The 144,179-nt window shown below is 36.8% G+C and overlaps 4 protein-coding genes and 1 long non-coding RNA gene across 8 annotated transcripts in view; 2 read left to right on the top strand and 3 right to left on the bottom strand.

Annotated features, from left to right (window-relative positions):
• Positions 1–1,103, bottom strand: part of LOC128199467 (uncharacterized) — a 1,458-nt gene extending 355 nt beyond the window's left edge. Inside the window, exon 1 of the long non-coding RNA XR_008252099.1 lies at positions 732–1,103. This is a non-coding gene — a long non-coding RNA (uncharacterized LOC128199467). The remainder of the gene's footprint in view (positions 1–731) is intronic.
• A 6,310-nt stretch (positions 1,104–7,413) lies between these two features.
• LOC112049459 (protein TRC8 homolog) lies at positions 7,414–17,938 on the top strand. Its single transcript, XM_024087335.2, has 2 exons — positions 7,414–7,867; positions 14,614–17,938. Exons 1-2 carry the CDS (start codon positions 7,621–7,623, stop codon positions 16,371–16,373), a joined length of 2,007 nt encoding a protein of 668 aa, XP_023943103.1. The 5' UTR covers positions 7,414–7,620; the 3' UTR covers positions 16,374–17,938.
• An 84-nt stretch (positions 17,939–18,022) lies between these two features.
• On the bottom strand, positions 18,023–37,585 carry LOC112049458 (F-box/LRR-repeat protein 2). 3 transcript variants are annotated; one of them, XM_024087332.2, is made up of 12 exons: positions 37,316–37,585; positions 30,656–31,189; positions 28,241–28,409; positions 27,162–27,317; positions 26,403–26,552; positions 25,379–25,539; positions 24,512–24,617; positions 23,900–24,101; positions 23,356–23,523; positions 22,890–22,944; positions 22,211–22,359; positions 18,023–20,925 (listed from the first exon to the last, which is right to left on the bottom strand). In XM_024087332.2, the coding sequence occupies exons 2-12, from the start codon at positions 31,100–31,102 to the stop codon at positions 20,790–20,792; spliced, it is 1,899 nt and encodes a 632-aa protein (XP_023943100.1). In that variant the 5' UTR covers positions 31,103–31,189; positions 37,316–37,585; the 3' UTR covers positions 18,023–20,789. The 3 variants fall into 3 exon arrangements, with proteins under 3 accessions (XP_023943100.1, XP_023943102.1, XP_023943101.1); XM_024087334.2 differs by lacking the exon at positions 30,656–31,189; XM_024087333.2 differs by lacking the exons at positions 30,656–31,189; positions 37,316–37,585 and adding an exon at positions 30,004–30,581.
• A 3,551-nt stretch (positions 37,586–41,136) lies between these two features.
• Positions 41,137–74,474, top strand: LOC112049461 (zinc transporter ZIP13 homolog). The gene is made up of 8 exons (XM_024087339.2): positions 41,137–41,771; positions 53,481–53,594; positions 63,295–63,570; positions 65,508–65,650; positions 66,767–66,887; positions 68,027–68,112; positions 69,003–69,072; positions 69,852–74,474. The coding sequence occupies exons 1-8, from the start codon at positions 41,588–41,590 to the stop codon at positions 70,025–70,027; spliced, it is 1,170 nt and encodes a 389-aa protein (XP_023943107.1). The 5' UTR covers positions 41,137–41,587; the 3' UTR covers positions 70,028–74,474.
• Positions 74,475–74,866: 392 nt separating this feature from the next.
• Positions 74,867–136,914, bottom strand: LOC112049460 (mycosubtilin synthase subunit C). Of its 2 annotated transcripts, XM_052888905.1 has the most exons (17): positions 136,725–136,914; positions 90,164–90,291; positions 89,090–89,237; positions 87,745–87,878; positions 86,881–87,057; positions 85,627–85,853; positions 84,210–84,486; positions 83,366–83,533; positions 82,658–82,816; positions 81,988–82,127; positions 81,633–81,723; positions 81,189–81,401; positions 80,311–80,452; positions 80,043–80,185; positions 79,265–79,411; positions 78,722–78,879; positions 74,867–78,233 (listed from the first exon to the last, which is right to left on the bottom strand). In XM_052888905.1, exons 2-17 carry the CDS (start codon positions 90,282–90,284, stop codon positions 78,093–78,095), a joined length of 2,586 nt encoding a protein of 861 aa, XP_052744865.1. In that variant the 5' UTR covers positions 90,285–90,291; positions 136,725–136,914; the 3' UTR covers positions 74,867–78,092. The 2 variants fall into 2 exon arrangements, with proteins under 2 accessions (XP_052744865.1, XP_052744866.1); XM_052888906.1 differs by lacking the exons at positions 89,090–89,237; positions 90,164–90,291; positions 136,725–136,914 and adding an exon at positions 88,794–88,918.
• Between the last annotated feature and the right edge of the window lie 7,265 nt (positions 136,915–144,179).

Genomic DNA, 144,179 nt, shown 5'->3' with positions numbered 1-144,179 from the left:
CGTTTAGTTATCTTGGCTGAACGTGACAAGGCTGAACTATAAGACGTGTGACAACACAAACTTGCTATGAATGTTGAGAAAGAGAATATTCATAAGTTTATTTCATATTGACACTGCTTGCTACACGCGACAACAGCTAATGATTCATATGTACACTGCTCGCTCCACGCGACAACAGGTAATTATAATTTATATTGACACTGCTCGCTCCACGCGACAACAGATAAATATTATAATTATAAAATAAGTAAGTATGTTGTGTTTTAAGTGTACACGTAGACACTGCTCATAATTTTCACATGAATACAGTTATAACGTGGTGTGTAGTATAGGTAGGGAATCAGGTGAGATAGATCCACGTCGAAGGCTCTAGGGGAGTTTGGGAAGGTCGATGCTGTGGTGCTAAGCGGTTATCTAGCGCCGTGGTCCACAGGGGATAGACAAGGTTGGTCGTTATACAAGGCACCTCAGGCCAACGACATCTTTTGGTGGTCGCTGGTCGGCTCCATACGCCAACGACATATTTTTAGTGCCACATGGCATCTTTTGGTGGTCGCTGGTCGGCTCCATACGCCAACGACATCTTTTGAGTGCCACATGGCATCTTTTATTAGTTATAAACGACTCCACGCCGCCAATAAGTAAAATTATAAGTATTCTCATTACTCTTTCTTTTAAAGTGTTTGTGATGATGTTTGTGTAAATGTTAAAATAATTGAAACTGTATTCACCGGGAATAAATAGTCGACGCAGTGGTCGATGTAGTAGACGACACAGGCAGCACGCCAGCTCCAGCGGTCGCAATAGCCGCAGGCTGCAACGACTGCAGAAGTAGTAGCGGGCTGCGCGGCTGTAGTGGCGTTAGACGTTTGACACCGTTGATACCAGAGGCGGTACGGCCGCCAGAAGATCACCAGGGCGAACAGGTCGCGTCAATTGGTTATCTGTGACCCTGCAAGGCCTCCAATGACGACCAGATACCGCTCTTGAGCACTCTGAGTACTTCACTATAAGGATTGCTAAACAAAGGTTAAGCGACGTTTGGTTGTTTTTAATTAAAACCAAGTAGTCTACTTACTAATAGTGGTTTTTTTTTTACCACCGCCTCGGCCATTCTAATTTGGATGTAAACATGCAGGGCTTCTATATCGATGACCCTACTGTCAAAAGTCAACTAGATTAAGAAGTTTAGGTACTACACAATTTTGACTACTTACAAGAAGTGTTAACGAAGCTATACCAAATATTGTATGTGCTTTACAGTAAAAAGAGCATTGCAAATAACCAAAGATAGTATTTCGTTACCTGGAGTCACTATGTGTAGTTCGTTGCAATGCCTGTCACAATAAGCCTTGGAAGCTTCTGAGGAATTGTCTTCCATCATCAATAATTTATTTTGGGGATGTAAAGAGTCGGACAAGTTCTTAAAGTAAACCCTTGGTACAATCTGAATTAAATGAAAAGTAAGAGACGCAATCTAACTTAGAAAAATGCCGTACGCCACGTAAACGCAATATCTGTTTTGAAATTATCGGTAAAAGATTCGCACACTCGGCTCAAACCGTCGCGGTTTTTAACTAAAAGTACTCGACTCGCAAACGCTATCGTTTGCAAACGATAAATCTTAAAAGTAATACAGATTGCAACGTAATGAACATTTCTCAAAATTTTTTTTTTTTTTCTCTCTTTTTCTTTTTCTTTTTCTTTTTTATTTTTCTCTTTGTCTTTTACGTTATTACATTATTTACTTGGATGCGATATGGCGACACGGGCATCACGGCAACCATTGCCGATTCAACTCAATGACGCATCAATATTAAATTGTCAAAACTATTTTACGGTTTTAAGTCCAACTTAGTTACCACAAGAAAACCCGTTAAGCGGTAACTGAGGGTAGTTATCAAATAAAATTAATTTCATCAGGGATTTCACAAATTTCAAATTAAGTTGCACTTTCATTGTCAATGTCAGGATTTGGTACAGATTGACCGGCAGAAAGGGATCGCTGGAGCGATACCACTTCTGATGTCGTAAAAAGCGTAGAGTCATTAATAAAAATATGGACAGAACCGCTGACCTAACCTTGGTCATCGGCTCTGCCAATTACAATAGGTATGCTATGCTTAACCTCACTAATCGCTTACACAATAATCTACTCTTAATTTTACTATTTTACCCTGGTAGTTGTGGTAGAGGAAGTACATCGAGCAAGTCCCAGGACTTGTGACCATTGGGTGTGGTTTAAAGGCGCCTTTTAATACTAGTAAACACTCACCAACCCTGCCCGACATGCTCTCCATGCCCACAGTAAACAATTTAAGATCAATAATTACTTCATCACGAAACATTATCGAACAAAATCACTAACGCGACAAGCAGCATGACGCCTCAAGCTGCTCAACAAAGAATTGAACCAATTAATAGCCCAAGTCACTAATCACTTTCCTTTTCTTAATAACACTACTTAACACTTCACTATTTCACTATACTTAACAAGTAGAAGACGATTATTCCATCTTAAAAACGCGATTAGAACTGAATTACTAAATCAGCAAACTACGGAGACAGACGGAGGCAGGATTCCTCACTGAGAGTGAATACACAGTGACGGTACACGCGTACGCGCCATTTGGGACACGATGCCATTGGATGAGAGTTACGTGATAATTTCCTATTGGTCGATCGCCGCCACGTTCGTTATGGTGGTAACGTTTTACAATCTTAATTAATTCAAGAGTAAATAATCAAAACCTAATTACATGAAAACTTGATTCTAAATTTATTAAATTAATTAACGTAGATTTTGCTGACCATTACGACAGCAAAATCTCAACACAGAACCTAAAGAGTTTCTTTTCTACTGCTGTCAACTGTCATCATTACTTGAGAGACCAATTATTAATCAAATCAAAACGGAACAGTATTTTGACTGCAAAATGATCAGACCACTAGATAACAAGTCGATTCGAAATAACCACAGAGCAAACATGACAACTATTAGGTCTGAGGCCATAGAGCCTTCAGTGAGCCAAGCTTCCCCGGCGACATATATAATGGAATTAAAGACAAAATCGTGCATGTGCGCTCAGTGGTGTAGTTAAATTCGGATCACTTTTGCGGTGATTTTGTAGGGACGTAACCTATCTATAGTATAAAATTATCGTAGTCAACTGAGACGCATAATTAGATGTGGTATAAGCCTCAATAGCTCAGTAGCAAAACCGGTCTCACACCGTGAATTCATGGGTTCGATCCATAATCCATATTCGGCTCACTGCTGAGCTCGAGTCTCCGTTCTGAATGAGAGGGGTTAGGCCAACAGTCCACCACGCTGGCCCAATGCGGATTGGCAGACTTCACACACGCAGAGTATTAAGAAAATTCTCTGGTATGCAGGTTTCACGATGTTTTTCCTTCACCGTTTGAGACACGTGATATTTAATTTCTTAAAATGCACACAACCGAAAAGTTGGAGGTGCATGCCCCGGATTCTAACCAATTAATAAGGGTCCGAAATATATTAATATCAATTAATATAAGTTAAGGATTTCTTTTGAAACTTAATTGAAATATCACGTACTTTTTCAAAATTTTCTAACATCAAAAACGTTGTCGTCCATTTTGTGACGTCACTAACATTCTTTAATGTACTAAACGACGAACTAATTGTTATCTAATATTTTAGTCAAACGCTCCATTTATATTGTAGTGACGTCATGAAACAGTTGAAATATAGAATGTCATGGCCGACAGGCGTTTTGGCTCGTATTGTCAAAAACATATTTAAATATTTTCTTGTTATCACGTTTTAAAAAAAATATGAAAAAAAAAATAGTCTAGTAGAACGATAAAGAACTATTTAAGACCATTTAAAAAAGTGTCAACTAACCTATCTAAGGTAGCTCGGTTTTCTCATGATAGATTAATATACTGTATTCTGAGTTCTCATGTGATTATAGTTATTTAGGCGATACTAAAACACCTACAAATCTTTCTTGTTTCTTTTTTTTTTATTTTATTTATTTATTAAAAAAATACATAACATAAAAAGGTAAATTAAACGGAAAACCACAAAAATCACAAAGATTTGACCTTGGTGTCCATCTGCAACTAAGCTTAAAAATAACTTTAACTATAATAAATATATAATATAAAAATAACTTTTATTTTTACACTACATTAAATTAGGCAAGTAGGTACTTAATATTTTATGTGAAATTCATAGGTATATAACCTATAAATTTGACATGAAAGACTGTTTTAAATTTTTTTATATATTCTCGTCTCTTTTGTCTGACTGTCTGGTTATTCTGTTCTGTTAAACTTTAACTGCAAGATAAAGGAGGTTATCGAGCAACATAATGGCTGCCTTTTGAAATATCATGTGATAGGAAGGTACTTAGTTTAGCTGTTGATGTTAGATATCTTGTAAATTATTATATTACTAGCGGACGCCCGCGACTTCGTCCGCGTGAAAGTCGATGTAAAATTTCAACTATAGCTATAGCTATATTTGGCTGGTGGGAGGCTTCGGCCGTGGCTAGTTACCACCCTACCGACAAAGACGTACCACCAAGCGATTTAGCGTTCCGGTACGATGTCGTGTAGAAACCGAAATGGGGTGTGGATTCTCATCCTCCTCCTAACAAGTTAGTCCGCTTCCATCTTAGACTGCATCATCACTTACCATCAGGTGAGATTGTAGTCAAGTTCAAAAAAAAAATAGCTTAGTCACTCTCTCTCATTCCAAATATGGTTTATATAAAATTGGAAAAACAATTCCAAATATAAAGGTAGGAAAACAGGGGGTGTTGTAAACCATTAATTTTAATGTAATTTCCAAGCATTACTTTTTACTATTTTTAACCGACTTCCAAAAAGGAGGAGGTTCTACGTTCGGCTGTATGTATGTTTTTTTTTACTATAATTTACCACTAGAAGGCCACGTTATTTAAGAGTGTTTTATGCTTTATTGTATTTCTGTATTTTCACGAGAATAAGAGCTGTACGCGAGTGAAAGAAATATAAATTAAGGAAAACTTAAAAAAAAAATTAAAAAAAATTTAAAAAAAAATGTGAGCGCACAATTATACAAGAGGCTAAAAAACCCATTTAATACGAGGTATTTTTAGGCCACTAAATAGAAACCGAGTGTATATTGGGTTAATCTGTGAGTGTAACACGCGAGGCTACCGCGTGAGAGATTAATCAAAAATAGGCAGATGGATCACACGCAACACGACGGTGTCGTAGCTCCGCCAAATACAAAATTCAAAAACGAATACATTCTCGAGTCAGTACGACATGAAGCGTCGCATTAGTAACTTTCAATACTTATTCAAGAAAAATGACGTCTTATGTTTTTAAATATTTTAAAAACTGTTTACGAGAACTAAAGAAATAAGATGGAGTATTTTTTATTGGTAGGTAGGGTAGGATTATTATATTAATTTACGTAACTGTTGAGTTAACTTTATATAATACAAATTAAGAAAAAAAATTGTTTAAGCGGATGTCAAGTGACGTTTGTTTTTTTTATGGATTTCAGCGGCTTTACCACACTGCTTGTAAAGACTCACTTTGTAAGATAGTTACACTAAACTTTTTACTACGATTGCGAGAAAATAAAATAATTCTGTACAGTATTCAATGTTAAAATTCTTTTTGCAGACGCAGCTCGCAACGCAACGTAATACTAATTTGATCGTTATTAGAGTAATTCAAAAATCGATAGCAATTAAATTACGTAAAGACATTGCTATTAAATAATAATAATTAATATTGATTATCAGAGTCGAGACGCATTTGCATAAATAACTACCTAATATGTTCCTTGACCTACCTATGAAAAATTTAATAAGTGGAGAGAAGAGTATCGAATGGATTCACGTACGGAAGGAGTTTTTTAAACTATTATCACCCACGTTAACCCCACATATGTACTCATTATTAATCTTCTCAGCAGTCGGAAATAATTTTACCAGGTCTCTAATTTTAAAAGCATCTCATCTCACTAATGCGAAATTGTAGCATTTTGTACATTCCATTTTTAATTAAAATAAAACACTGAATACTGTACTGAATTATTTTATTTTTTCGCAATCATAAATTGTTAACTCCTCCGAGGCTACAGACTGTGGTACAGTCATACAGCGGCATAGAGGAATTAGATATGGAGATGCATCGCACCCTTCGACCATTAATAAGAGGATCTGCCTCGCTAAACATTCTGGAAAAGATCAAAAATCAATGATCTAACACGTCTATAAAAACTATTGCTATAGAATCGATGTTTCATTGTTGTACGAGTAATTGTTTTAGTCGTGTAATGAGCTCCCTAAAAATGCTGGTTTGTGTTGTTGAATAGCATAAAAAACAGCCAAAAACTTGTAACGTTTCATTTGGAAGTATTTCTACCTTAATTTTATCTTTGTAATAATACCAATTTTTAAAAAGAATCGATTCCTTTGACGGAACAGCAAAAAATCTATCAAGTAATATATGTATATATTCTGTGGATAGTCTAAGCGATGTGTTTGTTATTCTGTGTAAAAAAAATATCAATAACAAGCATTTTGTAAAACAACAAATATTTTGTTAAATTTTAATTTCTTTATGCGCCATTAAAAAGAAAAACAAAAGAAGTTGTTACCAACAAAATAAAACTAGAAAAAAGTGTGCAGTGCGACATTTAAGAGTAGAAATGAGGGCGCAGTAGTCACCTATTGTCGTTCATAGGGTAACCCTGTGTTCTGTCATCCACTTGGGATTGCAACTACCTTGATACTTATTAATATTTGATATTTTGTTATAAACGTAGGTAATATTGTGTTCTTATTTTAAATAATATTTAATCATCATATTATGATGATCTGTTAAACAAAAATTAGTATTTAATCGAAATAAATTAATAAAAATATTTCGAAAATACTTACTACTTAGCCCCGAAGCAAGCATCGTGTGTTATGGGTACCTACTAAGATAGCTGATTTCATGATTTACATTTATTAAATTTTAATAAAGTCAAGTCAATCTTATCTAAATAAATTATATTCGTGTGGTAATTATCCAAATTTCCACTATTATTTTAATAATCTAATAAAACTATCAATAATTATTGGTAGCACTATAATGACAGATCGTTGTGATAACGATAACGACAGTAAATGCGGTGTTGCGACATAACAACTTTATTCGTTCCATTTTTATTAACTTCTATTCTTTATTAAATGTTATTAATATATTTTATTCAATTTTATTACGACACCTCAAAGCTCAAATCAAACCATAAAAAACGATTTACCAATACTTTTACATCTTTTTTACTTGTAGCAAGTTTATTGGCACCAAAGAGGATTTATAATTTTATAAACACTCGTTGGCAACCACGTCCGCTGTTATTAATAGTAACATTTGCACCCTAATATTTGTTTTGGCATCCCTAAATTTTCATCTGTCAAATTTTATTGTCGCAAAAATTTCAGTCATATTTTTGTAAAATATTACGTGATCTAAAACAATTAAAAAAAGTAATAAATCCATTTGTATCCTCCGCGGTGGTCGCCGTTCGATTCGGCGGTGGTTGCCACTCTGCCGGTGCCCATAGGCTTGCATAAATGAATGATGTCGCTGAGGTCGAAAGCCCTGGCACTGGTGGAGGTTTTGCTCAGGGTGCCACCGTTGTTTGTGGTGGATGAGTTCTTGAAGATCAGCCTGGGCCTGCCGGTGTCGACGGGCGAAGAGGTCCCCATCCTGTCCCCAGTGACCACAGACATAGATATCAACGAAAACGAGGCAAACTATTACGATGCCAATTTTTACAACGCGTTTGTCTTTACGCTGCTAAAATTCTTCGTATGCTGTCTAGGTACGTACTAATGACATATTAAAGTCCCCAATATTATGTGTATATTGATTTTCATAATACTTAGTCAGAAAATTATTTCCTAATGTTATGTCGAAATTCGCGCAGCTTGTGTTCCAATATTGAATTATCGGTAAAGAAATAGTAGCTTACATTTTAATGTTCTAGTTACCAATATGAATGATTTAAAAACAGTGATGTTTAACTTTGTTTATATCTTAATTTGAGTTGGTTTTCATTCTCCATTTATTATTACTAAAAAAAATTGCTAAGTCATTTATCATTAACAATTTAGTTCCATTTCAAGTAAAACATACTGCAGTAACTGGGTTCGGGTAGCCGGAAGGAAAAACAGTGAGGAAACCTGCATACCAGAGAATATTTTTTATTCTCTGCGTGTGTGAAGTCTGCCAATCCGCATTGGGCCAGCGTGGTGAACTATTGGCCTAAACCACTTTCATTCTGAGAATAGACTCAAGCTTCAGTGAATATTGGTTGATACTCATTAAACTCTAAACCGGCTAACCTGCATTAGACCTACCCTGAGACCTAATTCCATGGTAAGAAATGTCACCCCAGAGTGTCACTCAAGCAAACTGAGGAACCAAAAGAGTAACCAAATAGGTTAAATCACTTGATCAATGAAGGAAATCTTTTAATAAGTATACCATGTTAAAACTAGCTTATAGTTTTATAACTAACTAGCGACTTACCCCATCTTTGCACAGGTGCAATGTAGATACTAATATTGCCATGCGACGGACCCGCCACCCGCACAGTGAATTCATGGATTGCTAAGACATTCATATGATTAATGTATACTACAGGATATCATAATGATGCAACCTACACCTGCCGAGCGTACCAACCGGACCAAATTATATGTCCCAGTAGCTGCTGTGCCTCCACTCTTTAAATCCCTGATATATTTTGTGTACTATTATATATATGTACTTTTTATACATATATACCTTTATCTTGAATCACTATCTTTTGTTGAAAACTGCATTAAAATCTTTTGATTAGTTAAAAAGATCTAAGCGAGCATCTATAATTTGATGTGAATGTTTGATAGGTTTGAGAAGAGGTAGTAAAACATATAAAACAAATGTAATCCCAAATCATCAGTTTTTGAATGGGGATATTATTTTTTTATGAGTGATTTTCACTCAGCTGGTAATGGAGCGAGTTATGGTTTCTCTGCGTGATCAACTCAGAAATGAGGAGATCCGTAAAAGTACCAAATCCACTGACATAGCTCATGGAGTTGCAAAGCTAAAGTGGCATATAATTTTGAAGATCCGATGGACTTTGGGCACCCAAGGTGCTGGATAGGGCAGTTTTAGTCAACCCCCCCACTAGGTGGATCAAAGCTGGTTGCAGATGGCGGCAGTTTTTTGCAAGAAAGAAATTTATATGATACCATTTCATCAATCTCCATTAAAAAATGGATACACAATCAGCGACCAAAAAACATCCCCACTCAATGAGTGCCAAACACAACTTCTTGGCACTCAATTCAAGTAGTTGCATTTGCAAATTCAACCTTAAACTCAATACTTAAGTTTGAATCTGAAATTTTATTGAATACTAGCGGACGCCCGCGACTTCGTCCGCGTAAAAATTGATGTAAACTTCTCTACCTCTACCTTACCCTACTCGTAAACCTACCCAACCCTACCCTACCCTACCCTACCCCTACCTTACTCCTACCCTACCGCTGACGCTAACCCTTCCCTCCCCCTACCTTACCCTACCCTAACCCTACCCGGAACCTATCCATACCCTATCCTACCCTACCCCTAATCTACACCTACCCTACCCCTACCTTACTCCTACCCTACCGCTAACCCTAACCCTTCCCTACCCCTACCTTATCCCTACCCTAACCCTACCCTACCCGTACCCTACCCCTACCCTACCCTACCCCTATCCTACTCCTCCCCTACCCTAGACGTTCCATATCCTTCCCCTACCTCTACCTTGCCCCTACCCTACACTACCCCTACCTTATCCGTACCCTACCCTACCCTACCCTACACTTTCCCTAAATTACCCCTACCCTACCTCTATCCTACCCCTTCCCTACCTCTATCCTATCCCTACCCTCAGCAAAATTGGTCCAGCCTTTTGTGCGTGGTGCAATGACCAAAAGACTATAATTTCCCAAGCGACTTCTATGCTAATACTATAAAGAGGTAAAGTTTGTGTGGTTGTCGGGGGTAATCTCTGGATCTACTGGACCGATTTGGAAAATTCTTTTATCAATAGAAAGCTACATTAATTGCGAGTGTCATAGGCTATGTTTGGTCCTCATATTCATACGGGAACGGGAACCACGTAATTAAAACCGCGGGGCGTCATATAGCGGCATTTCTGCGACTTTCAGAAATTTTGTATTATATCCGAAACTATATAACTAATTAACATACTGTAAAGGGCAAATCTTATCTCTATAATATCCTTGTGATTATTAAATCATTTATTTTGATAAGGATTTAAGTTTAGTTGTGTAAATAATGACGTAAACCTTAGTTTAAAATTTAAATAATTTATTAAAGTACTAAAGGTACTATATCTGCTAAAATATAAAAGATAGATATATGGTGTCGCGGACTTTTTTGTAGAACTTTTAAAGGTTCAAAAAGCCTCCATACAATTATTTCAGTTATACGCAATGGTTGAGGGAGCGCATGCGAAAAAGTAAGTTTTTCGGTCTGACCTGTAAGAGAAAACCCGCGATATCTCAGTAGTTATATATGATAGAAATATAAAATATAGCCTATAGCACTCCCCGATGACGTAGCATTCTACTGGTGAAAGAATTTTTAAAATCGGTCCAGTAGTTCCGAAGATTACCCCATTTCAAAAAATTGTTACAAACTTACAAACTTACAAACTTACAAACTTTACCTCTTTATAATATTAGTATAGATTGGACTATATGTAAAGGCCTTAGGTATAGTTTTCTTTACCAATAATTCTAAAACTGGCAAAATTGCCCAATTTTTAAGTGAAAATGATTGTGCGTCCTTTTTAACCGACTTCAAAAAGGAGGAGGTTCTCAATTCGGTCGGTATATTTTTTTTTTTTTTTTTTTTTTATGTATGTACACCGATTACTCAAAGACGCCTGGACCGATTTCAAAAATTCTTTTTTTGTTTGAAACGGTATAGTCCCCATTTGGTCCCATTGCCATCATGTCAAGATCTGATGATGGAATCCTGGAGAAATTGAGAGGAACTTTCAAAAATTATATAGGTGTCTAGTGCGTTCGTATACTTTTTCATTTAGTACTTTTAAGCACTACAATTTCATGAAGGTTTAAAGTCGATCTGATGATGGAGCCATAAAACAGACGAGGGAACTCCTCGGCGATTCACAGCAGTTACCTTGTGTTTGGGCTTGATTAATTTGTATTAATGAGAACTTTCCACATAGATAGGTTGTGACTGTCATTTAGGGGTTTGGTGATGAAGACCAAGGACAATTAAGGGAACTCCTTAACAGCTTACAGTAACTACCTTGTGTTTGGCCTTGATTAATTCGTATTGCTGAGAACTTTCTACCTATATGAGTTGTGTCTGTTATTAGGGGTCTGATGATGAAGACCAAGGTCAATTAAGGGAACTCCTTAACGGTTTACAGTAGCTACCATGTGCTTGGGCTTGATTAATTTGTATTGCTGAGAATTTTGTACCAAGATGGGTTGTGACTGTCATTAGGGGTCTGATGTATTCGTCTGAGATGAAATTTTACACTAAAAATGGAAAAATAATAAAAATTTTAATAAAAAAAATACAACCGACTTCAAAACCTAAAAACGTACCCGCTAAACTAAAAAGTGAAAAATAACATCATAATATGTTCTACCTGCTGATCAGTATGAAGGCGGTGCTTAGCCTGTGTTGTCTTAATTAAAGCCATTTCTGACAGGACCACATGAAACAACACTGTCTGCAAAATCTAAATCTATAAGATATTCTCACATGGCTTGAATTAATACATCACCGGCTTAGCACCGCCTTCATACTGATCAGCAGGTAGAACATATTATGATGTTATTTTTCACTTTTTAGTTTAGCGGGTACGTTTTTAGGTTTTGAAGTCGGTTGTATTTTTTTTATTAAAATTTTTTATTATAAGAAGTCAATGTACCATTGTTTGCCAGGTAAATTAATACATATGCACCTATAGTATTCTTATCACCTACGGTTATTATATAACAAAACTGAGTCATTCTGAAAATTGTAAACAAGTAACTGTTTGTGATATTTTATCATTCATTGTGCATAAAATCAAAAAAATACGTGTTCTAAATTTAAATATATTATATCTAAATCTTGTGGAGTTTATCTATAAATAACTGATTGTGCAAATTGTTGTTTTAAAATAAAATTTTGAGATTAAAGACTTAGCTAAATCCAGGATGATAAGATATTTTGGGTTTTATCGTTAGGCAAAATAGACACACACAATATTTTTGTAAATAAAGCAGGGTAACGTCATTATATGTATTATATATAATGACATTATTATATTATATATAATGACGTTACCATATTTCAGCCTGGAAAAATTATAGTATTTTTGTATATTTCTTTTAAAAAAAAAGTATATTTGCCATATATTTTTATAATATGACCAATATTTCCATTCCCCTCCAACTAGTCAGGAAAGACTGCTAGGAGTGGGTACGACTATAGACCAATGGCGCGGGGATCATGTTATTTGCATGGGACACTGTGTTCCCAACAAGTTTATATCATCATCATTAAGCCCATTGACGTCCACTGCTGGACATAGGCCCCTTCCAAACAAAATGGTCTGAAGGCACAAGCATCCAGCGGCTCCCTGCAACCCACTTGATGTCTTCTGTCCACATAGTGGGTGGTCGACCAACACTATCCTTTCCGGGGTCACCATTCCAGCTCCTTGGGACCCCAACATCCATCGGCTCTTCAAATAATGTGGCCTGCCCATTGCTACTTCAGCTTCACAACTCGCTGAGCTATGTCAGTGACTTTGGTTCTTCTGCGGATCTATAAAAAAATATTTCAGCTTCCAATGTTACTTCTTCACTTTGACTACACTGGCAAACATTTTGCCCTGGAAAAGTGATGAAAAAATATATTTTTCTTCAAGAAACATATTTTTACTAAGCCAATTATTTAACTAGATCCTTATTTATACATCATATTATACTTTTATATGGGGGTATATGGGTTCTCTGGACCGACGTTATATGGGTCGGTGGGGTCTGTTTGCCAAGTCAGCTAAAATGTTTATAAAAAATAATTTTTTGGTTAGCAAATATCAAAAACGGCCAATGTCAAGACTTGTGTGTGCATTGTAGCAGCAAGGTTGAAAATCATGAAATGAAAGATATTTTGAAGTCATTATTTTATTAATAATATTGAGATAACGTGAATCCTATGATGAAACTAAACAATTTACATAATTTAAAATAATTTTTTTTGATTCATATTCTGATATTACATGCAACTGCTGTGAAAGAGCATTGTTTTAAGTGACCTTCATTGTTGATTGTTTATTGATTAATTAATTTATTTATTGATTATTTTATTGGTTAACTTGGTCAATTAAAAACAAGACATGTCCTATATGTACATATATATGTATATGACATGTCTTGTTTATATACATATAAAAAAAATTGGTATTACTTAGCTAAATCCGGGATGATAAGATATTTTGGGTCTTATTATTAGGCAAAATATACAACAATATTTTTGTAAATAAAGCAGGGTAAGGTCATATATTTGGCCTGGAAAAATTATAGTATTTTTGTATATTACTCAGGGGTATTGATTTCAAGCATCCTTATCCTACATGAATGACATTAATTTTTAAATCTCTCATTCCTTCGTTTATACTTCTTTGTTTAACAATTTTAATAAAATACGAAACTCTTAAAAATAAAAAAAATCCTGTCCCCTTAAGGGAATACATTCCCATCCATCCATACCATTCCATCATGGTAGGCAGAGACCACATCCTTCCATTTGTTATGACCCTTGCATATCTCCTATGCTTCCATTCTCATCAACCCTTTCATAGAAGTTTGTCGATTTAGGCTATACCTCTATTGAGAATGGCCTGGATTAGGTCCAGCAAAGTTTGCCTTGGATATCCCCTTAATTCCATTTACTCTCACTTTATAGATCCCTTTTCTTAGTCTGCTATCAAAATCAATTAATTTATTTCAAGTAAGCTTAGTTTACAAGCACTTTTGACTCGTCAAGTGAATATTTGTAAAGACTATCACGGGTTTCGAAGGCAGGATCTGCTGTGACGAGAACCTTCTTTCATTCATTCTCCTTATGTGCTGAAACTATTAGCAAACCTAGCCCTATTTTGCTCACTACATCGTCTTTTATAACAACAGTCTGCAGACTTCATTAAAAACAAAAAAATAAGCGTAAAAAATTGCGGCTCAATCGCACGTGACAAACACACCATAAATTATTCATAAGGATTCATTGTTTGCATACCCGCTAACGCAAAAACCATGTTTTAATTTATATTTTATGTAAGGACAAAGGGAATCTTTATTATACCTACGTAATACGTAGCGGATTTAATTTCGTGTCGGTCCAAAAGTTCCGTTATGTACCTAAATTTTAAGTACGTAACTACAGCAGCCACGGCCTTTAATAAAGTAATAAACATTAACAACTTTCTCAGGGTTAAATTGTACTAAACGATATTTTTCTCTTTCTTTTCAGGATGCATGTCAGCGCTCTGCATATTCGTGCTATACACGAAACACCTGATCATCGTGTATCTGTATCTTATGTCAATCGGCCTAGTCTTCATCTCTTACTGGACAAACGTATCGGCCATCAAGCAAATACAGTCCCTCACAGTTGCCGCCACTTCGGCACACCATTCGACGAGCATATTAGAAGATATACTTAATTTAAACATTAAAAATTTACTCGATCTCGAAGGCCCAGGGATATTGGTCATCCAGAACTTCGCAATACAATTCCTGCTGGCTGTTCTCTTCAGAAACGTCCATCTCGGACCTAGAAACTCGACAATACAGAAGCTGTTACCGATGAGCTTTATGGCACCATCTTTTTTGGCAATGCTACCCGTGCCACCGAATCTTTTGCACCATTCTCCTGTATTTTCAACGCTGTTGCCGTTGTTTCTCGCGAAATACGTACTCTGGTCGTCAGGTTATGAAGTAGCTCAAGTGATTTACGCGGGATATCAGCATGGGAGACTATTTATAAGCCACAACGGCTTATCGGCGTTAGTGGAGACCGAATGGATGCGTTTAAACGTGCCCTGCGTCCTAAGGGTGTTTTGGGTGATGCGGGTAGCGGAACACGCGATATTATTGCTAATGGATAACTATGACGACGACGCCGACGAAGGGTTGAAGGTGACTGCGCTGTTAGCGGTGCAATCGCTCGCGTCATTAGCCAAAACATTGCTAGTGACTGGATGCGAGACAATAACCGCAGTACTCGGCATGACATCGGTCATCTCCTTCTTCTGCCACTACATTGGGAACTTCTTCCAGTGGATATTGTTAACGGAAGAGGAGGAGGACAAAAGCATTGGCACGGTATCAGCCATACTGTTCTACATTCTGGCGCTCCAAACGGGACTGACGTCTCTGAACCCAGAGAAAAGATTCATCCGACTGTGCAGGAATTTCTGTTTGCTGTTCACTGCACTCTTGCACTTTTTGCACAACATCGTGAATCCAATGCTGATGTCCCTCAGCGCATCGCGGAACCCTAGCACGCACAGACACGTCAGAGCTCTCGGTGTTTGCGCCTTCCTCATAATGTTCCCAATATCGTTGCTGGCATATCTATGGTCGCAGCACACCATCTCAACATGGCTTTTGGCGGTCAGCGCGTTCAGCGTCGAAGTGATCGTCAAAGTGGTGGTCAGTCTTATGATCTATTCGTTGTTCCTCATTGACGCCAACAGGACGACATTCTGGGAACAGTTGGACGACTACGTATACTACATACGAGCATTTGGGAACACGATAGAGTTTTGCTTCGGGATCTTCTTGTTCTTCAACGGCGCTTGGATATTGTTGTTTGAGTCGGGCGGCGCGATTCGCGCGGTGATGATGTGCATCCACGCGTATTTCAACATCTGGTGCGAGGCGCGGGCCGGTTGGTCGGTATTTATGAAGCGACGCACGGCTGTCAACAAGATCAACTCGCTGAGGGAAGCTTCCGCGGACCAGTTGTTGAGGCTGGACGACGTCTGCGCTATATGTTACCAAGAGATGCATTCTGCCAAGATAACTCGGTGCAACCATTTCTTCCACGGGATGTGTTTGCGCAAGTGGCTGTACGTGCAGGATCGTTGTCCGCTCTGCCACGACATATTGTATAAGATAGACAATAAGGACAACAACTCAGAGGCTGGCAACGAGGAGAACAGCAACAACCAAAACCTCCTGCTAGAGGAGGAACCCGACCTCCTCCTCAACGAGGGTGTCAGATGACTGAACCGCGAAGACTACTTCAATATAGTTTAAATCAAGTTCGAAACTCGATTTAATGTCAGTGGTATTTTTTTTTGTATAGTAAGTTATTGTCCCTTTAATATTAATATTTTTTTTTTGAATCAGTTTGATACTGTGATTTTAAGGTTTAAAATTCTGTCTTGTGATGAATGGGTGTGTATGGTCTAAGAGCCGGCATTAAAAATATATACCCTAATCTGTTATTTATTAGTGATAAGAAATAAATGATAGATAATACGTACAGTGTACACATTGCAAATAAGTTGCCTAGTTAATTTGCATCTGCACAGATTTTTCATACAAAATCTAGGAAACCATGAACTTGATCAAAGGCAAAACTTAATATACTGTATTAAGTTTTGCCTTTGCCAATTTAAGCTTAAAATAAGCTTTCATTTAACATACTATACTACAGCCTTTCTTGATGAGTACTGCTTACCAACAAAGATATTAGAAATGAAGGTAGAAAACACATGCCATTTCATAACTTATTTATTTTAAATTATGTATGGTTTGTTTATAAAATGTTACATAAAATATATTACACATATCTAACCTTATTTTCATTAATTTAAGAACAAGATAATTATAATTATTATAAGGTGTGAAATTACTATTCATTTATACCCTCGTTTTTAATTTGTTTGTTGGTAAACAGTACTCATCAAGAAGGCCTGTAGTATAGGTGATGAGGGTATTTGTACAATATTGATTGTTTGTATCTGGCAACCCCACAGTTGTAGTGTGAAAGCAACCTCTTCATTTTAAATTCTACTATGAATTAAGCAAAAAGGGGGACGAAGATTAAATTTAAAAAAAAACATTTAACAGGGCGCAATTTCACTATACTACAGCGTTTCTTGGTTAGTACTGTTTACTAACAAAAAAATTAGAAATGAAGGTAGAAAACACATCATTTCATAACTTATTTATTTTAAATTAGGTATATATTCATATATAAAATATATTAACCATATTTAATTGTTCTAAATTTATTAATCAAATTTATTTTCATTAATTTTAGAACAAATTAATAATAATAATTATTAGGTGTGAAATGACTAGTGATTTATACCCTTTTTAATTTATTTGATAATAAACAGTACTCATCAGAAGAGGTTGTATTATAGGCAACCTGTTTGCTATGTGTTAATGTGAATATTATTTATCATTTAATTGTTATACCAAATAAATAACAGATGAGTGTATATATTCCTTACGCCGGCTCTCGTACTGGTAGTATATATACAGTGTGACGTTTTAGTGTTGTAAGTTTTTTTGTAGGTGTCCTATACGCTTGGATCGATGGAGCGCTATTGCAGTTTCCTATTATTATTATTATTACAAATTTTTTGAGACGAAAATCGCTAGTGTAACCTATAGAACATCATGTGAAGTCAATGAGCTATTTGTAAATAAATTAAGTCGTTTAGAAATAGCTTTTAATATATCAAAAATCAGGTGATGAAAAAAAAAAACATAATAAAAATAGCAATTTTTTTCTTATAAAACTGTAAATAAACTATTATTTTTTGTGTAATAGACACTTGTCTTTTATTTTGGTGTCAATACTGAAAACCAAATATAGTTGGGATATTTGAATGGTTTATAAAATAAAAGATGCCATGCATTTTTGTATATTTTTTTTTTATTTTTATAACACAATATATTAAATGGCAGTAAACTGCGTAAGTAATATCAAATTCCATAAACATAAATGGTGATAGTATAATAAGATATAGGTGCGGTAAGTTGAAAATAACAGCCGAGGCGATATTGCAGCTCGAGCTGAAGGAAAGAGCTATAGTAAGGAAGCAGAGGCTGTAATTATCAAAGCGCACGTATGTCATACGACGTTTTAAAACACATTTGCGAGGAAACACTCTGAACACACTTTCTGAAAATGAATTTGCATCTTTGCCTGTTTTCCGTATGATAACATATATTATACGTATGATACGCACACCAGCGTTTTTTTAGGCAAATGCACCTAAAACAGCCAGTATTACTCATAGAGTCAATTAATATTTTTGTGTTTCTGTTAATTATAAATGGTTGTCATTTATTGTCAAAATGACTAAAATGAAAGAATTAAATGTCTATTTATTATATTATTTTATCTCACAAAGTTAATTTTATTCATAAAATGTTGAGCACTTATCTGACATAAAAATTCTTTGCTAAGATTTAAAAAAGTACCGTTCGTTTTTAGACGGATTATGAAGGTTTTATATTACATTACGGCACATGTGCATTTTTTAGTAATGTACTAAAAAATGCAGTGCCGATATTATATGAGATACATTACTATATTGAAATTGGTGAAATAAGAAATACTTTACGAGCAAATGTGTTATAAAAATATAAACATAAGCTGTCTTGAAGAGTTCATAAATAAAAAAAACGTGTTTATATCTTTGAATGAAATATAAAAAATCCTGTTAATGTATAAACCTACCGTGTAATTAAGAGCATAAGCTGACAAACATTTAGCATTTCTAAAATGAGAAAGATTTTCCTTTGATTTGTTTGTCATTGTACAATTCAAAACGTGACCTACTGTTTACGAGCAAGAAATATATTAGAAACTAGCGGACGCCCGCGACTTCGTCCGCGTGAAACCCTATTACTACCCTACCTTATTCCCACTCTAAAGCTACCCTACCATACAGTTGATGAGTAGGGACTCAACTCTACCCCTATCAGAGCAGTGAAAGGAAATGTTGGGAAAACGGGAGAAGAACCACGCGATGGAAGCTTAAAAACTGGAGTAACTTCTCCCGTTTTCCCAACATTTCCTTTCACTGCTCTGCTCCTATTGATCGTAGCGTGATGAAAAGTATACTTTAACCTGCCCAGTAGTATGAAGAATAATTGTACCAAGTTTCATTAAAATCAGTCAAGTAGTTTTTGTTTCTATAACGAATATACAGACAGACACGAAAATTTTACTGATTGCATTTTTGGCATCAGTATCGATCACTAATCACCCGCTGATAGTTATTTTGCAAATACATAATACATTTCATGTAGAGAATTGACCTCTCTACAGATTTATTGTAAGTATAGATTGCATCATCGCTTACCATCAGGTGAGATTGTAGTCAAAGGCTAACTTGTAAAAAAAACGAAATCCTTAATTTAACATTATTAACAAAACATAGCTAGTTAGGTAGATATAATCTATTATCTTCTACCTACCATCTGTTTCTTAATTTACCAGCATACGTTGCTGAGTCCGGTAGTAATCAAATTAAACTATTTAATAACTACAACGTTCATGCCATTTATTTTAGCTGATTTGGCCAATGAAAGAAAGAAAGAAAATAAATTTATTCAAATTTAAAAGTTACAAACAGTATCCTTAACTAAAAACAGCATGTCTGTCTGTAACCCTTAAAAAGAAAGGGTGTACAGCTCAGCATATGCCGTGTACTATATACAAGCATAACACACGGCGCTGATTTTCAAATCAGAATGTAGAATCTTATGAAAATTGGCTTGGTGAAGTCTCCTTAAATTCTAATTCTAATTTATGGCCAATTTTCAGCTGTGTGTATGAATAATAATTATTGGGACCAAATTTGTATGATGACTGAGTGACTGACTGATTTTTTGTCGGCCTCCGTGGCGCAGTGGTATGCGCGGTGGATTTACTCGTCTACAGTGGATTTATTCGTCTACAATCTCGAGCGCAGAGTCCTCAACAATAACTGGGTGGAGCGTTACTCGCGTTTACAAAACGCAGGTCCTGGGTTCGATCCCCGGCTGGGCAGATTGAGATTTTCTTAATTAGTCCAGGTCTGGCTGCTGGGAGGCTTCGGCCGTGGCTAGTTACCACCCTACCGGCAAAGACGTACCGCCAAGCGATTTAGCGTTCCGGTACGATGCCGTGTAAAAACCAAAAGGGTTGTGGATTTTCATCCTCCTTCTAACAAGTTAGCCCGCTTCCATCTTAGACTGCATCATCACTTACCATCAGGTGAGATTGTAGTCAAGGGCTAACTTGTAAAGAAAAACAAAAAAAAACCGAGTTTCTCGTTTAAAATTATAATAAGAGTTTTTTTCGGCTCTTCTCAACAGAACCTTGCTGTGGTAGACTCTCTCTTTTTCCTTAGCTTTTTCGCATAATGTATGGTATAATTAATTTGAGCCTTGATATCCCTGTGACCCTCTGACTTCGGAGGGTGTAGTTTCGAATCCGATCTGGGGCATGCACATCCAACTTTTCAGTTGTGTGCATTTAATGAAATTCAATATTGGGCCAGCGAGGTGGACTAAATGGCCTAACCCCTCTCATTCTGTTAAGAGTCTCAAGCTCAGCAGTGAGCCGATTATGGGTTGATTATGATGATGATTAATTTGCTTTATTTTACAATTTTATCTTGAATAGTTTCAGTTGAAAATAAGATCTTTATAATTGGACAGTAGATAGTAGTTGGATACTCGGCAGTTGGTGGAGGTCCTCACGACTGTGGTGCGGTCTGCGCGCTCGAAGTTCGCTTTCACGATCTCATAGTAGCGGCCATCGCTGGAAACAAAGTGTTTTATTAAATTTTGGAACGAAGGTCCTTATCGCGAAAGGGGGCTAAACGGAAAAAATTATGACCAAAAAGTTGTTAGGACACTTTTTGCCCGACTGCGTAAGAAAGGGGGTAATGTTTTTGCTATAGTTGTAAGCCGTGACCTGAAGACAGCTGGTGAGCTCCAGGGTCCTCAAAAGGCCCATCGATCCCAAAAGGCCCCCCGACCCCAAAATGGATGCGGGCTTACTTAGAAGATGTACTTTATTCTACCCATACCTTTGACAGTTTCTACGCAACATCGTATCGGAACGCTAAATCGCTTAGCGGTCTTTGCCGGTATGGTGGTAACTAGCCACGGCCTATGTCTACCCCCAGACCAGACTTGAGCCATTTTTGAAAATATAAAATCCTAAACTGGCCGTGCTGGGAATCGAACCTAAGACCTCTCTGTTAAGAACAGTACTACCAACTGCGCCAGAGAGGTAAAAAAATATTTCATGTCTAAGCGAGGAATGACGTCATTATAAATAATTTTCGCCATCTTTGTGCATACGCCATATTGGATTTAGAATTGCGTCACTTTAACCTTGCATTGTAATCTAAACTGTGTTGGTAAGTAATTGTATTCTTTACCGCTCCATCATTTCATTATTTTAAAATACAGTTTAAATATTAGACATATCATTTATCTGCATCTCTTTGACCCAGTAGGTGTTTATTTTTATTGACCCACACATTGTTAGTTTAATAACGAATTCTATTGTGCTTTGGAGACCCCTGCAAGTGTGCGATTTGATACACTTTATGCAGGGGTCAAAGACGACTGAGTATTTAGTCTGTTTGGATTCGGACCCCCTGCAGCTACATTAAAAACCCATTTCCCAAAACTCGACAAAAATTGTGAAGATTAGATCTGACTATGGAACATCATTGGATATGTCTATACTGCGGCTAAGTTTCAACCACGGATTAATAATTTTCGAAAAGACTTGACTCATTAATTAATTGATTGTAATTTGTAGTGGATTAAAAAAAAATAAAAGCGTTTCAATCAAAAAAGTGATTTCATTCAACACAGAAAAAGAACCAATCAATTTTTACTTATTTTTTTTAATCCCGTACGATACCACTATGAAGCCAGATGAATTTTCGCAGAACCCCGCTTACGAACTGTGAACCCTCATTTTTCTGTCACGCCGACGTAGAACCCGTGGAGTCTCCCGTAGGCCCCTGGGGGGCCATCTAAACTACTTGGGAATCAATGCTTTAGAACAATAATTCGGTAGATACCTTAACACTAAGCATTTCAGCTTCAAACACTTGACTCGCAGAATGTCGATGGCTTTCTGACTCTTGTCGCTGAAACGCAAGTTTTCCGGGTCCCAGCGCAGTTCCAGTCGCTCCAGGTTGGGACAGCTGTTGGCTATGCCGTCCATTAGCTGGAAGAAAAAGTCATGTATCAAACGATGCAATTAATTTCAAATTTTGCCATTGTATAGCGGGCGATGGAGCTGGATATGCTTGGAGTTTCTCTGAAGAAATGATGAGATCCGCAAAAGAACCAAAGTCACCGACATAGCTCAGCGAGTCGCGAAGTTGAAGTGGCAATAGACGGGGCATATAGTTTGAAGAGTCCAGAATCTACTTTGGTTTGAAGAGCCTATGAATTCCCGTATATTCATAGGTTCTTCAAACATCTTTCTCTTTTTATGAAGTCTTGACCCTTCATATTGGGCCCCTCAACTAATTTTGCATACAGAAAATACTCCTCCAAGTCATGTAGTAGACGTCCGCCAAAAAAGGATTTTGCGAGAGGGCCGGATTAAAGAGGTCCAAATTACATTAAAAAGAGGAAATCGGGTATCCTCTAGTAGATTAAGAGATAGAATTCTCCTCTTAAAGGAGAGGAAGTTTGAGCATAGCTATGACTTAAAATATAAATAGATTGATCATTGATGTAAATTCTCACCTGATCAACGTGAATATTGACGCCGAGTCTTTCTTGCGTTCCCATGATGAGGATTCTGCGAACAAAAGCACGCCAACTTAAATTTTGGTTTAGGTATAGTTACCTACACACAGCGGGCGATGGAAGTATCTCTGCGTGATGGAAGTATCTCTCGGAGTATCTCTGTGTATCGAATCAAAAGTGAGGAGATCCGCAGAAGAACCTTTTTACCAACTTCGAAACTCGCGAAACTGAAGTGGCAATGGGCGGGGCTCATAGTTCGAAGGGCCGATGGACGTTGGGCTCAAAAACTGGCGACCCCGCACTCGAAAACGCAGTGACCCCCCACCAGGTGGACTGGCGACATCAAGCGAACCACGGGGATTCGCTGGATGCAACGGCTCAGGATCGTGATGTTTGAAAGTCCCTACAAAAGGCCTATTGTCCTGGACGTCCATCGGCTGATATGATGATGATGATGACTCACTTTGCGTTAGTCAACAGTTGCAGCACACTCTGCCACAGCTGGTCGGTGATGTGTGGCATCCCGCTCATCACCAGTCCCCACAGCTGGCTGCCGTGCCGCGACAGGAACCGGTGCAGCGCCTCATCCGTCAGGTTGTCTGATGCGTCCACGTCTAATGCTACTAGATTCCTGGAAGCAAATAATTATTCAGGTAGTAGCATTTCTCGCCAATGATTATTTTATAGATGGTCCACAGCAGGGGTTCGGCAGCGAAAAACACTTAACAATTTATTACCAGTTTTTAGGGGCAAGTGTTTTTTATCGTAGGCTTAAAAGTAATTAAATAAATAGAATCTCATCGAAACTCCAAAAACATGTATTTTCTTTCCTTAGAAACTCGACCCATATGGATGCGTTGTTTATAAAAATGTCCCAAGGGGGTTATAATACTCGTAGCTAGCTGTGCAGTTTGGTTGTTGCAATGACAGCCTCCTTGGACTAGAACTTTGCACTTACCTACTATAAATGTCTTTGTTAAAGTTCATTCTGAAAGAGTAATTCTAACCTTGCCGTTCCGGCTTCAATCCAAGCTTTGAGAACGGAGTCATTAAACCCGTTGATCTGGCCCGCGCTCAGGAACCTCAGGTTCGGGATCCTGGTAAGCATGTCGATCAGACACTCCGAAGACAGATCCGTGGCAGTCACATCCAACTCCTGGATCGAGGATTTCTCCCATTCTACTTGCATCACGTATTCTGATTGTAGACCTTCAAAAGAGACAAACAAGGTTGTATATTTATGAAAATACATAATGTATTTTATGAACTATGCGTTTAAAATCTAATTAAGAAGCTCTGTGGAGCCTTATTAATAGATATCTAGTTGTTGAATAAAAAAGCTCCGACAAGTGTGAGTTGGACTCGCTTATCGAGGGTTCCGTACAATAGCAGCCCTTAGTATTTGTTTTTACGTTAACAGAGAAGGTTGATTTTTTCACAGCTTTAAGGGTTAAGACCTGAGTTTTAATTCCAACTGTATACCTCCATCCGTTCCAGAGATAAAGAGTCTTGACAGACATACCTACAATAAAATGATCCTTTATGGTTTCCGTTTTTTTCTTGTGAAGTACGGAAATGGAAATCTAATAATAGGGAATACAAGCGTAACTTTTACTTACTACACCCATTCATCAGTAAGCAGGTCAGCCTCCTGGACCGTTGGAACAGCGTCTTCATGGTGGAACCCGTCACCTTGTTGCAATAGTTCACTGCGAGGCATTCCAACTTTAACAAAGATTATTTGTTTTAAAAGAATAGATGTGCTTTAGGATAGGTGGAAATTATACCTAAATGTTGTAGAGTAACTAAATGGTGCAAAGTTTAAAAATATTAACTTTTTGTTAACTAGTGACAGTAGGATTAAAAGTTTTAACTATTTGCATTAGAAAATTGAAAATCTTCAGTTTTAGAACGTGCTTTGCATAATTATCTGTTAGAATTGTGAACAATTAGATACTAACACTTGAACCTGAAAGTAAACTTAATATGAAACTGTAGAACCCATGAGGACTTCATCTGATCGAAGACTGTCTTGTTGGTTCAAATGCCTATGTGGTTTAGAGTCATGAGGTCAGGGTTCGAGTCCTGGGTCGGATTATGAGATACTGAGCTTTTATTTCTTCTTTGTGTTAAAATTCTCAATAAAATAATTAGGCTTCCTCAATAAATAGGCTAACTAAAACTGAAAGAATTTTTCAAATCGGACCAGTCGTTTCCGAGATTAGCGCGTTCAATCAAACAAACAAACGAACTCTTCAGCTTTACAAAATTAGTAGGTATAATATTAGTAGGTCTAGATTACCGCCATGTGGAATGTTGAGTCAATTATTATTGTTCCGATAATTGTTTCAGTCAATGGTCTTATAGCGAAAAGCTTCTACCTACATCTTAAGAAGCTTTCACTTAACTGTTGGATCAAGAGTCTGATACAGAAAGCAGTGATTCTTGAGAGGAGGAGATGACAGAGAATAACACTTATATAGTACCTGTATACAGTTGGAGCTGAAGGCGTCAATGTGCGAGTCGTCAACAAAGTTGATGCCATACAAGTTGATGACGCGGAGGTTGGGAGTGGCCGACTTCAGTTTGTGGACGTTGATTACTTCGTAGATCTCTTCCTCTTCTTCTTCCACCTTTTCGTATGTGCCTTTTGTTTGGAGATATAGTAAATTAAAACAATATACTTAGGTCATTGACCTCTTATGATAAAAGGACGCACAATCATGTAGAAAATTTCACTTAAAAACTGGCCAATTTTGCTGACAGTTTTAGAATTATTGGTAAATAAAATTATACCTAAAGGCCTTTCAAGTATTTTTTTATATTATAGTCCAATATTCACTTAAATCCCAAATTCAGCGAAAATTCAACCTTAAGGATTGAGTTTAAGGTTGAATTTGCAAATGCTACTACTTGAATTGAGTGCTAAGAAGTTGTGTTTGGCACTGTGGGGACGTTTTTTAATCGCTGATTGTGCATCCACTTTTTAAAAGGAGATCGATGACTTTGGTATGGACACCGGCAAGTAAGTTGAACCGAAATATCAGTTGTGGTGGTAAATTATATTAAAAGTGTTAGAAGCGTGCTCCATGGTTTATAATGGTGTCAAAGTGTTGCTATTAGGTGGTACCTAGTAGTGACACATCTTACCATACGTCACTAACATCCAAAAATGAGTTACAGCTCATGGTTCAACTTACAGGTCGCTAGCTATACTTATGTTCATGATTACATACGATACGTTTTACCACCATGCAAGCAGATCTTCAAAATATTAAAAAATCAATCAACCGTAAGTTGAATCAACAGGAAAGTCAGGAAAAATCTACCTAACCGTCTAAAAATAGAATTAATGTTTAAAATTTGTTAAAAATCAATGTACTCCCTACTGTGTACCATAGACATACCTAAGTATTTCGATGTTTAAGAGATATTTATGTTGTTGATTTTTTTTTAATTGAGAGAATACATAAGCTAACTTATCCTAACAGTTGATTGAATTGAACTCACCAATAAGATGTAATATTTCTAATCCATTGATAAAGTTGTATATCTTCCTCATAAAACCCTCCATGAAGATGACCTCAGACAGACATATGCACAGATAGCGTAACTTCGTAGGAAACGCCTGCATTTCCGAGAAGTCGTGGAGCTGCATAGCTGAAAAATATCATAACCATAAGCCACGGATACCTTCCCCTCCTCCCTTGATATGCGGGCGACGGGGGGAAAGACTGCGTGGGTGTGAAATAGTGCGTGCGGGGAAGTGAGGTGCATCAGTCGTGGGTTTTCCATTCATCGCTACACGCCCCCCGGCCCGCGCGAACCATCGGGAGTGTTACGAACGAAGTTGTCAAGCTATAATCCGTGCCATAAGATCTCTACCTACCCCAGTTTTATGTATACTCTATACTAATATTATAAAGAGGAAAGAAGAAAGCTACTCTATTCCCGGGTCCTACAGAATATATTTTATCCCGTTATTCCTACAGAAACGGATACTACGCAAATGAAACCGCGTGGCGTCTGCTAGCCAATTATATTTATATACCTATTAGGCAGTAATACCTACTCGTATCTGCAGAAGGTCGAGTGTGCGTGATATTGGAGATAGACCAATATCCGTGAATATGAAAATAGGTAACTAATTCTGTTCGAACTGAATTGTACTTTATTGTGTCGTAGTAAGAGTCGCTATTCATTGAAATGACTGTAGAGTAAACCTTCTGAACTTGTACTTTAATGTATTCTGTGGTACGTAGTACGTACCTGTACTAAAATCAAGCAGCATGTGGGTCAAGTTAGGGCATTTGGACGCCAGCTCGTGGAGCACTGTATGCGTGATGAGTTCTATTGGCAGCTCGATGTACCGCAGCGAGGGGCCGAACCTTATCGATATCAGCGCCAGGAGAGATTCCAGAGAACCTGCCAAATTAAGAGGACTTCAAAGCAACAATTTAACTAAGATAGGTAGGTACATTGTCATCATCATCATCATTATCAACCCATGTACCGCTCACTGCTGAGCCCGAGTCTCGTCTCAGAATGAGAGAGAGGTTTGCGCTTGCTGGACTATTGTCGTACCTAACACAGTCTTTTCCAAGTTGAGTAGTAAAGTTGAAAGGGAATATTGTTTTTAGGAGGAGGAAAATCCACACTCCTTTCGGTTTCTACACGGCATCGTACCGGAACACTAAATCGCTTGGCGGTACGTCTTTGCCGGAAAGGTGGTAACTAGCCACGGCCGAAGTCTCCTACCAGCTAAATTACTAGCGGACGCCCGCGACTTCGTCCACGTGAAAGTTGATGAAAACTTTCAACTACCCTTACCCTACCCCTATCCTACCCCTACCCCTACCCAATAAGGCTGCACATGCGACGGAAGCTTAAAAAATGGAGAACTTTTCCCGTTTTCCCAACATCTTCATTGCTCTGCTCCTATTGGTTGTAGCGTGATGAAAAGTATACTATAACCTGCCCAGGAGTATAAAGAACAATTATACCAAGTTTCGTTAAAATCCGTCGAGTAGTTTTTGTTTCTATAACGAACATACAGACAGAGAGACCGATTGCATTTTTCGCACCAATATCGATCGAACTATACAATATAAATCGACTTTTTTATATTGTATAGTTATTTTGGTAATATATTTCATGTAAAGAATTGACCTTTCTACAGGTTTATTATAAGTATATTTATCATGGTTTTTTTTTGTTTTCCATTGTTCAAAATCAAAAATCATTTATTTCAAGTAGGCTCAGTTTACAAGCACTTTTGACACGTCAGTTGTTTTCACGACGATAACGCAGATACGCAGTCTAGGTACTCACGCAGTTCAGGTACTCACCTACATGGAGTCCAGATATCTCAGGTCGCAAGCTGACGTGGGTCCAGAGCTTGGTGTCGTAGGCCACCATCCGCCAGCGTTTGCACACCGTGGCCATGCGACATATCGCGCGGTGAGACAAATACGAGAATATATTCAGCAGAACCTTGTCGGGCAGTTTCTCTATGGTCTGAAACAAATTATATGAATTTGTTAACTTTTTTGTTCTTTGGGTCTTTCGTAAGGACGTCTGCAGACCCGAGATGCTTAAGGCTTGTTTGGACTTGGTGCTTTAGTATTTTAGTCAAGTACGAACAATTTATCGATTTACCGCCTAAAAATCGTTCGTACTCAATTAAAATACTAAAGTAGTCCAAACTAGGCTTTAACCTCTTGACTCCTAAATGGACGACCGGTCGCCATCGTATCCGTTACGTGACGTAAAAAAATATAAAGTAAACTTAGGGCAATAGGCGAGCACAGTATCATGCTCCGCGCGATAGAAGAATATAAAGATTTTTTTAATGGCTCACTACGGTAGATTAAAACCGCATTCCCTGACTGTCGGCTTCTTCAACGCAGACGGGCTTTTCGATAAAATACTCGCGGGCAGCGAATGGTTAAGGCTTGTGCGGACTACTTTAGTAGTTTATTCTAGTAGCGTAAAATTTAGCTGAACGTGTCTGAACACCAAAAATTTAGTCGATAGTTGAATGATGAGTTCGTAAGTTGCTCCTAAAATCATAAAATGACGTTTCGCTGGAGTGAAGAAACAATTCGTCGTCCATTTTCGTACCCATAGCTTCTTTTTATTAATCACACAAAGTTTCCTCATCCCCTTCTTCCATTATAGCCATTGTGGTAAGCTTATATATATTCCATATTAATTTCTTTTTATTTTACTCTTAAGAAAGAGTTGAACATTTAATTATATTATGGAAATTTAAATTCGCGTATTATTACAAACTAGCTGACGCCACGTAGTTTCACCCGCGTGGTTTGCGTCCCTTAGGAATACGGGGATATTATATAGCCTATAGCCTTCCTCGATAAAAGGGCTAACTAACACTGAAAGAATTTTTCAAATCGGACCAGTAGTTCCTGAGATTAGCGCGTTCAATCAAACAAACAAACAAACTCTTCAGCTTTATAATATTAGTATAAATTTACCATTTGAGTTCAATATACTCAATTTATATATATATTTATATCCAAGCAATGCATCACACAACAGCAGTAATGCATCTTCAGTACGTTGTGTACGCTTGGCCAACAGAACGCTGTAACAGACATTGTTTATTTATGTTTTAAAAAGGTCAAGCTATTTATATTTAGTACCTACACAGTTCAGATTAGGTCATCACGTACTGTTTTTTTGTGAGAAGGTATGATACCTATTAATAAGAAGATGGTGATTATACTTTAAAGAAGTAATGATTATCCAACAGAGTATTTATTTTCCAACGCACTAGATATACCTGATTGTTATAATACACGTAAACCAATATTACAATTTTAATTTATTTTTGCTTTATTATCAGAACTAGTCAATGTATTTAATTGAGCTTATTAAGCCTTAACGTGGGTAAGTACGTCATTATATAACTAATATAAGCTTTATGTTTGTTTTCATAAACACGATCATATTTATAGATACCTACCTACTATGTATAGGTAATATATAGAAGATTTCCGCAGTGAAATATTGAAATATTATAACGTAGTGCTCATTAAATACCTACTATTGTATTTTCTATATTATTAAAAAACTAAATTTACATTACCGTGTTTGCAAATGGACTCCTGACTTGACCGCCTTCAGTCAAATAAACCTGACTGGCCTCTAAAGCCAGCTGGCCCCAAACGTCGGTGGGTATATCCATGATGAACTGGTATTTCAATCAACAAAACAAACACTTAAAAATGCATATGATATGCTTGGAAACTACGAAATGCACAGAACTGACTTTACTTCATGCGCGAAAAGTTCACGCGAGCTAAGAATGTGAGACGCTGAAGTTAATTTTGGAATCGTCTGGGAGGCGATGGTTACACAGAAAATATTCTAGGAATCTAACGATTATCTCCTTTTTATTGACAAATGGTTTATTTCATGAGAAACAATGCTGGAAATTGAATATGTAGATGTATTTTCTCATAGAAACATGACGAATATTGCATTTTTCGATATGATATTTGAATCTTCAATACATGCTCGGCATTACACTGGCGGGAATTTTGAATGTACGTGCGTTTTTCATTGCAAGAAAAGTTAACAATTACAACCAACTCATAGCCAGCAGCTTGAAGGAGTAGGTAATGCAGCTTTAATAAATCTTATACTTTCATTGTTAACTCTTCAAGCCAGTTAATTGGATGCTGAAATGAAACAAAAACTCAATTCTTTTCAAACGCATTCCATAGAAACTGACTGACACGATCTTTCTTTTTGCTTCTTTGTGGAGGTATTGGAAACTCGTCTGAAAAATCGCTACATTCAGATGGAGTGAATTCGCTTCTCTTTATTTTTTTTGGCATCGAAGGATGTTCTCCCTTAACTTCAACGTTTGTTCCTGGATTTCCTATCGTTGTCAGTGCATTAACGGCTAAACTTTCAAACATCGACATTATATTAATTTCTGGTGATTCTTGCGTCGTTTGTTTTATTTCCGGACTTTCACTTTTTGGTTCATTCATTTCTGGACTTTGGCGTATATTATCCTCTTGAGTTTCAGTCAAGTCATCAATTTGTGGGCTTTGACGCGTCGTTGTTGCAAGTATTTCCGTACTTTGGCGCAACACTGATTCATTTATGTCTGATATCTCCTCTTCCGCAGGGGTATCCATTTCTGGAGAATCCGACATTCTTGATCTTTCAAGCATCTTCACAACTAGTCTATCTATGTTTATGGCTGTGTAATCAACAGATCAACAGATTTTTCCAAGTGTTGCCAATTCTATGTCAACGACCTGAATAAAATAAAACTTTTCATTAAAATCATACCTATCATAACTGGCGAAGATGATTTTTTAGAATTATTTACCCGTTTTTTGCTTGCTCTAATAATAAAACCAAGGAAAACTCAACGAATAGTCGACATATAAAAAAAAAATCCTGCAGGCTTATTCAGTAATTTTGACTTATACTAGTTGACTTAAACAAAATTGAGATTCTATGTAACATATGTCATCCGGTGCCAGGTTGATATCATATAGTATATAGAGGACATTTTGTCAATTTTAATCGGTTTGTTGTTTATTTTAATCGGTTGTTAATAAAGACCAAAATAATGAATAGGCTAGCTGAGGATGGGACAATTTTAAATAGCAAATTATATCTACATGAACATTGCAGAGTTGAGTTTTTAGGAGGTACGAAATCGCTGACTTTGTCATTACGTCAAGCATAATATGTTACAAATAGTTGCATTTCAGTTTTTTTTTTTTTAAAACCATGATTTTTACACAGACACCGAAAGTAAAGTTATTAGCATCTTCGTATTTTAGAAGATTACAGGAAAACAAAGCATTTCGATCTACTGATCTAAATGCTCACTTATCGGTTAAACTTAACCACAGAATAGTGGTCTTAAACCAAAAAATCGGACAACCTTTCGTTTGACGTGTATAGTATTAGACTATCGTCACGAAATGGCCAGCAGGCTAATTCACTATCTTTGACGTATGCTAGTTGACATATACGAAATTGAGATAAGGTATATGCATTGTAATAAATCTCATGCGGTGCTTACTGGTGGGTATCGTGCAGTATGTAGATGTTTTTTTTTTCAAATGATTTGATATTTGTTCTAATAGGTTGATAATAAAGACCAAAGTAGTGATTATCAGCGTTTTTAGCGTTTGAAAAAATAGATAAAATACGCAATCTTTTACTATTTTTTATTAATTTTGGTATATTTCGGACCCTTATTCGAAGGACTATACGAAATCAATATTGTTTATTAAAATTTGACATGAGTCACCAACCCTATTGAGGAATGGTAAATAGTGAATAACTGAATAGGCCATAGGTACTCCGATGTCGGTATAAAAAATTTGTTAACGAAATGTTATCGAATTTATGGCGTTGGTTTTACTTTATTACGGAAACTGCTTTTTTTCATTGAATAACGTATGTATTACCACAAAGTTCTTTTGCTGCTGCTTCTATTGAAGAAGTAAACTGGTACTCTAACTAATAGAAGTACATAATTTGATGTACTTAAAATAAATCATCATCATCATCATCATCATCATCATCTTCATCATCATCATCATCATATCAGCCGATGGACGTCCACTGCAGGACATACCCCTTTTGTAGGGACTTCCAAACATCACGATACCGAGCCTGCATCCAGCAAATCCCTGCGACTCGCTTGATGTCGTCTGTCCACCTGATGGAGGGTGACTCTGGAAGACCTTAAAATGAATAACATGTCGCAAATGAAGTTTTATATGAGTGATGGTCAACATTATTCATGTAAGAAATATTAAAACAACTTGATGGTTGCAAATCAAATTGATTATATGTTAGATGTTTACTAAAAGCATTTAATAGCTACTGATAAAATAAATTGACTGCAATTTATCAAACAGACCGAAACAGTGAATTATTACAGACATCACAAAACATGTATTATTGGATGCGTGTTCTCATTCAATTATTGCAACCAGGAAGAATACAATTGGCATAGAGATTTGCTCAAGATATAGTTATTACTAGCGGACGACTGCGACTTCGCCCGCCCTTAGACCTCTTTAATCCAGCCCTTACAGTAGTATATAGAAATGGAGTAACTTCTCCCGTTTTCCCAACATTTCGCTTCACTGCTCTGCTCTTATTGATCGTAGCGTGATGTATACTATATCCTGCCCAAGAGTATGAGGAATAACTGAACCAAATTTCGTTAAAATCCGTTGAGTACTTTTTGTTTCTACAACGAACATACAGACAGACAGATAGAGGGAAAAAAATCTAACTATCTAACTAACTAAAACTATCGTAAAACTCAGGCTGTATGGTCAACAATCTTTTCCTGTCCCTGTTGGACAAATTAAAGATGAATTTAAAATGTCATACATCGTTGTAGCAAACTTTAGTTGATAAAGTGATGTTTTCATTATTAAAGTAGAAATATTAAGTTTTTCTTAGATATAAACTAGCGGACGCCCGCGATTTCGTCCGCGTGGATTTTAGTTTTTCACAAATCTCTCGGGAACCATGAATGTTTCCGCGATAAAAAGTAGCCTATGTGTCAATCCATGCTATAATATATCTTAATACCAAATTTCAGCTAATTCGGTTCAGTAGTCGAAGAGTAACAAACATTCATATCATCAAAATCATCAGTTTTCGCAAATCTCGAGAAACCATGGATTTTTCGGGATAAAAAGTAGCTTATATGTTAATCTAGAGTTAAATTAATTTCCGTTCTGAACTTCAGCCAAATCGCTTCAATAGTAGCGGCGTTAAAGAGTATAAAACATCCAAACATCCATACAAACTTTCACGTTTATAATATTAGTAGGATAAGTAAAGTTACTAGGTTAGCCCAAGGGCGGAGATTGGCCTTTTCAACAATGAAATCTACTTTTGTATTTAAGTTTCTTCCGACTGTTGATATGTAAGACAGTCAATGATAAATCTCCCTATAAATAGGCTTAGGCATACACATCAATAGCTTTGAGCCATCAATAGTATGCAGTCAGCCAAATTTAACCAATCAGTTTATAGACTATTATGAACCGATGCCCGGCGTCATTACAAGCCAATAAAGCGTGTCTTTAGTTGTCACTGATTGGCTTCGCCTGTGATCTCAGGGAGCAGTTATTGGCAAGAGGCGAGGTATTTCCTGGACTAATGACTCACCTAACACCTATTAACATTTTTCTTAGCAGAAATCTCATTACAGCCCGAAGACAGACACATTAACCGGCGTGATGTGTTGTGGACAATGTTAATTGGTTGAGTGATAGGCTTAAGTACATAAAAATAGGAATCTGGTAGTGAGACGTTTATTTTGGGTTTAAACCGAGATTAAGGAGAAAAAATATTTTGCAATCATTTTTTAGTTCTTTTTAATCTGTTATTTAAAAAAAAACTGAACAAAAGATGCATAAATATATCTTTCTGTATAAGTTTGTTTTAATACATTTATTTATTTATTATGCGCTTTATTTTATTTCAAAAAATCAGAAACAAAAAATACTACGCTCGCAACTTTATTTGCGTGAAAATTAAAAAAGCTCTACGCCCGATCTTCTTATAATAGCTTAGTGCAATATTTTTTATAATAGGACTTCTTATGCGTACGTTTAATCCGTTTAAGTATTAAAAAAGTATTAAAAAAGTTAACCGAAGGTTGCCTGGAAGAAATCGCTACTTAGCGATAAGGCCGCCTTTTGTATGCTGATCTCTTCCTAATTTGTTTTTTATTTCACTTGTTTTTGTCTTTGTGGTGTGCAAACAAAGTATATTTATCTTATTTATCTTATCTAAAAAAGTATCCATTATTTAGATGACGTACCTACAATGTAACGATTTTCATTATTTAAATATGCACGTAGGTTTATTTTATTTCAAAAAATCAAAAACAAAAAAATACTACACTCGCAACTTTGTTTGCGTGGAAAACAAAAAAGTCCGATCCGAGTCCGTCCGATCTTCTTAAAATAGCTTAGTGCAATATTTTTTATAATAGGACCTCTTATGCTTACTACGTTTAATCCGTTTATTAAAAAAGTATCCAATAATTAGATGACGTACCTACAATTTAACGATTTTCATTATTTATATATGCACGTAGGTACTACGTAGTCTATGTCAATAAGATATTTTTATAATTCATAATGATTGAAGTTTATTATTTGGAATAAGCCACAGATTAAAATAATAATAAGTACCTAGTCAACAAAGTGCAGGTAAACTATTTGCATCACTGTGAATATCTATCTCATATCCCATATAAATAACAGATGATAACAGGGTATGTGATTGTCACTTACAGTGTTATTTTTTTCGAGTCAGTTCTATACCAAATAAGTGGGAAAGGCTGAAGGCACACGATGCGTTGTCCGTCTAAACCTAAAGGAAGACGTCCACATATCAACATTGATTGTACGTATCGGACGCATCGCATCAAACGGATTTTTAATTTTACGATAGATTCGTGCGATCCGTACGATGCGGATCAGTGGACGCACTTGTATGTTTTTCTATGTAAAGAATACGATCCGTTTGATCCGATGCGTCCGATAGGGACCAGGTTCTGTGGACGCTTACCATTAAACTGACTCGAACCTACATAAGTATAGATAGCCTACACATATAGGTACATCTTCTAATTATAAAATTGTATTATTGTATTATGATTTAATATTTACACGTGCTCTCGTACTGTCATTCGGTTGCAATTAATTTATTGGACGTTAGATACAATTACTTCTGACGTTGTGTTGATAACTAATTTATAATTTAAATTATTACCTACGAGTACCTATAGCCACAGATTACCTATGTGCCTATACTAAGTATAGTACTATATATATACTAGCTGACTGTTATCGATATTTTTGTGCTTAATGCATTAAGGGTTTAAAGAGTAAAATGCCTTCCCCACTAGTAAGAGCGACGACCTACGGAAGGTGGCTGGCATCTTTGATGGTATTGACTAGTGGTAACTATCTAACACTGAAAGAATTTTTCAAATCGGACCAGTAGTTCCTGAGATTAGCGCGTTCAATCAAACAAACAAACTCTTCAGCTTTATAGTATATTAGTAAGTATAGATTAAAGCTTACGAAAACAAATAAGTTTGTTTGTTTGTACTACTTTCTTGCATTTTAGCGCAAATACCAGAAATACCAGCAATTTGGCGCAAAATTTCTATTGGCCGTTAAATGTTCATATGCGCATATAATAAGCAGTTTAGAAGATTAATTAACCTGAATATATTGTACAAGAAACTACCTACAGCTACGTTGTTGGTTACTTTTTTCTTTGTTGCAGGCGATGGCGTGCACTACGTTTAAAAGTAGGGTACGTTTTAAACGTAGTGCACGTATTTACGTACGTTTTTCATCGTATTTTCGTTTTCGCAATCATCTTACTTTGTGTTTTCAACGAAATGACACAATAAACGTCATTTTACGTAAAGAAACGTTAGTCTAGTAGTGGCATTAGCAGGTAGTAACGTTATTTTAACGAATTTACGTAATTTTGTTGAAATATTCATGTTAGACGATAGTTAAAACAAAAGATCATTGCCACTTGATGTAAATCTCGTGAATCTAAGGATTTTTTCTTGATAAAAAGTAGCCTATTGTGTTAATCCAGAGTAAAATCTATTTCCATTCCAAATTACAGCCAAATCGGTTCAATATTAGCGGCGTTAAAGAGTAACAAACATCCAAACATTAGAATATAACTTCTTTTTTTGTATTAGTAAAAGAATTAAATAAAATTCGGTTTAATAGATCCAGAGATTACAACCTTACAAACTCACGATCTTCACCTTCACGTCATATTAGTAGGTAGGAATTTTTTTCGGAAATGTAAGTACGTACAACAATCCTCGATAGCTCAACGGCAGTAGCGTGCATAAGGTTTTTAACTAGGGTATGCACTATAAGTAAAAATTTGAAAAATCCTTATCTAACTGTGTATTCAGTAACACAACAAAAGTTTTGTTTTATTGAGCCCTTAGGGTAGGCAGTGCATTTTTGGATCTATGGAGTGCACGCCGCTGCTCAACGGTAAGAGCGGTCGGACTCATCATCGAAGGGTGTTGGTTCGATCCTCGCCCCGTTGGTCTATTGTCGTATCCACTCCTAGCGCAGTCTTTCCCGACTAGTTGGAGGGGAATGGGAATATTAGACATATTTAAAAGATACGGCAATCATTAAAATCAAAAGTCATTAAAATGAAAAAAAAAATATGTTTGTAAGAATAAATAATATAAGAATAAATCTATAGAGTGTAATAAAAATACATACTAACATTCTCGCGTAAGTAGGTACAACAATCGCAAACCATACGTCAATATGACGAAAAAAAAATTAACAATGAATAAAAAATTAAAAAGAAAATCATACCAAAACCTTCCGTCTGAAACTGGTGGACGTATCGTCTCTCGATATGGCGGCCGCGGCGGTGTCAACATTCAGAATGCCCCACGAATCCATCGTCCAATACCAACCACGCCAAACACCAAAACAAGGCAAGCACTAAGCACTAACTTTTGGCTCGAAACCCGAATGTTTAGCGCGTCTGCAATTCCTGTGACGTCACGTCAACGTGTCCACGACCCTGCGACGCAGTGCATTGCTTCTTAATTTGTGGGATACTGAAACACGCGAGTTCCCGCGGGTACAATGTACCTACTGTCGGACGTTTAAATTGGCAGGCCAAAATAAGTTCGGCATTTCGCTCCAACTGGGCTGAGCGCCGCTGCCAAGAAGATTCGTATTGCATTTCGTGTCACGGCAACGTAACGGCTAAGGGTGACTGCATACACGTCCGAGTTGTCAGACAATATTGTCATCATAAACTTCCCAAAAATTAACCAACGAGGCAGGTACTAATTTATACTTATAATAATTCTGTAATAGGTCTATTCTGTACATGAAATATATTTCCAAAATAACTATCAAGGGACAACGTAACCCAGGTCCGACAAAATACTCTCTACGTACGTTTCACCCCGAAACCGTAGCATCCTCAGGAGATGTTGACTCAACAACGTGCGATTGCAAAAAACAAAATTTTGTTGGACCTGGGTGACGTTGTCGCATGGGTTTGACGGCTTTTCGCGGATTATAGCAAAATAAATAAATTATTATATATTCATGATGAACTTCCGCAAAGTAACGCCTGCTTCTATACAATAATGTCAAAAATACAATCAGTAAAATTTTTGTCTGTATTTTCGTTATAGAAACAAAAACTACTCGATAGATATTAACGAAACTTGGCACAATTATTATTCTTCATATTCCTGGGCAGGTTATAGTATATTTTTCATCATGCTACGATCAATAGGAAATGAAGTGAAGTGAAGGGAAATGTTGGGAAAACAGGAGAAATTACTCCATTTTTACAGCGATACTACTGTAAGAGATGGACTAAAGGTCGAATGGCTAACGAAGTCGCGGGCGTCCGCTAGTGTATTATAAAATGATAATTCTTGCACATAAGTCACTTCTAATTTGCCGATCAGTAAACCATATTCTTACAAGTGCATGTAACATTAATCTATATTATTGCATTTTCGCAAACGTTCATCATTATCATCATCATGTCAGCCGATAGACGTCCAGGACATAGGCCTTTTGTAGAGACTTCCAAACATCACGATCCTGAACCACTTGCATCCAAATCGCTTGATGTCGTCAGTCCACCTAGTTATGGGATCGACCAAGACTGCACTTTCTAGTAGGGGTTGCCATTCCAGCACCTTGACCCAACGTCCATTGGCTCTTCGTTGAGCTATGTCTGTGACTTTGGTTCTTCTACGAATCTCGTAATTTCTGATTCGATCACACAGAGACACTCCGAGCACACATCGTTCCATCGCCCGCTGTGTAACTTTGGGCCTTCTTATCAGGCTCATAGTTAGCGACCAAGAAGAAGCAGAAGTCGCGGAAGTTATGCAAATCTAAATCCAGTCTAATGTCAGGAATTGGTTCATATTTCACTTCCAAGATTTGATGTAAATAAGTACATAGTCTCAAACGATGAAGGAAAACATCTTGAGGAAACCTGCATACCAATTTTCTTAGTGAAGTCTGCCAATCCGCATTGGGCCAGCGTGGTGGACTGTTGGCCTAACCCCTCTTATTCATAGAGAAGACTTGAGCTCTGCAGTGAGCCGAATATGGGTTAACGAACGAAGTACATAATAACCAAAGCATTGGCTTTGAGATGGATGCCTCCACTATAATAAAGAGGACGGACTCAACACTGAGTGATCGTGGATCCTGAATTTTTGAAAGCAACGAAAGCCCTTCTGTGAGCCAGTGATCTGTCATTTTAAGGCTGAGCCGATTGAGGTGTTCGGTCGTGGCTAGTTACCACCCTGCCGGCAAAGACGTACCGCCAAGCAATTTAGCGTTTCCGATACGATGTCGTGTAGAAACCGAAAGGGGTTTCCATTCCTTGACAATTTAGCCCGCTTCCATCTTAAATTGCATCATCACCATGGATAGAGTCAAGGGCTAACTTTTAAAGAATAAAAAAAATATTAATATTTAAATAGAAATTATAGTTTTCAGACAACTCAGTGCTGTGAATTACGTATTATCTCTTTTATGTTCGCGGCGTTTGCGCGACTGATTGACAACATGACGTTGACAAGACTGATGTGTGTGCATGCACCTTAAAGCGAAGGGCATACCAATGCGTCCGATCTGCGTCCGCTATGATGTACCTATACACTATACTGGATGCAAGTTTACACCTCAACGTGGGTCGTGGACGCCGATGGGCTTATGTATTTAAGTATATTTTATAGTAATCGTACCGTCTATTTTATAGTAGACAGTGGCGTGCACAAGGTATTTAACTAGGGTGGGTACGAAGAAATTATACAAAATGGAAATTAATAACAATTTTTAATAACCTCGATATTATTGATGCAAGTTGGGAGGAGGGTAATTTACCAAAAGTTTGTATGGAAAGTCCTTCATTTTTAGAGTTACAGTTTTAAAAATTTGTTCATAAATCATGAAAAAGAAATACGAAATATAATGTAATTCAAAATTTTTTTAAATTCAATCCCTAAAGTGGTGAAATAGGGCTTGAAAGTTTACATTGATTTCCACGCGGACGAAGTCGCGGGCGTCCGCTAGTAAATCATAAAACTATCGAACTGCCGGTAATTACAGAAGCCAGAAACAAATGAATAAGTCACTTCTAAAAATCTACCTACATTTAATTTACTTTGTACAAGTCTGCCACCTATTTAGGGCAGCTCAAAAAATTACGAGGGTAGGATACCACGACACTAGAAGATTTATTAGATAAGTCTCTCGGTCTTACTCTCTTTTAAAAAAAAAACGTTTTTATTTGAACTTGGCTATTAGTATTTATAGTTATAGAGTCTGTGGTAGATATTTTATCTCTAATCTTTGGTAAAGTCAGACCAATTACCTTTGGACTTGTATCGCACTCAGATTCTCCAACAAAAATTGTCTGTAGTTTTTTGAGGGGGACGAGGCAAACTCACCAATTGAAAATATTTAACACCAATAAATTTATTCTGTGTCCCTACACTACACACAACGATTTTAATCGTATTACACACAGGTGTAATTTTGACACAATGAAACAACGATTCTATAGATGCAGTTTGTATAAACACGTTAACTATCATTACATGATAAATAACATTACTTTTGACAGAGGAGTAAGGTCTAACGCGGCAGGTGCTATTGTAATTGGTCTTAGTTGATAATTATCGAACATTTTTAATTCATTTTAATTTTTAATCTGTTCGATGTGAAACTGTCAAGTTCAAAAGTACCATAGAGAAAAACTGACACCTTTCATTCGTTCATGGTTCGTTCCGATTGAGTTGTCATCTCTGTCGTCACAAAATAAATAAAACTACCAAGTCTATTAGAATATTTTGAACGCACCTCCTCCTTACACCATGTTTTTGCTGTAATTTAACTAAAGATGTACCAAGTCTCGTCAGAATTTCTTTATTTACATTCTAGTTTTATTATTTAGTTCGCTACATTGAGAAAATCTTGGGTAGATAGCTATATCATTTAACTATTTTATTTGTAGTATGTTAGGTTATGTGAATCGGATTGCAACCCTTTTTCAACTTCTCATTCTATAGTCTACGGTCTATGGCATGTGTATTTTTATCTGTAATCAACTGTCATTGTCAATGTCATTCATTGAAAACTTTGATAAAAAAATAAACAAAGAAAAAGAAAATAAATTTAAAATTGGAATTTGCAAGTGCACCGCCACCGCGTTCGGTTCGGTAATAGTCGTGGTGTCTGATTTCATTATTTCGTTTCGACTTTCGATAATCAAATATTGGTCACGGCGAAGGATTATTGTATTTTGATTTTTTGTGTTAGTGTTCAAAATGCAACGTTAACATTGAACGTCTCAAATTAAATTTAAATTAATCTGCGGTGTTATTACGACTGTTTATGAGATAAAATCTGTGGATGTCTCATGTCTTGCTCAATCTCAGTGTAGATTAGTACGTCTAGAGAGCAGTGTGTGATTAATTGAGTAAACCGATTGGCGAAATAAAACCACAAACTAAAAAGTACGTATTAGTGAAAAACGATTTAAACCTGTTCGATTTTTAAAATTTAAAAAGTTCTAAGGATATAATAACAATGGCGAGTTCCAGTGGCGTGTTGGCGGCAAGCTTTTTGCCGGAATACCTAAATGGTTTTGTGGAAGAATTAGATGAACATCCGTGGTTATTTGCGGCTCTCGCATCAATGCTCGTTGGTTTAAGTGGTATCCTGCCTCTACTGATCATACCGATAGACGAGACAGCATCCTTCAAAGACGGCGGTAAGTTGACAAATTTATTTTTGAAGTTGTCATGTATCATCATTTTAAAATAGGACAATGAAATTGTAGTGTTCCTTTGTTTTGTTTTCCAACATAAGATTGTCATTGTCATGATTAAATATAATTCGTGAGAATTAAAACTTGTTTGGCTATAGTGTTCCATATTTAAATTTCAAATTTGGTCTTGAAATAGAATCTCATTTCCATTAGTACTTTAATTATTTAATACCTTTATTATAGTTTGTTGTATTGCTTTATTGGTACAGGCTACAGATTTTGAGGTGCCAGGTTTGAATCCTTGATCAGGCTATGAAATGTTATTAGTAAGCCAGAGTGAGAAAGCACTTCGAGCAATCAACCCCATTTATTTTTATTAACATTTTATAGTTGTTAACAAATTTTTTACTGTCCCTTGTGCCCACTAAACCACACTAGAGGGTGGTGGGAGTAAGCCTATAATACATTCTTCTTTGAAAAGTTAATCTAAACCCAACAGTGGGCCTTGAAAATGGACTGCTTATTTCCCATGACTATAATATAGTCATAAAATCCTATTTTATGATTCCCTGTTGGTTCTGTGGTTAGCAGCGGTAAAGAGATCATGCTAGCAGATTCCTGCCTGGTTACCTTTAAAAATTTATGCATATTCATTGTTGTACTGTATCTAGATATATTTGATAAACCTGGACTGGACTATCACAGCTCTCTAATAGACTAACAGAGCGGGATCAAATCACCCCATTCTATTGAGGCTTCTTAATTAAATATTATATGTCTGAAACGGTTAAGGAAAATCATCATGAGAATTTTCTTTTAAGTGTGTGTAGTCTACCAATCTGCATTGGGCCAGCTTAGTAGACTATTAGCCTAACACCACTCATTCTAAGAGCAGACTCTTGCTTGACAGTGAGTCGAATATGGGTTGTTAATGATTCATTCCATGGATTCACCATGCTTGCCTTTGTTTTGTCTATATTTCTATGGTAATATTATACAGAGGTTGTTTTGAAGAGTAGAAGGATTACCTGTGGACCTACTGAGCCAAAACTCTTTAACCTATAGATAGTCACTTTAAAGTGTCGAAGGCTATATTATATTACCTTACTCTCACGGGAACGAGAATTACGCGGGTGAAACCGCAGCATGTCGGCTTGTATCCAATAAACATGGCCTAAAGTGTTTTTCAGATAGCATGGGTACTACTATAACTATTATCGTGAATCTCGGAAAACTTTCAAGAGTGAAACTAACTGTCACCCGCACCATTCTACATGAAAGAAACTGTAGAAATAGAACTTCCTTTCATAAAGGAAATGAAACATAAACAGTAGTACAGCTGTATAGTGTACTCATATCAAGTTATGTACACAAAACTACTGTGTAATATAATGGCAGACTGTATGATAACATTTGTAAATAATAAATGTTTTTATTTCCATCATTGAAATGACTAACATTAAATGAGTAAAGTAAGTATGAGATAGATATATAATTATTTATTTGACTCGCTGTTGAGCATGAGTCTCCTGTTAGAATGAAAGGGGTGAGACTAGTAGTCCCATTGTTGATTTGTAGACTTCACACATGTAGAGAGAAGAATATATTTTTATGCATGGATGAGGTATGCAGTCAGTAACCTCACTGTTTTTCCTTCAGCATTTGAGACATGTGATATTTAAGGCAGAGGTGAGGCTATCATGGCTCTACGTAATATACAGGGTGCTCTGGAGCATTTCCCATAACTTCTTTAAGGAAAATTAATTAAAAATGTCTAAGAAACATGTTCTAAAATGAATATTTTTGGAGTAAAAAATAATTCTTTTGTAAATAGATCTTAAATTGTATCCCTTATATAGCATCCTTATTGGCCTAGCCAAACTTATTAATTGATAAATATCATGAAGTAGCTTACTAGTCAAGTGCGGAGTGACAGTTGCTATATATCGTCGATATTGACAGTCTTGCCACTACGATTACGTATTTTTAAATGCAAGGATAACGGCGTGTGTCACATGGATAGTCGGAATTAGTTGAATTATTTTGTATGAAAACATGAAAAGTTTTTATTTTTTAGTTAATAAAATATTAGCTATGCAGTTTGGCCCCTATAAGTGAACTCGTCAACACCTTGAAGTTATGGGAAATACTCCTGAGCACCATGTAGGTATATTAATTATTATTTCTAAAAAGAATATTTGCTATATCTTTTATATGACCAACATTCCAATTTCCCTCCAAGTAACTAGTCTGGAAGGACCAGTATCAGGAGTGGGTATGATAATAGTGCCACAGGGCGGGAATCAAACCAACACACTTTGGTGATGTGTCTGAGTGCTTCAGCATTGAGTTACCATTGAGTATACATTGTTGTGTTGTATTTCAAACCATTTTTGTCATCGATTTCAACAGTCTTACATAAAACTTTGATTCTATATAACTAAACCTTCCTTCCTCATGTGTATTGGTGAAAACTGCATGAAGATCAGTTCATTCGTTTTTGAGTTTATCTCGAATAGACAGACATATGTGGCGAAGCACTTTCTGTTATAATTTATGTATATAAACCAAGTATACAGGCTGCAGTCTATTACTTTTAGGTGAGATATTTAACACTTGGGATTGCCAATGACTTGTGAAATGTGTTGGGCAATCGACCTAGATGGCCGATTTCTATGGAGATAAATAATTGAATGTCCGATAGCAAACTGATAGTTACGGAAGCAGCAAATAAAAGATTTTTATTTCACTAATATAATAGAAAGATTAAGATTGTGCTGGTAACCATTGTATTAAGAACTTTGAAGGTATGAATAAAACTTCATAATATAAGAACACCTAGAACTGTCATGTCCGAGCCGTGATAGCCCAGTGGATATGGCCTCTGCCTCCGAATCCGGAGAGCGTGGGTTCGAATCTGGTCTGGGGCATGCACCTCCAACTTTTCAGTTGTGTGCATTTTAAGAAATTAAATATCACATATTTCAAACTTTACCTATACTATTTATAATCTGACATTTTACCTATACTATTTAGACTTTTTAATTTAATTTTTGATTTTTTGTTTTTATGTTTATCTTAATATGGATGTATGCCTGAAATAAATGAATTTTTTTTTTTTTCAAACAGTGAAGGAAAAACATCATGAAAAAACCTGCATACCAGAGAATTTTCTTTTATGTATTTTTATTTTTTTGGTATGTATGTATATTACAGGAAAAAGAGTTGTGGGCCTAAATAACAAATATGTACTTGTCTTAAATGGACACATCTATGAGTAGGTTACATCACTACATTGGCATTGCCGCTTGCTATTGCCATAATGATCTGACATGCTATCATTGAACTACTTACGATAAACAAACAGGAATGATCGTTAACAGCATAGATGAATAAAATAGACAGACGGTTACTCCGTCAAACAATAGGGATGATGACAGTTTTTTATATTGTGTATAAATTAGGAGTATGTTAATTGTAAAGCAAAAAAGTAACAAGGTATCTGCGATCATTACTTTCGCAATACTGCGCTGCGGATCCCTGAAATACGCCCCATACAAAATGGTACGATTTAATGACGTTGTAGGTCATAATGATCGTTAGATTTGTATGGGCGGTCAAACAAATCGTTATTTACACGTGTAATTAATTTTTTTTATCCATGAGTGAGTGTGAGTGTGTAGTGTATTGCCAGGAAAGGAAATTAATGGCCATCTATATTTTTATATGTGCATGACGCATCTGCATAATTTTTTAGTTTAGGAGATGGTATCTGGACTTTTTATTGCGTCTATGGTTAACTGTAGCTAGTTTACTTGCAGTAATTAGTAGTGTAGGGTCTTATCAGTATATGGTAATCAAGATTCGTGACGGTAATGAAAATTAATCAATTTTATAATCGTACAATAGTCGTTAAAATATTAGCCATGTATAATACTCATGTTATGACAATATACAACGGGCGGGTACCGGGGCCAATCTCATGTTGAGATTAACATGTACACTGGAGATATAGTACACAAGTGTGTGCGCAAGCACTGGTGCACTGTCTATGCCCTCACTCACAGTTCGGGACGGCAGACACGGTGAAAGATCAGGCGCAGGACTGACGGCTTTACGTACTCTCCTAGTCACGGCCTTACCGGGGCCTTGTAAAACCGCCAACTTCCCAACCAACACCCCACGCAAAAAGAGGGGTGTTATAAGTGACGTGTTTGTCTGTCTGTCAGTGTGTCTGTGGCACCATAGCTCCCGTACGGGTGAGGCGATTTCAATTTTTTATTTTATTAAAGGTGACTTACAAGCGAGTGTTTTTCGACATGTTAGATGAAAATCAGTTGAGCCGTTTAAAAGTTATGGGGGGTGAAAGTGGGGAAGAATAACCGAATGTTTTTTCGATTTTTTTTTATTATTCTTTATGAGTTAGCCCTTGACTATAATCTCGATGAAAATCCACACCCCTTTCGGTTTCTACACGACATCATACCTCTCCCACCAGCCAGACCTGGACCAATTAAGAAAATCTCAATCGGCCCAGCCGGGGATCGAACCCAGGACCTCCGTTTTGTAAATCCACCGCGCATACCACAGCGCCACGGAGGCCGTCAAAATATACTCGAGTGGGTCTCTAATGAAAGCGCACTGAAAGAAAATATTGACGACGAAAGTGTAATTAATAATTTCATGACATTCTGGGGTTTTTCTATATTTTCAATTTTATGTTATCTTATACAAAGATGTCTAAAATAAGATGTAAGGTACGTCCAATCGATAAGTTTATCGGTCGAACTGTGATGTTGTAGATGTTGATCTAAGATTGATATCGTATGTCTTTGTTCAGATCCAAATGATATGACTGTATCTATTTGACTTTAGATTCACACCAGCGGACACATATGACTCTATGCATCTATAATTTTATGTGATAACTGCCTACAATGGGGATGATTATGATTGCAGATACCCTGTTACTTTTACAAAATTGCTTTACTATTAGCATACTCTTAATCTATATACAATTTAAAAAACTGTCATCATCCCTTTTTTTTTGACATGACAACGTCTTTTAGTTCGATTTTACGACTGTGTGCTTAGTTATAAATAAGTTTGCAAAATGGTGGTAAACAAAACAAAACCTTGGCTGAGTTTGTTGTGGGTTCTTCTCGGACTAAGGCGCGTTTGGAACTCTCGTAACTTTAATTTTAAGTTTTCGGCTATTATTACCACCATTAGATTAAATTAAATTATGACATAATCCTGACCTTTCAAAAGCGCTTGTAAAGTAAGTCTAATTGAAATAAATGATTTTTTGAATTTTGATGGAGCCAGCTGTACACTCGGAAAAAAATGACGTCATACGTCGTTCCTTCGCTCTAGGGTTGCCAACTATTTTTTTACAAGAAATAAAGTATATTCTGGTCTATGAAGATTATTAAACAGTATTTTAGAAAAACAAACATTTTTTTTGAAAAATGCAACCATTCCACCAGTATTTTCTTATGACGTTGTCACGTTCAACTATCGTCAGTTAACCGACTTTACAGACAACAGTTTTTTTTAAATGTTTGTTACCTCATAACTTCGTTATTTATTAACCAATTTTGAAAATTCTTTTTTTGTTTGAGAGTACTTCCAGATTGGTCCCATTTCATTTTCATGAAAATCGGTTTAGTATTATTGTGTTAAAATGAAAATAACTGAAATATGTCTGTGAAGTTGGTTCCATTTTTAACCGACTTCAAAAAAAGGATGAGGCCGTTACTGTCTGAAAATACAGTTTAAATCTTTATGATTTAAACGGCTTGAATTTATACATTTAAATTGATCAGAAGGTAGCACGTAGTACGATGTTATTTTTCGCTTTTTAGTTTAGTAGAAATATTTTTGTTATTTTGAATTCGGTTATATTTTTTTTATTAAAAATTTTATGTTAAAAAGATTATTGTATGTATATGTAACCAGCACATTGCGTTTAAAAATAAATTAATAAACAGTGAAGCGAGACTGTATCAAGTTAGGTATTGCACTAACCCGATGACCTTACAGTTACGATTATTGTAGTGTTATTTATACCCTGGGTCAAGCGGTCCCTGATACTGAGAAACGTATATACTAAGAAACCGATATATGGCTACCATTGTTTTGCATTCCTTTAATCTTGTATTTTTTCATAAATTATTTTTACCTCACTCGCATAGTTCCCGTTCCTGTGAGAATATTGGAATAAAATATAGCCTATGTCATTCATTGTGTGCATTTTAAGAAATTAAATATCACGTGTCTCAATCTGTGAAGAAAAAAACATCGTGAGGAAACCTGCAGAGAATTTTCTTAATTCTCTGCATGTGTGAAGTCTGCCAATCCGCTTTGGGCCAAAACTGATGACTTTGATGATAGGAATGTTTTTTACTCTTTCACGCCTCGACTACTGAACCGAATTAGCAAAAATTTGGTATCAAGATATGTTATAGCCTGGATATGTTATAGCCTGGATTAATCCATGTTTCCCGAGGAATTTGTGAAAAACTAAATTCCACGCGGACGAAGTCGCGGGCGTCCGCTAGTATGCTATATTTTATCCCCGTATTCCTACGGGAACGGGAACCACGCAGGTGAAACCGCGAGATTTTGCTTGTCTATAGCAATAATAAAATATTAGATAAGTTATACCCACATGGCTATGTGGTTAGTTTATATGTCTTAGAAGTGGGTGCGAGAAGATTACTACCAAAACCTCTATCTAAAACCTTGGCCTCGCTAGAACTGCAGTTCCTTATCAGAAAGTGTATCCACAGTACATCTATGATCAAAAGATCATAGATGTACTGTCATTATTATTGTTAGAATCATATCGGCTGGGCAGTGAGATAGTGCCGATCACAAGTCCTCTGACTAGAGTAAGCAAACACCCAAACTGTACTTTAAAAATTCCAAGTTTACAGTATACAGCGCTGTTAACAACTCATATTTAGGCCTAAAAGATGTATGCTATAGCACGCTATAGTCTCGCAAATTTGTTGATAACACTCCCAATGATATGCGGGCGACAGGGAAAAACTGCGCAGGTGTAAAATCGTGCGTGCGGCGAAGTGACGTGCATCAGTTGTGGGGTTTTCATTCATCGCTACACGCCCCGGCCCGCTCGCATCATGTAACTTGGGAGTGCTACGAACGAAGATGCCAAGCTATAAGCCTTTCTTTCTAAAATTAATTTGATAAAACAAAATCTATTTTTCAACTATCATTATCAGATAATTATTGATAATGAATACACTATTTAAACTTGATTGATTGATGACTTAGTTGTTAGATATGAAAAAATCAACAAATCTCGATACACATAACACAGGGAGTACCTACTAAATAATAGATAACAATTTACAACACCAGTTATCAGTAATAATAAATAAGATTTATGTTATCAAAATCAGCGATTTATGGATATATCTACAATAAAAATGATTCGATACAATTAACAATGATTTACAATAGTGAAAAAAATACTCAATAGAAAGATAAAATCCTACTAATATTATAAACGCGAAAGTTTGTATGGATGCTTGGACGTATGTTTGGATGTTTGGATGTTTGTTTGGACGTTTGTTACTCTTTAACGCCGCTACTACTGAAGCGATTTGGCTAAAATTTGGAATGGAAATAGATTTTACTTTGGATTAACACATAGGCTACTTTTTATCCCGAAAAATCCATGGTTTTTCCGAGATTTCGAAAACTGATGATTTTGATTGTATGAATGTTTATTACTCTTTCACGCCTCTTCTACTGAACTGAACACACAACTCGACATTGTAGACAATATTTAGGTATTATTTGTTTAAATAACGTTCGTTGTTGACCACAACTTTTTTTTATTTTATTGTCTACAAGTTAGCCCTTGACTACAATCTCACCTGATGGTAAGTGATGATGCAGTCTAAGATAGAAACGGGCTAACTTGTTAGGAGGAGGATGAAAATCCACACCCCTTTCGGTTTCTACACGGCATCGTACCGGAACGCTAAATCGCTTGGCGGTACGTCTTTGCCGGTAGGGTGGTAACTAGCCACGGCTGAAGCCTCCCACCAGCCAAATTGAGATCCCACTAACATTGAGATGTGTATAAATTTCCTCTTTTGAGCGCCTCATTTTTCATGCGCTAGTAACACATCTAACAGTATTTAATATCATTGATAATAAATTATAATGAGCTCCAGAGCAGTATAAAAATACGAATAAGTAATAACTTATAAGTGATATGTACCTCATTATTTATATCTTAACTATATTCAAGAATATATTATTATAATTAATTTATTTATTTGGCTTATAATGACGTTAATTTATTGTATTAATTAACAGTTGGAGACATTTAACAAAACAAATACTAGAGGCTAATAAAAACATTAAATATAAATATGTTTTTATTTCATTTCAAGACTAGAAGATTGACGGCCTCCGTGGCGCAGTGGTATGTGCGGTGGATTTACAATATGAAGGTCCTGGGTTCGATTCCCCGCTGAGTCGATTGAGGTTTTCTTAATTGGTCCAGATTTGGCTGGTGGGAGGCTTCGGCCGGGGCTAGTTACCAACCTACCGACAAAGACGTGCCGCCAAGCGATTTAGCGTTCCGGTATGATGTCGTGTAGAAATCAAAAGGAGTGTGGATTTCATCTAACAAGTTAGCCCGCTTCCATCTTAGATTGCATCCTCACTTAACATCAGGTGAGATTGTAGTCAAGGGCTAACTTAGAGTATAAAAAAAAATGTTTTTATTTCATTTCAAAACTTGAAGATTTTATTTAACAAAATGAACATATATATGCAATTTTATGTTAAAATAGATATAGTCTTGTGCTAGAGTACAATCACTGTTTATAGGATACAGTAACGCGGACTACATACATTCAGTTTTAACTGTGCAGGTTTATCTAATAACTAGCGGACGCCCGCGACTTCGTCCGCGTGGAAATCGATGTAAACTTTCAACCCCTATTTCACCTCTTTCTATTTATATTTTAGCATGTTCAATATATAATAAGTAGTCCAATAATCATTTTACACGATTAGACAACTCAAAACATGAACGAGTTAGCATATATTAGAAAAAACTTTAACCCCTTTTTACCCTTAGGGGTAGAATTTTAAAAATATTTTATTGTCATTATTTTTAGTATTTTTCTGATAGTATACATACCAATTCTTACAAATATAACTTGAATACTGAAGGACTTTTTATACAAAAATTTAAATTTTTGTTTCACGCCCTTCTGAATTAATTTTCGTCTCAAATCGTGCCAAATTTATTTGAATTAATTCAGTAGTTTCAGCGCGATGCCCAGTCAACAAAAATACGGACAGACAGAGACGCAAAAAAAAATAATTTTTTGGCTTCTGTATCGATTATACAGGATGCTCGAGTATTTCACATAACTTCAAAGTGTTGACGAGTCTACATAAAGGAGCTGAAAACTGCATAACTAATGTTTTTTTAACTAAAAAAATTTAAACTTTTTTACCTAGAAGATGCCTATTCACTCTTGGCTTGAAGGTGTTAAAATGGGGATGATGACTAGGTTTGAATATATTGATTTTTATGATACATTCGGGTAAATAGGGTCAATGTTAACTAATTTATACATAAAAAGCAAAGATTGTCTGGATATTTGTAAAATAAATGAGATATAAAAATATTTTATCGTAATTAGATGAAAATTTATACAGTTTTAGCTTCCTTACATTAAATGTGACATTTTTTAATATATGAACTATAAGCATAAACGCACAAATAACAAAGATATTAGTAATTTTGTTTGAACGCGCATACAAATCTAACGATCATTACATTGCCTATGACGTCATTATTTCGAGCCATTTTGTATGGGGCGTTTTTCAGGGATCCGCGGCAGCGCCGCAAATCTGACCCTTTAAATCCCTGTAGCTCCGAAAGTAATGATCGCAGATACCCTGTTCCTTTTACAAAATTGCTTTACTATTAGTATACTCTTAATTTATATACAATTTAAAAAACTGTCATCATCCCTATTGTTGGCAGCTCAGACGCCGGAAGGGCACAACGAATTAAAACTGAGGTTTTAATTCAATAACCGTTTTTTTTTTCTATATATGATTAGCGACTTCGTTCGCGTGAAACTGGATTTGAACTATCAACTAGCCCTACCGTACCCCTACAGCGGACGACCGCGACTTCGTCCGCGTGAAACTCGATTTGAACTATCAACTACCCCTACCCTACCACTACCGTACCCCTACCCCTTTTTAATTTTTTTTTGTCATAAGAACCTTCTCCTGACAATAACAAACACATGAAAAAAAATTGTGACCAAGACCAAGTAATATACTATACGGATACATTTTTATATGTATACATATAAAATTTGTATTATAGATAATAAGTTGCGGATCATTATTATCTGTAAGAGGTCTGGTTATTATCATTGAAATTTAAGAGGTGTCTTGGATCACGTATGTAGATAAAGTGCTTATAAGTCACTTATAAAGATCACGAGTTAAGGCAACTATCCCGAAATGTGATTAAATCTAAAGATAGAAACACATTGAACTTCGCGACAAAGTATTAATTATTATACTACAGCCTTTTTTCATGTGTACTGTTTACGAACATAGAAATTAGAAATGAAGGTAGAAAACGTAAATTCCCATCGATCTCCTATTGAAAAGTGGATGACACAATCAGCGACCAAAAAACGTCCATAATCAATGAGTGCCAAACACAAATTCTTGGCACTCAATTCAAGTTGTCGAATTTGCAAATTCAACCTTAAACTCAATCCTTTTTGCAGCATTTTAAGAAATTAAATATCATGTGTCTCGAACGGTGAAGGAAAATATCGTGAGGAAACCTGCATACCAGAGAATTTTCTTAATTCTATGCGTGTGTGAAGTCTGCCAATCCGCATTGGTCCAGCGTGGTGGACTATTAGCCTAACCCTCGGCCTAACTCGAGCTCAGTGGTGAGCCGAATATGGGTTGGTAACGACATATGTGTATTGTAGGAAATATCGCTCGATCTCGTGTTGGCTCGTGCCGACGCTAGGTGGCGCGACTGTTTTCCGTATTTTGCCGTGGAGACCCTTGGGCTATGGAGTTGCAGTGCCAAAAAAAGTCTCCGAATAATTTCACCGCGGCTAGTTACCTCGACTGGTGACAGAAAGACTCATTTTTTGCGCAAATAATCAGCCTGGCTGTCAAATGCAGAAATGCAGCCAGTATTCTTGCCACCATTCCACGTGGGCATTTGTATAGTTATTAGGATAAGTTAGCTTATAGTTCCCTATTGTGTCTGATAGTCTGACATAACAATTTATAAAAAAAGTAATTTGAAAAAAAAGTGTGTCAGCTCAGACGCACGAATGGAGTTTACTCTTTTAGATCGACTGTCTAAATAGTGTATGTTGCCCCGCAGCACGCATGAAAAGTGAAAGGTGCGCAACTGAGGTGCAGCAGGCCGCGGCGTGCACGCCCGCCATAAGCGTGCATATGCGTCTGGGCGCACGGTGAAAAGTGCGCAGAATAGTTTGCGCACAAAAACGTAACGCTGTCATTCGTTCATCGAATTTTACTGCCCATATTTTTTTCATACCGGGGGCTATATATGAAAACTAGATTCTTAAGGAGTAAACTCCAAAAATAATTAAATCATTTATTTAATGTAAAACGTTTTTTTATTTCCAGCCAGTGCAGCAACGCTTCGAATTCTGCTCAGCTTCGCTGTGGGAGGGCTACTTGGTGACGTTTTCCTTCACCTGCTGCCCGAAGCGTGGCAACATGACCTCGCTAGTACAAAAGGTGAGATTGATTCACTTCTATCACTCATATGGGGGGGAGGGGCAGCTACCCTCAATTTTACGCGTACATTACTAACTTGGCACGTTCGTTGATGACACTCTCATGATATGCGGGCGACGGGGCGGTAACGACTGCGCGGGTGTCAAGTCCTCCGCGCGGTGCAGAGGGAAGGACTGCGCGGGGGCGCCGCTACCCCCTCCCGGATCGCGCGGACCATCGGGTGTGTCATGCACGCCATTGACGATCAATTATTCTCACGTTTCTGCAGCATCCACGACTATAACTGATCGTGTATTGGTCACTGCGTGCATGACGGGTCGACTTATGAAACGTCTTCGCTGCCGTTTGCGCTGCAGAAACGTGAGATTAATTGACCGTCAATGGCTGAGTTTACGAACGAACTTGCCAAGCTATTTAAGCCTTTATCGGTGGCTTTTAAAATGTTCGTTAATAAGGTTTTTTTTTAAATTCTTTACAAGTTAGCTCTTGATTACAATGTCACCTGATGGTAAGTGATGATGCACTCAAAGATGGAAGCGGGCTAACTTGTTAGGAGGAGGATGAAAATCTCCCTATCGGTTTCTACACGACATCGTACCGGAACGCTAAATCGCTAGGTAATAAGTAATCACTGGTATTTCAACATACACTGCATTGTTCTGTTACATGCCTACATAATCAGTATGCAAATGCGGTAAATAGGTATTGGTCATTGACATTGCCCGCAAGTTCATTCCCAAGGTCGTTTTTACGTGCAGGTTTATGACTAAATATACCTACGCACCTGTGCTACTAATCGATAACGTTATCTTGTTATCTGAGGCCTCAATAGCTCAGTAGTAAAGGGGCAGGAAGCATCGCCGAGAGGTGGGTCGATCCTCGCCCGATGGACTATAGTCGTCCCACTCCTGACAGTCTTTTCCGGGTAGTTAGAGGCGAATAGGAATATTGGTCATATTTAAATGATATGACAAATATTATTACAAAAACAAAAAACCCGACTGCTTAAGCGTAATGAACTGAAAAGAAAAAACCAGTATTGTAATTCTATATAAAATTCTAACTAATGCGGTGACCACCATAAAATTGTTTCGCTTTTTGATTATTGTTAAAACAGTAATATATAAGTGATATGATGTATATATTTATGTAATGGTCTTTTCACGATCTTTCATTTGATACCAATATTGTTAGGTTAAGAAAAAAAGACCCACGCCCCACTTTTTTCAGTTACGGGCGCCATTTTAAAAATTTATATAGCCTATGTCACTACCACAATATAACTTGTTGGGAGTAGGATAAAAATCCACATCCCTTTCGGATTTTACTCGACATTATACCGATACGCTAAATCGCTTGGCGGTACGTCTTTACCGGTAGGGTGGTAACTAACGAAAGCCGAAGCCTCCCACCAATCAGACATGAACCAATTGAGATAACCTCAGTCTGCCTATCTTAGGATCGAACCCAGGACCTCCGTTTCACATACCACTGCACCACGAAGGCCGTCAAAATGAATGAAATGAAACATTACATTAATTACTAATAGGTGTTAGACCTTTTTTAAGTAAAAAAAAATCGGTTGTCTGTAAAGTCGGTTTACAGACGATAGTTGAACGTGACAACGTCATAAGAAAATTCTAATGGAATGGTTGCATTTTCAAAAGAAAATGTTCGTTTTTCTAAAATACTGTTTAATAATCTTCATAGACTAAAATATACTTGTAAAAAAAGTTGGCAACCCTAGAGCGAGGGAACGACGCATGACGTCATCTTTTTTCGAGTGTCCAGCCGGCTCCATCGAATTATTAGACGTTGTCACGTCAAAACCTGTCTCGGAACCCTATAGGGGGTTAATTAAGACTGTTTCTGGTGCGGGGTCACCATTTCATCATCACCTTGGGAACTCAACATCCAACTTTTAGAAATACCTATGTATGCTACTTCAGCATCGTGACTTATGAGCTACTAGCTGCCGCCCCGCGGTTTCATCCGCGTAGTTCCCGTTCCCGTAGGAATACGGAGATAATATAAAGCCTATAACCTTCCTCGATAAATGGGCTATCTAACACTGAAAGAATTTTTCAAATCGAACCAGTAGTTCCTGAGATTAACGCGTTCAATCAAACAAGCAAACGGACAAACTCTTTAGCTTTATAATATTAGTATAGAGTATAGATATCAGTAACTATGGTTCATCATTTTACATTTAATCTCGCATCTATTCGATGTTACTTACTCGTAATGCGACACTCATAAGGCGAAGCTAAACACGTTTCGATAACATTGTAAACACATTTCCTTATGAAGCCATTAAGGCGAATACTCGCTTAGCGATCAGCTGTGTTTTACCTACACTGGATTCGATAATTATACCGAATTACCGCGCAGATTGAGTGGAACTTCTTTGGAAATTTGTGGAATTACCTATACCTCTGACGGTTTCTACGCGGCATCGTATCGGAACGCTAAATCGTTTGGCGGATTAGAAATAAATGGTTAAAAAAACTATACTGACTGTAAACTTAAACATGCTTCAATAAAAAAATTTAATAAAAAAAATTCAACCGACTTCCAACTCAAAAATTAACCTAAACTAAAAAGCAAGAAATAACTTCTTACCTATATGCTACCTTCTGATCAGTTTGAAGGCGGTGCCAAGCCAGTGATGTTTTAATTCAAGCCGTTTAAATTACAACGTTTCTGTACTTCCTTCAGAAACGACTTTAATTAAAACATGACACTGGATTGGCACCGCCTTCAAACTGATCAGAAGGTAGCATATAGGTAAGAAGTTATTTCTTGCTTTTTAGTTTAGGTTAATTTTTGAGTTGGAAGTCGGTTGAATTTTTTTTATTAAAATTTTTATTTTTTCATTTTTAGTGTTAGCATACCTATTGAGTGTGAACAAAAAATAATTAGCTAAAACGTTATTTTCTTATGATAAGTACCTAAGTCAATTTTATAAATACTGCCTTAACTCACATATAAAATTTCACTCCCCCTTTACCCGCACGTAATATGAATATTCAGAAGAACGTGAAAGGTATCATAACTAATGAGAAGAGGTCTTAACTGTCCTCCGTCTTCATCATCAGACCCCCTATGCAGTCACAATCCTTATGGGTGGAAAGTTCTCATTAATATAAAATTAATCTAGTCCAAATACAAGGTAGCTACTGTAAACCGTCGAGGAGTTCCCTTAACTCTCCTTTATCTTCATCACCAGACCCCTCTTACAGTCGCAACCTATCCAAGTGGAAAGTTCTCATCAATACAAAATTATCAAGTCAAAACACAAGGTAGCTACTGTGAACCGTCGAGGAGTTTCCTTAACTATCGTTCGTCTCCATCATCAGACCCTTAAAACAGTCACAAACCATCTAGGTGGAAAGCTCTCAGCAATACAAATTAATCAAGTCCAAACACAAGGTATCGACTGTGAACCGTCGAGGAGTTCCCTTATCTCTCGTTCGTCTCCATCATCAGACCCTTAATACAATCACAAACCATCTACGTGGAAAGTTCTCATCAATACAAATTAATCAAGCCCAAAGAAAAGGTAACTGCTGTAAATCGTTGACGAGTTCCATCGTCTGTGTTTCGGCTCCATCATCAGACTAACTCCAGACCTTCATAAAATTGTAGTGGCTTAAAATACCTTACGTAAACACTAACAAATGCACTAGCCGTCTCTACGATTTTCGAAAGTTCCCCTCGATTTCTCCAGGATGCCATCATCAGATCCTGACATGAAAAAAATGGGACCACCCTGGAATCAAACCCTTCAAAACGAAAAAAGAATTTTCAAAATCGGTCCACAAATGACGGAATTATCGCTGGACATACATAAAAAAAAAAAAAAACATACATACAGCCGAACGTAGAACCTCCTCCTTTTTGGAAGTCGGTTAAAAATGTTTTTTCGCTTTTATATGAAACTAACGGACGCCCGTGACTCAGTCCGCTTTTAGACCTCTTTAATCCGGCCCTATCGCAAAATCCGTTCTTAGTGGATACATACTAACTATAAACTACCTTCCTGCCTTTCAGCTTTCATCAAGCGGTTTTCGAGTTTTCGTCATGAATGACTTTTCGCATTTATATATTAAGATTTATCTGATTAAGTCTGCCAATTGGGGCCAGCGTGGTGGACTATTAGCCTAACCGAGGGGTTAGACTAATATAATGAGAGGTCATTCTGAGAGGAGACTCGTGCTTAAAATTGAGCTGAATATTTAATGATGATGATGAATCATTCGTTTAGCTTCTTATATAAACATACCCACTTATAATCTTAGAGGCGATACCAATCTTTCCTTGTGGTAATAATGATGATTCGCCTTAAATACTCGATACTCGTATCGTGTTATAATTAATCGCTGAGGTTTTGTGTCGCTAGTTGATAACATACGATTTTTTGCTATACAAAATAAGGCTTTATTGTTATAGGAATAGAGTTTATTATTAAACGAGCTGGCGCTTGTGGTATGATTCAAAGGTTGAGGTTTTGTGTTCCAAGCGTATAGTGAGAACAGTAGTAGGTATAAACAAAGTGTGAATGGAATTACGATAGACGGTTTTTAAACTCGTAAGTACAATACAAGTACCTATTAGTACTACGAATATAACCTTATTTAAGCTAATGTTATTTTGTAGGTGTATTTTTAGTTTGGACAGCTGTTTTATTTCTTTTACCGACTTATCAAAATGATGTATTTTTAAAATTATTCAGTGCATTATTTTATTATTAAAAATTTTAATAAAAAAAATTCAACCGACTTCCAACTAAAAAATTAACCTTAACTAAAAAGCAAAAAATAACATCTTACTTATGTGCTACCTTCTGATCAGTTTGAAGGCGGTGCCAAGCCAGTGATGTTTTAATTTAAGCCGTTTAAATTACAAAATTTCTGTGGTTCTTTCAGAAACGGCTTTAATTAAAACATGACACTGGATTGGCACCGCCTTCAAACTGATCAGAAGGTAGCACATAAGTAAGATGTTATTTTTTGCTTTTTAGTTAAGGTTAATTTTTTAGTTGGAAGTCGGTTGAATTTTTTTTATTAAAATTTTTATTTTTTAATTTTTAGTGTTAGCACACCCACTGAGTGTGAACAAAAATTAATAAGCAATTAGTTGAAACGTTATTTTCTTATGATAAGTATCTAAGTCCTACAATCCCAATTTTAAAAATACTACCTTAACTCATATACAAAATTTCACTCCCCCTTTATCCACACGTAATATGAATATTCATAAAATCGTGAAAGGTGACTGTCCTCCGTCTTCATCACCAGACCCCCTATGCAGTCACATTCTCATCAATATAAAATTTATCAAGTCCAAACACAAGGTAGCTACTGTGAACCGTCGAGGAGTTCCCTTAATTCTCCTTAATCTTCGTCACCAGACCCCTAATACAGTCACAACCATCTAGGTGGAAAGTTCTCATCAATACAAATTTATCAAGTCCAAACACATGATAGCTACTGTGAACCGTTGAGGAGTTCTCTTAACTGTCATTCGTCTTCATCATCAGACCCTTAATACAGCCACAACCCATCTAGGTGGAAAGTTCTCATCAATACAAATAAATCAACCCCAAACAAAAGGTACCTGCTGTAAATCGTTGACGAGTTCCATCGTCTGTGTTTCGGCTCCATCATCAGACCAACTCCAGACCTTCATAAAAGTGTAGTGGTTTAAAATACCTTATGGAAACACTAACAAACGCACTTGCCGTCCCTATAATTTTCGAAAGTTCCCCTCGATTTCTCCAGGATGCCATCATCAGATCCTGACATGAAAAAAATGGGACCACCCTGGAATGGAACCCTTCAAAACAAAAAAAGAATTTTCAAAATCGGTCTACAAATGACGGAATTATCGCTGGACATACATAAAAAAAAAAAAAAAAAAACATACATACAGCCGAACGTAGAACCTCCTCCTTTTTGGAAGTCGGTTAAAAAGTAAGTCGTCGCACAAGGGTCACGACAGCCACAATCGCCGCTACAAGAAGAAAGGGCCACAAAAGTAGCTGAAGCGCGCGACAACCACTTGTGGCCGATGGTCGACACTTGTGGTTGGTGGCTGCTATTTTTTTAACTCATAGATGCAGTATCACAATCGCGCGAGTGGCGTGTGGCGGTGTTTTGTGTTTGCGTTTAGTGGCCGGTGCGGGCCACAAGAAGCGAGCAGCGACCATTGTAGCGTGTGGCAGCCACTGGCGTCAACCGTATGCGGCGAGTCTGTATACAATGTATAAAAAGTACAGGAAATGTGCCGGTAGCGACGTTTTGTGGTTGTCTTACTGACGGCCCGCGGTTTGAGGGTATAAAATATTATAAACTCAAAACCCAAACTCAAACTCAAAATTTATTTATTTCAATTAAGCTTTACAAACACTTTTGAAACGTCAAGTTATGTTATAATTTAGTGGTGATAATTAAAGTCGAAAATTAAAGTTACGTAGGTACTTACGTGTTAAGTAACTTCCAAAGCGCCCTGGTTCGAAAAGAGCCCACAACTCAGCCTATGACACGCCTGGTTATCTATTAAGTTTCTTTATGACGTTTCCGAACATCGTGAATATACAAGATTTTAGGTATCACCCGTTACGCGGCTGCGCGGCGGCAGGGCATCACCCCGCGTGCGCGCTTTCAGCCATCCCGAATTTGCCTCACCTGATTTCGGAGACGTCATAAACATCCATATACTCAGAAAGTTAGCCTGCTTCCATCTTAGATCGCATCATCACTTACCATCAGAGGGCCTAGAGGCGGTTTGATACTGTGACAATCGTTTTGATATAAACGCGAATTTCTAAGGTATTGAAACAGTACCATCTAGTGGCACTACTGCACTGTTTCAATTCCTTATAAATTCGCGATTACGTTAACGCGATAGTAACAGTATGAACATATTGAAAACTCCCACTAGGCACACTGGTGAGATTGCAGTCAAGGGCTAACTTGCAAAGGAAAGATAAATAATAAGTTGGATACTTACTTAGTTAGTGTCTTACTTACTTACTCGAATAGTTTTTCATAGTAATCATCTTACCTAAGTAACATAACTGTTTATTGTATAGCACCATTTACTTTCATGATTACCAATTACCTACATAGACTGGGTAATTATTTAAATCTAAAAATTACATGTAAGTATACTATTTGTTTGAATTAATACTTCTTATCGAGAATGTTATTGTGTTAATAACCGTTTACTTTAATCATAATTTGGCATATTTAACCCACTTGGAGAAAGTAGATAGGTGCAATAACTGTACTGCAAATTGGTAGTATTTGCATATCTAGTACATGATATAATATTATATTGAATGTAAATGTGGTTGCAACGTTTTTAACTAGAGGACATGATTTTTCATAAAGTATGCTGAAGAAAAAAAAAATCATTTTTCTTTAAAACCTTTACTTCACTTAAAGCCTAAATCCATAATATAGGAGTGAATTATATATACTTAGAGGCACAATTATCCGCCCACTTTATTATGACGCGAGTATATTAAAGTGGGCGGATAATTGTGCCTCTGAGTATATATATTCTATATTATATTCAAAAATGCGTATATCTACAGAACGGCTGAACCAATTTGGCTAATTCTTTTTTTAGAATATTTCTTGCAGTACGAGGATGATTCTTACGGAAAGTTTTTTCAGGGTAGGGGTAGGGTAATGGTAGAGTAGGGGTAGGGTATGGGGTAGGGTAGGAATAGGGTAGAGTTGGGCAGAGGTGGGGAAGAAGTGCATATATATACTATGCACAAAAATTAAGGGAGCAGAAAAAAAATCCAAATTTTTGGGGGATTTTCAACAGGCTGTAACTTATACAAAAATGGTCGTACAGCAAAAAAATAAAAAGCAAATTGTAGTTCTAAGTGTTTAGTTTTTGGATCTGAGTTTGAAAATTTTTTTTTGAAAATATTTTTCGAGTAATCATAAGAAAACCACCGAAAAAAAAATTTTTGAAATTTTTTTGGGTTTTTTTTTTAATTTACGGACGTGGAAAAAATTTTTTCGACTTAACCTCCATATGGACCGGATAGCTTGTTTATTCAGATTTAATTTCGTTTTTTTTAAATCTCGATACGAGCATTTCTCGCTGAGATATCGATGTTTGAATGGAAAAAGATCATTTTGCCTTTGATTACCAATATCTCAGCAACCAATGATTGCACAGAAATTTTGAGGTTGGTTTTAAAAACTTGAATAAATTTTCTACAAGGATTGGCAATTGAATTTTGAAAACAAAAATTTTTTTTAATCATTACATGAATTTGAAAAAGCATCCAAAAAAGGGCTTTTTGTCGTTTTTTGGAAAATCAAGCGCCCAATCAAAAATATTGCGGAAACCACTGACGTTAAGTGTGCCTTTTACTGTTCAATATACCCACAAACACCCTACAAAGTTTCAATTCAATCCAGCCAACCGTTTTTTTTCCCACTTGATCGAATTTTTTAAAAAATTAAAGGAGCAAGAATTTCGCTCTGAAAATGTCATTATTTTTTTTTTTCTTTAATTTTTCAAGTCACTAAGAATTGAGAGAAAAATTAAAAAAAAAATTTTTTTTTTTCATTTTTGATAAAAATTATGACATTTTCAGAGCGAAATTCTTAATTTTCGTAATCAATGACAAAATGATCTTTTTCCATTCAAACATCGATATCTCAGCGAGAAATGCTCGTATCGAGATTTAAAAAAAACGAAATTAAATCTGAATAAACAAGCTATCCGGTCCTATGGAGGTTGAGTCGAAAAAAATTTTTCCACGTCCGTAGATTAAAAAAAAAAACCCAAAAAAATTTCGAAAATTTTTTTTTCGGTGGTTTTCTTATGATTACTCGAAAAATATTTTCAAAAAAAAATTTTCAAACTCAGATCCAAAAACTAAACACTTAGAGCTACAATTTGCTTTTTATTTTTTTGCTGTACGACCATTTTTGTATAAGTTACAGCCTGTTGAAAATCCCCCAAAAATTTGGATTTTTTTCTGCCCCTTAAATTTTTGTGCATAGTATATATAAATCAAAGCGAAGATTAAGAATGTGCAATATGTAATTTGGTGGTTACAAATGGTTCTGGATCTCAGATTCTGGAAAAGTTAGGAGCCTGATATTTGGGTAAATGATATTTCAAAGTGTTAGCTTCGTTATGACTATACAAAATACACAATTTGTAAAACTTTTCTCGATAGTTTATTTTTTTGAAAAATACATGTTTTGCTCACATTTTGCTTTCAATCTCAGGAAATGCAAACATATTTTCTTAAATTTTTGTTATGTATAGAAAATTAGGTATATATCTTGAACATGGCCATTTTGTTGTTCGTTATGTTGTTTAATTTACTTGCAATTAGGTAAAAATGGTTTTGGCGCTCACGTCATAAAATTTGCGTCGCGCGTCAATCGCTCCGTGCTTTTCACTTACGTGAAAGTCATAATTCGGCGTCTCGCTTGCGCTTCGAATTTTATCCATATCGTACTGACGCGCTGCGCGCTCTTAACCGTGTCCGCTAGTAGTCATATACGAGTACTTACTTAAGAGTAGGTACCTACTGTACGCTATTATTAAAGCAATTTTGTAGAAGTGATATGGCAAAACTATAAGGGTTCCTTGTGGACTACGGAATCCTAAAAAGGGTTAAATTAATTTATTCTAACCATTCAACTTTCAGATGGTGAACACGTCTCTATGAAATGCGGCCTCTGGTGCTTATTCGGGATGCTGGTCTTCATAGTGGTGGAGAAACTCTTCGCTGGTGCAGAAGAAGAAGAACCCCCCAAAATGAACGGCAGCGTTGACCACATAGAGATAGAAGACATAGAGAAGCTTCTAGAAGAAGAGAGAAAAACCAGAGGCAAAGGGAAGGGTGAAGGGATATGCAGTGGGAACGGCGCCCCGGCGGCCAAGCAGTTGTATGATACGTGTGTCTTCAATAATAATACAAAAGGTTTGTCTATACTAATATTATAAAGAGGAAAACTTTGTTTGTATGTTTGTAATAAATAGGCTCAAAAACTACTGGACCGATTTTAAAAATTCTTTCACCATTCGAAAGCTACATTATCTACGAGTAATATAGGCTAAATTTTATTTTGGAAAAAAATAGGGTTCTGTAAGATATTTGGGTTTTTCAGAGAAGAAAAAATCTACCAGAAAAGTTACTTATTTTACGTACGCTGCCTAAACTATAAAAGATGGAACCATAAAATGTTTTAATTAATTGTAGATCTTATAAATATCTACACAACAATCCGCGGCACATTATACCTATCTATGTCGAGTGAGACACAACAACCTTTTTTTATTTAAAAATTTCGATTTTTTTTGGACTATATTTAAACGCATTCATTTAACTCATGCTATTAATCTTTATCAAAATAAACTAGGGTAGGGGTGGAGTAGAGAAGGGGTAGGGTAGGGGTAGTGTAGGGGTAGGGTAGGTAGGTATAGGGTAGGGGTAGGGTAGGGGTGGTTGAAAGTTTATGTCGAGTTTCACGCGGACAATGTCGCGGGCGTCCGCTAGTAATTTTATAAATCAAGAAGGGGATTACATAACCAAACCAAATGACTATACTTTGTTCGGACTATTTAGTAGATGGTTTATGCGACGTTTGCACTATATCGGTCGAGCGTTTCTTCATTTATCACATCTTTTGTGATGTAATAAATGAATTCAGGGGTAGGGTAGGGTGGGTTTAGGGTAGGGGTAAGGTTAGGGTAGGGGTAGGAGTAGTGTAGGGATTGGGTAGAAGTGTACATAAGTCAAAGCGAAGCTTGATCGGGTCCGCTAGTTATAATAAACGCAAAAGTTCATTGCGTTTTGGTTGAAAATTTGGAATGGAAATAGATTTTACTCTGGATTAACTTTTTATCCCGAAAATTCCATGATATCCCGAAAATTGCGAAAACTAATGATGATTTTGATGATATGAATGTTTGTTATTCTTTCACGCCTCGACTACTGAACCGAATTAGCTGAAATTTGGTATTGAGATATATTATAGCATGGATTAATATATAGGCTACTATTTATCCCGGAAAAATCCAAGATTCCTGCGCGATTTGTGAAAAACTGAATTCCACGCGGACGAAGTCGCGAGCGTCCGCTAGTTTCTTATATGTCAAATTTCAAATAGAATATGTCAAAGATAGTGAAAGCGACTATCACAGCTCATTTGGAAACGTCATATGATTGCATATTTGGACGGTTTTGTTTTTATATCTTGATCTTAAATCTCAGACCAACTATTGTATAGGACCTGCCTCGCTAGGTGTTACTTTTCTTTCGAAGTATATGATCAACGATCTAATGCGATTATAAAAGGTGTCTATAATATCGATGTTATATAGTTGTAATCGTGTTCGTCGGTTAAAGAGCTCCGTAAAAATATATTTTTATGTAGTTTAATATGCCGTGATAGCCCAATGGATATGTCCTCTGCCTCCGATTCCGGAGGGTGTGGGTTCGAATCCGGTCTGGGGCATGCACCTCCAACTTTTCAGTTGTGTGCATTTTAAGAAATTAAATATCACGTGTCTCAATCGGTGAAGGAAAATATCGTGAGGAAACCTGCATACCAGAGAATTATCTTAATTCTCTGCGTGTGTGAAGTCTGCCAATCCGCATTGGGTCAGCGTGGTGGAGCTATTGGCTTAACCCCTCTCATTCTGAGAGGAGACTCGAGCTCAGCAGTGAGCCGAATATGGGTTTATGACGACGATGTAGTTTAATAGTGTAAAAAACGGACAAAACTTCTAGTTTAGTTTAAGATATATACCAAATCTAAGCTCGTTTTCCTCAGAAAATGACAGACAATTTTGTTTAGACTGAGTGCGATACAGGTCCTTCTATAATTGGTCTGAGTCTTAAATGAACGTTCCCAGGTGCAGCGATATGTTGCAGTGCTATAACAACCCAGAACGGTACAGTCCGCTGCAAGGGTAACCGCTGGATGGGCCGCTGTTTGCTGCGGGAGGCGAAGGAGAAGGCGCTAAAGGCTTCCAAGGAGAAGAGCGAGAAGAAAGATGTGAGTATCTCGTCGTTATCAACCCATATCGGGTCACTGCTGAGCTCCTCTCAGAATGAGAGGGGTTAGGCCAATAGTCCACCACGCTGGCCCAATGCGATTTTTTTTAAATGCACTCAACTGAAAAGTTGGATTCGAACCCACACCCTCCAAAATCGGAGGCAGAGGTCATATCCACAAGGCTATAACGCACGGCACGGTGAGTATCTACATCTTCTATACTTCGACATTGTAGGGTAGTTGAAGAGGGGATTTTTGCAGTTACTCGAGCGCGGCAGATAAACATAACTATACCTTGCACGTTGTTGAGTACCTCCACCAAGTATGAGCCCTTAATATTGGTAGGTACGTTTAGGGCAACCAAAAAAAAATTAACTTCATAATAAACAGCACGTCATATTAAGATAAGGTAGGTGAGTTTAGGTTTTAAGATCTATTAACAAAAGAAATATTATTTACCCCGAAAATATTTGGCCACTTACAGGTTAACACATGCTCTAAATAATAAGATTATCTTTATAATTATAATACTAATTAAAGTTAAACAGTTTTACATACATATATAAGTAAAAGAATATAGATACAAATTTAAAAGAAAAAAACCGCATGCATTGAAATAAGAGTACATTTAAATGAACAAAAAAAAATTCAAATATAAATTAAAATGTAATAGGCCTAAGATAGATTAATAGGTACACGCATTTCCTTTTTGAAATTGGCTAGGGACCCATTATGAATGTCTAACATATAAAACTTATTGTATAATTTTGATATTCTTGAGATTGGCGAGTTTGCACCCATAACTGTTGATCGGCGGGGACCAAGAAGTAGAAAGTCTTTCCTTCTCGATATTCTCGGGCATCTTATAGAATTAATTATATTATATAGAATTAAACTTTAAAATTAATTAATTTTCGGTAAAGAGCATCCTGTATATATCAGTATATATTATTGAAATACAATTCATTTCAAATCTTGTCAGGGGTTGCCTGGTAGAAATTACTTTTAGTAGTATTCATTTTGAATGTTTTTAATCATTATTGTATTTTTTTGTGCAATAAAATGTTTCTTCTTCTTCTTCATTTAAATATTATTTATGTAATGTTTATTTTCCAGGTAGCAGGCTACTTGAACTTGATGGCTAACTCTATAGACAACTTCACTCACGGCTTGGCTGTGGGCGGTTCCTTCCTCGTCGGCTTCCGAGTGGGGTTACTGACCACCTTCGCTATTCTGGGTAAGTGATATTAGACCAGCAGTTGCCGTGTGGTTCCCGTTCCCGTGGGAAGACGGGGAGAAACTATAACCTATATCACTCGGGGATAGTAAAGCTTCCCAAGAGTGAAAGAACTTTTCAAATCGGTTCAATAGTTTCGGAGCCTATTCAATGCAAACAAACAATCATCATCATCATATCAGGACATAGGCCTTTTGTAGGGACTTCCACACATCACGATACTGAGCCACCTGCATCTAGTGAATGTCTGCGACTCGCTTGATGTCGTCAGTCCACCTGGTGGGGGGTCGACCAACACTGCGCTTACTAGTGCGGGGTTGCTATTCCAGCACTTTGGGACCCCAACGTCCATCGGCTCTTCGAAATATGTGCCCCCCCATTGCCACTTCAGCTTCGCAACTCGTTGAGCTATGTCGGTGACTTTGGTTCTTCTGCGGATCTCCTCGTTTCTGATTCCATCACTGATTCGAGATACTCCTAACATAGCTCGTTCTATCGCCCGCTGACTGACTCTGAGCCTTCTTATGAGGTCCATAGTTGGCGACCAAGTGTCGGAACCGGTCTCGGAACCGGTCATCGCTAGCCACCCTACCGACAAAGACGTACCGCCAAGCGATGTCGTGTAGAAACCGAAAGTTGTGTGGATTTTCATCCTCCTCCTAAGAAGTTAGTCCGCTATCATCTTATATTGCATCATCACTTACCATCAGGTGAGATTGTAGTCAAGGGCTGACTTGTAAAGAATTAAAAAAGAGTGCACCTGTGCTTGCGCTAACACTTGTGAACTATAACGTGTATGGTTAACCTCACCATGAGATTGGCCGACATGGCTGAATAAATAAATAATAATTCGGTCGTGAGAATATTATTATTATTAAAAAAAAAAGCTGCTCTAATAGGATCTTACCAAATTTGGCTAGGCAGGGAGAACAACACGAGCAGAGAAGGGGAGTGTTGATCGATCGTCAAGGAATTCCTTAACCCTACATCCTGTAGTCACAAGTCCGGGACTCTGCTCGGAGTTTTTCTGTCTACCACGCGATGGACCCGGCACCCGCACGGTGAATCCACGGAATGCTAAGATATTCGTCTCTTCTTATTAAATAAATGTTTTTAACTTTGACTTTGAATAATTTCAGTGCACGAAATCCCACACGAAGTTGGTGATTTTGCGATACTCCTCAAAAGTGGCTTCTCGCGATGGGAGGCGGCCAAAGCTCAACTGGTTAGTATTTTCTATATAATAAAACTGTCATCATCATCATTATCAACCCATATATTCGGCTCACTGCTGAGCTCGAGTCTCCTCTCAAAATGAGAGGGGTTAGGCCAATAAAGTGGCCAAAGTCCACCACTCTGGCCCAATGCGGATTGGCAGACTTCACACACACAGAGATTTAAGAAAATTCTCTGGTATGCAGGTTTCCTTCACCGTTTGAGACACGTGATATTTAATCTCTTAAAATGCACACAACTGAAAAGTTGGAGGTGTATGCCCCAGACCGGATTCGAACCCACACCTTCCGGAATCGGAAGCAGTGGTCATATCCACTGGGCTATCACGGCTTTTAAACCCAAGTATACCCACGTATAAAAGTATATGGAGATATTAGTATAATGTATGAATAATTGGCTCTAAAAAAGAATGGTTTCTTAAAAAAAAACATTTTTTTCATCACTCTTCTTGTTCAAAAAGTTCGCCAGTCTACCAAAGCTTTGCTGTTGAGAGTAAATTAAAATGTCTAAATTCGAATTTAAAAATTCATTTATTTCAACTAGGCTCAGTTTATACAGTTTTTCTATATGAGCACCCCACTGAAGTTTACAATCCGAGGTCCCTCCCTGGAAAACTGAGAACTGTCGTAAAACGTTGTACTAAACTTTTTGATCAAGTCATGATTTCATTATAATATTCTATATTATAAGTAGAATTATCAAGATTTTTTAGAAATTAGTAAACTGCTGAGGATTGTTATTCAGTACCTTGTGCAAGATTTTAGAATATATGATGAAATGTACACATCATTTGACAGGTGTAGTTTCAACTGTCAATTATGTGTATGTTGTAGGTGTTGTGTTGTGCAAATTAGTGAATGTTTTTGTTGTATATTCCAGGCGACCGCGTCAGCTGGTCTGATAGGCGCCATGACAGCTGTCATATTCAGTGGCGCCAGGAATGCTATAGGTAAGAGGAGTTAAATCATCATTATTATACAATAGGGATGATGACAGTTTATTAAATTGTATATAAATTAGGGTTATGCTAATAGTAAAGCAATTTTGTAAAAGTAACAGGGTATCTGCGATCATTACTTTCGGAGCTACAGGGATTTTGGATGCCTGAAAAACGCCCCATACTACATAACTAATGACGTCGTAGGTACATAATGATCGTTAGATTTGTATGGGCGGTCAGTCAGAATTACCAATATCTTTGTTATTTGTGCATTTATGTTTATAGGTCATATATTAAAAAATGTCACATTTAATGTAAGGAAGCTAAAGCTGTATGAATTTTCATCTGATCACGATAAAAGATTTTTAATAGATTTTGAAATTTTACAATCTTATTTATTTTGCAAATATCCAGACAATTTTTGATGTTTATGTACAAACTAGTTGATGCCGCGCGGTTTTACCCGCGTGGTTCCCGTTCCCATAGGAATATGAAGATAATATATAGCCTATAGCCTTCCTCGATAAATGGGCTATCTAACACTGAAAGAATTTTTCAAATCGGACCTGTAGTGTCTGAGATTAGTGCGTTCAATCAAACAAACAAACTCTTCAGCTTTATAATATTAGTATATAAGGTTGATATTAATAATAATTAGAAAACGGGGTAGGGGTAGGGTAGGGTAGGGGTAGTTGAAAGTTTACATCGAGTTACACGCGGGCGTCCGCTAGTGTATCATAAAAATCAATATATTCAAACCTAGTCATCCATTATTATTTTCATTCCAGAGGCCAAAACCTCCTGGATAGTGCCGTTCACAGCGGGAGGCTTTCTACACATCGCACTAGTGACAGTGTTGCCTGATTTGCTCAGAGAAGAAGACAAAATGGAGTCGCTCAAACACCTCGCCGCTTTAATATCCGGCATAGTTGTCATGGCGCTCATGACACAGTACTTTGGATAGTCAGGTAAGAAAGAACTTTGGATAGTCAGGTAAGAAAGAACTTTGGATAGTCAGATAAGAAAGAACTTTGGATAGTCAGGTAAGAAAGAAAGAATCAAAGAATGTTAGTCTATGATCCAGCATTAGAAAGGAGATGGTCCAAAATTGTATGGAGCCCAGGATCAGTTATTGTACCCTAGCGGAAATAAAAGAAGATATTTTTTTAACTTTTTTTGATTATACAAATTTACGAATTTAATTTAATTCTTTCGAAATAATATTCATTATCTCCCAAGAAATGCAATATTAATAAAGGTAATAATGGCGGTTTAATGACGTTTTCAATGCAGTAATCGATTTGACGTTTGCTGTCAATTGTCATGTCATAGTTGCTCTATCGACGCCATCTTGATATAACTCAAAAACTTGGAATTTTATTTTATTTATTTCTTTTTATTTAGTGAGATTTATTCACTTGAATAAATTTTAATGAAATCCTTGTATTTTTTTAATTTTAATGTTACGGGGTACAAGAGTGAACCTGAAATGGACCATCTCCTTTAGACCCTCTGTTGAAGGGGATGTATTTCTTTTGAAATTGAAGGGGAGGTAAAAAGAATACAAAAAGTGTAATTAGGAAGACAATATGTTTATATTACTAGCATAAGCCTGCGGTTTTGCTCAATCAATTTTTTTCAATTCAAATCGAAATATATCAGGCGATATTTTTTTTTAGTAAATCATGTCTTTTTGTGTAACTTGCCTAGGTTTATGAATATTTCACGATATTACAGAAGGGTTTGCGTGAAAGTGTATCCAATTTTATAGTTATCAATCTTACGCATTTATTTACTTGAGATTATATCAAATGCCTGCCACTCGGTATTGGAGTGGTGTGGTGGGTCTAGAGACAGACTACAGTGGCTCTGCAGTGGTCCGTGAAAAATTTACTAATAAAATGTTATTTTGTCTGTGGTAACCCCGATTCAAAAGAAATTTACTCTAAGAGTCAGTAACTTTATTTACCTCCACTAATTAGTCAAATATATTACGTAAAATGTGGTTATTTAATATAATGTAACGTAAAATAAACTATACAATAAAATACACACCTAGATTTAATAATGTTTATTTTTTTTCTATTATACACGTTGACCTCTTATAATAAATGGACGCACAATCATGTATAAAATTTCACTTGAAACTGGCCAATTTTGCTTTGACAATTTTAGAATTATTGGTAAAGAAAACTATACCTAAAGGCCTTTCAATATAGTCCAATATTCAACAAAATCCCAAATATAGAGCAAATGGATTTATTAAGCATTGAGTTTAAGGTTGAATTTGCAAATGCGACGAATTGAGTGCCAAAAAATTGTGTTACTTGCTCACTGAGTGGGGACGTTTTTTGGTCGCTGATTGTGCATCCATTTTTTAATATGAGATCGATGATTGTACAAGGAATGTTTTTAATTCCTTTATACAAATAGTATGTACAAAAGTTTTATTGGCTTAAAGTTAGAAAACATGATCATGTTTTAATATATTAAGTTATTCATTAATTATGTTTCAAAAAGTTTCTGTAAAGATCAAATAAAGTCATTATAGATTGCATAGTCGCTTACTAAGCGTGTTCTATAAAATTGTCAACTGATTATATAAATATCGATTTCTTGGCCAATTGGCCTCATGAATTTTCCTTAAGTGTCCTAACTTATCTATCAAATCATCTATATAATGGACTCCTTTCTGGCTAGATCGGTTCACCTATATGCCATACAATATGTAAATAAATTGTAAATATACGTACATATTAAGTGTATCCAAATTAGTTAATAGTACAAAAATATAAATATCATATTACGTTTGTTTTCATTTATAATTTGTTAACATATGTACAGATTTTTTTTTACAAAGATGCACAATATTTACTGGTCATTAATCAAATACGTGTAAAAAAAAATATATTGTAGACGTAATAATTTGTTTAAAATATTTTCATTCATACTTTTCTAGTATGTTAGATTATTATTATTATTAAAAGAATATAAGAACAAAAATATAGGAAAAAAAATTGCAAGTAAGAAAAGTGAGAACCTTAAAGGTTTATCTGAAAATGTAAGTAAGATTGTCAGTGTCACAGTAATTAAGTTAAGGAAAGTTTAAAGCCGGATTTATATTTGTCTGACGTGTCGTCACGCATCAGAACAGAATCGGTATCATACTCAGACCAATTATTGTATAGGACCTGCCTCCCTAGACGTTACTTTTCTATCAAAGTATATGATCAACGATCTAATGCGATTATAAAAACTGTCTCTATAGAATCGATGTTAAATAGTTGTAATCGTGTTCGTCGGTTAAAGAGCTCCGTAAAAATACCTTTTTGTGCAATTGAATTGTGTAAAAAACGGGCAAGAACTTCTAGTTTAGTATAAGATATATACAAAATCTAAGCTCGTTTTCTTCAGAAAATGACAGACAATTTTGTTCGTGACTATGAGTGCGATACAGGTCCTTCTATAATTGGTCTGAGGTATTATATCACGACATGTCACAACACATAAGTGTAAACGTTGCCATACAAAATGTTTGATACCGATTCTGTTCTGACGCGTCACGACACGACACGTCAGATAAATATAAATCCGGCTTTAGTTGATATACTATACAGGATGCTCGAGAGAATTTCCCGTTACTCTGGGGTTATATATATATTCTTTATCGAAAATTAATTAAAAATATTCAAGTAACATGTGTTCCAAAATTAATGTTTTCGGGGTAAATAATATTTATTTTGTAAATAGATCTTAAAATGTGTCCCTCATACGCACCCTTATAATTATGACGTAGTCAAGTTTTACGTATTTTTAAAATGCAAGGATAGATAAAGGCGTGTGTTACATGGATAGTCAGAATTATTTGAATTACTTTGTTTGAATACATAAAAGTTTTATTTTTTAGTTAAAAATATATTAGTTATGCAGTTCGGCTCCTATAAGTGGAGTCGTCAACACCTTGAAGTTATGGGAAATACTCCCAAACACCCTGTATATGGTGATATAAACAGCGAAGAAAAATTTAGACCAGTCAAAACGCCATATTTATCATCACATTTATTGTACAAAACAATGCTCATGGCCAGTGAACATAGTTATTATTGTAGTCGGATGCAAAAAACAGATTATACAAAAAACAGATTATACAAAATCTTTATCGCGCGTGTGGTGATGCCCTGTCGCCGCTGCCCTGCGTAACCGGTGATACCTAAAATCTTGTACTACACAACTAACCGCACGATGTTCGGAGAGTGGATTTCCCCCTACTCCTATCTTAGATTGCATCATCACTTATCATCAGGTGAGATTGTAGTCAAGGGCTAACTTGTAGAGAATAAAAAAAAACGTCAATAGTATCCGACTATACTTTACTTTTACACATGTCGCATTTTTGACAACTAAGTAAAAATTATCAAATGACACACACTAATTTGACAATTTTAAAAGTATTGTATTGTAATAAATCTGTCAAATGAGTGTAATTCTAATTTGTCAGATTTATTAATAGTATGCAATACTTTGCATGCTATTAATAGTGTAATTCTAATTTGACAGGTTTATTAATAGCATGCAGCACTTTGCATACTATTAATAGTGTAATTCTAATTTGACAGGTTTATTAATAGCATGCAACACTTTGCATGCTATTAATAGTGTAATTCTAATTTGACAGGTTTATTAATAGCATGCAGCACTTTGCATACTATTAATAGTGTAATTCTAATTTGACAGGTTTATTAATAGCATGCAACACTTTGCATGCTATTAATAGTGTAATTCTAATTTGACAGGTTTATTAATAGCATGCAGCACTTTGCATACTATTAATAGTGTAATTTTAATTTGACAGGTTTATTAATAGCATGCAATACTTTGTATACTATTAATAGCATGCAATACTTTGCATACTATTAATAAATCTGGCGAATTAAAATTACACTCATTTGACAGATTTATTAATACAATACTGTTAAAATTTTCACTAATTTAACAGTTTTAAAAGTATTTAAAACTGTCAAATTAGTGTGTACACTAATTAACTTTTAGAATCTTCAAATTTTCCTTGAAAACTATGAGTGGTTTATACAACGTACCATACCAAAGATATATCATATATACGAGTATCTATTAATATAATCTATTAAGATAAGAATAAGTCAACATGACAGATTATTGTCTTTGCTGTTTATATCTACACTTAAATTTTTTTTAATTTTATTCATTAAATTCCAAGCATTTTTTGTTATAAGTGTTTATATTTTTCGATAATCATGTAGTCTTTTACTATACATTCGTAGTTTTATAAAAAAGTGTGATAGTATGGCCATTTATAAGTATTTTAGTATTTAGTGTGAACATATAATTATACGAAAAAATGTTGAACTAATAAATGTGTACAAAAATTCTAATTTTGTGTTTTTATTTTACCTTTTTTTTAATATTCTTTACAAGTTAGCCCTTGACTACAATCACACCTGATGGTAAGTGATGATGGAGTCTAAGATGGAAGCAGGTTAAGTTGTTAGGAGGAGGATGAAAACCCACACCCCTTTCGGTTTCTACACGGCATCGTACCGGAACGCTAAATCGCTTGGCGGTACGTCTTTGCCGGTAGGGTGGTAACTAGTCACGGCCGAAGCTTCCCACCAGCCAGACCTGGACTAATTAAGAAAACCTCAATCGGCCCAGCCGGGAATCGAACCCAGGACCACCGTCTTGTAAATCCACCGCGCATATCACTGCGCCACGGAGGCCGTCAAAAACCTTTTTCAGAGGAGGGGATATTTAATAAAAAAAATCATCGGTTTTAAAAAATATTTATTGAAATAAGTTACACAGATGTTAAATATTATAATTAACATCTTTTTGCAAAAGCACATACAAATATAATATTTGTGCAGAGGTTCTAAATTAAATTCGGCAAGCCAAATAAATAGTGTACTTATATCGATTGTGCACAAATCTTTGTACTACAACTAATTTGACAGGTCTTAAAGTAGACTTAATGTCAATATTATAAAGAGGCGTAGACAGAGAAATAAATAGACGAATACTTTGGATTCCCTTAAAAACTTATGCGTGAACTTTGAAACAAAACAAGATCAGAACCTGTGGCACGTCGATTCTCTTTCTACAAACACTAACCCTTCGAAAACTAAAAAAAATGTATGGGAATTACAGATCTGATCGATAACTTCATAATGTCCTGTCGAAAGCAAATGTCCCTCCCATATTTTTTTTAATTTTTGGAACGTTTGCGATTGTAGAAAGTGTATCGACGTGCCACATGGCTACAGGCGCTGGCTATTCGATATTGTCATGACACGTGGTTATTTCTCATTGCTTATTTTCAATTTTTGTCACAAATGGCCGCCCCTAACTTTTGGGCGATGTAGGCCCGAGCCTATTGGGCCTTGGGGTAAATTTACTAACAATGGCACGTTAGTGGTTGTCTATTACTTCTCTATCTACGTTACGAGGTACGTGTAAACAATACTTTAAAGTTTTGCAAGTGCAGTAAAAGTAAATAAAGAGCGAATGAGTCACTTATGTTTAATTTTTTATTTAATACTTAAATAATTTCAATCATACTGACCCACGTACATAGTTTCAACCATTATCATGATTGAAAGCTAAGGAAGCTTTTCGTTATACTGGTAACATGAATTTAATGGCGTGCTCTTCATATGCACTAAAAAGCGCTGCCTACTCTCAAAAGTCATTATAAATCAGTGGGCCTAGTGGCAGTTTAATACTGTGACGATCGCGTTAACGTAAACGTGAATTTCTATGGAACTAGAACAGCGCCATCTAGTGGCACTACTGCACAACTGTTTCAATTCCATATAAATTCGCGTTTACGTTAACGCGATATTAACAGTATGAAAACAGTGAAAACTCCCACTAGGCACACAGGGGTAATTGAGTAACTCGATCCGATCCATTTGACAGCTTGGTCATTCCAATAGAGTTGTCAATCTGACAGTTTTCCTAGGGATTTCACATTTATTATGTCAAATTGTGTATGTCAAATTATATTAATCAACAAAAGTTATTATAATCTATGACATTCAAGATTATTTTATAGACTTTAACCGACTTCAAAAAGGAGGAGGTTCTCAATTCGGTCGGTATTTTTTTTTTTTTGTGAGAATGTGAGAATATCTTATAGATTTAGATTTTGCAGACAGTGATGTTTTATGTGGTCCTGTCAGAAATGGCTTGAATTAATACATCACCGGCTTAACACCGCCTTCATACTGATCAGCAGGTAGAACATATTAAGATGTTATTTTTCACTTTTTAGTTTAGTGGGTACGTTTTTAGGTTTTGAAGTCGGTTGTATTTTTTTTATTAAAATTTTTATTATGTAATTTATATTAATTTATTTTTCATTTTATAAATGTATCTAAACAGCTAAGATTTAATAAAATTCATACATCAGTTATGGTAAAATGTAAAGGTTTAATTATATTTGTATATGTTATTAATTAACTCATTAAATGGAACCGATTAAGTTACACAATTACCCACCTGAATAACAGTATTTTCCATCCATTTAGTATAATTTGAACGTACCTATAGTGCTTACCCTTGTTAAACACCTGCAGCACGCCACTAAACATAGCCTTACTGTTTAAAAACTACAATTATATTATAATTGTTACAACTTACTAATTTGTACTACAAACTAAAGTCTTAACAAATAAAAATATCACATTATTTTTTTTTTATAAAGTTTTCGCTTTATCTAAATAACTACTTAAAGTTAGATGTATTTTAGTAATACAGCCAATGTTTCATAGTTTCATAATTATTATATTTTGTACTAGTAATGTCTTCGTGTAATTAATATATTTAGTGTCTCTTTTTCATGTATTTCCATATCATTCACTGGTATAGCCATTCTTTTCATACTGTATGTAATAGATAATTCTATTCATTTTAGTGTAAGATTTTATTAATTTAAATACATATTCAGTGTCGCTAAACTAAATTCACTGAGATAGCCATATTTATCATAATGTGTGGTACAGAGACTAGCCGATACACTGCGGTTACACTCGCGTGGTTACCGTACTTGTCAAAATGCGGGGATAAAATATATGAGACTCACAAATAACGTGGCTTTCTAGTGGAAAAAGAATTTTCAAAATCGGTTCAGTAGATTCAGAGATTACCCCTGGAACACCACTTTAACATTCTAAAATATTAATATATAGAAGTACAATTATAGATAATATTATTATAGTGCCATTTATATATATAGGGTAATATTTATATGTTTGTTTTATTAATTGAATTACATACAGTGTTACATTTTCTGTTAGATACAGAGGTAAATATGTTTTGTCATTTTATTTTTATTTTATAAAACTGCAAAATAAATGATAGTTTTTCAAACTGACTTTCATATTTATATCATTAGTATGGATTTCATGGTGACGTCACTACATATTGGTGCCACAATATACATAAAGGCGGAATTATATTTGTCTGACGTGTCGTGTCGTGACTCATCAGAACAGTATTGGTATCGCGTACATTTTAAGCAACACATCAGAACTTATCACGACATGTCACAACACATAAGTTTAAACGTTGGCATACAAAATGTTGGTATGTAACTGATTCTGTTCTAATGCGTCACGACATGACACGTCAGACAAATATAATTCCGCCTTAATATGGCGCGAATTCACTCAATAGAGCGCATTCCATATAAGCAAAAAAGCACTGCCTACATTTAACAGTTTTTAACACCCTCGTATACTCGTAGAACAGGTATTTTTGTATATTTTAATTACCAATATAACTCTCATTATCTATCGATGCAATATATTTTCTAAATGCTAAAACACTGGAATACATATAAATCAATAAACCCTACTAAAATCTAGGTTCTAACTTGTAGCATACCAGGCTTAAATTATAACCTGGATTAGAATAAGTTAAATGATTTCTGGCAATCATTATTTTTACTACATCACTGACATTGTATAAAATCAAACTTATCTTAGGGTATATTAATCGACTGGTTTCCAGCAAACTATCGCTCGCACGTCGTCTGGCGCTTCTCCGAAAGGCCTGTCTCCGTTGGGGTCGACGTACTGGTTTATTTTGTAGTCGAGAAGTGTCTGGAAGCCGAGCACGTCCGTGCCTAATTGCTGTAATTTAATTAAAATATAAGTTTAGCCGCCTAAAAAGCCTCATAAGAAGACTCAGATAGATTTGATAGAATCAGAAAACTTGATGAACCTTAAGAACCTATCCCTATGAGTTGTAGGTACCTACTCGTAATATATATATAAAAAAACAGTGTACTATAGACCACACGACTGAAATTAAATATAGCGCCATCTATGAGCCTCGGGCATAACTGAATCGCAAAAGCTTCTTGAAGTGTACGTACAAAAAGGGATAGTTTCAAAGTTCTCTAAGGACGCCATCTATTGGTAGTTTATAATAACAAACATTGTTTTACTGTGCCTGTAGATGGCAGCGCACATCGCCCGATTACAATTTAGCACACATTAACCAATTTACCCCTCTAATTTTTACTCTGCCTCTAGTCTATGATTTACTTCAAAACGAAACACGTTGCCGACAACAACACATCCGTTGTCACCATAGGAGTAGAATTGCTCTTTCTCACCTGAGTCAGCGGGCTGGTGTTGGTTGTGAAGACCCCACGGAAGCTCCTCTCGCGCGCGACCCTCTCCGTGGCCAGCTCGAGAGCCTTGATCGCTAACACATTGTCCCTCGCCGACATCGACGCATCCGTTGCCATCATGAACGAGTGGAGAATTGCTCCTGTAAGTTACGGTTTAATGTCTGTGCAAGAATATCATAAGATAAAGGATCTCTCGTCTCGTTCTAGGTTGTCCTGGATCAGATTATATTGCCCTGGGTTAGACTATGTGCCTCCTTTTGAGACCGTCTACGGCTTAAAGGTGACATCGGAGCAGCAAAGAGACCGGGGACCTGATGCTGACCCGCTTCGCACAATAAGAACGGGTGGTACAAGGCGCCGATACGTGCACCTCCTTCCACCCACACCACCAAGAACTGTGCTCGACAGTTAACCGAATATGGATTTTTAATGATGATGATGAACTTATAGTCGTAGATACATAATTAACCTACTATGTTGGTCCTGTAGTAGACTATTTGATTTAAATAGGCTGATAAATCATACCTTTCCCCTCAGGCAGCATGGTGTCTCTCACAGAGCCCTCGACGTACTCCAGGAAGGTCATGATCTTGGCCAATCCGCCGGATAGTTCTATCTCTGGTTCATCTCGGGCGTCAAAGTTTAAAGCCACAGCTACCGGGGTCCCAGAAGCTGAGAAGAAAATAACTGCAGGTTGGTATCCAAGGAATGTTTTACATGTTATCTTTTAATTAAAAAAAAGAGAAAGAAAGAAAGAAAGAAAAAAGACTGTAGATGTAGCTAACAGTAGCTAGACAATAGATATCTCTAACCAATAAGATATTTTTTTTAATTAGGTATGTGTAACAAACGAAAACGCATTCTTAACAATGCTTAACAATAGGTACTTTAGGCCCAATTATCAGAAAGAGTATTTCTCGGTATTTCTGAATGCCTAGAGCACAATGCATTAATAGGCGAATGTTTGAAAGATACCAGATAATAGGAGAAACAATATACGGCCTGATGGATTGACTTTGAACATTTGGCTCGGTGCAGCATGAACGATAATTTTCTCCTTGATGTGGTGCAACTTTGCCAGTACTGTTACTGGCATACCTACTAGTAATTACATCATACTATATGCAATTAAAATTTGCCCTTGCAGTACACAGCAACCTTTAAAATATAACGTGGGCCTGCCCCAGGGTTGCCGCTTATCGCCAATTGTTTTTAATATATTTATTAACCACTCGCACTGTGAAAACATATTTGTCACATAGAATATAGTTTTCAATTGTATACTTCCTGTACTCGTACTCACAGTCTTCTAATACGACGCTAAGATCAGCGGCCAGCAATGGCTCCCAGCACTCGTCGATGCAATGCGCGTAGTCACGCACAGCGATCTCGTTTTTGAGGTACTGCTCTAACTCCGCCTTTTCGTAGAACGATGATACTATCATCCTGTCAATAAAATGATCATTGTTTTTATAATCTAATCATCATTAACTGCGGGGCGACAGCAGGTTTTAAATATATATAAGGCAACATTATAAGGCATTAAGGTAATAATTATAAGGCAACATTACTCAATGATAGATTCCTTGTGATCCCGTCGCACTGGTCGTACTGTATATTTGATATCGTCATCGTCTCTTAATATATCTGGGTTGGTAGTTAGACGTGCTAAAACTTCACCTAAGTTTGAAGCTTCTAGAAAATCGCTTATTTCTGAAAAAAATAATTATTGTATGTTAGAAAGACTCAAGTGAGTCAAAGCTTTACTTCTCGCTGCTTCTTGAATGACATCTTCAAAATTCAATTTAAAAGGAATAATTTATTTGCATTACACATTATTTTTGTTTTGCCCATGTTCATTTTCAGGCCCACCTGTTGAGAAACGCTGCTGAAACCAAAGTCACCGACATAGCTCAACGAGTTGCGAAGCTGAAGTGGCAATGGGCGGGGCACATAGTGCGAAGAGCCGATGGACGTTGGGGTCCCAAAGTGCTGGAATGGCGACCCCGCACTAGTAAGCGCAGTGTTGGCCGACCCCCCACCAGGTGGACTGACGACATCAAGCGAGTCGCAGGGATTCGCTGGATGCAGATGGCTCAGTATCGTGATGTTTGGAAGTCCCTACAAAAGGCCTATGTCCTGCAGTGGACGTCCATCGGCTGATATGATGATGATGATGAATTTATTTGCAACAATTAGGAGGTAATAAAATATCGTCTCCTAATTGCAGCACGTTGGGGTCTCAAGGTGCTGGAATGGCGACCCCACACTAGAAAGCGCAGTGTTGGTCGACCCAGGTGGACTGATGACATCAAGCGAGTCGCAAGGTTTTGCTGGATGCAGGCGGCTCAGGATCGAGTCCGTACAAAGGGCGTATTTCCTGCAGTGGACGTCCATCGGCTTTTTAAACAAAGTAAGATTTTTTTTATCTTTATTTTGTAATACTTACCAATAAAGTATCCCTTTTCCCTTAGCCTACTGATAGTATAAATAGAGTTAAGAGAGTTGCCTCCCAACTCGAAGAACCCGGCTCTAATAGACAAAGCGCCCCGTGCCGCTCTTCCCAACACTTCGCCAACGGTTTCGAAGAGGACCCGCGCGACTTCAGTATCTTTTGGACTTACTCCTGAATAGTCTATGTCTAGAGGTATTGCGTCGTCATCTGTGGAAATAAATAAATTCATGATAACATCAGACAATAATTTATTTAATAAAATTTAATTTAATAAAAAACATACAAAATGACTGAAACTTCAACAAGAGGAAATATTGGGCTGATTGGAAAAATTCTTTCACCATTGGAATTCTACATTACCTTACATAGGTTATATTTTATACGCGGAAGAATCCGCAGTGCGTCTGCTATCTTTCACAAAAAAAAATAATTTCTCACCATTATTATTGGTGTTTTCATACATTTTCAGCAGTCCTTGTCTGTCCACTTTACCGTTGACTAGTAGAGGGATTTTGTCTATTACGATAACCTATAAGAAAAATAGCAAGATGAATTGAATATATTTTTGTTCTTCTGGAGATCTCATCTCTGATTCGATCATGCAGAGAAACTCCAAGCATAGCTCGCTCCATTGCTCGCTAAGTGACTTCGAGTCATTCAATGAGACCCATAGTTAGCAAACAAGTCTCGGACATAACAATACAAGTCTCAGACATCTAATAATCAATTATCAAAATAAATGCTTGTATATGTTTGAATTTGAGCTATAAACATGGTGGCAGTTTAGAGTTACCTGTGGTATCATGTAATGTGTGAGAGTATTCTTCAGCGCTGCCTCGATGTGATGACCTGCGAGTCTGGCATCCGGCTTTACTGTTACGAAAGCCAGGATTTCTGGATTCCCAGACGTTAGGCCGTAGCAAAGGACGACACCTGTTGACAGTTTCAAGCCAAGAAATCATTATTTCTGTTTCCTTAACCCACTTAAATGGGGTCGGCAAAATATGTCTCTACTACTCATCGTTCGTACATTCGTCTCTACTACTCGTCAACTCATCAACCCTTAAAACACATGTCCTCTTTCACACACTCCAATCATCTCTTCTTTGGCCTTCCTCTCCTCTTGAGTTCTTCCACTTTGTAAGAAATTTCAGCCAGAAATGGTTAAGTTGGTGGTGTTATGCAGTGGGTCGAAGAGCACGTTAAGCTAGCGGTCCCGATAAACATCTGATTGGGATCGTTGGAGTAGCTTGGTGACTTTGGTTCTTCTACGGATATCCTAATTTCTGATTCAATTACGCAGAGACACTTCGAGCATACCTCGTTCCATCCCATACCCGCAATGTGACTGAGTCGTTTTATGAGGCCCATAGCAAACTAAATAAGCAATGCCAATAGATGAAGGTCGAAATGTAGGATTATAGAATAAAAATGTTTTAGCTTACAATCAATCAATCAAATACCTTTCTCGATTCCCTGGACACCGTTTACAGCACGTTCAACTTCTAGCAGATCAACCCTATGACCTCTAATCTTGACTTGAGAATCTGTTCTTCCAGCAAAAAGGACCATTCCCTTTTGAAGTATACCGAAGTCTCCCGTCCGATATAGGCGGCTGAAATCTGAAGACAATGGCAATTAGACTATATTAGAGGTTATTTTAAGAAAAAGATTCTATTAAGAGGCTTCATGGAATCAAAATTGTACTATTTTTAAGCATGGACATATTTTCGAGAAAAAAATTTGAATATTTTAGGCCTTCTGTTATTTATTGACACCAAATGCTCCTTATCAAAACTGAATGATAGCAGTGCCCTTACTATTAAGACGTGAGATAGTTCTAGAACGAGACATTTTATGAAGGCTGAAAGTTCCTCATCCTTTTCCATAGGTACCTACCTAAGTGGGATAGCCAATAATGGGTTTCGCTTTCTTTGATATTCGTCCCAAGAATGAGCGTATTTGATGATAGTTGACTTATCGTGAAAATCAGTAGGTGACAACAAGTCAAATAATTAAAAACCATAGCGAGCAGTTACAGGGTTATTATATTCTAACAGTCATACCGTTATATATCTAATGTTATCAATTTGGTATAGGCGATACCTATCCAAAAAGCTCTTATTAATTGTTAGTTTACGATTTTAAGTAGGTATAATTAAGGAACCTACCAGGATGTGCAGCATGAGGGTTGTCGCAGAACTTCTCTGGAGCCTGCCCTCCTACGTAGCCTCTCGCTAGGTTCCTTCCAGCCACCCACACTTCACCTGGCTCTGACTCTCGGGAAGGATTCATTTCTTCATCTAGAAGGTATACCGCACAGTTGTCCAAAGGTGCACCTATAAAAATATATCCAGAATCCATCAAATTCAAAATCAAATTATTTAATAAGTCTTGGTCATCGCTGGAAGGTTGCTTGTCTTTTGGTAATGTTGTAGAATATATTTCGGATAATATGCGCAGGAGCTATTTGAGCTCGTACCTCCGTCACTATTTAACCATCGCACTGCAAGACATCGGGTAGGTTACCATCCCTATGTCATTGATATCCCTAGAGCTCGTTCAAAGCGATTTGCTTCTTTGTTTCTTATTTGCATGGTTTAGGGTATGAAACTCTTTCCCAAAGTTAACTCCCAAAAGTTCATTTCAAAGTTTCGAAGTATATTCCTGTTTCCTATTTCTTACAACCTGGGCATCTTAAAGATGAGAGTGAATTGGCATCTTCAAGGCAAACGTGTTCCACTTTAGGCCATATCTAGATCTACACTTATCATTAGGTGAGATCGTGGTAAAGAGCGATCCTATTTCATATATTTAAAAACATTTTACATCTTAAATCTCACAAAGAAATGTTTGAACTTTTCTATAGCGATAGATAAAATCATTTATATTATGTAAAGGGTATTTACACTGTCATAATCTACTTACTTTTCTTATAGAATATGGTCTAATACATTGGTAAATATATACTTTTTCCATATAGGTACAACAACAAGCATTGCAATAAGTACCCACCTATGGGAATGGAAGGAAACATGTCCAACTGGCCAATCCTTTCAAGGACATAGTACGTTACATCTCCCATAACTTCAGTGCTGCCGTAAAAATTAGCTAATTTATATCCATCCTGGTCAGAGAAGTACTGGAAAAACTGCAGCGCAAGGTCCTTGCTCAAGGTCTCTCCGGAACAGATCCATAGCTTAAGGTACTGGAGAGGCCTCTCGGAAGGGGTCAGAGAGAGGTACATGAGAATTGAACGAAGGAGTGTTGGTACTAGGACGAGGCGTTTGATCTAAAATTTAAAAAACGTGTTTTTTACATACATTGACCATCTTTATTTCTATAGACGTGGGAAGTAAGTCCCTTAGTAAAGTCAAAGTCAAAGTTCATATTTTTGGAGCCTATCTGTACTAACATTATAAAGAGGAAAGGTTTGATTATTTTTATGTTTTGAAGATACTCTGGAACTCTGAATCGATTTGAAAAATTCTTTCACTGTTGGGAATCTACACTATCTCCGAGAGCTATAGGCTATATTTTATCTCCCTATTCTTACAGGAACGGGAACCACAATAAGAAACCGATTTCTTCCATTGCAATACTTAAAAGAGTGGGAGATTTACAACTTTGTAACCCTCCCATTCCCTCAGGTTACACTCAAATTTTTCAGTTTTACCTAGCAGCTATCATGGTAGATTGTTTTGAATTTTTGACCAGTGGCCATAACAGAGTACTTCCATTGATTTTTTATCGTGCGGCTTATAAATCGGTGGAAGGGGTCAACACCATGCAAGGTATCCTCATCATCATTAGCCGCGTTCGAGTAAATCTCAAAATCTCCCCTTGAGCTCTCCTACCAATTAGTCGATGACATTCCCAACACCACAATCCTGAATCACCTAGATCCAGCGACTCCTTGCGGCTCTCTTAATGTTTCCAGTCAAACTAGTGGAAGGTGGACTACGCTTTCCGGTGTAGAGTTGTCACTCCAACACCTCGATCATAAAGTCCATCGGCTATTCGAACTATTTGTCACTACCAATCATCATCATCATCAACTCATATTCGGCTCACTGCTGAGCTCGAGTTTCCTCTCAGAATGAAAGGGGTGAGGCCAGTAGTCCACCACGCTGGCCCAATGTGGATTGGCAGACTTCACAAACGCAGAGAATTAAGATAATTCTCTGGTATGCAGGTTTCCTCACGACGTTTTTCCTTCGCCGTTTGAGACACGTGATATTCAGTTTCTTAAAGTACACGCAACTAAAAAGTAGGCAGTGCATGCCCGGGACCGGATTCAAACCCACACCCTCCGGAATCGGAGGCAGAGATCATATCCACGGGGCTATCAAGGCTCTTACTAACGTAAATAAATTCTACACTATATTCACGGCCACTACCAATATTGACTTTTAATTTATTTATGTCTCACCTGATAGTCAGCCAAAACTCGCACCAATTTTTGCGGGTCTCTTGTCGTCTCCCTCGAGAGTATCAACAAAGATCTTCCATGCAGCAATGGCCCCCATATCTCACACACTGAATCTACGAATGTGAGAGCGGTTTTCCACACACATGTTACTTCGGTTTCCGTGTACGGAAAAGTCCGGAACTGCCACCAAAGGCGGTTGCAAATCGCAGAATATGGCAGACGTACTCCTGAAAATTGAGATTCTTTTGTTTAATAGATTGACGGTGCATAATACAGCGATACTGCAGAACAGGGTAGATCTCCTAAACCTACGCTCAATTGTTTTGTTAACATTCTAATTGAGAGAGATCTATTAAAAAATCCAAGATTTTTAGTACATTATGCATTTCTGTACTCTGCTCATTTCATGAGCCGCTGGATGCTGGTGGCTCGAGATCGTTGTGCTTGAAGGTCCATGCAAGAGGCCTATGTCCAGCTGTCCGTCCGCTGATAAAGTAAGATAGCATTTCTGTATCGTTCTGAAAAATATTCCCAATTTCGGACACGTCCTTTCAGTATGAATTCTCAGCCCGGTATTGGGAAGATGGTAGTTTTACATCTCCGTACTTCGGAGTCCACGCTAAAGACGGTCATTATAATAATCATCTGGTAGCGGTAGTCTTTAATAACTTCTCTTATTACTTTCTTTGTTAGGAACCTTCTTAACAAAAACATAAAAAAAAAACATTTATTTCAAGTAGACCGTCAAAGGTCCGTTGACTATTTGTAAAGATTCTAACACCGGTTCGGAAAGTTCTGCTGAGAAGAACTGGCAAGAAACTAAACAGTTGCTCTTTCATTCAGTATTATATTTTACACTTATTGATAACAACATTACAATTTTTTTTACTTCCTGTGTGAAGCTGATCCAATGGCCTCCAATCACCTTTATCATTAAGAAACTCAACGATGGTATAGTTAGTAAATAAGTTTTTTAATACATTGATTAAAGCTATGCATTGACCATCACAGTCTTGGGGATCTTGTTATAGAAGAGTACATCCAAACCTACAAAAGATTTTTTTACTCTTCGGAGACGATATGCAGAAATAATTATCTTATGCCCGTGTCTAGTAAGACGTGGGTTTAAATCTTTTCGTTTGTACAGATTTATATTTTGTCTTACATAGATTATACCTATTGTTATATATATATTGACAGGCTACTGTTAGTATACCTACCTACATAAAAAGGCCGTTAATGATGACCACTCACCTTTCGGTATCCCCGTACTGCCGGAAGTGTACAACACAATAGCGATGGACTCCGCGTCCATCGTGACCAGCACCTCGTCATCGTTGGGCCGGTCCGCTGGCAGGGCGCTGGCTTCTAGTGATAGCTCCTCGAAGGATACCGCTGGTACTCCACTGCCGGCGAACATGGATGGCTTCGCTGAAACCATGACGAGATAGTTACCCTTGCGTTGTTTAGTCGTCTAAACCAGGGTTTCTCAAAGTGGGGTACGCAAACCCCTAGGGTTTCGCCATTCGACAGCAGGTTCGCGACAAGATTTACGAAATGGTGGCGTGATAACTGATACCGAGTAAGAAGTGAGAATTAAGGTTAAAATTGTCCAAATTACTCCTAACATTGAATCCATTTGCCACAAGAAACAAGCACACCCATCACATTAATATTACAAAGACATTTCTTTTGGTACTTTATGTGTTAACTTATTCAAATTGAAACCTTATTTTCTTCAACGGTCAAATTTATTTTTTCTGAGGGGGGAAGGTTCATTAGTTCTCTAGTTATATTCAAACAGACTCATAAATTATAAAGAACTAAATAAGTACCTACCTATTCGTAAAAAGATATTTTTTTAGTTTAATCTAAAGTATACTAAAGGTATATAAAGGGTATATAAATCTCGTGTTTTGGAGTCATAAACTCTCTCACCTCCGAAACGGCTCGATCGATTTCAATGGGTTTTTTTTTTGTATATTAAATTGTGGTAGATAAGATTTAAATTATTTTCGATAAGAAAAAAAAAGCTTAGCCCGTCGTGAAGATGTCCTTGAATTATTTAAAAAAAAGCAATTTTTCAACTGATTTTCTTGTGGTCCATGTTCAACATACCAGTGTCGTCGTAAATTACGAGCGAAGGTTCAGCGTCCTTCAATATGTGCGTGATCCTTCCTTGTGGGAAGCTTGGCTCCATCGGCACGTAGGCCGCGCCGGCCTTCCATGTCGACAGGAGCGCCACGACTGTGCTGTGGAAACAAGCGATGTTTAATAATAAGAAAAGAGGAATTTGATTTTCATCATCATCAACCCATATTCGGCTCACTGCTGAGCTGTCTCCTCTCAGAATAAGGGGTTAGGCCAATATTCCACCACGCTGGCCCAATGCGCATTTTTCGACTTCACTCACGCAGAGAATTGAGAAATTTCTCTGGTATGCAGGTTTCCTCACTATGTTTTTCCTTCACTGTTTGAGACACGTGATATTTAATTTCTTAAAATGCACACAACTGAAAAGTCAGAGGTGCATACCCAGGACCGGATTCGAACCCACACCCTCCGGAATCAGGCTATTACGGTCAATTTGATTTTAGTTACTGATAATAATATGCCTCGGATAGCAAGATAAGTCAACCTCTGTTCGCGGTTTCACCCGCGTAGTTCCTGTTTCCGTGTGAGTATGGGGATCGAAGGTAGCAAAAGACACTTACAAGTAACGTAGGTTTACTCGTATATTAGTAAAAGAATTTTCAAAATCGGTTCAGTAGATCCAGACAATACAACCTACAACCTATCAAACTTTATCTCTTTGTAATATTACTAGTCCACCCTAAGTCAGCTAAACCTCACTGAACAAGCCATGTGGACTCATCACTCTGCTCTTATGCTTTATAAAGAGGAGATGCCTGGCTATTGGTATAGGGTGGCAGGACTGGCAAAATACCAAAGACACTCGGCTCGAAGGACCCAATTCATCGTGTCCACGAGCTAAGAATTTATCTACAAAAATACATGATGGTTTTTCTAGGGCCCATCCAATGAATTCGTTAGTTAGTATCTGTGGTATTATATATATATAGTTTTGTGCGCTGCGATAGCTATGGTCATCGCATTCGTGCGCCCTTCCAGCTCAGCGTAGCTCACTCGTTGCATACGTCACTTACTTGTGTGTGGGCTGCATGCATACAGCGATCACGTAGTCCTGGTCTCGGTTGGGGCCGGTGGGTCGAGCGTGCGCTGCGATAGCTCTGGCCATCGCATTCGTGCGCCCTTCCAGCTCAGCGTAGCTCACTCGTTGCATACGTCACTTACTTGTGTGTGGGCTGCATGCATACTGCGATCACGTAGTCCTGGTCACGGTTGGGGCCGGTGGGTCGAGCGTGCGCTGCGATAGCTCTGGCCATCGCATTCGTGCGCCCTTCCAGCTCAGCGTAGCTCACTCGTTGCATACGTTACTTACTTGTGTGTGGGCTGCATGCATACAGCGATCACATAGTCCTGGTCTCGGTTGGGGCCGGTGGGTCGAGCGTGCGCTGCGATAGCTCTGGCCATCGCATTCGTGCGCCCTTCCAGCTCAGCGTAGCTCACTCGCACGTTGCAAGTTTCATCTAGATACAAACAGTATGCGCTTTAAATTTTTTTCATAGTTTCCAGTTGACGGAACAAGCACCCCATAACAAAGAAATACTTAACGAGGCATCGAGCATACACATTCCTAATATGTGATGCTTAGCGATTTTCAACCTTAGACATATGAGGTCGCATACGGAACGGGGTTGGAGATAGACAGGGCGGTAAAGAGACGAGGTATTATGTTAGGCATCGACATATCCAGTTTCAGTTGTGTGCATCTTAAGAAATTAAATATCACGTGTCTCAAACGGTGAAGGAAAAACATCGTGAGGAAACCTGCACACCGGAGAATTTTCTTAATTCTCTGCGTGTGTAAAGTCTGCCAATCCGCATTCGGCCAGCATGGTGGACTAATGGCCTAACCCCTCTCATTTTTCATATGGGTTGATAATGAACACAACTGAAAGGTTGGAGGTGCATGCCCCAGACCGGATTCGAAACCACGCCCTCCGAAATCGGGGGCAAAGGTTATATCCACTGGGCTATCACTAATTAAATTACTATTACTATTATAGAACTCAAAAATGATTACAAATATAAGAAAACTAATGTCAAACAAAGGTTCACTTCAATTCACATTCAATTTCAATTCACAACACTTGTCAGGACAACTTAATTAACAAATCAAACTGTAACCAAAATAAGACCGTAGAATGGCAGAGAATGACCTTGGTGAAGTCACGCACTTGTGAACGATGTGTGTAGGGTTAAAGGATCCAGTGACTGTTAACAAACACTCCCTTTTTCCACTCAAGTCACTCTCCCCGCCTATCCCAAGTAACCCATAAAGAATTATACAACAAGAGATGTGGACGGCTCGAATGTCACGAGCCCACTGAAGCCGTCTGTACCGCAATTCGTTGCAACGCGGCGATAACATCACCTGTTTTGTTTCACAAACCTGAGTATATGAGCGCGGTGCCGTCGACGCTGCCCATGCTGCTGAGGTGGTGTGTGAGCGGCGCGACCGGCACCGCCGCGCGCGCTCCAGGCACCACGGACACTCGTGGTAGCGACCCCATGCTCTAACTGTGAGACAAAGCAATACTTTGGTCACTAGTGATAAAAATAATAATCCGATGTTTGTGTAATAAAGAATATCTTTATTACAATCTCACAACATTGCAGGCGTCTGCTGTCTATATACTAATACTAGTAGACGCCGCGCGGTTTTACCCGCGCGGTTCCCGTTCCCGTAGGAATACAGTAATAATATATAGCCTTTCTCGATAAATGGGCTATGTAACACTGAAAGAATTTTTCAAATCGGACCAGTAGTTCCTGAGATTAGCGCGTTCAATCAAACAAACAAACTCTTCAGCTTTATAATATTAGCATAGATTATAAAGAGTAAAGATTTGATTGCTTGATTGTTTACAATCTCACTTGCTTGCACCCTACCGATAAAGACGTACCGCCAAGCGATTTAGCGTTCCGGTACGATGTCGTGTAGAAACCGAAAGGGGTTTGGATTTTCATCATCCTAACAAGTTAGCCTGCTTCCATCTTAGATTGCATCATCACTTACCATCAGGTGAGATTGTAGTCAAGGGCTAACTTGTAAAAATTAAAAAAAATTGTTACCTTTGACATATGTTGCATATCCGAAATTGAGATTCTAATTTCGGATATGCAACATATGTCAAAGTTAGTTAATTAGTTAACAGGACTCAAACTTTGGATCTTATAATTACACTTCATACTAATATTATAAAGGCGAAAGTTTGTGTGTAAGTGTGTATGTATGTTTGTTCCTCTTTTACGCTGCGGCTACTGAAGCGATTTGGCTGAAATTTAGAATGGAAATGATTTTACTCTAGATTAACACATAGGCTACTTTTTATCCCGGAAAAATCTATGGTTCCCGCGGGATTTGTGAAAAACTGAATTCCACGTGGACGAAGTCACGGGCGTCCGCTAGTATTAAATATTTTGTCTAGATATTTTTTTTATTAAATATAGTCGGGCGACCCTGGGATATAGTCTAGAACAGTCTAGTTTGCTGAAAGTACGCACATAGAGGTCGAGGATTGTGTGGATACAATGTAGGCACTAATAGACCGCCTTGGTAGCTCCAACGGTGAATGGCTATTAAGCAATTGGCTAGATTGGCCGTCAATGAAGAACGGACCTGGCCTGCATACAACTTACAAATAAACATTCCTACATGCTTTATATACTCATCTATCGTCTATCTAAATCTAAATCTACCTATACTTATAATAAATCTGTAGAGAGGTCAATAGGGATGATGACAGTTTTTTAAATTGTATATAAATTAAGAGTATGCTAATAGTAAAGCAATTTTGTAAAAGTAACAGGGAATCTGCGATCATTACTTTCGGAGCTACAGGGATTTAAAGGGTTAGATTTGCGGCGCTGCCGCGGATCCCTGAAAAACGCCCCATACAAAATGGCACGAACTAATTACGTCGTAGGTAATGTAGTGATCGTTAGATTTGAATGTGCGTTCAAACAAAATTACTAATATCTTTGTTATTTGTGCGTTTATGTTTATAGTTCGTTATTAAAAAATGTCACATTTAATGTAAGGAAGCTAAAATTGTATGAATTTTCATCTAATTACGATAAAAGATTTTTAATAGATTTTGAAATTTTATAATCTCATTTATTTTGCAAATATCCAGACAATCTTTGCTTTCTATGTATAAATTAGTTAACATTGACCTTATTTACCCGAATGTAGCATAAAAATCAATATATTCCAACCTAGTCATCATCCGCATTCTGTACATGAAATATATTTCCAAAATAACTATCACGGGGTGATTAGTGATCGATACTGATGCCAAAAATACAATCAGTAAAATTTTCGTCTGTCTGTATGTTCGGTATAGAAACAAAAACTACTCGACGGATTTTAACGAAACTTGGTAAAATTATTCTTCATACTCCTGGGCCGGTTATAGTATACTTTTCATCACGCTACGATCAATAGGAGCAGAGGAGTGAAGGGAAATGTTGGGAAAACGGGAGAAGTTACTCCATTTTTACAGCAATACTACTGTAAGGGCTGGATTAAAGAGATCTAAAGGCGGACGAAGTCGCGGCGTCCGCTAGTTACGAAATAAAATCGAATAGAACTCGCTTGTAGTTACCAGAGTCTATTCTTGAAAGCCGTGATACCACTGTGGATATAACCCTTGCCTTCGATCCGGAGGGCGTAGGTTCGAATCCTGCACCTGTAACTTTTCAGTGCGTTTTAAGAAATTACCTAAATATCATGTCTCTCTAAAGGTGAAGGAAAAACATCGTGAGGAAACCTGAATACCTGAGAATTTTCTTAAATCTCAACTCGTGTGAAGTCTGCCAATCCGCATTGGACCAGCGTGGTGAACTATTAGCCTAAACCACAGTAGATATAATAAGCCTAAACTCTCTCTTTCTGGGAGGAGACTCGTGTTCAACAGTGAGCCGAACATTGGTTGTCAATGATAATTCTTGTATACAGAAAACTGTTTACGGAATTTGCGTTAGGTACCCATAAACGATGTCTTCCTACAAATTGCTAACTCGTGAGATATCGACTAATAGTTATTGCTTTACTTATATAATTTGTGGCGGAAGGTATTATTTGCTTTAATCAACGTAATTTATTACATATATTTCATACTGTATATATACTAGCGTAATTACTTCAATACAGTCCAATTATAACTGCTAAGTGATAAGTGTTTACTATCAAAGATGTTCAAACGTTAAGTTGGGCTGACATTATTTATCATTATTCATTAATACATTAACCAATTAACCATTATTAACTATCATTAATAAAAGTTAGATTTTGAGGCAACCTCATCATTATCAACCCATATTCGGCTCACTGCTGAGCTCGAGTCTCCTCTCAAAATGAGAGGGGTTAGGCCAATAGTCCGCTGGCCCAGTGCGGATTGGCAGACTTCACACACGCAGAGAATTAAGAAAATTCTCCGCTATGCAGGTTTCCTCACGATGTTTTCCTTCACCGTTTGAGACACGTGATATTTAATTTCTTAAAATGCACACAACTGAAAAGTTTGAGGTGCATACCCCGGACCGGATTCGAACCCACACGCTCCGGAATCGGAGGCAGAGGTCATATCCACTGGGCTATCACGGCTCTATACAAAACACTTTTCAATCATTAAATAGATGAAGGTCGTTCTAATTCGGATCTTCTACAATAATAGGTTGAAAATGGATGAAATGTCATTGTCAAAATATATCATCTATGGGTAGGTACGTATAATTAATCTGTAGAGAGGTCAATTCTATACATGAAATATATTTCCAAAATAACTATCAGCGGGTGATTAGTGATCGATACTGATGCCAAAAATGCAGTCAGTAAAATTTTTGTTTGTCTGTCTGTATGTTCGGTATAGAAACAAAAACTACTCGACGGATTTTAACGAAACTTGGTGCAATTATTTTTCATAACCCAGGTTGTAGTATACTTTTCATCGCGCTACAATCAATAGGAGCAGAGCAGTGAAGGGAAATGTTGGGAAAACGGGAGAAGTTACTCCGTTTTTACAGCGATACTACTGTAAGGGCTGGATTAAAGCGGTCTACGGTCTTTGTCGGTAGGGTGATAACTAGCCACGGCTGAAGCCTCCCACCAGCCAGACCTAAACCAATTAAGAAAACCTCAATCGGCCCAGCTGGGGATCGAACCCAGGACCTACATCTTGTAAATCCACCGCGCACACCACTGCGCCACGGAGGCCGTACAAGGGAGAGAGGGATGCGGAATCGCGCGAGTGGCGAGTGGCAGATGCGGGCCACAAGAAGCGAGCAGCGACGATTGTAGCGTGTGGCGGCCACCTGTGGCAACTGTGTGCCGGTAGTGGCGTTTTGTGGTTGTGGCCCGTGTGTGGGAGCCCTAAGTGTAATAAAGCCCCTAGCTTCCATATATGACGTGAACTAGTTCACTGAGCCAAGTTACTCGTAACACCGTACTTTGCATCGGATAGCAATTACTGTCAATTGATCGATTGATTCAATCTTACATTGTATGAGCTGTTAACTAATAGACATGTTATGAATTTTATCCTATCCTACTATAAACGCGAAAGTTTGTATGAATGTTTGGATGTTTGTTACTCTATAACGCCGCTACTACTAAAGCGATTTAGCTGAAATTTGGAATGGAAATAGATTTTACTCTTAACACATAGGCTACTTTTTATCCCGAATAAATCCATGGTTTCCCGAGATTTGCGAAAACTGATGATTTTGATGATATGAATGTTTGTTACACTTTCACGCCTCAACTTCTGAACCGAATTAGCTTGGTATAAAGATATATTATAGCCTGGATTAACACATAGACTACTTTTTGGAACCCGAGGGATTTGTGAAAAACTAAATTCCACGCGGACGAAGACGCGGGCGTCCGCTAGTTAGTTTAATATTTTTGTAAAAAAGATTTTTTATAATATTACTACAGATGAAGTATCAAAGTGGTCATGATTGTATATTTTGTTTCTATAACTTTATTTATAATACCACCCATTACAAGATATTTTCTCGATCAATCTAATATATAAAATTCTCGTGTCGCGGTGTTCGAACTTGAACTCCTCCGAAACGGCTCGACCGATTTTGATGAAATTTTTTGTGCATATTCAGTAGGTCTGAGAATCGGCCAACATCTATTTTTCAAACCCCTAAATCCTAGGATAGGGTAGTGGTAGGGTAGGGGTATGGTATAGGGATAGGGTAGGGGTAGGGTAGCGGTAGGGTAGGGGTAGGGTAGGGGTAGGGTAGGGGTAGGGTAGGGGTAGGGTAGGGGTAGGGTAGGGGTAGGGTAGGGGTAGGGTAGGGGTAGGGTAGGGGTAGGGTAGGGGTAGGGTAGGGGTAGGGTAGGGTAGTGGTAGGGTAGGTTTATGGTATAGGGATAGGGTAGGGGTAGGGTAGTGGTAGGGTAGTTGTAGGGTAGGGTAGGGTAGGGGTAGAGTAGAGGTAGGGTAGGGGTAGGGTAGGGGTAGGGTAGGGGTAGGGTAGGGGTAGGGTCGGGGTAGGGTAGGGGTAGGGTAGGGGTAGGGTAGGGGTAGGGTAGGGGTAGGGTAGGGTAGTGGTAGGGTAGGTTTATGGTATAGGGATAGGGTAGGGGTAGGGTAGTGGTAGGGTAGTTGTAGGGTAGGGTAGGGTAGGGGTAGAGTAGAGGTAGGGTAGGGGTAGGGTAGGGTAGGGGTAGGGGTAGGAGTATGGTAGTGTAAGGTAGGGATAGGGAAGAAGTGCAAATAATAATAAGTCAAAGCGACGCTTGAGCGAGTCCGCTAGTATATTATAGAATTGTTTTCCAATGTAAACTTCCGTACCAGGTAAACAACAATTAAGTAGTTACTTATTAGAAAAAACATAAAAAATATAGTTACCGGTCAATTATAATAGACGCATATGGTTATAGTTATTTATTCATATTGAAAACATGTTTAACTGATGGGCTGCCACCAGTTTATTGCATCAGCAATTATTCCCATCTTAACATAAACACTTGTCCTAGTCTTCAACTAGCTATCCGCTCCGGCTTTGCGCGGTTAACGGAGTATATAATGTACTAGCTGACGCTGCGCGGTTTTATCCGCGTGGTTCCCATTCCCGTAGGAATAAGGGGATAAAATATAGTCTATAGCCTTTCTCGATAAATGGGCTATCTAACACTGAAATAATTTTTCAAATCGGACCAGTAGTTCCTGAGATTAGCGCGTTTAAACAAACACTCTTCAGCTTTATAATATTATAGATTTAGATTTAATGCAGGACAAGTTAGCATGTAGCAAGGATGGGTAACATCGTAGTCCACTTGGTATGTGGTCCGATGACATCGCAAAAATCGCTGGCAATAGGTGGGTTAAACTAGCCAAAGATCGGCAAAGATGGTCCACACTCGAGGAGGCCTTCACCCTCACTTGAGGGGTTCGTGTCTTACAATTTATTTAGTGTAAAAGTATAATTAGTTTAAATTGTATTATTAGTTGCACACATCTTGTAAAACAAAAAATAAAAGGCTTTTTTTTATTTTAAGTTGAAGCGCTTGGTCAAAATCGGAACTAATTAAGTTCCGCCATCTTGTTGTCTATCTCTGTCTAACTCTAGTCGGGGAAAAGAGACCAGTGCAGAAGGCAACATCAAGAATCCGCCAGACGCACACATACTATCTAGTAGTTCTGACAGAGTTGGCAAAGTTAGGAGAATCATACTACCTTAATTAGATAGCCGTGATAGCCCTGTGGATATGACCTCTGCCGATTCCGGAGGGTGTGGGTTCGAATCCGGTTCGGGGCTCCAACTTTTCAATTGTGTGCATTTTAAGAAATTAAATATCACGTGTCTCAAACGGTGAAGGAAAAACATTGAAGTTAAGGAAACCTGCATACCGGAGAATTTTCTTAATTCTCTGCGATGTTACTTTTCGCTTTTTAGTTTATTTTTGCGATTATGAAGTATTTGTTGAAAATATTTTATGACTTTATCTCGTTCAGACAGCCAATAGACCTTTGTTTTTATAGTATCTAACGATGAAGTGATTGGTATGGAAGTAATATTACCTTATAAAATAAAAACCTACTATTCATTTACATAATACAATGTTGACAGTGCGTACTAGAACAACTGTATTATTAAAATCCGACCCTCTAATGAATTAATGTTGCATAATATAATATATAAAGCTGAAGAGTTTGTTTGTTTGAACGCGCTAATCTCAAGAACTACTGGACCGATTTGTAAAAATCTATCAGTATTAGATAGCCCATTTATCAAGGAAGGCTATAGGCTATATAATATCCCCATACTCTTACGGGAACGGGAACCACGCGGGTGAAACCGTGCGGCGTTAGCTATTACCTTATAAAATAAAAAACTCAAAAATCAAAATCAAAAATCATTTATTTCAAGTAGGCTCAGTTTACAAGCACTTTTGACACGTCAGTTGACTATTTGTAAAGATTCTACCACCGGTTCGGAAGGCAGGTTCTGCTGAGAAGATACCGGCAAGAAACTCAACAGTTGCTCTTTTGAAAAAGTCATACAGTATTATAATTTACAATTGATAACAACTTACTGTTCATTTACATAATACAATGTTGACAGTGCGTACTAGAACAACTGTATTATTAAAATCCGGCCCTTTCAATAAATATTGCATATTTTATGCCGCCACGTCATATTACTATCAGCTTCAACTTATTATTATTATAATTTTTTTTTTTGGGGCTCTGTAAAAAATGATTATAATTCAGAACTTATTCATTTATTATGAATATATAAGTAAAGATAATACTCAGTCAGTGATAGCCACGTGGATATGACCTCTGCCTCCGATTCCGGAGGGCGTAGGTTCGAATCCGGTCCGGGGCATGCACCTCCAACTTTTCAGTTGTGTGCATTTTAAGAAATTAAATATCACGTGTCTCAGACGGTGAAGGAAAACATCGTGAGGAAACCTGCACTTCAGATAATTTTATTAACTCTCTGCGTGTGTGAAGTCTGCCAATCCGCATTGGGCCAGCGTGGTGGAATATTGGCCTAATCCCTCTCATTCTGAGAGGAGTCTCGAGCTCAGCAGTGAGCCTCCCATCAGCGGGTTTAACCCAGCAGGGGCAAACTGCATCCAATCTCCTCGCCCAACTGGCCTATAGGACCAGATTCTTCGGTTATATGCCAACACAAAGACCCCGACCGTTTTTACGGTACGACAGACACTACGTCAGAGAGGTTAATCCTCTGAGTTGTTTCCACGACACCCCGACGGGTGTGTGTGAAGAGATCTAGCTTTGGTATAAACGGGGGGAATGACTTGAGTGGAGAAGGGGAGTGATAATTAGTTTTAAAAGTCTTTAACCCTACATCCTTCGATTACAAGTCCGGAACTTCACTCAAGGTTATTCGCTGCCATTCGAGGGTTAATTGAAAACATTCTTTCATCGCGATACGGCCCCGGCCCGCGCGTGTTACGAACGAAGTTGCCAAGCTATAGTTAATCAATAAATAAGAAAAACTCGACACAGAGTGGACGATATTTGATTAAACACCATCATAATTGTACTATAATAATTATAATTTACTCGAGCCTTCAATAATAAAGAACTTTATCCATTCCAACCACTGCACGCGATCTCTTAGGACAACAAATTATAAGTGTTCCGATTTAATTTTTCCTCAATAACTTGTCAAGCTGTTTTCCATTTAAATTTCTATTTAAACTGTTAATAATAAAAAAAGAATAACGTTTATTTTCCTCACAGATGTTAATGTTAATCATTTTTGTATAAACTGTGCCGTTTAGTACAGGAAAGTAAATACCATTATAGTTATCATCATTATCAACCATTTATCAACCCTTAATCGGTTCACTGTTGAGCACAAGTCTCTTCTTCGAATGAGAGGGGTTAGGCTTGCTATGAAAATTCTCAGTTAAACAGGTTATCTCACAATGTTTTTCCTTTATTGATAGACGATTCCTTCATCTTTAATTTCTTAAAATGCACATAATTGTAGAAACCGTAAAGGGGGTGGATATTCATCCTCCTCCTAACAAGTTATCCCGCTTTCATCTTAGATTACATAATCACTTACCATCAGGTGAGATTGTATTCAAGGGCTAACTTGTAAAGAATAAAAAAAAACGTACGTATAATACAAGTACGAGTACATATATACATTTTATTTGTATTTATTACTAGCGGTCCGGTCAAGCTTTGCCTTGACTTATTCTCTACCCCTATCCTATTCTACTCCCATCTTAACTCTACCCTACACCTACACTACCATTACCCTATCCTACCGCTATCCAACCCGATCTCTACCCAACCCTACCTCTTCCCTCTTCATAATATTGGTGTAGATACTCGTAAGCAGATGGCAAGCGATGATGCAGCCTATGGTGGCACGCGCTTCCCTAGAAGAAGCCCATTCAATCTTGAATTAAATACCCATATTGTTGGTGGTAGGGAAAACATTAGCTAGAAGAGCATTCCAAATCTTTGCAGTACGTATATGGAAAGAGTAACTAAACCCAGTGGCGTAGCTTGTTTTGGAGGGGCCCTGTATCAAAGTTAGTTGGGGGCCTAATAAACGAGCGGCAAATCTCAAAAATCTCTTTAGCAAGATTTTATTGTCAATTCTGACCTACTCGTACAATAAAATATAACTATTAAAAGCATAAATAAATTTATAAAATAAGCATAAATTGACTAAAACTGTAAAATTTAAATAAATTAAAACTAATACTTAAAAATACTTATCAAAATTTGCCGCCCTTGGTAGGGTGCTCATCACGCAGGCAGCATTCCCGCGTTGAATTGCGATTGAGATTCTTTGCGCGAGAAAGCAGCCCGACCGCGGGTTTTAGTAGGTTTTTTATATATTTTTTTTTGATTAAATGAACCCCCACTTTTATGTCACGTCAACATAGACTCCCCCCCCCCCCCCCCGAGCCTTCTGTAGACCCCCGGAGGTACAGAAGGCTCGGGGTCACCTGAACCACTTTGGGAAACAATGCAATCAAACTTAATATCTAACTCATTATAATAAATTGTACGTTGTATAACCTAAGGGCTTGTATTTACCATAATGTTAACAAAATATCGAAAAGCAAATAGTTATCATTAGTATATACTGTTTTAGAATACAAACAAATTACTGTTAATTATTACTTATTATTATTTATGATTGACATTTCCTTTGAAAATATGCGTTTTGAGTGTAAACTCACACTATTTAAGTCTATAGTTAACCTCTAAGAATCATTCTAAATTGCGAAAAATTATAACTAACTTTTATGTACAGAAAATAATTTTATAAATTACAATTTCCTCTTTATTTATGTTATTAAATATCACAGAATAATATATTACAATGTAGATCAGCCTGGTGTAAAAAAAAGAAATATTTTCTATCATTTTTACCGTCACTTATCATTAGGTGAGATCGTAATCACATAATTAGCCATTGAATAAAAAAAATCAACCAATCGTCCATAAACAAACACAAACTTTTCTCAAAAGGATACAGTGGCGTAGCTCCCGCTGTATCAGCCGTATCAATGATATGGGGCCCAACGATTACAGGGGCCCCATATCATTGATACGGAATTGAGGCGTCTTTACCTATAGTGCAAGGGTGCATCACACCCGGGCGCCGCGATCTCAGGGGCGCCCAAGCGCCACTATTTTGTTTTCGAATTAAACTTTTTTTAAAAGTTGTGTTCAGTTATTTTTGTTTTTTTTTATTTAGTTATTTAGTGTACCCACCTAGTTGATTCTTGACAAATTTTTGAAATTAAATACAAAGGAATTAGTTTATTACATAGATAGCTGTGGTGACTTAAAGTCCTGTTTGTATGTACATTTTCCATTTTAACAGTGCTCAGCACGCTTAGGTAGGTACTAGAGGGCGCTAGGTGATGATTCTTAAAACATCTTTATTTAAAAAAAATGTTTACCCTTCATATTGGGCCCCCCCCAACTAATTTTGATACAGGGCCTTACAAGGCACACTACGCCACTGAAAGGATACGTCTCAATAAAAGAAAGCTTTTGACCTTTTTGCTATGTAGGTAATTAACAATACTATAAAGTTAACATAAATTAGCACTTCAAGAATAAATTTTTATGTTGGATTTTCATGATTTACATAATTATGTTTTTACATTAATTTAAATAGTATTTTAATTAATTTGCACCTAATTTATTCCGTTATTTTTAAATTTGAATATATATGTCACCGTAAAATTGTAAACACCGTTAGATTATAATCTATCTAGCGAGATTGTGAGCTGTCGATAGATTGTGAACTCCACACATACTCCTAAGAACCGGAACTTGAGAGGCTCAGAAAACAATGGTTAGGTTAGGTTAAGTATTTTTTTATTTGTGAACGTACAAATATCGAATAAAACGTTAATTTGTAAGCAGTACGTTGCGGTTCACAATCTATCGACAGTTCACAATCTCGCGAGATAGATTATAATCTAACGGTATTTACAACGGTGACGGTTATATTATAATCTATCTCGCAAGATTGTGAACTGGCGATTTGTGAACCGCAACGTACTACTAGTACTAGTAAAGTGAACATTGCATATTTCGTGTGATTTGCGTTGCAGGCCCCCAGACGTCCGCTAAGAACGGAATTTGCGACAGGGCCGGATTAAAGAAGTATAAGAGCGGATGAACATGGGCATCCGCTTGTGTGTTATAAACCATAGGATAATAATAATAAATTAATTACATTATTACGGCGATCATTCAAGCGAGAACAAATTTTGCGATTGCAGATTTCTTATTATAATTTTGTAGGCGAAGGTCTGTGTGCAGTGAGCTAGTAGCAAATGCAAGTAGGGTGGCCATCCGTTCGGGTTTCCCCGGATTTGTCCTAGTTTAGCGAGAGTCCGGGAAGCATTCTGCAAGTTTTGTTTGTAGTACGGACTAATGGACGCTTCGCGGTTTCACCCGCGAACTTGGAACCCGGAAAAACAGACAGATGGATACTTTAAAAAAATGATTTTTCGAAATATGTACCATATATCTTATTTAAGCGAGTAAAAACTCTGTTTGTCACCGATAACTTTCTTGTGATTGGTTGGTTACGAAACTGTCAAAACGAAGGTTCGAAGGTGTGCTCATATGCATTTTGTGACAAGCTATTATTTTAAAAATTACGAATAAACAATTTAAATTTATTTATTTATTAAAATTTCCAGACCTCGTATTCGTATCGAGGGGTTGCGGTTAAAAAAAATAAAATAAAATTGTAAATATATAGTTACAATTATGTAACTTATGTAACACTGACTCACAAATGTTTCAAGGGAATGTCGTAGGCCATCTTCCTTTAGTTTAGAAAACAAATAAAATTATAATTAAACTATTTCTTTAATATGTTTTCTTAAGTTTAAGTATGCGACTTGACTTTTCACTTATAATATAAAAATATCATGACGATTCAAATGCCTACATACTAATACTACTACTTTCAACCCCTATTACATCACTTTAGGGGTTGAATTTTAAAAATTCTTGAATCACATTATATTTCGTATATTTTTTTATGATTTATCAACAAATTTTTAAAACTGTAACTCAAAAAATTAAGGACTTGCCATACAAACTTTCATACCTTATTTTATCTCTTTAGGGGTAGAATTTATCAAAATTATTTATTAAGGGATGCCTACGTCATAGTAGCTTTATGGACGAAAAGTCTCGGCCTGTTCGGTTACAAATTGACCAAGTTTCATACAAACTTTTATGCCCTATTTTATCCTCTTGGGGGTAGAATTGATCAAAATCCTTTCGTAGCAGATGCCTACTTCATAACATCTACCTGCATGCTAAATTTCCGTCCGATCCGTTCTGTGGTTTGGGCTGTGCGTTGTGTACTATGTCAGTCCGTCACCTTTGAGTTATACTCGTATATATTTAGAAGTAACCTTAAAACCTTTTGTACGGGCTTCAAAATCCTTACACTTATTGTCTTGTCCTGGTTGCGAGATTTTGGAGATGGTAACCCTAATTTCAAGCAACTGCGTTTAACAGAATTACTGTGATCGCGTATTTTAATTTTATCGTAAATCGTTTGATTTATCTATTTAATTATAAAATTAAGTATAACAGGCACTAGTAATTGGGTGCCACATTTTATTAGAAAAAAAATCAGATTCATTTATTTAAATTAAAATAGGATTACTTTAAAATTAGTTTTTATACACCGAAGTTGAAGTCGAAAACTTAAAATTGAAGTTACGGAAAAGTTTAGTGTGTTTAGGCCTCAAATCCCCCACTCGTATAGCATAGAGGTTGGATATTATTTTGATACTAGCGGATCCGGTCCACAGAGCCGTGATAGCCCAGTGAATATGACCTCTGCCTCCGATTCCAGAGGGTGTGGGTTCGAATCCGGTCCGGGGCAAACACCTCCAACTTTTCAGTTGCATACATTTTAAGAAATTAAATATCACGTGTCTCAAACGGTGAAGGAACGTGAGGAAACCTGCATACCAGAGAATTTTCTTAATTCTCTGGTATGCAGGTGGACTATTGGCCTAACCCATCTCATTCTGAGAGGAGACTCGAGCTCCGTAGTGAGCCGAATAATAAAATGGGTTGATAACGAATAAACCGGTGAAGCTTCCCTTTGACTTCTGTGCATTTCTTCCCTACCTCTACCCTACCCTACTCCCACCCTACCCCTACAAACCCTACGTTACCCTACCTAACCCTACTACTCTTATATTTACAATTACGAATCGTTTGTATGGAAGTATAAATAAGTTTTTTTTTAGATTTTTATGTAATTTCAATTTCTTATATTTTACAAACCTTACAATAACGAGCCTAAATCCAAGAATAATTCGTTTTTTTTCTTTTTTTTTATTCTTTACAAGTTAGCCCTTGACTATAATCTCACCTGATGGTAAGTGATGATGCAGTCTAAGATCGAAGCGGGCTAACTTGTTAGGAGTAGGATGAAAATCCACACTCCTTTCGGTTTCTTTCGGTCTTTTATATTATTAATATTAAATAATCAATACTTTTTGCTTCTTTATTGCATCAGCTACCGTTAATCAACACCAAATGAACAACAAAAAACATCCTGTATATTTAAAATTGTGTTCGCATTAATCGCTTAGCATTATAATGAAAAACTAAGACTGCTCTTGTATGTGGATAAGGAAGTCATTGTATTTTTTTGTAATAAAAAAACAAATTGAATGTCTGTACGTTATCTATATAAATAAAGAAGGCTATTCAAAATGTATACGTTACGTTACGTTATCAACCCATATACGGTTCACTGCTGAGCTCGAGTCTCCTCTCAGAATGAGAGAGGTTAGGCCAATAGTCCACCACACTGGCTCAATGCGGATTGGCAGACTCCATACACGCAGAGAATTAAGAAATTCTCTGGTATGCAGGTTTCCTCACGATGTTTTCCTTCACCGTTTGAGACACGTGATATTTAATTTTTTAAAATGCACACTTAAAAGTTGGAGGTGCATGCCCCGTACCGGATTCGAACCCACACCCTCCGGAATCGGAGGCAGAGGTCATATCCACTGGGCTATCAATTCGAAATGTATGTACGCTCATAATTTTCTCGCTCGATTGCACCAATTCCGCACCAAATTATGGCGGCCTCCGTAGCGCAGTGGTATGCGCGGTGGATTTACAAAACGGAGGTCCTGGGTTCGATCCCCAGCTGGGCAGATTGAGATTTTCTTAATTGGTCCAGGTCTGGCTATTGGGAGGCTTCGGCCGTGGCTAGTTACCACCCTACCGGCAAAGAAGTACCGCGTTCCGGTACGATGTCGTGTAGAAACCGAAATAGGTGTGGATTTTCATCCTCCTCTTAACAAGTTAGCCCGCTTCCATCTTAAATTGCATCATGACTTACCATCTAGAATTCGAAGTCAGTCGAAAAGATGACTCATAAATATTCATTAATTTGAATTTAATCGAGGTCATACAATAAAAAAGACTATTTAAATATCATTACGAGTACTTAATAAGTGGTTCTCAAAAACTGCAACTTGTAAGTTTTGATTGTACGTATACAATTGTGCAGAGATAATTTTGTGAGTCGAGTTGGTTGGCCTTATGAATGTAAACAGTCACGACCACTACTAAGGAATAGTATTAAAACTGCTATAGTATCTAAATTTTACGATTTTAAATGAATATGCAAATTCGAAAAGGACATGTCGGATATTCTATACATACATATAATAATTTAAGAAATTAAATATCACGTGTCTCAAACGGTGAAAGATATCGTGAGGAAACTTGCATGCCAGAGAATTTTCTTCTTTCTCTGCGTGTGTTTTTTCTTCACACACGTAGTGGACTAACCCCTCTCATTCTAAGAGGAGACTCAAGCTCAGCTGTGAGCCGATTATGGGTTGATAACGAAATTAACACCAGAATGTAACACAATAGTTACCTACTTTTAGAAATTATACACTGGTTTGGTTTTTTTTTATTTCTGGACATTTTAAATTTTTAGACATGTGCCCTTTTCAAAATTGCATATTCAAATAAATTCAAATTAAGTGAAAAAAAATACCAACTGTAAATAATAATAATTTCTTTGGGGCTAGATACGAGTAGTTATGTGTGTATTGTTCGTATAAATATATATAAAGTAATAAATATTTATTTATATATAATTTATGCTTATGATCGTTATGCTTGGAGGTCCATGCAAGAGGCCTATGTCCAGCAGTGGACGTCCATCGGCTGAAAATGATGAAAAAAAATTATGATATATTTATAATTATACATGTCCAAAGGCGAATGCAGAAGATTGACTTGTTTTGCCGACCCCACTTAAGGGATAATGGAAAGGTGATGATGATGATATATTTATTTAGATGAACAGATGCTTGATGTCAATCGATTTATTATTTTGTACTCTGATGTTTAGATTTTTCCACAACCACGATGTGATAATTACCAGCCATTAAGCAAGTAAAGGCCAAATTTTGGCCTTCAAAAATTCCACTTCCTGACTAGGTCAATGTTAATATCTGATGAAACCAAGTCACTCTACGTTTTTTATTATGTCATATCAAAGTTCATTTTTTATTGCAAGTAGGTACACGATTGATACCGTTGCTAGGTTCCACTTGGTAATCGTTCAATCGTTTGTAACAAGTGTAAATTTATTGACGTGACAACGTCTTATAATTCGATGAAGCCAGATCCGAACTCGAAAAAAGAAGACGTCATGTCGTTCCGTCGCTCTAGAGATGCTAACTTTTTTTACAAGAAATAAAGTATATGGTCTATGAAGATATTATTAAACAGTATTTTAGAAAAACAAAAAATTTTTTTGAAAAATGCAATCAGTATTTTTATGACGTTGTCACGTTTAACTATCGTCAGTAAACCGATTTTACAGACAACCGATTTTTTAAATAGTAAGACGTTGATTTGTATGACAATTTATTAAACCAATTTCAATATACTAAGGTTGCCTGAGGTTGATTAGCACGTATGTTTCTCTTAAGAATTCGACAAAATAATAATTGCAGAATGGGCCATACTCAAAGTGGCGAAGCTATGTTTTATCGAGAATTCGACAAGCAATCGAAAACTCATCGTTACAGATAGGTATAATGGTCCATCTAAAGTTACGAGACTTTGTTGTATTGAGAATTTGACAACTAATCTTTACAGATAGGTGTAATGGTCCATATTCTAAAGTTACGAGACTATGCTGTATTGAGAATTCGACAATCAATCGAATACTCATCGTTGCATGAGTAGTCCATACTCGAAAATGACGAAGCTATTTTACATCCAGAATTCGACAATCAATCGAAAACTCATGGTAGCGTCGCGTCTATGTTGTAAGTGGTCATTAAATTCATAAAACACGGCGAACGACCTTCATACATTACTCAATAGTTCGGGCGAGCAATCGCTTACGTACGCGTACAAATTCAAGAGTAAGCTGTAACATTGCATGTTACACAACATAGACTACCAATGTCAAGTTTAGTTTACGAAACCGATTTTTTTTATGTAATATTATAATGGGTTGTTATGTAAAACGGTTAGGGTTATCAACTGTTCGATCACAGAATTGACTTTTCCTGCATTTAAACGTAAATTACACGAGTGGTTATTATTTCATTGTTTTTACTTGGCTGGTGGGAGGCTTCGGCCGCGGTTAGTTACCACCCCACCGACAAAGACGTACCGCCAAGCGATTTAGCGTACGATGTCGTGTAGAAACCAAAAGTGGATCAAAAGTGGAATCTTACAGAGGACGCTGTGCCCTAGAACATAATATAAAAACACTGAGTAACGACTTTTTTGCGAACTTATTTTTTTTTAATCAACAGTTAGTAAAACACTGAGTGCAATCTTGACATGCAATCTTACACATCAAATGAAATAGCTATAAATGACATGCATTTTCTACTTTAATTTCTAATTTATTTGTTGGTATTATAAAATTTAAATATATATATATAAAAGTATGAAAAAAAATTCAATTTAATAGGACGATATTTTTTTTTAAAGAATATTTTCGGTAAATATGACAAATATACCCATTCCTCTCGAATTAGTCGGGAAAGACTGTATTAAGAGTGGGTACTACAATAGACCAACGGGGCGAGGATCGAACCAACACCCCTCGGTGATGAGTCCGACCGCTCTTACCGTGCTATTGAGGCTCTGACTTTGATACTTATTGAACTGAATATATATATATATATATATATATATATATATTATTATTATTATAAAAAGTTATTCATCAAAACTTATGTTAAGTTTGGTTAAATACTATGTATTGTAAAATCTGTAGGTATAAATATTTAACGAAACAGATAAGCCTGAAAATTATATAATTAGGTACAGTTTCAGGTCAGTTTTCAGAAACATAATAGATTACGTTCGGAACCCTCGTCACGCGAGTTCAACTCGCACTTTACCGGTTTTTTAAATAGTTCAATAAGTATCAAAGTCAGAGCCTCAATAGCACGGTAAGAGCGGTCGGACTCATCACCGAGGGGTGTTGGTTCGATCCTCGCCCCGTTGGTCTATTGTCGTACCCACTCTTAATACAGTCTTTCCCGACTAGTTCGAGAGGAATGGGTATATTTGTCATATTTACCTAAAATATTCTTTAAAAAAAAAATATCGTCCTATTAAATTGAAATGTATTTTTTCATACTTTTTCAACTGTTTCATGACATCACTTTAACAAATTTCTTGCCAACGGAGTGTTTGACAAAAAATAGTTTGACGTTTAGTACAATAAGTAACATTGTGACGTCACAAAATGGACGACGTTTTTGACGTTTGGAAATTTAAAAAAAACACGTGATTTTTAAATTGATTTCTATAAGAAATCCTTAACTTTTATTAATTAATATTATAAGCTGGGTCAGCGGCAATAAAAACACAACTGCCCTTTTCACCAGAATTATCGAATTTTATTAGATTTTATTAATATTTTAACAATTTATTATTGTTATATATTATAAATACAATGGATAATCCATTGTATTTATAATATATAACAATAATCAATGATTAAAACATGGGTATTTTTACACTTTTACATAATATAATTATTGACTTTTTTAAAAGTAATTAATCAAAAAATAGTTGAAAGAGAATAGCTTAATTAATTTATCTTCTTTCAAATTAACGGAGTATCGACTGTGGGATTTGTGGCCATCTTTAACAGAACCAAACAATATCGATATATTCCTTACCTTTAATTCCATGTACTATGCGAAATTAATATTGTTTATAATAAATTTGATATGAGTCAAATACCCTACTCATTAAGGCAGCCCCTTGAAGACTAAGTACCATCCAAATTACTAACAATGAGAGGTCTATCGCCTTGTACTGCCGGAAGTAACTGCAAGGTCTGCTCTTATATTATTTGGGTCACACAAAAACATACGAATCAGTATTAACTTCTTCAATGCAGTCATTATGTATTACGTGCTCGTCTCGGATTAGTTTATTATGTTTTTCCGTATTACTTATGCATATTATATATTTTTTGTTACATTATGTTTTATTGTTTATTTTTATCTTTTTTGTGTTTGCTGTATTTTGCTAAACAGGGCCCGATCCAGAAATATCGCCGCTCTGGATAATCCCAATTTTGTATCGATGCTTAGCCTTTATTCCGAGTGTCAATTAAGCAGAACAAATTATTTTTATCTTAAAAGAACGTAAAATATAGGGCTTAAAACCCAAAATAAAAAAAAAATTTGGAACCCACATTTTTTTAAATTAATTAAATGAAATATATTTTTTTCATTAGATGACAACATTTATTAAGAATTTTTATCATGGCGACATGCTTGTAACTCACACCCTGACAGATTTTCAGTGATCTTCGCGTAGTAGCGTTCGTTTTTGGCGTTTTAAAGAAATTTAACGATTTTTTTGTATAATGCTTCTCTGTCTACGATTTTATGTTTATTTTTAACTTGTGTATTTGTGACATTGACAGCTTACACCGGATATGAATTTAATTCCAGGTGTCTTTATTGGCTGTTTTGAACACTTTTACTGTATTGTCTATGTTTAATTTGTAGACAAGGGAGTGAAACAAAAAAAAATATATATCTTATTAATGCGGGTTCCAAAAATTCTGAAAATTATTTTCTCAACAGCAATTTGTATCTTTCATCCGTAAAAATACTAACTATAATCTATAAATTATAAATAATAAAGGCCCGTTTTGGAATATGTCCTTTGCCGCCCTTTACATACAATAAAAATCCTTTTTTTATCTCATTTATATTTATTTTTATATAATGAGATACAATATAATATAAAACGCTAATAAAAATTTATGAAATAAAATATTTATTATAAGTAGTTTTATAGTGCCGTCCAAATGGCCAGCGATCGTACTCGATGGAAAAGCATTGTTTATCGAAAGATGACTCGCTAAAGTGGTCATGATGCTCAGATAAGAGGGGCCGATTGGAGAGAGAGAAAGTTATTGGATAGAAGCAGGCATTAATTTGCGGAAGTTCATTATGAATATATAGTAATTTATTTATTTTGCTATCACCCGCGAACAGCCGACGAACTCATGCGACAACGTCACCCAGGTCCGACAAAATACTGCCTATATATTGTGGTGCCGTTTGAACTCAGACCAATTACCTTTGGACTTGTCATTATCCCACTTAAGTGGGATAAGGGAAAGGAGATGAAAAGTCCAAAGGTAATAGGGATGATGACAGTTTTTTAAACTGTATATAAATTAAGAATATACTATTAGTAAAGCAATTTTGTAAAAGGAACAGGGTATCTGCGAATAAAGTTCATTTCATTTCATTACTTTCGGAGCTTCAAATTTGCGGCGCTGCCGCGGATCCCTGAAAAACGCCCCATACAAAATGGCACGAACTAATGACGTCGTAGGCAATGTAATGATCGTTAGATTTGAATGTGCGTTCAAACAAAATTACTAATATCTTTGTTATTTGTGCGTTTATGTTTATAGTTCATGTATTAAAAAATATCACATTTAATGTAAGGAAGCTAAAACTTTATGGATTTTCTAATTCATAAAAATCAAATTACGATAAAATATTTTTTATAGATTTTGAAATTTTATAATCTCATTTAGTTTGCAAATATCCAGACAAACTTTGCTTTTTATGTATAAATTAGTTAACATTTACCCGAATATATCATAAAAATCAATATATTCGAACCTAGTCATCATCCCCATTGGTCTGAGTTCAAATGGCACCACAATATATAGGCACAAATCGATCTTTGCTCCTATTTTAAATTACTTTGTTCCAATAACAGCCAATGTAATGACGTGTCAAATGCCGCAGTAAGCATACAAAAGATGTGCCAATGTTGTTTGGTCAAGGTTTGTCACCACGTGCGAATATTGGGCAAATATTTTAACATAGTAGCCATAATATCATTCTACAACAGAGTGCACATTGCCTACTATTTTAAAATTATGTGGTTGTAAGTAGGTAAAAATCTATACTAATATTATAAAGCTGAAGAATTTGTTTGTTTGAACGCGCTAATCTCAGGAACTACTGGTCCGATTTGAAAAATTTTTTCAGTGTTAGATAGCCCATTTATCGAGGAAGGCTATATTATCCCCGTATTCTTTCGGGAATGGGTATCACGCGGGTGAAACGGGATTATAATAAAGAACGAAGAAATTTCAGCGAAGATGGGAGGCCGTCTGAAGTGGGAATCGAACCCACAGCCCGAGGATGCAGAAGGCAGGGTCACTGCTCACTATCAATTGCGCCACGTGGCTATCAGTTAGTTCGCTTACTATTTAAAAATTAAATCGTGTATTGAATCAAGGAGCCGTGATAGCCCAGTGGATATGACCTCTGCCTCTGATTCCGAAGGGTGTGGTTCGAATCCGGCCCGGGGCATGCACCTCCAACTTTTTAGTTGTGTGCATTTTAAGAAATTAAATATTACGCATCTCAAACGGTGAAAGAAAAACACCGTAAGGAAACCTGCATACCAGAGAATTTTCTAAATTCTCTGCGTGTGTGAAGTCTGCCATTCCGCATTGGGCCAGCGTGGTGGAACTTGGTCTAACCCCTCTAATTTTGAGAGGAAACTCGAGCTCAGCAGTGAGCCGAATATGGGTTGATAATGATGGTCGAATCGAGAATCGAGAATTGAGAGTAAGTGCTTAAGAAGACTAAATGCTTATTTCATAAGAGCGATTTATAAATAAAAATGTAAAAATAATTTTGTAATTTAATTAAATGCGACATCAATGTAATCCATTATGAATGCATTCGTTACTTTGCGGAAGACAATTTGTTATTCATCGCAAAATATAGAAAAATATGTTGCAAATCTAAAATCAAAGTCAAAGTCAAGAGTCAAATTGATATTATTCATGAATAATATTAATGTTCATTGTTCATTGTAATGGCATGCGTCCACATATCCGTATCGTGTGTATTGGATGATCGCATCAAACGGATCGTATTCTTTGTATAGAAAGTCATAGAAGTGCGTCCACTGATCCACATCGTACGGATCGCAACACATCAAATCAAATACAGTAGCTGGCTTTGCCTGGTGGGAGGCTTCGGCTGTGGCTAGTTACCACCCTACAAAGACGTACCGCCAAGCGATTTAGCATTCCGGTACGATGTCGTGTAGAAACTGAAAGGGGTGTGGATTTCATCCTCTTCCTAACAAGTTAGTCCGCTTCCATCTTAGATTGCATCATCACTTACCATCAGGTGAGATTGTAGTCAAGGGCTAACTTGTAAAGAATAAAAAAAAGAACTAGGCTTAAGGACTTCCAAACAATGGTTTTGAGTCACCATACCTACATACATACAACTCGCCTAATATCTCCGGACCACCTAGTGGGGGGTCGACCATGACTGCGCTTTCCGGTGTGGGGTCTTATCTTAACTAAATGAAATGAAAACGAAATATAATGAGTTAATAGGTAATTAAGTATATTACGGCTGCATAGATAAAAGTCAAGAGTTGATAATTATGTAGATTTATGAAGGAAACACTAATTCCAATTAGTGTTTATTAAGATTTGCAAATAACAAGAATAATTACGAAATAAAATATACAGGGTGATTCGGTCTTTAGTGCGGATATTTTTTTTCGTGGTTCTGTATCATTAATAGAATATAAATCTACAAACAGTTCGATACATTTAATGTAATTTTTTTTTTAATTTATGTCTCTAAAATAACAAAATAATGTACATATTATTACTAAACAAGATATATTCAGCTTAAAAGTGATCTGGTGACGTCCTTTAGGTATCAAATGAAAATAAAATAAACGCACAATAGGGTGACCCTAAAATTCTGTTCAAAAGTAAATAACTTTAGCTAACGATAATTTTGTTATTTTTGAGTTAAAAAAAAAAGAAAAAATACGTGATCATTAAATTTTGTTTATGTACAAAATATAAAAATATCCGCACTAAAAAAATTTTCTTCCTGTATTATTTTAGTTTTGCGTACCTTTAGTTTGCTCTGTGATTTTAGATGAACAAATGAACAAATTCGAAATGAAGTTAGAAAACGCGTGTCATTTCATACCTAATTTATCTTAAACTGTGTATTTTTTTATAACATGTTATCTGAATGATATTAACTATGGAATTTAAATTAATTTGCTCTGTGATATTGTTTTTATGAATAAACGAATTAAAAATGAAGGTAGAAAACATGCATGTAATTTAAGCATGTTATCTGAAAGATATTACCTAAATATATCCACTATAGTATGCGCATTATCATCTGAGTCGTCCGGTCATAAAAGTCAAAAAAGATAGGAATGTGCAGCGCGCCTACCTGCGCACCCTAATTATCGATAAACGGCTACCTGCGCACGTGCTAATGATGAGTCAATAATGATTTGGACGATTCTGATTGGTCGGTTTCTAATGTAATTGCATTGCGTATTTTTTTTGCTATAAATGTGTTTACTGCAATTAAATAAATACATTCATGTGTTACTCGTTGCGCACTATGGATACTAATATATAATAAATTTGGCAGAAGACGAAGATTCTGATGATGAAGACTCAGATGAAGATTAATTTTATTTAGTTAATAATTATATAATATGAAATATGTATTATATTAAATCAAATATTGTTAATTTTTTTAATTTTGTGAACAAGATACGATAATAAACTTTACTTATCGATAATATGTCTTTCATTGTTACACCCTTCACTAGACGGCTCCATAAGACCCATAAGTGCAAGCGAGATAGATATAGAGAAATGATTTATGGCCCTAAGACTCAGTTGTTAATGCTATTAGTATAGCTGACGACGCGCGGTTTTACCCGCGGGGTTCCCTTTACCGTAAGAATACGGGGCTAATATATAGCCTATAGCAGGGTAGGCGAACCTTTATGCATCAACGTGCCATTTTTTCTAAAAAATGTTTAATGGAGTCATTGGCGTGCCATCAAATAATTTTGACTTTCTAATTATTTGGAGAATAACAATAATAAATACTATCAAAACTCTTTATGTAATAAAGTAAACAAAAGAGGTACATTTTGGAATGTTTTTATTACACGCATAAATTAAATTATTGTAAAATTAGTGTGACTTCTGTTGCTGCAGGTTAGATGACAAATAATTTATGTCAAATACCTACTTTACACATGTTTTATGGTCGGCGACGTGCCCAAAATATTGTGTCGCGTGCCATCAATGGCATGCGTGCCATGGGTTCGCCTACCCTGGCCTATAGCCTTCCTCGATAAATGGGCTAACACAGAAAGAATTTTTCAAACCGGACCAGTAGTTCCTGAGATTAGCGCGTTCAATCAAACAAACAAACTAAATCTTCAGCTTTATTATATTAGTATAGATATTAATTTTTTAATAGTGTTTTGTATTTTATTTTGTATTTTAAAAACATTGTTAAATCTTAAAAAATGGACAAATAAATAAATGAAAGAAAAAAACACATTTTCATTCATTTAGAAACAACTTCCATCTTCTTCCATCTTACTTCCATCATCACTTACCATCAGGTGAGATTGTAGTCAAGGGCTAACTTGTAAAGAATAAAAAAAATCTTTCTTTCGTTCTAGGCATCAGTTCCTTCTGCTCCTTAATATGGTAAGACACATTGAAGTAGGTTACTTATTATGAATTAAATTATCATATTAAAGCCTCAATGGAACTCCAAACTGGTTTGGCTTTGCCGTTATCAAATATGACATAAGGGAACAATGACACCTACTCTATTACACTACATTTAATCTCGTTTTAGAGATCCGTGGCCAAAAAATTAGATTAATTTATAATTTCCGACATTAAGTCACCAACATAGCTCAACCAGTTGTGAAGCTGAAGAGCCAATGGACAGGCCACATAGTTTGAAAAGCCGATGGACGTTGGGGTTCTAAGGTGTTGAAATGGCGACCCCGCGGAAAGTGTAGTGTTGGTCGACCCACCACTAGGTGGACCGAGGACATCAAGCGGGTTGCAGGGAGCCGCTGGATGCTGGCGGCTCGAGCTCTTTGTGCTTGGGGGTCCATGCAAGAGGCCTATGTCCAGCAGTGGACGTCTATCGGCTGTTTTATTATTAACCGATTAAAAAAATGGAAGAGGATGACAAAGCTTGAAGGAGACATTTATATATATATATATTTTGGTTCTTGTCAGTTTAATTGTCCTACGACACACTTAAAAACGATAAATAACATCATAACTTGGTATGTCCTATCTACTGATCGATTTAAAGGTGTTGCCATAAAAATTAAAAAGCACTACCCATTTGGCTACCTATATGGTTTGTACCAATAGGTAGAAACCGATTAAGAAGTCGGTGCTATTATGGAGGAGATATGCACCTCCTCCAACTGATCAGATAGGATATGTAGATCAGTGTATAGGTTCGATGTTTTATGTAGTTTTTTGTTGGTATTTTTTTATTTAGTTATTTTTTTTTTTTAATTATTTTATACGGAATCCTCAGTTTGTTAACTAAGACTGGCACTTGGTAGCCTTTTTTATGAGTACTGACAATTCGAGGAATAAATTATCAAGATTTATTGATAAGAGAACGTGAGCAAACGTCCGAGCCCTACTCAGTGGGTCGACCTCAAATTCTTTTCCGCACTCTAAGCTATTTCAAATACGCACTCGTTATAAAAACTTCTAGAATTAAATTTATAACGTCCTGCAACTAAGATTCTATATTACAAACCTTCCCATAACGTATATATATTTTTATTTTCTCATTTATTTATTAGTCCTTTTTTTTATAATTTTTAACAATGTTTTTTGACACTATTAAAAATGTATAAATCATAAAAATCAATGCGGTTAAAAAGTTTTTCAGATAGCATGGGTAGGGACAGTTGCCTGTATGACGTTCATAATACGTACTATATCGTGAATCGCGGCAAACTTTCTAGAGTGAAACGAACTGTCACCCGCACCATAGTACATGAAACGATCTGTAATGGTCAAGAACCCAATTTATCGGATGCAAAACTCAAGTAACGCAGTAGATTCAGATTTTACGCGTAGGTTTGACCTTCAATAAAGCGGTCAAAGTAATAAGATAACGATCTCTAAATAACAAAAAATCTATAAGAACGAAAGCCTGTCATAGCCAGACAAACCTCATTTATGTATGCTGAATATTTGTCAGCACCTGCTCTTACAATATGGTACGAAATCCAATTACGGGATTTACACCGTGGTGACTTTGCAAGGAACTCCAACTTTTCAGTCTCAAATAGTGAAGGAAAATATCGTGAGGAAACCTGCATAGGGAATTTTCTTGATTCTCTGCGTGTAAAGTCTGCCAATCCGCATTAGGCTAGCATGACAGACTTTTGGCCTAACCCCTCTTATTCTAAGAGGAGACTCGTGCTCAATACTGAACTGGATATCATGAGGAATTATTGTTTTTCCATTCGCGATACTCTTTGTTTCGCGAAAACCTTTCTCTAGAAACCTATTCTCGTAAGCACAAATTTGACAAGTTTTTCAAACATGTTTTTCAAAGAGTTGCCGTGAAACTCAGTGAAGTGGGGTTGGAAAAATATGTCAATCTTTTCCACTCGTCTCTATTACTCGTCAACTCATCATCTACTCCTTTTACACACATGTCCTCTTTCACACAATCCAACCATCTCTCCTTTGGCCTTCCTCTCCTCTTATGACCTTCCACTTGCACTTTCAACATTTTTCTAGTAATATGACTTTCCTCTCTACGCATTACATGTCCATACCAAGCTAACCTTCTACTCTTCAATTTTTCTGTCACTGGCGCCACCTTCAGACTTCCTCTTATATACTCATTCCTTATTTTATCTATTCTTGTCACACCACACATCCATCTCAACATACGCATTTCGTTCACATGCATTCGTTTACTATCCGTCCCTTTCGCCGCCCAACATTCTAATAATGCGGTATGTCTAGCTATCGTTGGGTTTTAGTTCATATTATAATTATATAATCCGCGCGTGCCGATTTTTTTAATGAACTGTCAAACGCCGGAACCATGAGTTAGCCCTAGATATAAATATAAGTACACTATTTCGGAAATAATAATTAATTTCCTTATACCTAGTTGTAAACATCCGGTCGCATAAAATATCAAGGTGTAAGTCCATGGCAAATATCCTGACTTTTATACAAAAGTTAGGGTTTTTTTTTTACTTTTAGAAAACCTTTAAGCTAAAAAACAATAGTTATTATTATTTAATTTATTGAGAAGTTAGAGCCGTGATAGCCCAGTGGATATGACCCCTGCTTTCGATTCCACAGGGTGCGGGTTCAGAATCAGAAATTAGATATCACGTGTCTCAAAAGGTGAAGGAAAAGATCGTGAGGAAACCTGCGTACCAGAGAATTGTCTTAATTCTCTGCGTGTGTGAAGTCTGCCAATCCGCATTGTCAGCGTGGTGGATTACACACATAGAGAAAAATGTCACATTGAATGTTAAAAATGCATGAATTATCATCTATTTACGATAAAAGATCCTTAATTTATTTTGAATTTTATACTTAACTATATATAAGTTTTACAAACGCCAAGACAATCTTAATTTTTTAGTATTAATCATTACCCGAATATCTCATAAAATTAAACATTAATTCAAAACTATTAATTTTTTTGAAGTACACTTCGAGAAACCTATTTTTAGTAACCAGTAAAAAAAACTTTTATTTTTAAACACTTACGAGCTCACCTTGTAGAATTGATTTTGGTTTTGCTACAGCCCCGGGCGATTCAACGACCTTTTTTCTATTTTGGATTTTGTGTTTATTTTTGAATTGATATTGAATACATTCAATGAAATGTATAAAAAATTAATTATATTTATGCTACCTACATGATCAACGTTTTTGGGTACGAAAATTATTTGTCATGTAAAATTGTAAGTGTTCGTACACTTACAATTTTACATGACAAAGATTATAATCTATCTCGCGAGATTGTGAACTGTCGATAGCTTGTGAACTCCATACATACTCGACATACTCCTAAGAACCGGAACTTTAGTGACTCAGAAACCTGTTAGGTTAGGTTAGGTTAGGTCAGGTATTTTTTTATTTGTGAACGTACAAATAAAAAACTAAAGAAATTCCTTGCAAACTACCGTATAATGAAACGTTAATTTGTAAACAGTACGTTGCGCTTCACAATCTATCGACAGTTCACAATTTCGCGAGATAGATTATAATCTAACGGTTATAATATTATGGTGACGTACCTATACTTTAAGAGTTCGCTAATAGTAAAGCTATTTTGTAGAAGTAACAGGGTATCTATGATCATTACTTACATTACAGGTGTTAGCCCAGTGGATATGACCACTACCTTCGATTCAGAGGGCGTAGCTTCGAATCCGGTCTGGGGCATGCATATCTAACTTTTCAGTTATGTGCATTTTAAGAAATTAAATATAACGTGTCTTTGAGATGAAGGAGGTGCAGGAAAAACATCGTGAGGAAATCTGCATACCTGAGAATTTTCTTAATTCTCTTCGTGTGTGAAGTCTGCCAATTCGCATTTGGCTAGCGTGGTGGACTATTAGCCTAACCCCTCTCATTCTGAGAGGTGAGTTGTGCTCAACAGTGAGCCGAATGTTTTGTCAATGATAATGATGCTATCTATAGTCTGGCAAGTTTGTTGATGAGGCTCCCATGATATGCGGGCGACGGGGAGAAAGACTGCTCGGGTGTGAAATCGTGCGTACGGGGAAGTGAGGTGCATCAGTCGTGGTTTTTCACTGATCGCTACACGCCTCCCGGGCCACGCGGAACATTGGGAGTGTTACGAACGAAGCTATAACTAAGCAAGTTACGTTTTTTTTTCTCGCTGGGAAATGCTTTTACGCATCCCTCCCGGTGGTGTCGCAGAAGGGACTCCGCGGTACCCTCGGGAGGGTATGTGGAACTCGCCGTAGCCAGGACCGGAATACCCACTAAAACCCAGCGCAACCTTCGCGTCTTAAATGAAGCAGCAACGGATCGAGTAGCACATTCCACATTGCTGCTTCATCTAAGCCAGTTACTACGGTAGCTATAGATAAGTAGATGTGGGAATAGATAAGTATGACCTCATAATGAATTTATGATACATGCTTCATACTTCTGACTTTTCACGTTCCCAATGTGAAGGGTCTTTTGAACTTTAACCACTTGAAACATGTTATAGGTCTAGTTCTTATTAAATAACTAGCGGACGCCCGCGACCTCGTCCACCCTTAGACCTATCCAGCCCTTACAAAGTATCGCTGTAAAAATGGAGTAATTTCTCCCGTTTTCCCAACATTTCCCTTTACTGCTCTGCTCCTATTGATCGTAGCGTGATGAAAAGCATACTATAACCTGCCCAGGAGTATGAAGAATAATTGTACCAAGTTTCGTTAAAATCCATCGAGTACTTTTTGTTTCTATAACGAACATACAGACACATAAAAAAATTTCTTATTGCATTTTTGGCATCAGTATCGATCACTAACCACCCTCTGATAGTTCTTTAATATATTTCATGTACAAAATTGACCTCTCTACAGATTTATTATAAGTATAGATAAAAACTCCCGACAGAATGTTCTTCTTTGGCGACCAATCTCATGGTGAGATTAACCATGTACGCTGCAGATATAGTACACAGGTGCATACTCTATTCCCTCACTCTCAAATTCCGATGGGAAGGCAGGCCGACTCGACCGGTGAGAGATCAGGCGCAGAACCGACGGCTTTACGTGCTCTGCGAGGCACGGGGGTGTCACCGCCAAATAGTTCATATAATAGTCAGTTAGCTATGTTGAGATGACGCGTATTGTGAGGAGGTTCCTCACTCTGGAGCCCTGACCACCGGTTGCTTGGGCACTCTAATGTCTCGCAGATATATGATAAGTTACTACTATATAAATTTGTTATGAGTATTTTATGAAATTAAATATCACGTGTCTCAAACGGTGAAGAAAAAACATCGTGAGGAAACCTGCATACCAGCGAATCTTAATTCTCTATTGTGTGAAGTCTGCCAATCCGCATTGGGCCAGCGTGGTGGACTAACCCCTTTCATTCTGAGAGGAGACTCGAGCTCAGCAGTGAGCCGAATATGGGTTAATGTCGAATGTAAGTATTGGTGTTAAATATTTTCGATATGTGACTTTACCTTGTTTATCTAAAAACAACGGACAATTTTGTTGGTGAATTTGAGTGCGTCACAAGTACAAAGTTAATAGGGATGATGACAGTTTTTTAAATTGTATATAAATTAAGAGTATACTAATAGTAAAGCAATTTTGTAAAAGTAACAGGGTATCTGCGATAATTACTTTCGGAGCTACAAAGATTTAAAGGGTCAGATTTGCGGCGCTGCCGCGGATCCCTGAAAAACGCCCCATACAAAATGGTACGAACTTATGACGTCGTAGGCAATTAATGATCGTTAGATTTGTATGGGCGTTTAAAGAAAATTACTAATATCTTTGTTATTTCTGCGTTTATGTTTATAGTTCACATATTAAAAAATGTCACATTTATTGTAAGGAAGCTAAAACTGTATGAATTTTCATCTAATTACGATAAAATATTTTTAATAGATTTGAACTTTTGTTTAAATTCTTTGCTTTTTATGTATAAATTAGTTAACATTGACCTTATTTACCGGAATGTATCATAAAAATCAATATATTAAAACCTAGTCATCATCCCCATTGGTCTTAGGTACAATACAATCTGCACGGACAGTTAACTTCGATGACAACGTTTGTGTGTTAACAATCACTGATATTGAATAAATCCCATTTATCTAAACTAGGTTATACTTAGACAATAAAAATTCGTTTTTCAAGCACCAATAAGTAGTTAACTAACCGGCAGGTACCAGGTTAAGGTTGTTTCCGCGACCTTAATTATAACTACAAAGAAGTTTATAACGATAACAATCAATTATAAACTGTTCATTAAAACATAAAATGAGAAACGCTATTTTTTTTTAATTTTATCTAATACTGGCGTACTGGGTTTTTAATTGAGTTAGTTATATTATTTAATAATTAATTGACGAACGTCCAACAATTAATCCGTTGTTTTTTAGGGTTCCGTACCTTATAAAGGAAAAAACGAAACCTTTATATAAATCGTTGAGGAATTCATTATCAGTGTTTCAGCTTTATCATCAAAGTGACTCCAATTCTTCATTACAATGTAGCTCTTTTTTAAAAATTCAAAAATTTACGTAAACGCACTAGTCGTCCCTATGCGATTTTGAAAGTTCCCCTCGATTTCTCCAGGAAACCATCATCAGATCCTGACATTATGACAATGGGACTTTGTCCGCGAAAATAAGTGTACCACCTTAGGAGTGTATACTATCAAACAAAAAAGAATTCTCCAATTTGGCCCAGGCATTTTCGAGTAGTAACTTACATACATGCAACTTTTTTTAGTTACCTTTCTCATCCTGATAACTTTAATCTTAAGTTTTCGAATATTCTTACCACTAGTAGATTAAATTAAATTATGACATAATCCTGACTTTTCAAAAATGCTTGTAAACGAAGCCTAATTAAAATAAATGATTTTTTTTGAATTTTTTGGCACCTGTCCAGGTACAGAGCAAGTCTCCACAAACACGCAGGTATTTAAAGCACATGAGACGCTATTGAAAATCTAAGGATCTTATATACGGTCGAATTGAGAAACCTCCTCCTTTTTTTGAAGTCTGTTAAAAAAAGATACGACCGTTAAATCACCAAAAAACGTATATTTTGACACTCTCAAGGGAATCAAAACTCATAAGGCAAAAAATTCCCTTTGACGTAGAACCATAAAATTTGGCATGTCTTTTTTTTAAATTCTTTACAAGTTAGCCCTTGAATAATCTCACCGGACTGGATTTTCATCTTCCTCCTGACAAGTCAGCCTCCTTCCATCTTAGATTGCATCATCACTTACCATTAGGTGTTATTGAAGTCAAGGGCTAACTTGTAAAGAATAAAAAAAAGCTCCAGCTTTCATAAAAAAAAGTTCGAATCTGTTTGAGGCATTCCAAATTATAATCAAAATAGTACATAAATCTCCATGTTTCTTTCTCAGTATTTTTTTCCTTTATGTGAATCTTTCATACACTTATTTTCGCGGACAAAGTCACGGTCAACCGCTAATACGCAGGATAAAAACTGGACCAACGAAACAGTAAAGCAATGCACTGTTATAAAAAAGTTATTTTTGGAATCGCATTATTAAGTGTGTCACCAGTTCTGATAATAAGAAACTCTTGGTTTCTTAAAAGATTTCACAATATGTACTGTGCATATTAGGCCAACCGCATACTATATATTTTTCCAGAGGCGTCTCTAGATAAAGTAGCGGTCAAGTATAACAATCACTCTAGCGCGCTCTAGAGTGATTGTTGCCCATTAAAAGGTTGTAATAAAACCTCCTTTGACATCTAGTACCTAGTGCCGAGCACTGTTAAAATGTAGTATATACAAACAGCACATTACGTCATCAACCCATATTCGGCTCACTGCTTAGCTCGAGTCTCCTCTCAGAAAGAGAGGGGTAAGGCCATTAGTCCACCACGCTTGCCCAATGCGGATTGGCAGACTTCACACACGCAGAGAATTAATATAATTCTCTGGTTTGCAGGTTTCCTCACGATGTTTTCCTTCACCGATTGAGACACGTGATATTTAATTTCATAAAATGCACACAACTGAAAAGTTGGAGGTGCATGCCCCGGACCGGATTCGAACCCACACCCTCCGGAATCGGAGGCAGAGGTCATAGCCACTGGGCTATCACGGCTCCTCAGCACATTAAGTTACCACAAACTGTCTGTATAGCAAACAAACACCTTGAAAGTAGTTACAAGTAGTACAAAGAAAGAAAAGTATCGAGCGTCGAAAATTTTCGGAAAAAAAATATATTGAGTATGCGGTCGCCCTTATATCGACATCTGCTTTATTTATAGCACAATGCATTGTCCAGGGCAGGTTTTTTGACCTTAGGCCTTTACTTAAGGCTTAAGGTCAAAATATAAACATAAACTGTTTTATTTTAAATTTAAGTAGGTACCTACCAGTGGCGAAGGATGGAATTTAGATGAAGGCAAGCCGTCCCAAAGAAAAGGAAATTCATATAGCGTGATACAAACTTCGGTTTCTTATATATTTAGATACAGTACAACAATGAACATGCATGAATTTTTAAATGTAACCCGGTTGGAATCGGCTTACATGGTCTCTTCGCCGCTGGTACCTACTTTCATCTTCGTTAATATTCGATCAATATAAATGTAGTTGGTTTTTTTGTAAGAAAATCAGAATTATACTAAAATTGTGAAAGTTTTATAAATTTTATTTATAAATCTGTTTCGCCACCTTCTGTGTTTCTGAGTTCTGCACGGCTATTCTCTAACGATGTTTTGTATAAAGGAGGTGACCTAAAGCCTCAATAGCTCAACGGTAAGAGCGGTCGGACTCATCACCGAGGGGTGGTGGTTCGATCCCCGCCCCGTTGGTCTATTGTCGTATCCACTCCTAGCACAGTCTTTTCCGACTAGTTGGAGGGGAATGGGAATATTGGTCATATTTAATACATATGGCAAATATTATTTTAAAAAAAAAATTAAAAAAAGCCGTTTCTGAAAGAACCACGTAAAAGAACTGTCTCTAAATTCTAAAACTTTCTGATTTAATTGACTAAGATACTGTGTTGGCACCGCCTTCAAAGTGATCAGAAGGTAGCACATATGATGTTATCTTTCGCTTTTTAGTTTATTTTTTGATTTTGAAGTCAGTTGAATTTTTCTGTTAAATATATTTAATATTTCTGTTTTAGTAGGTATGCCTTAGTCGTAGCATAGTGAACGATAGCACCAGTACGGGAAAATTCTTTATTTTCATTATAATACAAAATTACTAAACCGATTTTCATGATAATTAAATGGGACCAATCTAGAACTATACCTTTTCTTGAAGTCGGTTAAAAAAATGTCCCTAAAAACTTGCTATGGTCTTAAGCGATGTTTTAAATCGCTCGTCGTTATCAACCCATATACGGCTCACTGCTGAGCTCGAGTCTCATCTCAGAATGAGAGGGGTTAGGCCAATAGTCCACCACGCTGGCCCAATGCGGATTGGCAGACTTCACACGCGCAGAGAACTAAGAAATTCTCTGGTATGCAGGTTTCCTCACGATGTTTTCCTTCACTGATTGAGACATGTGATATTTTATTTTTTAAAATGCACACAACTGAAAAGTTGGAGGTGCATGCCCCGGACCGGATTCGAACCCACACCCTCCGGAATCGGAGGCAGAGGTCATATCCACTGGGCTATCACGGCTCGTAAATCGCTCTTACTTTACATAATGCAGGGGAAGGTTTTAAGCGATAGTTTTACTTAACATCAGATGGGTCATTTGTTTTGTGATTAGTCCGTTTATATCTACAGACATTTAGCGTGCCAGACTCGTGCCGTGGCAGACAAAATAATATTCTTCTAAACAGTGTTTATTAACGTATTTATATCTATCGTAACGCCGCCGCGCAGACGGAGACAGACACGGGCCGCGCCCGGTCAGTATTCGCGGAAAGAATATTTTATCTGTGCGATTTATGTCTGTAGAGTCCTTTTCATGAAACCTGGACTAAAATTGACAGCACACAAATGACAATAAAACCGCCATTACCAATGGACGTACAATGAGCGCCATTAACGGCCAGTTTCTTCATCGCAAGTAACAGTCAAAGTAACGTCATTTATTCACTGAAAAATAAAGTCTTCTTTACTACTTACTACTTTTACTGTCGCTTTAGCTTTACATGAAGAAATTGGCTGTAAGACATTAGCGCCGCGTCTGGGGGACTTCTTTCATGAAAAGGCTTTTAAGTGTCTCTAGCTACCTGCTGGGCAGTGTGAATAGACGGTGTCTGTGGGTGTCTGCCACGCTACTTGTCTGTGACGCACTGTGTCTGTAGATATCTATAGTAATATTATAAAGCTGAAGAGTTTGTTTGATAGAACGCGCCAATATAAGAAACTACTGGTTCGATTAAAAAAATTCTTTTAGTGTTAGATAGCCCATTTATCGAGGAAGGCTATAGGCTATATATTATCCCCGTAGGCCTACGGGAACGGGAACCACGCGGGTGAAACCGCGCGGCGTGAGCTAGTAAACGAATAGTTCTCGTATTAGGAAACACAAAAGATTTATATATATATTGAGATTTATATGCATACATTGTTGTAGTCGTGTAACAAAATTTTCCCTGATTTTGAATGTCATGTTAATGTTAATATACGAAACTCCGACTATTAATCAGGTTTTTATGTAAATTAAGTTTAGTCTTTTTGTTGTTATATAAGCTAGTGCAATTCATTAAAAGTGATGATGCAGTCAAGACGATCAACAAATTGTCTAGATCAGAGTTTCTCAAAGTGGGGTACACGAACCCCTAGGGGTTCGCCATTCGACGGCAGGGGGTTCGCGACAAGATTTACGTAATGGTGGCTTGATAACTGATACCGAGTCAGAATTAAGGTTAAAATTGTACACAATTTCTCCTAACAATCAATCCATTTGCGACAAGAAACAAGCACACCCATCACAATAATATTACAAAGACAGTTTTCAAAGAAAGTTTATTTCTTCAACATTTAATTTTTTTCTTTTTTTTGGAAGAGGGGGTAAGCTGGGGTTCGCTGTCACTTGGAAATTTAACAGGGGTTCGTGGAGTCGAAAGTTAAAGAAAGAAAGAAAGAGAAACCCTGGTCTAGATGATGCCTACGCTACCTATTCACTCTCAAGTTGAAAATACCCACCTACGAATGTACCTACTAATATTATGAAAAGGAAAGTTTGTGGTTTTGTACTAATCTCGGAATCTACTGAACCGATTTTGAAAATTCTTTCACCACTAGAAAGCCACGTTATTTGTGAGCGTTATATTTTATCCCCCGTATTCTCATGGGTGAACTAGCTAGGCTAGTATAGGATATAGAAAAACGGAAGCTGGCAGGAAGTTGCTAAAATCCTACTACTCTATACTAATATAATAAAGCTGAAGAGTTTGTTTGTTTGATTGAACGCGCTAATCTCAGGAACTACTAGTCCGATTTGAAAAATACTTTCAATGATAGATAGCCCATTTATCGAGAAAGGCTATAGGCTATATTATATTTTGATATTTTGAGATCGGGGCCATTGTGTTGTGTTGTATGAAAAACCTTTGCACTTGTAGACTTAGGGGAGATCGGGGCTAGTCCGATTTGAAAAATACTTTCAATGATAGATAGCCCATTTATCGAGAAAGGCTATAGGCTATATTATATTTTGATATTTTGAGATCGGGGCCATTGTGTTGTGTTGTATGAAAAACCTATGCACTTGTAGACTTTGGCGAGATCGGGGCCATTGTGTGTTCTATGAAAAACCTAATCACTTGTAGACTTAGGGGAGATCGGGGCCATTGTAAACAACGTCTTGCAAAGTGTGAACAATCACGCAGTTCACAGTGGAAGCAGCGACCCGTGCTAAGTGTGCCAGTGGGACCTTGCGTGTAGTACCCTGAACTGCATCTTTGGTGAGCCATTCGCAATAATCACGAAATTAATACCTAACTGGAAATGCCCAGATTTCCCAGTTTGGTTAATTTTTCTTACTAGTGCATACCCTGATCGACAACCTTATGCACGCCACTGTAGTAGGGTAGTTTACGAGTAGGGTAGGGGTAGGGTTTGATGCGGACGAAGTTGCGGGCGTCCGCTAGTTAAAACCAAAAACTTGGGCGTCATATTATTCCTCCATATCGATGTCAACTAGTAAAGTGTCCAGCTAATTAATTACCAACTAGCTGTTGTGATGTGAGTAATCAAATCATGTGATGTCGTATTCACTATCAATTTATTGGCAACTGGTTAAAATTACTAACTAGTGACTACCATTGTGATATTTAAGAATAAGAAAAATTGGATTGTTAAGGGGTCAGTCACACAGCGGGCGATGGAACGAGCTATGTAAGTGGCAATGGGCGGGGCACATAGTTCGAAGAGCCGATGGACGTTGGGTTCCCAAAGTAAATGGCGACCCCGCACTAGAAAGCGCGGTGTTGGTCGACCTCCCACCAGGTGGACTGACGACATCAAGCGAGTCGCTAGGATTCGCTGGATGCAGGTGGCTCAGTATCGTGATGTTTGGAAGTCCCTACAAAAGGCCCATGTCCTGTAGTGGACGTCCATCGGCTGATATGATGATGTTGATGAGTGTTATTAATTTGATGTTAATTTAATTAGATGGCTAATAGACCGAAGTTAGTGAGTAGGCCCGCGGAAGGCTGGCAGTATCAAGTTGAATGGCAACATTAATTCCCTGACCTAAATATTATAGGCTAGCCTTCTGATTTGGTCAGCGATCACGAGAAGCGTCGATTAATCGCTTTGTGATTTCTCTAAAAAACGGGAAAATCTATAAACCTGTAGAGAGGTCAATTCTGTACATGAAATATATTTCCAAAATAACTATAAGGGGGTGATTAATGATCGATACTGATGCCAAAAATACAATCAGTAAATTTTTGTCTTTCTGTCTGTTATAGAAATAAAAATTACGTGTATCAAACGGTGAAAGAAAAACATCGTGAGGAAACCTGCATACCAGAGAATTTTCTTAATTCTCTGCGTGTGTAAAGTCAGCAAATCCGCATTGGGCCAGCGTGGTGGACTATTGGCCTATATTACCTTCTCATTCTGATAGGAGACTCAAGTGAGCCGAATATGGGTTGATAACGACGATAAATAAGACTTTACCGCCAGACATTACTGTGTTAACTTTTTAAATATAGCAGACGCCGCGCGGTTTTACCCACTTAGTTCTTGTTCCCGTAGGAATATGGGGATAAAATATAGCCTATATATGTAGTTAAAGAGCCTATTCAATGCAAACAAACATCAAATCTTTTTTCTTTATAATATTAGTATAGATATTACAAGGTTATCAAGTTACCTAAATGCAAAAAATAATTGCATGCTATGCAGTGGTGTGCACCATTGAATAAGCATTATTTTCCGTTTGGGTTGGTTATCGCCATTCTATTATAATTTGATACGGCGGAAACGCGTCGTATGTGTTTAAGTATTGATTTATGATCTATTAGTTATGATACACGTGTTGATTTTTAACAAGGTGATTCATTGGATAAATTAAAATTTATTGTATTCTTCAATATTATTTTATGCAAAATATCTCATTTGCAGGGTTATTATGTAACTCGGTGTACCATTCAAACAATCAGTCATCAAATCGTTTTTCGTCGTATTTTCGTTTTTGCGATCATTTTACGGTGAAGGAAACCATCGTAAGGAAATCTGCATACCAGAGAGTTTTCTTAATTCTCTGCGTGTGTGAAGTCTGCCAATTCGCATTGGGCCAGTGTGGTGGACTATTGGCCTAACCCCTCTAGAGGAGACTCAAGCTCAGCAGTGAGCCGAACATGGGTTGATAACGAATCATTTAACATTGAGTTATCAAAGAAATGTCATTGTACGTAAATTAAAATTAGTATAGTCTTAGTATTAGCTTTGCGTTGCGTTATTTTAACGAAAATCTAGTTTTTACGTATTTCCGTTTAAAATAGTCATGTAAGATGATCGTAGAAACTAAAACACATTACGATTCGATATTAAATGGTGCAGTCATGGTCATTTCGTTGAAATAACTATTTTAGATGATGAAACTACTAAAACGAAAATATGATGAAAAACGATTTAGAGACTTATTAATTGAATGGTACACTGAGATACACAATTGGCCCGCTGGTGTTATCTAAGTCTGTTTATGAATGTAGATGTGTTCGAAACTTGAAAACTGCATGCACTTTTTTATGTTAGAAAAAAAACATACATATAGCCGAACGTAGAACCTCCTCCTTTTTGGAAGTCGGTTAAAAAAACCCAGTTTTTCTTTTTCTAGGACACCTAAGTATTTTATTTAATTTGAATTGTGATTGTGAAGTGTGGCAAAGTTTATAAATAACTTTTTTTCGTTTAAAAAGAGACGATTGAATGATCTCCAGTTTTTTTCATTTATAATATCTACATTTTTAAAAGCGTAAGGTTCACTCATCACCAAATATCGTAAACTGCTAGACGTACAAAGATGAAATGGTCTAACATCTAGCATTAGAAAGATAATATACCCTCATCTATTATTCATTAGTGATAAGAAATAAATGATAAATAATATATCCTCATTAAGTCGTCGTCTAATATTGCTATAAATGAAAGTTTTTTTATGCTTTCATTTATAGTAATTTCATGGTTTTCTAGATTTTGTATGAAAAATGTGTTTGGCCGCTATTTTACTAGGCAACCTATTTGCAATGTGTCAATGTGAATATTTTCTCTCATTTATTTCTTATCCCATATAAATAACAGATGAGAGTAAATTCTTTATGCCGGATCTCTTACTATGAGAGGCAGGGAGGTAGTTTATAATTAGTAGACGCTTGTACATACTTATGTATTCTGTGGTAGACGTCCGCTAATAACGGATTTAGCGACAGGGCCGGATTAAGGAGGTCACAGGGCGGACGAAGTCGCGAGCGTCCGCTAGTACAGTCATATAGGGATAACATGTGATTGAATAAAAAAGCAATGGATAGCATGATTCAATTGTAATTTAATTGTGACCGGCAGAATAATAATGTATTTAATGTTGAATGTGTGGAATGGTTTTTCCTATTAATTACTTGTAGGTACACCTACCTACTGTCTTACATAAATGTTCGATTGAATAGAATTGAATGAATTTACGTAGTTTGTTCAATTGATTTTATTTGCAATGCTATTTTAAAATGTATATTGTGCAGTGGTATTGTATAAAATTATTTCAGTGTTAGATAGACCATCTATCGAGGGAAGCTATTTTCTACTATATAAAAATAAGTCGGGTTTTCCTTCCTGACGCTATAACTCCAGAGCGCACGAACCGATTTCCACGATTTTGCATTCGTTGCAAAGGTCTCGGGCTCCATGAGGTTTATAGCAAAGAAAATTCAGGAAAAGGTAGGGGTAGGAAAGGGGTAGGGTAGGATAGGGTAGGGGTAGAGTTGGGTAGGGGTAGTTGAAAGTATACATCGAGTCTCACGCGGACGAAGTCGCGGGCGTCCGCTAGTAGGCTATATATTATCCCCGTATTCCTACGGGAACGGGAACCACGCGGGTAAAACCGCGCGGCGTCAACTAATTATTTAATAAAAGCTGAAAGTTTGTCAGCTCATGCTCCTCGATAAATGGGCTATCTAACACTAAAAGATTTTTTTAAATCGGACCATTAGTTCATGAGATTAGCGCGTTCAATCAATCAAACAAACAAACAAACTCTTCAGCTTTATTTTGCCTGTTTTCTGCATCCACGGCCGTGGGTTCGATTCCCACAACTGGAAAATATTTGTGTGATGAGCATGAGTGTTTTCCAGTGTCTGTGTGTATTTATACATTATATAAGTATTTATATGTAGTATGTAATTGTATATTAATATTATAATATCAACTATCTTAGCACCCACAACACAAGCTACTCTGTATGCGTACTTTGGGGCTAGATAGTGATGTGTATTGTTTAAGTATATTTATTTATTTATTTAATGGTATAGAAGTATATATGAAGGTCTGGGGTGCACAGGCTCTTAGTCTATAAAGACCGGTAGAGTGACATATATGACCGAACGATGCAAAATGTCTACAACCTTGAGGATTAATGTTGAAAGAAAAATGATGACGCGCAAGAAATTTTAATGAAACTCTTCCGGGTAAGGTCAAGATCGGCTTGAACATAAGAGTCCCTTCGCTTCTTTACCTACAGTTATATTTTCTTATTTATCACTCAGCCTCAGAGTCACACAGCGGGCGATAGAACGAGCTAAGCTCGGAGTAGCTCTGTGTGATCGAATCAGAAATTACGAGTTTTTTTTTTCTTTACAAGTTAGCCCTTGACACAATCTCACCTGATGGCAAGTGATAATGCAGTCTAAGATGGAAGCGGGCTAACTTGTTAGGAGGAGGATGAAAATCCACACCCTTTCGGTTTCTACACGACGTCGTACCGGAACGCTAAATGTCTTGGCGGTAAGTCTTTGTCGGTAGGGTGGTAACTAGCCACGGCCGAAGCCTCCCACATGCCAGACCTGGACCAATTAAGAAAATATCAATCGGCCTAGCCGGGGATCGAACCCAGGACCTCCGATTTGTAAATCCACCGCGCATACCACTGCGCCACGGAGGCCGTCAAAAAGAGTTCCGCAGCAGAAAAATCAAAGTCTGGAGCAAGCAGTATTTTATTTAGTACACAATTCACTGATTGCCATTGGATGTCAGTTGTCTTAAAAATAACTAATTTAGCTGATTTAGCCAATGTAGATTTTTATCAAAATTGGCTTGGTAAGGTCTCTTTAAATGTTCTAATTTATGGCCAAATTTCAGCTCTGTATCGTATGAATAATTTTTGGGCCCGAGTTTGTATGGAGACTGGGTTTCTCCTTTAAAATAGTCTGTGGTTGTAAAATCAGTCCGAAGTTCGCTCAGTCAAATGCAAGTGTCAAACGTGCCAACTTCAGCTGTAAGGCGTGACGTCACCAAGCGGTTTACTCTGCCATATCTATCTCATCATTAACAGCCGATGGACGTCCACTGCTGGACATAGGCCTCTTGCATGGACTTCCAAACAAAACGGTTTCGAGCCGCCAGCATCCAGCGGCTCCCTGCAACCCGCTTGATGTCTTCGGTCTACCTAGTGGGGGGTCGACCAATACTGCGCTTTTCCGTGCGGGGTCGCCATCCCAGCACCTTGGGACCCCAACTTCCATCGACTCTTCGAACTATGTGACTATGTGTCTTTGGTTCATCTGCGGATCTCCTCATTTCTGCTTCGATCACGCAGAGTAACTCCAAGCTCGTACCATCGCCCGCTGAGTGACTTTGAGCCTTCTAATAAGGCCCATAGTTAGCGACCAAGTCTCGGATCCGTAGGTCATCACTGGCAACACGCACTGTTCGAAGACTTTCGTCTTCAGGCACTGACAATATTTCGGACGAAGAGATGTCGCGGAGTTTCCTAAACGCTGCTCAGCCGAGCTGGATTCAGCTATTCACCTATATGTATCTATCTATCACTTCAAACTCATCTTCAGGCGTTTGGGTATAAATAACCTGCTGATAGCCCAGGAGCCGTGATAGCCCAGTGGATATGACCTCTGCCTCTGGTTCTGGAGGGTGTGGGTTCTAATCCGGTCCGGGGCATGCACCTCCAACTTTTCAGTTGTGTGCATTTTAAGGAAATTAAATATCACGTGTCTCAAACAGTGAAGGAAAACATCGTGAGGAAACCTGCATTCCAAAGAATCACAGTTCTCTGCGTATGTGAAGTCTGCCAATCCGCATTGGGCCAGCGTGGTGGACTATTGGCCTAACCCCTCTCATTCTGAGAGGAGACTCGAGCTCAGCAGTGAGCCGAATATGGGTTGATGACGACGAACCTGCTGATGATGAGGTATATAACGTAAGTGGAGCCAACAAGTATTCTGCATTACTGGGCATTTCATTTCGCAACCGCTCGGCATTGACACACAATCGCATTGAATAGCTCAAATCAAAATACATAATTATATTTTATAAGCCGTGCTATTTATGAGTTATTCGTTGATCTAAGTACAGTGGACACGCTACCTTATTTACTTGTTATTTTAATTTGATGTTTATATTATTATAATACCTGAGAACCGCTGCCATTTTTTTTTGAGTGTCTTCTATGGTTTTTGATTTAGATGAAAATTTTGTACTTATGATTATACTTTTCTACAAGACACTTTTTTGACGGCCTCCGTGGCGCAGTGGTGCGGTGGATTTACAAGACAGAGGTCCTGGGTTCGATCCTCGGCTGGGCAGATGGAGATTTTCTTAATTTGTCCAGGTCTGGCTGGTGGGAGGCTTCGGCCGTGGCTAGTTACCCTACCGGCAAAGACGTACCGCCAAGCGATTTACCGTTCCGATGCCGTGTAGAAACCGATGGAACGAGCTATGTTAGGACTATCTTTGCGTGATCGAATCAGAAATGAGGAGATCCGCAGAAGAACCAAAGTCACCGACATAGCTCAACGAGATGCGAAGCTTAAGTGGCAATGGGCGGGGCACATAGTTCGAAGAGCCGATGGACGTTGGGGTCCCAAGGACCCCGCACTAGTAAGCGCAGTGTTGGCCGACCCCCCACCAGGTGGACTGACGACATCAAGCGAGTCGCAGGGATTCGCTGGATGCAGGTGGCTCAGTATCGTGATGTTTAGAAGTCCCTACAAAAGGCCTATGTCCTGCAGTGGACGTCCATCGGCTGATATGATGATGATACAGGCGACTGTCACCGTACCCATGCTATCCGAAAAACACTAGTGTACTTGTGGGTGGCGAATGTCTGCCCTCCGCAGTCACTCGGTATAAATATATACGTATGAATAAGTATAAACAAGGTAGGTAGAACTTGACTGGGGTAGAATTCTCTAGATCAATCTTTTTACAAATATCGAACTATCGAATAATAACAGGGTCAGATTGTATTGAATACAAGGTGATGTATTATTCAGTAGTTACAGTATGAAGTTTAAAAATATTCTTTAAGCGTTTAAACATAATTTAAATAAATCTAGATTTTTCTCGCAAATGTCACCTGTGATTTCCTAGGTCCGGCCTAATTTGTTTGTTTGCATGTTCTTAATATACAGGTAATTAAACAAAGGCTGTCTTCGCGTCTGTCTGTATGTTTATTCGGGATAAAGATCTGGCAAACCTCTTTTAAAATATTATGATAAATATTGTAGACAATGATCATTTTAAAAGAGCAAGTGTAGAACTTTTTAATAGTAAAAATTAATGCTTTAAAGTCCTTCTTGTAAACTAAGTCTTCTTTTTTTTTATTCTTTACAAGTTAGCCCATGACTCTGCAATCTCATCTGATGGTAAGTGACGATGCAATCTAAGATGGAAGCGGGCTAACTTGTTAAGAGGAGGATGAAAATCCACACCCCTTTCGGTTTCTACACGATGTCGTACCGGAATGCTAAATGTCTTCGCGGTACGTCTTTGTCGGTAGGGTGGTAACTAGCCACGGCCGAAGCCTCCCATCAGCCAGACCTGGACCAATTAAGAAAACCTCAATCGGCCCAGCCGGGGATCGAACCCAGGACATCCGTCTTGTAAATCCGCCACGCTTACCACTGGCCACGGAGGCGAAAAAGGAGAAACCGTTTTGTACGTAATTTCTTTGAAATAATTATTCAATCGATCGTAAAACAAAAAAATCACTAAGACATACATATTTACATAAGAGCCATGATAGCCCAGTGGATATGATCTCTGCCTCCGTTTCCGGAGAGTGTGGGTTCGAATTCGGTCCGGGACATGCGCCTTCAACTTTTCAGTTGTGCATTTTAAGAAATTAAATATCACGTGTCTCAAACGGTGAAGGAAAGACATCGTGAGGAAACCTGCATACCAGAGAATTTTCTTCATTCTCTGTGTGTGTGAAGTCTGCCAATCCGCATTGGGCCAGCGTGGTGGACTATTGGCCTAAAACCCTCTCACTCTGAGAGGAGACTTAAGCGGAGCAGTGAGCTAATTATGGGTTGATCGGAAAAAAATCTTCAAATAATAAATAATAATAGTGGGATACATCTTTAAAATATTTCTTATCGGCGATGTCATATTATATTGAATAGTACACCAAATTATATAAAACCATGCTGGACCAATTAAGAAAAACCTCATTCGCCCCAGCCGAGAATCGAACCCAGGACCTCGGTCTTGAAATTCCACCGCGCATACCACTGCGCCACGGAGGCGGTCATTTGACTGTGCAAATTCATGTATTCATTGTCACTAATCCACATTATAGTACACCATGCATTATTAATAACAGTACTTGGACAACGAGTTTTGGTTCCGTATGCTGGTACTTATAAAATAACGAATTAAGGAAGTGTCAATAATTTTGTACCGGTGTGTTTTTTTTAAATAACAATCAACGTATGGTATTGAATTCCTATTTGTTATCTTATTTGCATAATAATGCTATTATTATTAATATTTTTTGTTACATAATGTTATTATAATATAAAATATCTATTATAACTATCGAACTTTGCACTGTTGATCATTTTAATTATATAAATTAACTTCAAAATCTATAAGAAATAAACGATTATTATTATAAAGAGGTACAGTTTATGGTATTGTAGGGGTTAATCTCCAGATATACTGAACCGATTTTGAAAATTGTTTACCATTAAAGCTACGTTATTTATGAGTATCCTAGGCTATATTTTATCCCCATATTCCCACAGCTCACTGCACGCGACACTGTTATCTTACTGACAACTTTATCTTTAAACTAGCTGACGCCGTGCGGTTTCATCCGCGTGGTTCCCGTTCCCGTAGGAATATGGGGATAATATATAGCCTATAGCCTTCCTCAATCAATGGACTATATAACACTGAAAGAATTTTCAAATCGCACCAGTAGTTCCTCAGATTAGCGCATTTAATCAAACAAACAAACAAACTCTTCAGCTTTATAATATTAGTATAGATTAGTTAGGAATTAGGATCAGCGCAACCTACTCATCATTAAATGAGATGACAAAGGAAAAATAAATAAAAAGGGGTTCCAAAGTTTTTTTTAAAAATGACTGAGAAAATATCAAAAAAAACGCACAACAATAAATTTTAGGACAAAGTGCATTAACGCTAAACTTTCTCACCATGTGAGATCGCAAAAAATAAAGTTACATTTTATTGTTGTTTGTGTAACAATGAAGTTACATTAAGTTGCGTTTTATATTTAATGTCCCCTACGATTTAAGTTCTTCAATTAACATCAGTTGAGATCGCAGACAAGTAAAACATAAATTTTTATATTTTTATTAATAACATATATAAATTAAGTAGTTTATCAGGCGCAGGTAATTATATTTTCTACACAACTCGTACCTATATAGTTTCTATAGCCGAGAGAAAAAAAATTAAAAACGTCACCCCCCCTAGCCTAGTGCGTTTCCATCACGTTAAATTAACATCAAATAGAAGTTTGGCTAATGAAAGTAGAGACTGGTAATTTAAATTACTTGAAAACTATGTATTTCAAAATTACATATTATATGATATTTTAAAGATCCTCATAACACGACCTTTCATTTGATGTATCACACGATGAAGTTTGTAAAAGTTTTTTTTCTCAACTTTTCATCTTCTCCCCATAAGTGCCCCCTATATTTGGGTAACACCAATTGATATGTGTACCAAATTTCAACTGGATTGGTTTGGTATATTCGGAGAAAATAGACAGACATTAAAATGTGCGCGAGTGATATTATAAGGGTTCCGTTTTGTACTACGTACGTTCAGAACCCTAAAAATCATTTAAACAAATTTAAAAAAACATGCGTTACTATACTTAGTTTATATATTTTTTTTTTGTTTGTAAATACATTACTATCTATAGTATAAGTATTAAACCTAGTTATTCCAATATTTGCACTATAATTTTGAGAATTTACTCCGATTTTTTTTTAAATTTGGAGGGCGATTTCAGTCTCTACTTTCATAAACCAAACTCTAGCCATAAAATTTTACTGAGAAATGCTCGTTACAAAATTCTTTAGTGGGAACTTAAAAGTAGGTATATACAATTTAAACCGATATTATTTTTTTCATGGTTGACATTATTATAAAAATAATTAAATAAAAAAAAAATGTCGCAAACTTAAAACCCATGTTGCCAAATTATTATCGTGGTAAAACTCGCAAATTTTCAAAATCCAAGTAAGTAATATGAAATCTACAAAAATACAAAAAAAAGCAGTTCTTCAGGGATAACTAATAAAAAAATATATAATCAAAACTCACTGTGCAATTCAGTCCAGTGTCACCAAAAAAAAAAAACAAAACAATCAGTCCGCACACGGCCTATTAAAAAAACACTCGCGATTGACCAGGCTGTACGGACACCGATCTTTGCCTGTGAGGACGAACAAAAAAAAAATCAGTCGCACACAATCGAACTGAACAACGACACTGCAGCTGCAGCTCTCAATATAGCACTGTCCTCGCTTCGTATTCAACTCACTTATATAGTCTTTGATATTGACCGACCGCTCTTCTTTGGCCTTTGATGCTTCAGTGCTGAAAATGCGCATCCCTTTTAAACTGAATTAAGTATAATCACTTCCCCACTTTTATAATATCTCTCTCCACTTTTCTTGTTGTATCAATACTTTTCTTTTACAACTGGCAAGAGCTTTTGGGAGAAATCCCTTATAGATATTATAAATGTCCATCTTTTTTTAATTTTTTTTTGTGTCACTTGTATTACATGCACTAAATAAATAAAAAATCAATAAATAATACACTTATGTTCTAAGTGTAAAATTATCCTAATAGGTAACTATACAATTCATTACTGACTGCATTTCTTTTGTGCAAAAAATGGGCCAGTCAGCTTTTTTTTTTATTCTTTACAAGTAGACCTTGACTACAATCTCACCTGGAAGTGATGATGCAAGCTAAGATGGAAGCGGGCTAACTTGTTACTAGGATGAAATCCACACCCCTTTCGGTTTCTACACGACATCGTACCGGAACGCTAAATCGCGGCGCTATGTCTTTGTCGGTAGGGTGGTAGCCACGGCCAAAGCCTCCTACCAGCCAGACCTGGACCAATTAAGAAAATCGGGGATCGAACCCCAGGACCTTCGATTTGTAAGTCTACTGCGCATACCACTGCGCCACGGAGGACGTCAAACCTATTCAACTGGCAATAGCCATTGGGAGAAATCCCATAAAGAGATACGTCATGTCCACCTTTTCCACTATTTAACCGACTTCCAAAAAGGAGGAGGTTCTACGTTCGGCTGTATGTATGTTTATTTTTTTTTTCTTTTTTTTTTGTGTCACTAATATTACATGCACTAAATACATAAAAAATCAATAATTAATACATACATAACACATACATTATGTTCTAAGTGTAAAATTATTCTAATAACTATACAATTTATGCCCACGTGGAATGGTTGCAACATTACTGGGTGCATTTAATTTGTGCATAAAAATAAGACTTCTGTTCCGGTCTTGATTCTGTCTCCTTGATAACACGGTGCTAATGTATCAATGTATAGCTTGGAAACTTCGTTCGTAACACTCCCGATGTTGTGCACGGGACGGGGGGCGTGTAGCGATGAATGAAAAACCCATGACAGATTCACGTCACTTTCCGCACGATTTCACACCTGCGCAGTCTTTCCCCCTGTCGCCCACATATCATGGGAGTGTTACCAACAAACTTGCCAGTCTATATAGCATCCTCAATAGGACCCGCCAAAATAAAAATTCATTTATTTCAATTAGCTTAGTTTACAAGCACTTTTGAAACGTCAAGTTATATCATGATCATCATCATCATCATTATCAACCCATATTCGGCTCACTGCTGAGCTCGAGTCTCCTCTCAGAATGAGAGGGGTCAGGCCAATAATCCACCACGCTGGCCCAATCCGGATTGGCAAACTCCACACACGCAGAGAATTAAGAAATTCTCTGGTATGCAGGTTTCCTCACGATGTTTTCCTTCACCGTTTGAGACACGTGATATTTAATTTATTAAAATGCACACAACTGAAAAGTTGGAGGTGCTTGCCCCGGACCGGATTCGAACACACACTCTCCGGAATCGGAGGCAGAGGTCATATCCACTGGGCTATCACGGCTCATTATAATTACCACTATTAAGGTGGTAATTAAAGTCGAGAACTTAAAATTAAAGTTACGAGGATTCCAAATACGCCTATGTCTAAGAAAAGTCCATAACAAACTCAGTCAATTTTTTTTTTGTGTACCACGTTTGACGGCCTCAATTGTTTGACGGAGTTTGGATTTTCATCCTCCTAACAAGTTAGCCCGTTTCCATCTTTGATTGCATCATCACTTACCATCAGGTGCGATTGTAGTCAAGGGCTAACTTGTAAAGAATAAAAAAAAAAAAAAACGTACCACCCAATGTCGTATAACTCAGGGTAAGTATATGGTCAACGATCTTTGATTGGAGATCACCCGTTGGAGACAGAGAGACGAATATCTTAGCATTCCATGGATTCACCGTGCGGGTGCCGGGTCCATTGCGTGGTAGAGAGAAAACTCCGAGCAGAGTCCTGAACTTGTGACTACAGGATGTAGGGTTAAGGAATTCCTTGACAATCGATCAACACTCCCCGTTCTCTGCTCGTGTTGTTCTCCCTGCCTAGCCTAGTAAGATCCTATTAGAGCAGCTTTGGATACTCGTTCTAATATAGAACACTTCTAGAGAGGCCAAGGCCTTAGCAAGTTATAGAGAGATTTTGCTGGTAATCCTCTCGCACCTACTTCTACGGCGTACAGACTAACTACATAGCCATTTTTAGTTATTTCATTTGTTAGGTCATAACATTTATTCACTTTTATACTGTGGTCCTTCGGAATGTTAGTCTCCCACGGCACAGTAAGCTCTACAAGTAAAGATGAATTAAAAATGTCGTAAAACGTTGTAGCAAACTGTTTTTGTTAAAGTAATCTATACTAATATAATAAAGCCGAAGAGTTTGTTTGTTTGACTGAACGCGCTAATCTCTGGAACTACTGGTCCGATTTGAAAAATTCTTTCAGTGTTAGATAGCCCATTTATCGAGGAAGGCTATAGGCTATATATTATCTATGTATTCCAACGGTTACGGGAACCACGCGGGTGAAACCGCGCGGCGCCAGCTAGTGATTTCATAAAGTGGAATTATCAAGATTTTCTTAGATGTAAGTAAATTGCAGGGTGGTTAGGGTAGGCCTAGGCCGGGGATGGGCATTCCCTTTTGAACCAAATCCTTTCTTTTTTTATTCTTTACAAGTTAGCCCTTGACTACAATCTCACCTAGAAGTGATGATGTAATCTAAGATGGAATAGGGCTAAATTGTTAGGAGGAGGATGAAATCCACATCCATTCGGTTTCTACACGACATCGTACCGGAACGCTAAATCGCTTGGCGGTACGTCTTTGTCGGTAGGGTGGTAGCTGGCCACGGACGAAGCCTCCCACCAGCCAAAATACCTTAACTTCAGTAGATACGGGTGTAGAAGAGTAAAACACACACACATTTTTGAAATATTTTCGGCTTTATATATTTGTGTGTGATAGCTTAACCTCGAGTATAGTAATTAAAATGAAATGGTCGAATACTAGATAAATAAATTAGTAAAACATATAGATTGATTAAGATAACATATAATTATGTAATTATCAGTGACAAATATATCAATGTTATACCGTCAATCATATGCTAATATGTCATTAATTAGCTAAATCTAGACTAAGGCTGCGCTTCCACTGATAGTAAACACGAAACATATGTAAAATACCAATCTGATGTTTTATATAATAAGATAAATAAAAAACTCGGAATATACCCAATAATAAATAAGGAGTGCAAGAAAACAGTTATTAAATATACTATGCACAAAAATTAAGGGAGCAGAAAAAAAATCCAATTTTTTGGGGGATTTTCAACAGGCTGTAACTTATACAAAAATGGTCGTACAGCAAAAAAAAAAAAGCAAATTGTAGCTCTAAGTGTTTAGTTTGTGGATCTGAGTTTGAAAATTTTTTTTGAAAATATTTTTCGAGTAATCATAAGAAAACCACCGAAAAAAAAATTTTCGAAATTTTTTTGGTTTTTTTTTTAATCTACGGACGTGGAAAAAATTTTTTCGACTCAACCTCCATATGGACCGGATAGCTTGTTTATTCAGATTTAATTTAGTTTTTTTAAAATCTCGATACGAGCATTTCTCGCTGAGATATCGATGTTTGAATGGAAAAAGATCATTTTGTCTTTGATTACCAATATCTCAGCAACCAACGATTGCACAGAAATTTTGAGGTTGGTTTTAAAAACTTGAATAAACCCTCTACAAGGATTAGCAATTGAATTTTGAAAAAAAAATTTTTTTTTAATTATTACATGAATTTGAAAAGCATTCAAAAAAGGGCTTTTTGTCGTTTTTTGGAAAATCAAGCGCCCAATCAAAAATATTGCGGAAACCACTGACGTTAAGTGTGCCTTTTACTGTTCAATATACCCACAAAAACCCTACAAAGTTTCAATTCAATCCAGCCAACCGTTTTTTTTTCCCACTTGATCGAATTTTTGAAAAAATTAAAGGAGCAAGGAATTTCGCTCTGAAAATGTCATAATTTTTATTAAAAATGAAAAAAAATGTACTACACCGATTTTACTCTTCCACACTTTAATTTTCCTAGTCACAAATTAATTGAATAAATTTAAAGTTGATAAATTTTTTTTATTTTTTTTTCTCATAAATTTTCGATTTTTTTTTCTTAAATTTTTCAAGTCACTAATACAGAATTGAGAGAAAAATGAAAAAAAAAACTGAACTTATACTAAACTGGAAGTTTCCGCCCGTTTTTTACACAGTTCAACTACACAAAAAGGTATTTTTACGGAGCTCTTTAACCGACGGACACGATAACAACTATTTAACATCGATACTATAGAGACAGATTCTATAATCGCATTAGATCGTTGATCATATACTTTGACAGAAAAATAACGTCTAGCGAGGCAGGTCCTATACAATAATTGGTCTGAGACTTACAGGTACTTGGACGATGGAAGCATCGCTTAAGGGGCGGCTAAAATTAATGTCATGTCATAAATTTGAAAAATTACAAGCAAGGTGTATTAGGTGCAGATAGCTTCGAGGCAGTGCAAGACTTCTTCCGTTTCCGTGTCTATAAATACAGTTTATTTATATATATGTAAAAAGAAAACCTCTTTAATATTATTTCTTTTTGGTAATTTACTTTTTTTTCATGACATTGTCACATTTTAAATATTCGATATATTATTATTGACTTAACAGCAAAATATTAAAATTTTTATTAAAATATAAAGTAAATGTAAATAATGGCTTTGAATGTCGTTTTTATACTTTATTTATAGGTAAGATTTAGTTTAGTATTTAATTTAATTATTTAATGTAAAACCTCAGAATACAGAAAACCACCAGAAGGAGTGATAGCGCAAAGAAGTGAAGCCATTTAAACTACACATTTTACGATTACTCACTCTGTGTTTGTCGTGTTGTTTGACGTGCTATACAGGTGACAAATTTAATTAAATTAAGCCGTCTTGTGCTATTCCTTCGTGTAAAAATGCCGTTGGTAAAAAAAATAAACTGAATAGGATCACATTTCACGTGTAAGTAGCACAAATAAATATTCTTATGTTAAAATAATGAATAATTTTTACGTGAATTTAGTTGTCATAGAAACCGATGACTTCATTTTGTAAGTGTTGCCAATGTAATTGTTTTGATTTTGCCTACTTTTAATTTCAATTCAAGGATTTATTATTTATGTAAAATATTAATCAACTAAATAGGTAGGCATAGGTTCCGGCAATTAAGTTGAAATAAAATTGTGGTAATCAGCGCAGATAAAGAAAGTGTAAAATAATCTTAAAGCTTTAAAATTTTACAAATAACAATGGCGTGCTATATTATAATAAGTTCGTTCGTTCTTGTCTGTTTGTGTGTTTGTTTGCACATTTGTTTGTTTTCGTGTGCTTGTTTGGTCTTTTGTTTGTTCGTGTACCTACTTGTTTGCTTGTTTGTTTGAGCAAGAGGATTAAATAAAATATTTTTATCTTCAAAACACATTCTTAAAAGATATTAAACCAATTAAATGGCCTTATTTATACTTGAATTTTAAGAGACATAAAAATTAGAGAAATAAGACGAGATAATAATAACTGTGCACGCGATTGAAATACATATTTATAATAATAATATAATATAATTATATGGAATATATAAAATTATTATTGTAAATATGTATTTCTTTAGTTTGTTAGTTGATAAGTTTTATAATTACCGTCTTATTATATCTATTATTTATTTGTCCTTGTCTTAAATTTTTTAGAGTTCATTTTCTTGCTGACTCTTAGCAATCACTAGAAAACCGGTCCCACTGTTTTTATTATTTACCATACAAGTTAACATTTAATGTGATGAACTGTACACTTATTGTTTTCCTTTTAACATTATAAATTTTTACCACAAAATAGGGAAAAATTTAACAGCCTCATGTACTAGCAACATTACGCGGGTGAGAATTGCGACGAGTGCAGGCTGTTGTGTACAATTTTTGGACACACTGCGCACTATAGAATGACATCTAAACGTGGCTTCTGGTGGTTTTCTGTATTCTGAGTGTAAAACTTAATATTGTAAATAACAATTATATTTTATTTATAGAAACACAACCAAGCTTTTATTACAATCTATCTACTATCACATTCATGTGAAATAATTATCATTATATATATAAAAAAATAAAGCTTAAAAACTATAACCCGACTACGTAAAAAGTGGTATAAAAAGCAAGAATATCAAATCAAATATCAAATCCTTTATTTGCTGATACATTATTTCGACGACCTCCGTGGTGCAGTGGTATGCGCGGTGGATTTACAAAACGGAAGTCCTGGGTTCGATCCCCGGCTGGGTCAATTGAGGTTTTCTTAATTGGTCCAGGTCTGGCTGGTGGGAGGCTTCGGCCGTGGCTAGTTACCACCCTACCGACAAAGACGTACCGCCAAGCGATTTAGCGTTGTTAAAACGAAAGGGGTGTGGATTTTCATCCTCCTCCTAACAAGTTAGCCCGCTTCCATCTTAGACTGCATCATCACTTACCATCAGGTGTGATTGTAGTCAGGGGCTAACTTGTAAAGAATAAAAAAAAACACTTTACAAGGTCTTAACAAATAAACATGATCTGTTCTGTATCGCGCCCGATCGGCATCCAAAATATTATATTAGTTACCTACATTTAAATAATTCCAGTAATTACTTTTAACACAATATTAAAGAGTTAAAAAAGAATAGAAGAACAATATTAATTAATTGAAAAAATTAAATGAATCAAAAAACAATTTGAATCATATTGTCAAAAGAATAAATTTATATTATAATGTCAAAGTTAAAAATTCATTTATGTCATAAAACGCATTTTCCAGGAGAAACCTACGCACTACTTTTAAAACTAATTTAATTGTTAACAGAAAATATTTCAGATCTCAGACCAATTATAGAAGGACCTGTATCACACTCATAGTCACGGACAAAATTGTCTGTCATTTTCTGAGGAAAACGAGCTTAGATTTGGTATATATCTTGTACTAAACTTGAAGTTTTTGCCCGTTTTTTACACAATTCAATTACACAGAAAGGTATTTTTACGGAGCTCTTTAACCGACGAA

The sequence above is a fragment of the Bicyclus anynana genome, chromosome 24 (genome assembly GCF_947172395.1).
Source record: "Bicyclus anynana chromosome 24, ilBicAnyn1.1, whole genome shotgun sequence".
Taxonomy (NCBI): Eukaryota; Metazoa; Arthropoda; class Insecta; order Lepidoptera; family Nymphalidae; genus Bicyclus; species Bicyclus anynana.
This window is presented reverse-complemented; position numbering and strand designations above follow the sequence as displayed.

What these genes read in the sequence shown, in the direction of transcription:
- LOC112049459 (XM_024087335.2), top strand. Translation starts at nt 7,621, where the DNA reads ATGATGTCGCTGAGGTCGAAAGCCCTGGCACTGGTGGAGGTTTTGCTC. An exon ending in ATTCTTCGTATGCTGTCTAG is followed by an intron (nt 7,868 to 14,613) that starts GTACGTACTAAT and finishes CTTTCTTTTCAG; the next exon opens with GATGCATGTCAGCGCTCTGC.
- LOC112049458 (XM_024087332.2), bottom strand. Translation starts at nt 31,102, where the DNA reads ATGCTTGAAAGATCAAGAATGTCGGATTCTCCAGAAATGGATACCCCT. An exon ending in TCAATATTCACGTTGATCAG is followed by an intron (nt 22,360 to 22,889) that starts GTGAGAATTTAC and finishes TTTTTCTTCCAG; the next exon opens with CTAATGGACGGCATAGCCAA. An exon ending in CTGAAATGCTTAGTGTTAAG is followed by an intron (nt 20,926 to 22,210) that starts GTATCTACCGAA and finishes CTTTGTTTCCAG; the next exon opens with CGATGGCCGCTACTATGAGA.
- LOC112049461 (XM_024087339.2), top strand. Translation starts at nt 41,588, where the DNA reads ATGGCGAGTTCCAGTGGCGTGTTGGCGGCAAGCTTTTTGCCGGAATAC. An exon ending in AGGCGGCCAAAGCTCAACTG is followed by an intron (nt 68,113 to 69,002) that starts GTTAGTATTTTC and finishes TGTATATTCCAG; the next exon opens with GCGACCGCGTCAGCTGGTCT. An exon ending in TGGCGCCAGGAATGCTATAG is followed by an intron (nt 69,073 to 69,851) that starts GTAAGAGGAGTT and finishes TTTTCATTCCAG; the next exon opens with AGGCCAAAACCTCCTGGATA.
- LOC112049460 (XM_052888905.1), bottom strand. Translation starts at nt 90,284, where the DNA reads ATGGGGTCGCTACCACGAGTGTCCGTGGTGCCTGGAGCGCGCGCGGCG. An exon ending in CACATTACATGATACCACAG is followed by an intron (nt 81,724 to 81,987) that starts GTAACTCTAAAC and finishes TTTTTCTTATAG; the next exon opens with GTTATCGTAATAGACAAAAT. An exon ending in TAGCGTCGTATTAGAAGACT is followed by an intron (nt 79,412 to 80,042) that starts GTGAGTACGAGT and finishes TTTTCTTCTCAG; the next exon opens with CTTCTGGGACCCCGGTAGCT.